At 38.5% G+C, this 144179-nt stretch overlaps 2 protein-coding genes, 1 non-coding gene and 1 pseudogene across 7 annotated transcripts; 1 reads left to right on the top strand and 3 right to left on the bottom strand.

Moving 5' to 3' along the window:
• Positions 1-32678: 32678 nt before the first annotated feature.
• Positions 32679-110880, bottom strand: IPMK (inositol polyphosphate multikinase). The gene is made up of 6 exons (XM_025397944.1): positions 110336-110880; positions 84670-84755; positions 77660-77756; positions 60330-60502; positions 40007-40088; positions 32679-37838 (listed from the first exon to the last, which is right to left on the bottom strand). Exons 1-6 carry the CDS (start codon positions 110523-110525, stop codon positions 37216-37218), a joined length of 1251 nt encoding a protein of 416 aa, XP_025253729.1. The 5' UTR covers positions 110526-110880; the 3' UTR covers positions 32679-37215.
• On the bottom strand, positions 56511-57010 carry LOC112632161 (annotated as a pseudogene).
• Positions 85596-85699, bottom strand: LOC112632300. Its single transcript, XR_003121357.1, has one exon. It is a non-coding gene; the product is annotated as a small nucleolar RNA U13 (small nucleolar RNA).
• Positions 110881-111950: 1070 nt separating the features above from the next.
• CISD1 (CDGSH iron sulfur domain 1) lies at positions 111951-133045 on the top strand. Of its 5 annotated transcripts, none has more exons than XR_003121213.1 (4): positions 111951-112194; positions 120572-120777; positions 131939-132135; positions 132658-133045. XR_003121213.1 is itself a non-coding variant. In XM_025397401.1 (4 exons), exons 2-4 carry the CDS (start codon positions 119634-119636, stop codon positions 132026-132028), a joined length of 336 nt encoding a protein of 111 aa, XP_025253186.1. In that variant the 5' UTR covers positions 112032-112194; positions 119579-119633; the 3' UTR covers positions 132029-132372. The 5 variants fall into 5 exon arrangements, 4 of the variants coding, with proteins under 4 accessions (XP_025253187.1, XP_025253186.1, XP_025253188.1 ...); XM_025397401.1 differs by lacking the exon at positions 132658-133045 and adding an exon at positions 119579-119673 and having other exon boundaries at positions 112032-112194; positions 131939-132372; XM_025397403.1 differs by lacking the exons at positions 111951-112194; positions 132658-133045 and adding exons at positions 116324-116372; positions 119579-119740 and having other exon boundaries at positions 131939-132372.
• Positions 133046-144179: the final 11134 nt, after the last annotated feature.

The following is a 144179-nucleotide window of genomic DNA, read 5'->3' as shown; positions in this document are numbered from 1 at the left end:
CTTGAAGGGTTACAAGCACGCTGTGAACTTCCAGTTGTCTGGGAAAGAAGCATCTACCTTATGAACCTAATATCCTCTACATGCAATTCTCATGGTCTTGACTTGGGTGCATGTAAAAGTACTTTCCTATACAGGCAAGGAAATGGATCTTGCTATGATCTGAATATGTGCGTCTCCCACCTATCAAATTCCTATATTAAAACCTAATTCTCCATGTGAGAATATTTGGGGGCCTTGGGACGGTGATTAGGTCATGAGGGCAGAGCCCTCATGAATGGGATTACTTCCCTTATTTAAAAGGCCCCAGAGGGTCCCCTCACTCCTTTCATCATGATACAGCAAGAAAAATCCATCTGTGAACCAAAAAAGCGGGTCCTCACCAGACACTGAATCTGCCAGCACCTTCATCTTGGAATTTCCGGGCTCCAGACCTGTGGGAAATGTTGTTTATAAGCCGCCCAATTTATGATATTTTGTTATACCAGTCCAAATGGCCTAAGACAATCCTGCATTTCATTCCCATCAAGTTCCTATAGCTACTTCTCAACTGGCTCCTCCAGATCTCCTAACTCAGGCCACCTGGCATCAAGCCAAAACACATCTGCATAGTCCCATGATTTATTCAACCAGTCATCAGGAATTGGTGCACAAGGAGCTCCAAAGCCAATAAAAACTTAGAGCCTCTTGCCTGAAAGCAGGCAAGAACTTTGTGAACGCTGTCCTTTGCACTGCCTGTGACAAACCTTGCCAGTGGCATCAGCAGGTCTAGATTACAAGATGGAGTAAAGGAGGATGCATTGGTTAGAAATATTAAAATAAAGCAATTGCAGGGAACAAAAGAAAAAAGACTTTCCCTCAGTTACCTCTGCTCAGTAGAGCCAGATTCACTAGCACCTGTAGAGGGCTAATCCTCCTAACTCTTCTTCCCTCTCTTGCTAACACACACGTTCACACATGCACACATGCACAACCCTCATTTATAAGACTATACTTGTGGCTGGGTCACTTTACCAGAACAAAACACAAGTATTGGGCATGTTAATTTTTCTGAATGTGTTTTAGTGTGAATTTTATATATAATAATTGTACAAAGAAGTAGCGCTTTTCCAAAATAATTGCTGTGAAAAATACTCCACACTCCAGTTTCCTATCAGCTTTCTTTATGCAACCCCATTACACTACAGATAGAAATCCATAAGTAATTTTGATGCTGCTTTAGAAAATGGGTCCAGGTGTTTTCAGTTTAAAGATAAATGCTCTTTATGGAACCAGGTAGAGTTCTCATAAAGAAGTAAATGCACTTTTCAAAACTCTTCAACCCAAATTTTGTTGATATTGTTACAAAGAGTTTCAGAGTGCACTGGTAGAATAGTAATGAGAAAAAAGATAAAACAAACCACTATACCAGGGAGCAACTCTGATGCTAAAAGAAATAACAGCATCCCAATTATCTACCATCAGAGTTTAACATATATGGAATCAACATGCATCAAGCTTGAATTTGCCAACTTGAAATTGATTATAATTCACACAGTGCTTTTTTTCTTTTTAATTTGCCTATGAGGGAAAAAAAGACTTACAAAAAACAAATAGCATTGATAGCATATATGGGAGAATGCTTCTTAGAAAATAAAAAGTGTTCAAATGCTTTTTAGAATTCTTTTGCAAAAAGTAATATTCAATTAAGCAGCAAATGTTATCGTCTCATTATATAAACAAACATTCCTAGGCTATTCTTTAACAATAAAAATTAAGGAAGGTACTAGTGTGACTTCAAAAGTGTGTCTCCAACTACAGTGGCTATTCTTTAATCCATTCTCTTTCTTTTCTATGAGCCTCCTACTGATCAGCAGCGCTCATCTGTCAGGACAAACAATTCTGGCATAAGAGTAAAGTTAATTGACCAATATGTAGATGGTCCTGAGCTGGTGAGAACTGCACCCTGATTTGGTTAGCATAGAGTCCTAATCAAAACTAAGCATAGTTATAAGTGGCTGTTTGCCCACTTTTAGAGTGTCTATTTATATACAAACAATGCAACTGTAATACACTTAGACTGGTGGTGGTTTCATGAACTTTTCTATTTGCGGTTTCATTAAAGTAAGCATTCTAAGAGGCTTTCGGTGCAAGTGGACACTTGAAAAATTCAATTGAATTCATTTAAAAATTTGTGTTCAAATTTATTCCATTTATGTAGACATTACCACTCATTTAAAACTTAAATTAGTGACACGGGGCTATCATGTTGAGTTCTGAATAATTCCCTCTATGAAATGCTTTTCATTAATGAGATAAATTATAACTGTACTTTCCCTGAAGAGCAATTATGTATTCTCCACCTTGCAGCTTATATTTCAAAATAAGCTATCTTCATGCATTGTATATACACATAAAATATTTATCAAGGATCACTGAAGATTTGGTTCTGTCACTTTTTAAATATGCTTCACATCAAAGGCTTTGATATTCTTAAGTTATCTGGCAAGATGACATCCCAAGCAAGATATGATTTAATCAGATATTTGGAAGTCATTCAATTTCATATAAGAGTGAAGGAAAGAAAACACATTAAATGGCAAAGAAAATGCATTTTCACATATAAAAATATTGATTTGCTCGTAGGAATGATTTACATTACCAGCAGAAATATTTAATTTGAACCCTTAGGGTCTATTTTGCACTATAATTTCAAACACTGAATGTTAAATTCTTCCAAGTTACAAATTTATTCTTCTCTTGCATCAAAAATGTATTCCTCTGCGTGATTTTTTTCAACTTCAGCACAAATAATTTATTGCTAGATGCCTTTATAAGACAGCAGGAAATATGCTTACCTCTTTTATATCTTTTTAATCAGAAATGGACTGGAATCCATAGGGAACATTTAGTCACATTTGGAGGGGAGAAAGTTAAACTAACTTACTGTTTTCTTATGAAAATGTTGTGAAAGGAACCCTTCTAAATAACTTATGCTGTTCGTTAAATCTCTCTACCTAGAGAGAAAGCCAATAATTCAATAATGGTGATAAGAAAAACGTATCTTATGTTTTTTCTGCATGACTCATAAGAAAAAGGATTAAAAAGGAAAATTCTTATCCCATAATCACAAGAAACAGGACAACACTACCCCAGTATTGTCATTTGTGGAAGGACCTCCTTGGAAGGAAATCAGCATCCTCATCCATTGCAAGATGATTTTCAGTTATAGGATTCATATAGTATTTGATCACAGCCACACTAAAAGAATTACGCTATTTAAATTACAGTGTATTTTAATATTTCTATATCTTAAAGATGGATGTTGATGGCTGTCTTTTTAGCCCACCCCCTTCATTTTATAAATGAGGAAATTAAGGCCTAGGGAGGGTAAGTGACTTGTTCAAGGTTACAAATTTCATGCTACAGGAAGTAGTAGAACTCCACGTCACCTGGCTTTCAATCTAAGATTCTTTCTTTTTTTTTTTTTTTTTTTTAATTTATTTATTATTATTATACTTTAAGTTGTAGGGTACATGTGCATAACGTGCAGGTTTGTTACATATGTATACTTGTGCCATGTTGGTCTGCTGCACCCATCAACTCGTCATTTACATCAGGTATAACTCCCAATGCAATCCCTCCCCCCTCCCCCCTCCCCATGATAGGCCCCGGTGTGTGATGTTCCCCTTCCTGAGTCCAAGTGATCTCATTGTTCAGTTCCCACCTATGAGTGAGAACATGCGGTGTTTGGTTTTCTGTTCTTGTGATAGTTTGCTAAGAATGATGGTTTCCAGCTGCATCCATGTCCCTACAAAGGACGCAAACTCATCCTTTTTTATGGCTGCATAGTATTCCATGGTGTATATGTGCCACATTTTCTTAATCCAATCTGTCACTGATGGACATTTGGGTTGATTCCAAGTCTTTGCTATTGTGAATAGTGCTGCAATAAACATACGTGTGCATGTGTCTTTATAGCAGCATAATTTATAATCCTTTGGGTATATCCCCAGTAATGGGATGGCTGGGTCATATGGTACATCTAGTTCTAGATCCTTGAGGAATCGCCATACTGTTTTCCATAATGGTTGAACTAGTTTACAATCCCACCAACAGTGTAAAAGTGTTCCTATTTCTCCACATCCTCTCCAGCACCTGTTGTTTCCTGACTTTTTAATGATCGCCATTCTAACTGGTGTGAGATGGTATCTCATTGTGGTTTTGATTTGCATTTCTCTGATGGCCAGTGATGATGAGCATTTTTTCATGTGTCTGTTGGCTGTATGAATGTCTTCTTTTGAGAAATGTCTAGTCATGCATCTGCTAACTCACCTAACTAGCTTGGGACAAAGGATCTAGCCAACATTTATTGAGGACTTACTATGAGCAGAGACAAGGAACCCTGTGTGCAGTTATCAATCTATTGCTCAGCTCCAAATTCACCCTTCAATACATGCTCTGCTTTAATGAATGAATTTCTGTATGCATTTCTCTTGTGCAATGAGCATGATATTAAGCTTTTACAGAGGAGGACATTGCAGCAATATCGCAAAAGGAAGGGACTCCTCTTATTTTTCCTGTGACTGCATGGTCAGTCAGGGGTGTTATGTGAAGGTGTGTATAGTGTTTGACCCCAGCCATACACTTAGAAGACATGGTCTCTTGACCTTAAAGCACTGGCCTTACCTAGTGCTCACCTTCCCAGAACCCTATCAACACTGACACTGGCCTGTTCTGATGCCATTGCTCCCTCTGCACACCCACATGCCCTGCCTAGCCACTAGCTGCAGCTCACCTGTTCCCCTCCTCTCCTCTGTTCCTAAAGAGTTGCTTCCTCCTTGCCCAGAGACTGCAGACCAGCTCTGGCCCATACAAACCAGCAAAATTCTCTGCCATCCAATAGGCTACAAGTACACCTTCTCCAATAAGGTCTGAACCTCAGTCTCAAGAGGGAGCCCCCAAAAATGCATTTGTCCTTCCTGTGTACGCCTCCTCAGCCCCAGGGTGTCCTGTAAGGTTTTTCTTGTATCTTATAGTTATGCTTTATCATAGTTTAATAATTCTTTATATTATATGTCCCCTATTTAAATCATTGTGTGGCTTCTATCTCCTGATTGGACCCAGGCTGATACACCTTGCCAGAGATGGTGGCAAGGGAGGGTAAGTCATGGCCCAGTCTAAGAATTATGGCACCAAGAACAAAGGTGAGCCAAAAAAAAACTCCCTTTTTAGATATAGTGGAGTAAATCAAGTCACCCAAGGAACATTACTACTGTCCAGCTATACAACAGGGGCTCTGTTGTGTTGAGTAGAGTACACAAGCTTGGGAGAGAAGTAAATTGTTCAGGATCACAGCAAGGATTTGATATTCTATGAGTTAAGAGAAGTGGAAGAAGGATGAAGTATGAGGCAGCTAGAAGGGTAAACAACGGATCATCAAATGCAGACTTTGGTTGTTCTATTGTGCCACATTAATACTCATCTATGTATCCTCAGTAAAATTTTCAAGTCTCATTGATGTGGGAACAATTTGGATGTATCGGGGGGCTGCATTAAGGTGAGTCCAGCCTCAGGGCAGACCCAGAGCAAGAACAGTCTGCCCGCAGGATCGCTGCTACCTTAGGCTTATATAAATCCTATGCAGAGGCCCAGTGGTGTGCTGCAAATGAGTCATGGGTTTGCAGACTTGTCAATCCCTTCAGGCTTTAGATGAAGCCTGAAGCAGCCAAAACCTCAAGTCAGTCGCCTCTGGCTGCAAAGAGCCAGGTTCAGATCTTGAAGGTTTATGAAAGGAGCAAGGGAGAGGAGACAAAAAGTGATCATCAATCTTTCCACCTAAAATGTAGTTTTGAAGCTTAACAAACAGAGGGATTTCTGATGACATAGTTACTGAAAGCAATGAATAGGAGCAGAAAAAAATAGGGTAAATCGAATAGGTGGAGGATAAAAGGCTGTGAGGTGTTTTTAAAGTGATATTTTAAGAAGGGAGGGAGGAAAGAAAGAAAGGACAAAAGTGGAGTGGGACATGAGCATGTTATTCTGGGAAAGCTTCATAAAGAATGTGAGTTCTCCAAATCTGATTGATATTGTGGAGTTAAAAAAAAAAAAAAAAAAGAATCATCACCTGGCACAGTGGCTCATGCCTGTAATCCCAGCACTTTGGGAGGCCGAGGTTGGCAGATCACAAGGCCAGGAGATCGAAACCATCCTGACTCACACAGTGAAACCCCATCTCTACTAAAAATACAAAAAAATTTATCCAGGCATGGTGGTGGGTGCCTGTAGTCCCAGCTACTCAGGAGGCTGAAGCAGTAGAATGGCGTGAACAAGGGAGGCAGAGCTTGCAGTGAGCCAAGATTGTGCCACCACACTCCAGCCTGGGCAAGAAAGCAAGACTCCGTCTCCACAAAAAAAAAAAGGAATCATCAAACCTTCCTATGGGCCTGTGAGGCAAGCAGGGCGATGACCAGACACTTGTGTGATGATCCAGAAGATCTGCAGAGTTTCCACAAACAGACTCAACCACCTCCAACACTGGCAAGGGTTGGTCCCACCTGCAGGACTGTTGGCTTGGTGCACATGCTTCTTGACTCTCCCCATCCTGAAAACTTTCCCTGAAATGATTTCTTCCTGCTTTTCTCTGTGGTCTGCAGGCTGAGCTCTTGTACATTTCCTGGGTCTCAACTTGTAGGACATTGTGATTAACCTGTATTTCCTTACTTTTGACCAGTGTTACCTGTCTTGTGTCCTGGGTTCTGAAGACACTAATGACACTTTTTTGTTTGTTTTTTTGTTTGTTTGGTTTTGAGACGCAGTCTCGCTCTGTCACCCAGGCTGGAGTGCAGTGGTATGATCTCAGCTCATTGCAGCCTCCGCCTCCTGGGTTCAAGTGATTCTCCTGCCTCAGCCTTCTGAGTAGGTCGGATTACAGGCATGTACCACCATGCCCAGCTAATTTTTGTACTTTTAGTAGAGACAGAGTTTCACCATGTTGGCCACACTGGTCTTGAACTCCTGACCTCAGGTGATCCACCCACCTCGGCCTCCCAAAGTGCTGGGATTACAGGTGTGAGCCACCGCACCCAACCACTGATGACACTTTTTAAGCAATAAAAGAAATCTGCTACTTCTTCTCACCTTCAACCACCCATGGCAATTCCAGTTCCATTGGGGATTGAGTACCTTTTCTTGACCCTTGTTCTAGAATCAAGCTGATGTTTGAATCTGGAGGCTTCACAAAAGTCCACAGAAGCTGAGAGATGACTAAGCACAATCTGACTTTCTAGGCACTCGAGCCTCCCTCTTGCTCATCATGAAGCAATCACATGCACTGAGCCCCAGCTGTAGGCCAGGCACAGTGCTCAGCCTGGGGCATAGTCATGACAATACCTGCTCTCCAAGTTGACAATCCATGGAGAGACCAACTATAAACAAAAAAGTGCTGCAAGGAGAAGCAGGGGCTGCTGTGAAAGGAGGAGGTGGCCAAACCTGGTCTGAAGATCAGAAAAGGTTTCTCACAAGAAGTGACATATCGGCAGCTGAGGCTTGAAGGGTGAGCAGGAATTGGTCAGGTGACTGTCTTATCATGCCCAGGTGTCCAGTCCCTGCGTTTCCTGGGCTCCGGAGGACACACCCAATTTGACACCTCATCCTAGCTCTCCTTTCGCAGGAGATACTGCATTTCCCCTGGTCACCTCTCATTCCATCCCCCATAATGAAACTTAGGTCTTTGTCTCACATTGTCTTGGTTCGTTTGTGAATATCACTCATAGTCCAATCATCTGAGATCAACATTCTGACTCTACCTTCTACAGTCTTTATGAATAAGATGTCTTATTTGTTTTCTGAGTCATTTTTCTCACCCTGAAATATGGGATCATTTATACCTTCCTACCTACTTCACAGACATAAGAATAAATCAAATAATTGTGTTATTGCTGCTGGATTATAAAAGGAGATTTTAAAGGAGTAGAATAGTTTAAAAAAAAAATGTGAGTTAAGCCAGCTGTCCCCAAAACACTTATCATCTCCTATGATGCTCTTTATATCATAACTATAGTCATAATAATAATAAAAGTTAATGCTTTTTTTGCTTATTTTGGTGTCGGTGCAGAGCAGACACCTTACAAATACTTTTAAATCATTTAATCTTCCCAACAAGTCTATGAGCTAGATATTAACACTATTACTATTTTTATTATTATCCCATTTTCAGATGGATATGAGGCAGAGAGAGGTTCAGTAATTTGTGCATAATCATGCAGCCAAGAAATGGTGGAACCAAGAGCAGTTGTGGGTGAGCACGTCATGGCTATCCTCCCTTCATTTCCTAACTTTCTGCTTCAACATCCCTCCCCTGATTCTGTCCCTGGTATTGTTTTCTGTGGTCTGCATTAAAAGCAGCTTAGTCTGTTCTTTTCCTTATAGCACCACAACAGAGCTGACTTTTACATGCTGCAATCATTGCAAATTCCAAGGCACTTCTTGAACAGGCAGTCACACAGAGTTACAGAATGTGACCGTTGCCCGCTCTGTCAGTGCTGGAAAAACTGATTACATGGAGGGGTAGAGAAAAAGCAGGCAAAATGAAAGCCTCCTGCCTAAAGTGTTAAATTTTCTTTTTAAAAACAACAGCTTCTATCTACAGACAGCAGCATGTGTATCCATCAGGGCACCTGACTCACTGCCTCTATTCCAGTGGCAATTCCTAACTGGATTAGGTTCAAAAGAGCAGGTACAGAAAATATGATACTATCAGAAAGCCTTGGGCCTCTTTGTTACCCTGGCAGGTTCTAGCTAGATTATCACCATCGGTGTTGCAGATAACAAGATACTCCTTTTCTCTGTTAAAGCTCATGGGTGACTTTCTTTCAAACAGACAGGAAATTGAGAATCCTGGATAGTCTATGCCCAAGGCACTCTTCTGTAGCTCATTTCAAAAAAAGTGTCAATTCTGTTACCATTTGGGGGCATAATCTAGAAATATGCTATACAGAGTAAAGTAATGAGAAAGGAAATAAGATGAAAATGAACGAGACCAAAAAGAAAAGAGAAAACGAGAGACATATATCTACTCAAATAAAGTAGTCATCTTGGGAAGCTCCTCATTTGCTGAGAGGACACAAGCTATGTGCCTGCTAGATGGTCCTGGTGGCCCCACCCACACTGTACCTCCTTCTGGTCCCCCCTACCATTTAGGAGGTCTAGCAATGCACTAGCCCAGCAGGACTGAGCTGGTTCAGCTGAAGGCTACAAAGTCATTACCTCATACTGGCTTTGCTAGGTGAACTCCCTAAACCATTGACCCCTGGGTGCTGGACACTCCCTTGTTCCAGCAAGGCCACTTCTTGCAGCCAGAAATCTCACATGGCCCATGGCCAGTCCAGTGTTTCCTGCTCCCTTCTTATCCATATAAATGAAAAGTGGTACCGGGGCAGGATTCTTCACAAGGAGCACCTTCCTCAGAGCATCCAGCTCCACCTGAGAACCCTGCACACAATGGGCTGACTCTTTCAAGCTATCCCAATAGGCCTCGTTTTAACTATACCCCTCGTGGCACTAGAGGTGTTTGTCCTACCCTCTAGCATGACACTTGAATTACACAACTCAAGAAGAAGTATACCCCCATGCTCCACAGTCATCCACTGATTTTTACTCCAAATAAATCTGCCCTAAGGAGGCAGAGTGGTGAAAAGGAAAAGCCAGTCTTTGGGGGAAGATAGAGCTGAGATGCAGTCCTGGCTCAGTCAACATGAACTATGTACTGTTGGGGTTCAGGAAAACAATACCCCCAAATGAAGCCCTCAGAAGCAGTATCAGAAGCAAAAGTTATTCTCCAACCCTCTTCCCTCCTGTCCCTGGCCCCTCATTCCAGAGAAGTTCCTGTGCCACACCCAGGAGGAAGAAATGCTGCTCAGAGGCTGTATTAGAATCCAGACAGACCTTTCTGGGTTTCACTATTCAGTCTATTAGTGTTAGATCACACCCTTTTTGTCCAGTCATATTTCTACACGGCTGTGCATACTTGCCTGAATGCAAGCATAAAAATGGACCATTTTCCCTGTCTCTTTGGCTTGTCATTCTGAAGGCTCCCATGTCATTTAACACTATGATCAAATGCAGCCAGTGTTTCAGTGTAACTACCTATTCATCCTGCACAGTCCTCAGGTTTTCACGTGAATCCTTTGATGCTGCTAGGCACTCCGGGTGAAACTTCCTGAAAACATTGCTTCTTGTTAAAATTTCATCTTTCCTTTTATAATTGCAAAACCACTAAACAAACATGATGGGCACACTGGAAGAGAGAGAAATAATAACTAAAAGTAAGCTTCTCTCTCAAAATAAGAATGCTGTCTCTGAACACTAAAATAATTGAAAATAATCTAATCAAGCCAAACTATAAATGCAATCAATTTCTGTATCATTTGACAAAGACCAAAATAAGTATATTTAATTGCTTATCAAAATAAATGCAAAACACATTATTCTCTTTATTTTATTTTTTCTTGAGACATCACTCTATTGCCCAGGCTGGGGTGAAGTCATATGGTCATTGCTCACTGCAGCCTCAAATCCTGGGCTCAAGTGATCCTCACCTCAGCCTCCTGTGTATCTAGGACTATAGATGCAAGCCACGGTGCCCAGATAATTTTTAAATTTTTTTGTAGAGACAGGAACATCACTATGCTGCTGAGGTTGGTCTTGAATTTCTGGGCTCAAGCAATCCTCCTGCCTCGGCCTCCTAAAGGGCTGAGATTACAGGAATGAGCCACTGTACCCGGCTTAAAAAGCATTATTCTAAAAAGAACAACAACAGTAAGAGATTTATAACATAATTTCCTCAGAAACTAATAGAACAAGCAGACAATAACAAATGAAGATATCAAATACTTGAATAATTAGTATTGGATATATGAAATTTATTTAAATATTAGGCTGGTATGGGGAAATACCTAATGTAAATGATGAGTTGATGAGTGCAACAAACCAACATGGTACATGTACACCTATGTATCCAACCTGCAAGTTGTGCACATGTACCCTAGAACTTAAAGTATAATTTAAAAAAAAAAAAATATATATATATATATATGTATATATATATATATATATATGGCTGGTGCAAAAGTAATTGCAATTTTTGCCCACTATTAAAGTTTACTATTTAAATACATTTCATATATCCAATTACTTTTAATGGCAAAAACTACAATTACTTTTGCACCATTCTGATACATTAGACATAGTAGATGACATACGTTTTGAATATACATGTAACATATATAAGAATGAACCATTTCAAGCCTTTACAATTATCTCAATAAATTCCAAATGACCAATATGTACTTCAAACTATTATTCAGACTATTGTACAATAAGTTTATAAATTAATACCAAAAATATAGCTATTGAGATGTAACAAATATTTGAGAACTAAATAATATATGACCGAACAATCCATGGGCTAAGAGGGAAAAAAAAAAAAACCTTAAAGAAAATAAAGATCTATTTATAACTGAATGCAGACAAAACCCAGTTTATGTAAAATTTAGTTTGACATAGCTAAGGCAGCACTTGGGAAATTTATTGTTTACATGGACTCACTAGGAATTAAGAAAGGTTAAAAATAAACATCTTTATTATTTCTCTCCTTCTTGCTTCTTTAGATGTGTCTTATTACTCTTTTCAACTCATTGAGTTGAATGCTGCACTTGAATGATCCGTAAATATATGAAAAAAGATGCTCAGCCTAATTAATATTTAGTGATAGGCAAATGAAAACAATGAGATACAAGTCTAGTGTGTTACATGCATCTGCATAGTCCAAGATAGCTCAATATCATATTTGCATTTCAGCTATCAGGAAAAAAAAAAAAGGAAAAGGAGGGGAAAAGCAAACCCCTTCCTTTTAAAAGGGTGTGGCCTGAAAAAGATGCAACATGAACATTCTCATTGACCAGAATTTGGTCATGACTACACCAAGCTTTCTGAGGATCTGGGAAATGTATACTTTATTGTAGGCTTCCATGTACCAAGATGAAAACTGGGGTTTCTATTACTGCAGAAGAAAAAGAGAATAGACATTGAAGAGATAGCCAGCATACTCTCGCACAGGATACACACTGAAGTAAATTTTTTTAACTTTCAGACTTTGGTGGTGAATCCAGCCCCTTTTTAATGTTCTCAGATGGTTCATTTGGGTTTGGAAAGTTGTCTGCTGCTCGAGATTTTGAATTTGAAAAATAGGCCAAAACTAGGTTTGGAAAGAAAAAAAAAGTATGCATGCAATGCAAATCTTTTTTGGGAAACATTTGTTTATTCAGTCCAACATTTAATTACTTGAAGTTTTTTTAGCCTTCACCTTTTATGGAGCCTTTGAAGCAATGCTGTCTGGGGTGTTATTAAGCAGAAGTGCTAGATAGTTCAAGCCCTGAGGACTGATGGCAGCCAATGACTTTCAGTGAAAATCAGACTACCTTTCATTTCTGTTTATGATATGCCATGATTTACTAATAGTTTTATATTATCCATTCTTTTCACATGAAAAGACTATAAACCTTTTTGAATGCACTGACAAGGATTTGTAATACCTCTTTGGTATCAAGAACACCATCTCTGGAAAGCAAATGGGCATTTGACAAGCCAATCAATTGTTTAATGGAATGCAGAGGAGAATATTTTGGGGGAAATAATTGACTCCTCCAAGTAGATTTGAAATGGCATAGTTTCTTTTCACAGAAGGCTTCTAGTTACTTTCCAAGAAACGGAATAGCCTGTATGAAAGCTTAATTTTTTTTTTTTTTTTTTTTTTTTTTTTTTTTTTTTTTTTTTTTTTTTGAGACGGAGTCTCGCTCTGTCGCCCAGGCTGGAGTGCGGTGGCGCGATCTCGGCTCACTGCAAGCTCCACCTCCCGGGTTCACGCCATTCTCCCGCCTCAGCCTCCAAGTAGCTGGGACTACAGGCGCCCGCCACCACGCCCGGCTAGTTTTTTGTATTTTTAGTAGAGACGGGGTTTCACCATGTTAGCCAGGATGGTCTCGATCTCCTGACCTCGTGATCCACCCGCCTCGGCCTCCCAAAGTGCTGGGATTACAGGCTTGAGCCACCGCGCCCGGCCCGAAAGCTTAATTTTTTATTCAGAAATATTTTAGTCTCCAGCCTTCCTGGCAGAATCTTGAAATATTGTTGAACACTGAAAGAGTTAAGAGACCTGTTGACACTTATTACTGGAGTGAATAGAAATGAAATATCATTTTCTATTACACTGCTTGTCTCCTCTTCCCCATGCCACACAAGAAAATGTAGATACACAAGTAAAATCTGTTGAAAATTTACATTTGTTTAGAAAAAATGTATTAAAGAGGAGATTACAGGAATTGACAATATCATCTTTTTACTGGAGGGCTACTGCCTGCCTGCCAACATCAGTGCTCAGTACCAGGTAAGCAACTTACCATATTTTTAGGGATGGATCCAATTATAGCCAGTGGAAATTAGCTACTGTCAGATGGCACATTCACTTTCCTGTGTCCTGCATTTTATAATGTGCTTTTCCTGTCATTTGTCCCTTTGCCTAAATCAGAAGTCTTAGGAGATGTTTAGCAGGAATGTGAGAGTCCTGAAGGTATAAGACATGCAAAAATGATAACAGGAACTATAACCACCAATGGTGTGCAATGATGATAAATTGTGTCCCACAAAAAGTTATGTTCAACCAGGACTCAAGTAAAAGAGAGCAAGACTGAGGAAGAAGCTGAAATACAGGTAGCTGTGCTCAGGAAACAAAAGCTAAAATTTTTAAAACACAGTTTATCTGTGAGCAAATAATTTTCTGCAAGAAAAGAAATGGAATAAAAGGCATAAAGGTGCTTTGGAAAAAGAATTTCAGAATGATTTGGCACTTTAATCTATGTGACTGTATAATTTGATTTAAAAGCAAGCATTAAACAATTAAAAAGCTAAAATACAATTTATTTTCAAGTTCTAACTTCCAGTACCTGTAAACATGATCTTATTTTAAAACAGGCCCTTTGCAAATGTTATCAAATTAAGATGAGCTCATACTGGATGAGGGTGGGCCCTAAATTCAATAACTAGTGTCCTTGTAAGGAAAGGAAAATTTAGAGACACAGAGACACAGACACACATAGAGGGGGAAAGGCCAAATAAAGACAGAGGCAGAGATGGGAGTCAGACAGGTATAAACCAATATATTAGTTCATTCTCATGTTGCTAATAAAGACATTCCCGAGACTGGGTACTTTATAAAGGAAAGAGGTTTAATTAACTCACAGTTCAGCATGGCTGGGAGGCCTTGGGAAACTTACAATGGCGGAAGGGGAAGCAAACATGTCCTTCTTCACATTATGGCAGGAAGGAGACGAATGAGTGCCCAGTGAAGGGGAACTCCCATTATAAAACCATCAAATCTCATGAGAACTAACTCACTATCATGAGAACAGGATGGGGAAACCGCCCCCATGATTCAGTTATCTCCACTTGGTTCCTCCCATGACACATGGGGATTATGGGAACTGCAATTCAAGATGAGATTTGGGCAGGGACACAATCAAACCATATCAACCAAGGAACACCAAGGAATGCTGGGAGTTACCAGAAGCTAGAAAAAGACAAAGGAAGGAGTCCTTGAGTCTCTGAAAGTTCAGGGAGCCTTCAGAGGGTACATGGCCCTGCCAGCATCTTGATTTAGGGCTTCTAGCCTCCAGAACTGTGAGAGAATAAATTTCTATTGTTTTAAGCCGCTCAGTTTGTAGTAATTTGGTTCAGCAGTCCTAGGAAACAAACAGATGGAAATGATATTTCTGGCTCAAAATTTTCTACTATGTCATCAAGAGTTAGTTGCAGACACTCAACCCTCAGGAATATGGAAAAATCTGGCACTGGTTATTTGACTTAAAGGTAGTAAGAACCATGTTAATTCTCAGAAACTAGACTTTAGCAGCCCATAGCATGCTGTGACGAATTATCTAATTAAACAAATTCCTATGGTCACCTGGAATAAATTGACCTTTAAAAGAGACTTAAGGAAACTGAGCTGCTCTCTGACCTTAGACTAGTATGAAAAACTAAAGGAATTCAATATTGTGGAGTAGCAACTTCTAACAAAACCAGACAGTTTAAACAAAGAAAAGCTCAAATGCTTGAATTCGCTGAACTGTGATGAACTCAAGACTTTTTATTATTATTTAGCACTAAAGCTAAGATAATTAGAGACTGAATTTCTTCCAGTCTGAGGTCACAGTTTCATGATTTCTTACATTACAGTTATAGCATTGGTCACAAAGGAGTGGGACAGAATTTAGAAGATTTGGACTACACCAAGACTCCAACTTCCCATAAACCTCCTCAGACAAATGGATCAGCCCTCTCTGCCCTGTCCTGGTGAGGCTATGCCACCTTCTGAAAGACACTGTCTCTCCCTTACCTGAGTAAATCACTTTCCCAGAGGAAGCCACTTCTCAATTCTCATCTTCAGTCTTGCCCCACTCCCCCCACCACTCCTCACAGTCTTTAGGTATTAACCATAGGAAGATCTAGTATATGCTAGCAGACTAAACCCAAGAAGAAAATTCTTTGTAGTATGTTACTTAAATTTCAGGAAGGATACTATACCATGGTGGTTAAAACACAAAAATCCAACAGCCTGAATTCAAATCCCCCCTGTGACACTTACTGTGTGACCTTTGTCAAGGTTTTTTACATATTTTTGCCTTAATTTCCTCATCAGTAAAATTCAAATAATAACAGTTTTATCCCTTAGGGTTTTTGTAATAATTAAAATGAATATATATAATTCTTAGAACAGCTGGCATACACTAAGTACTATGTAAGTCATAGCTACCAGTGCACATTAAACTCTATAATACAATGCACTCAGGCTCCACCCAGCAGTCATCCCTTAGTGTAGTTAGACTCTGGCCTTTTCTGCTATGGAGGCTCCCTGCTGCTGTGTTCCACACCTCTGTCTGCCATTCTCAGCACAGTCAATCTGCACATCTTCTATGATGAGCAGGTGCACACGGCTAAGGAAACAAAGACAATAACAAAGCCAAATGTGCTGACCCCAGATTCAACTTACTTAATCTGCAACATGAAAAAGTAGAATTATATAGTAAGACCAAAACAGTGAGGCCCAGTATACAGCTGCTTCTTTTTATAAAACTACCATTTATTGAGGGCCTTCAGTTACAGAAACTGTGTGCTTCCCACTTTACAAGCTATCGTAGATTGATGTCCACCCAAAAATTTATGTCCCCTCATATTTCACATATTGAACCCTAACCCCCAATGTGATGATATTTGGAGATAGGGTCTTTGGGAGGTAATTAGGGGCCCTCGTGATAATGGAATTTGTGTCCTTATAAAAAGAGACCAGAGAGTTTGCTCTATAAAGCTCTTTTCACCATTCTCCCTTACCCTCATGTGAGGACACAAGGAGTCGATGGTGGTCATGTACAAGACAGGAAAAGAGCCCTCACCAGAATTCAACTATGCTGGCACCCTTACCTTGGACTTCCAGCCCCCAGAACTGTGAGAAAATGAATTTATATTGTTTAAACCACCTAGACTACAACACTTTTTATGGCAGCCCAAGCTAACTAAGACATGGACATTTTCCTTTGTCCTCACAAGAGTGCAGGAGACCCAGTCCCTGCCTTCAGGGAACTCTCAGTTTACTGATTAGGTACTGATACAGGGTGATTAGCCACAGAGATAGGGAAGTACACCAAGGATAGCTTGAGGAAAGGAATATATAAAGTACCTCCTCAACACACACCTACAACTCTCTGCCAAATACAAGGGGGTTGTTTCTTGCTTGATGACAGCAAGCAATGCACTTTGAAAACAATGTCAAACACGTTTCTTCCAACCCCTTGCCTAGCAAGTTCTTAGGAGTTATGCTTCTCTCTCTCTTCCTCCTCCTCTTTCTCCTCCTCCTCCATATTTTCCTCCACTTTTGCCCTTGCCTGTTTCAAAATTCTTGGAAGAGGTTGGAGCAGCAGTCACCGGTATCCTAAGGTTTCACATCTATTATGTCCTACTTAGTGTGGTGGTTTCAGAACCAAGGACAGCACTGTGTCTATCTCTCCCAGACAGTTTTGTAATCTACACCTATGGGAGTGGTGTGATTAGATTTCCCCCAAAGTCACAGTTAAGACAGCTCTTTCATATGCCGTCCTAAGAAAATAATATTAATGTAAAATAATGGTAGCAATGCCTAATGTTTCTTGAGTGTTTAATATATGCTATATGTTTATTATTTCATTTAATCCTCATAACAACCCTATAAAGTAGATATTTTTATTATCCCCATTTGACAGTTGAGAAACAAACTCAGGAGGACATCAAGTGGTTTGCTCAAGGTCACATGGATAGTAAGAATCAGAACCAGAAGTGGAATCCAAATTAGGCATTTACTACTATTATTCTATTTGACATGACTTCTTACATAACTCTATTTGCTGCAATTATTCTTTCTCTGAATAATTTTTCACTAATAAAGCACCGTTTTCCAGGAACACTATCAGACTTATGTGCATTTCACCATATGAACCTTACACAACATGACTTTATCACTCATGGGACATTGAGTTTCCATGAAGCCAGATATCATTAGCAGAGACTCCTGCAAGGAATTACATAGCGAGGCTGAAACAAGACATTCCTAATTAACCATTGCCTTCCACCTTAACCATTGTACTACCAGCCCCAAGAACTGCGAGAAAGTGAATTTATATTGTTTAAGCCACCTAGTCTATAACACCGGGTTATGGCAGCTCAAGCTAACCATAAAACATAGACATTTTCCTTTGTCCTCAGCCTGTGAGTGATGGAGAGTTACTGTCACCAATAGGAAGGAAACGAGAAGGGCAAATAATATTCATGGAATATTGCTGTTTTGCAAGGACCTTGGTAGGCATTTTTGCAATACTTTAAAATTTTATATTCAATTTTTAAATAAAATGTATTACAGTTTTTTGTTCAATTATACATACACACTCCAGCAAAAAAATAAAACCAAAGGAAAACCTCACTCATCTTCCAGTACTCAAAGATAACTACTCTTTCCACTTTGTGTATTTCTCCAGTTATTTCTAACTTTACTTTCTACAGTTATTTTCAGCAAGTAGGGGAGCGAGTAGACCATCCAATGATTAACTATTTATCAGCTAAACATACTGGGACTCCAAGTAAACTTTCATTTGAAGGATATTGTTTGTTTTTAAAACTAAAGTTTTAAAATTTATCTAGTAAATATTTTGGATAAGCTTGTGGATATTTTGAAGTTGACTTTCGGTTAAAAAACAGAAATATTAGTAGCTGATTCGCAATCCCATGGAAGAGAAATGTCTAATCTGAATATTGGATTTCAAAAATTCCAAAATCAACTCGCTATCTACTTATACACCACTAGGTGGTACTAGGAGATTTTTTTCTTTTCTCGTTAAGGCAGATGATTTGCGTGTGTTTTCTGCTCTTAACACTCCTTAAAAGGTAAAATTAAAGGAAATTTGGGCAGTGCTGGAAAAGTTCTAAAATTGGATTGTGGTGATGGTTTATAAATTTAAATCACAAATTTACTAATATGTCTTGAATGACATCTCAGTAAAGCTGTAAAAAAATTTTTTAAAAACTAAAACTTTTTCATATGTGGTTTATCTTCAGAATCCATATGCTTTTTCTGTATATTTAAAAGAAAGCAAGCAATCTGCTTAGTGACAAATTGAAAATTTTTAATTCATTTATATAATCTGGACATGCTTCCACCATTGTACTTTTACTTCTTTAATTTGCATACTTTCAGAATTGCCTTACATCAGAAAGTTGCCCTAATATTGCAGGTACCTAATTAACCAATATAATTAAGTACTTATTTAAAACCCTTTTATATAGTACTCTCAAATAGAAACAAGTTTGATTTTTGGTATTGCCTTTCAATAGCTTCTTTATCATGCAGAGAATCTCTATGAAGTGCAAGAGTCCATAAACCCACATCTTTAATTTTTAATTTGGATGGTATTTTCAGCATTTAATTTGATTAAAGACGGGAATTTTTTCCACAGCGATGTACATGGTACAGCATATTATCACTAATGCAAGTATCCCTTAAGGAAATTACAGAATTGGGAAGTAAGTAAATCTAATGCAGTAGTTAAATCCCTTGGCCTCTTAGATTTGCATTGAACTCCTTATCCTAAGCTCTGTGAGCTTGGGCAGTGTTCAGAAGTTGGAAGCTGCTTAACCTCCTCAGGCCTTTTCCTCATCTGTAAATTTGGAATAAAACTTTCTCATAGAGAGCATATGAGGATTAAATGGGTTTGACATCAGTAACATAGAGGAAGAAAAATGTTACTGAAACTACCATAGTCAACTGTGCTTGCCAAAAGTGGCTATCATAATTCATTTTTGTAAAATTAAACCTCTGTTCCTCTATTCACAGACATTGTTGAGAAACAGGGGAACAAAACTGAGACTGGAAGTCTTGGCCAGTGATGTTAAGCTTAATATCTGAAGTAGGTAGATGGCTTGTTGTTTTTAATAAAGACATTAAAGACTCAGATAGAGTAACTGTTAAAAATTCCAGGAGGGAGAGATGCAGGGACTAAAGGGTAGTTTAAGACACAGATGTTTAATATTCTATTTCAATTTGTTTGTGTTATTGTAATGCAACCAAGTTTATCATTCGCAAGCCTTCCTCTAATCCTGCTACACAAACAAAGTCTCTGTGTGATTAGTATGAGAGGAAATCAAGGAAAAGGAGCTGAGTCTTACCCTAGCTTGTTATGGAGCAGAAAGAGCAGCTGCAGAATTAAACAAGATTAAGGGCTGTTGTCCAGGCTGGAGTGCAGTGACGTGATCATAGCTCACTGTAACCTCCAACTCCTGGGCTTAAGTGATCCTCCCATCTCAGCCTCACAAGTAATTGGGACTATAGGCCTGAGTCATCATGCCTGGCTGGTTTTTAAAATTTTTTTATAGAGACAGGGTTCTGCTTTGTTGCCCAGGCTTGTCTCAAACTCTTGGCCTCAAGTCATCCTCCCACCTCAGCCTCCCAAAGTGCTGGGATTACAGGCATGAACCACTGCACCAGGCCTCAAATGTTTTCTAAGATGTAAGATAGAAGGTTGTAATCAAATGTGTGTGTTTGCTTGTGTGTGTGTAGGTGGGGGTGTTTTAATGTATACAGAGTTGAATCTCATTATTCATGGACTTCGTATTTGCAAATTCACCTACTTGTTAAAATTTATTTGCAGCCCCAACATAAATACCATAAACAACAATAAATATTGACAGCATTTTCTCAGTCATTTGCAGACACGCACAGAGCAGACAAAAAAAAAAAAAAAATTGAGTCACCGGAGGCACACTTTCCTAGCTGCCATGAAACAAGGTAATGTTCTGCCTTCTTGCTTCAGCTCACAAAAACAAGTTTCCTTTTCACAGTCTATTTACTGCCATGATTTTGCATTTTGGTACTTTTATTATTTTTATTTACTTTTTTTTTGGAGATATTGCTGTTTAAAATGGCTCTACCAAGAGTAGTACTGAAGGGTTGCCTAGTGTTCCTAAGTGTAGAAGGCTGTAATATGCGGGAGGAAGAAAATACACATGCAGATAAGCTTCATTCAGGCATGAGTTACTGTGCTATTGGCTGTAATATTGATTCAGTGTGAATCAATCAACACTATATATTAACCAAGCCATCTTTAAACAGCAGCACACATTAAGATACTGCAATACAATTCTGATGCTAACAATCCAGTTAGCATTCAGCCTCCACAGGTTAAAGGACACAGTACCCACAAAGACTGCTCTTACTTCAGATGCCAGTTCAGGAGTGCCCAGGCCACCCATACTTCTGACCAACTGGCTACAAATCTGCGGGTTTCAAGGACTCCCTCGGGTTCAGTAACTCACTAAAATGACTCACAGATCTCAGGAGAGTGCTACACTTATGATTACAGCATATTATAAAGGATACAAACCAGGACAATTAAGCGAAGAGACACAGAGGGCCCCCAAACATACCGCTTCCCCAAACATACTGCTTCCTTGCCTGCTAGAAAGCTTCTATTCAAAAGAAAGAGAGTAGCTGTCGAAAAGCAGGGAGAGCAGAACTACCAGAGAGCACAGCCAACTACAGCCATTTATGCTCCAACAGCCTTGGAACCCTCAAAAGCCCCTGCAGCTAGTGGGGAACAGGATCACAAATATTTGTTCTCTAAATTTTAAAGTCACCAAAAAGACTTTTCTTTCTTTCTTTCTTTCCTTCCTTCCTTCCTTCCTTCCTTCCTTCCTTCCTTTCTTTCTTTTCTTTTCTTTTTCTCTTTCTTTTCTTTTTCTATTTCTTTCTTTTCTTTCTTCTTTTTCTTTCTTTCTCTTTCTTTCTTTCTCTTTCTTTCTTTCTTGCCTTTCTTTCTTTCTCTTTCTTTCTTTCTTTCTTTCTTTCTTTCTTTCTTTCTTTCTTTCTTTCTTTCTTTCTTTCTTTCTTTTTCATATAATGAGCACCTACTCTGTTCCAAACAGTGTTCTAGATGCTACAGAAGCAACCAGAAACAAAAATGACAAAGTTTTTGCTCTCATTGAGCTTCCCTTCTACAGAGGGAGAATATGGTGGGCTGGGGGGGTGGGTGGCACTGGGGCACGGGATGGGAGAGACAGACAATAAATAAATAAGAAAAACATAATATATGTCAGATAATAATAAGTGCTACGAAGAAACATTTGACAGTGTAAAATGCCTGAGTCATGAGGCACTGGCTGTTCTTACCCAGCAAAAAACCTTCTAGGGCAATGATACAGGCAAAGCGAACTGGAAAGCGTTGGGGAGAAGTCTATTTAGATGTGAGAATTGAAAGTTCCAGGTAAAGGCAAGTGCAAATTCCAGGTGTAGGAGGAAGAACTGCGTGAAGGGCAATGCCAGCTTAGCCAGAGGGCTAAGTATGATAGGAATGTAAGGAAATGAGATCAGAGAGGCAGCCACAGTTTCGAGAATATAAGGCTCTGGAAAACTGTATTTTGGATTTTATTCAAGTGAGATGGGATACTATTGGAGGATCTTGAGTGGGAGAGTGAAATGATTTGACTCGGATTTTAACATCCTCATTCTCACTGCTAATGGAGAAAAAGGATAGGGTGACAAAAGGGAAAGCATGCAAGAATCTAAAAGGCCACTGGGCAACCCTGGAAAGAGATGATGGGGACTAACACTGGAGGTGGTGAGAGGGAGTCAGACTCTGGGTGCATTTTTGAAGGTAGAACCAACAAACCTTACTAATAGAATGGATTTGGAAGAAAAAGTCAAAGATGACTCTTTTTTCGTTTTGTTGCAGAGACAACTGGAAAGATGGCGTTGACTCCAAAGATGGAGCTAAGGATCACTAGAAAGGAATCTATATTTTTCTAAGACTTTTTGGTATTCTTACTGCTCTGATGTAGCTAAATTACACTGTGACTATTTCTAATTACTTTGGCTGCTAAATGGCTAATGGCTTAATTCATGTAAAGTACAGTCCTGGGACTGACTACGAACTCTATGAATACTAGCTACTGTTACTACACTTTGGATCACAATTTAACTTCTAGTTACTATACTTTAGATCACAGTTTAACTTCAGTAAAATATCCGGAATAACCAGACCAAAAATTAGAATAGTTCATGAGAAAGTAACCCAATGTTTGCCAACTTGGTGACTTATCCATCTAAGTAAACGAAGGGTGTTCAAGTGTGTGAACACTCAGAAGAAACTAAACTTGAATGCATGGATCTCTGATTTGTTCTTTTGGAATACAAGTTTAAGAGCTGGAGATTAAAATAATTAGTGGTCTGCTAAGAGATGTTGCTGGGGGAAGGACATTTAACCTTTATAAACCAGAAAATGTGTTTTTCTTTCAGTCAGATTGTGGTCTGCTCTGTGCTTTACTGCTTAATTTTCATGAAAACAAACTGAATGTGTTTTAGAACAAGGACAGTTGGCAGAGCATGTGCAGGCCTTACATTGCCTATTGCTTATTTTCATAACTCTATTTAATTATAATTTACATATAACAAAATGCAACCATTCATAAGTTTCTCAAGTCTTGACAAATAGATAACATTTGTATAACCACTGTCACAATCGAGGTAAACAATATTGCCATCAGTGTTTTCCCAGAGCCCCTCATCTCTTCTGGAGATCACCTCTTCTATTTATTGTTAAAGATTATTAACTCCAAGTCACCAATCTCTGTCCAGCCAGGGAAAATGAAGCCTATGAGTTCAGTAGTTTTTCTCCTTTTGGGGAGAAGGAGGAAATTCCACCTCACAGTGACACTCCCTGATATAGTGGGAAAGAGAGGGTGGTATTAGTGACATACTTGCTGAATTTTATCTAATTCAGTCATCCTTTGGTATCTGTGGAGGATTGGTTCCAGATGGATTCCAAAATCTGTGAATACTCAAGTCTGTGATATAAAATATCATTTTATATGGGCAGGTTGCCTACCCATATCCTACTGTATACTTTAAATCATCTCTAGATTATGTATTATACATAATACAATGTAAAAGCTATATAGTTGTTTTACTGTATTTTAAAATTTGTATTATTTCTAATTGTTGTATTGTTATTTTTGTTGGAGTTTTTTTTTTTCCTGAATATTTCCCATCTCTGATTGGTTGGATCTGCAAATGAGGAACCTGCAGATACATAGAGTCAACTGTGTTCTTTTCCTCAAGTGCTGCTAGATAAAAGTATGTCTGTCTGTCAGTCTGTCTGTCTGTCTTTGGGTGGGACTTTTCTAACTTCATACTGATGCAAATGAACAAATTGTGTACCTAAAGTGTAGAGAAATGATAGGTACCAAGGGAGAAAGACAAGTGCCCACCAGCCCTGGGCCCACATCTTAGCTTTAACACCAATTAACTGCATGACATTAGACATGGGCCTCCGTTCCCTCATTTGTAAAATGGACAGTAGTGGCCTCATGTACTGACTGGATCAGTTTGTGTCCTGGAGGGTAAGGCAGGACCTGCCTCTGCTGCAACACTCACCATCACTGCTTCACAGCCTGGCCCAGAGGAAGGAGCTGATCCAGGCTGTGGAGCCCACAGTGTCTCTCTAAGTGTCTTCTAAATCTTTTGGCCTCACCTTAACTTTGGTTCCCTCAGAAAGATTCTTTTTAAAGAACCTGTTTCTTGTGATATTCTTTGTGGCACACTCCTTTGTGGCCCGTTTTCACGGAATGAACATGATGAAGACAGGAAAAGAATCAAGAGTAGAAAAGGCTGAAAATGCCTGAAATAATCAAGTTGCACATTTTTATGTAGAAGAGGCTCATTTCTTCATTAAGAAAGACATTTACAGATATGAAAATACAACCTACATTTTCTATTTTTGTTCATTTACTATTTAAGGTCTTTTAAAAAATAATGCCACTATTTTATGAGAACACATGGGATGATTTATTACACAAGGTCCAAGTATTTTCACTAGAGGAGAGGCCACTGAACTGCAGAAACTCTACTTAAACTTTTCTCACAATCTAATTAATACCCACTCCTAGTTTAGAAAAAATAACTAGCATGTTTTAGTGTGTTCCTAATAATGAAATACACCTAGCTTGTGGCTGGAGCGTGACTCTGTTTGAATTGTGGTGTGGTGTGTTTGGGTTTGTACCCAAGTTCCTGATACTGTGGACAGAGCTGTTAAACCATCAGGGGCCCAAACTCTCTCATCAACCCAATGGGGATTGTAGTGAAAATAAATTGTAGCCTAAAAATGTTTTACACACACACACAAAAGCACTGCAAGATGAAGCTATGTGATTTTAAAATGTAAGAAGTGTAATTTCATTTGTTCATTCAATACATATGTACTAAGAATCTCGAATCATAATTCATGACTCATCCATAATGTAAAAATCTTTGTGACCTTGGGTTAAGTAAATACTTCTTAGAGCCAGTATCGAATGTACCATACATAAAAAAGAAAAAAACATTGATGAATTCACTTCTGCAAATTTAAAAATTTCTGGTTTTCAAAAAGAATGTCTTCTCTGTAATGAGAATGAAAGACAATTCACAGACTGGGAGAAAATACTTGCAAATTATATCTAATAAATAACTTGTATCCGGGTGTATCATGAACTCCCAATGTGCAATAATGATATGGGTGGGAAAGCCTATAAGAAAGGAATGCTTAAAAAGTTAAACAGATACTTCCTCAAAGAAGATGTATAGATGGTAAATAAACACATAAAATGACATCATTAGCCATCAGTGACATGCAAATTAAAACCACAGTGAGATACTACTATAAATCTATTAGAATGCCTCAAATTGGAAAAAAACAAAAAAAAACAAAAAAACAAAAAACTGACCATACCAGTGTTGGTGAGGATGTGGAGCAACCAGAATGGTAAAAATGTGAAATAGTCAAATCACTATGGAAAACAGTTCAGCAATTTTTTAAAATGTTAAACCACTAAATGACCCAGCCAGTCTACTTCTAGGTATTTATCCAAGAAAAACCAAAGCATATGTTCATACAAAGATTTGTACACAAAAGTTCATAGTAGCTTTATTATGGTAATAGTCAAAAACCAGAAATAATCTAAATTTCTATCAACAGGTCAACAGACAAGAAAATTGTGCTCTCTCTCTCTCTCTCTATATATATGAATACTATGTAGCAGTTAAAAAGAAATGAACTATTGATACATGAAACTATGAGAATAAATTTTAAAACAATTATTCTGAAAGCAAGAAGCCACACCAAGTAAATCAATAAATAAAAAGTATAGAAATAACAAAAATTCAAATAACTGTATGTACTTGAAAGCAGATCATTATTTGCCTGGGAATGGAGAAAGGAAGGAGGGATGATGAGGAGGGCCTACAAGCAGGATTACCAATGGGCATAAGGAAATTTTTACAATTGATTGACATGTTCATTTTCCTGATTTCAAGGGTATATGCATATATCAAAATTATCAGATTGTATATTTTATATATGTGCAATTTATTGTATATTATATAATAAAGCTGTTAAAAAAACCAATTGATCATATTTGTTTGTGTCTACTTCTGAACTTTATTTTCTGTTCCATTTATCTATGTATCTATCTCTCAATACCACAGTGTCTTTGTTTTTTGCAGCTTTAGAGTGAACCCTGGAATTTGGTAGTGTGAATTATACAACTTCACTTTTTTTTTTTTGTTAGATGGAGCCTCCTTCTGTCATCCAGGCTGCAGTGCAGTGCAGTGCCGCGATCTCAGCTCACTGCAACCTCTGCCTCCTGAGTTCAAGCAATTTTCCTGCCTCAGCCTCATGAGTAGCTGAGACCACAGGCATGCACCACTATGCCTGGCTAATTTTTGTATTTTTAATAAATATGGGATTTCACCATGTTGGCCAGGATGGTCTCGAACCCCTGACCTCAGGTGATCCATCCTTCTTGGCCTCCCAAAGTGTTGGGATTACAGGCGTGAGCCACTACACCTGGCCATACAACTTCATTCTTTTTCAAAATAGTTTTGGCTGTTTTATTCCCTTTGCCTTTCCATACATATTTTAGAATCTAGATTTTTTAAGGGAAAAATATTCTGCTAGGATTTAAATCAGGATTGTTTTAAATCTATAGATCATTTTTATAATAATTGACATCTTAAAAACTGAGTTTTTAATCCATAACTATGCCATATCTTCAATTTATTTAGGTCTTCCTTGACTTTTTATCAGTGTTCTGTGTATTGCTTTTTAAAAATCATATGTGTGAATAGATTATATTACCTATAAGTTTCAGTTCAGGATAGCAAATATGGTTTTATAAAGTAGTCATTATTGAAACCTATTAAGTCTAATAGGTTTCAGAACCTGACCTAAAGAAGCATTACATAAAAGAGAAGACTGACTTTCAGAATACATCAAGACTCAGGGGTTGGTGAATAGAGAATGACTCAATGAAAGGTGCTGAGAAGATAAAAGGTGGGAGAAAAATATGGAGAATGAAATGTCAATAAGGCCAAATGAAGAAAGAGAACATTTATAATGGAGAATACATTCAACCATCTCCAATGCTATTACGTCATGTAAAATGAGGAGAATTGAACTTCAGATTTAATAATATAGAAGTTGTTCTTGTCAAGAACTGTTTCAATTTATGGGGGTGTTAGGGCTGGGATGGTGAGAAAGCCTGATTGGAGTGAGTTAACAGAGAAAAGAAGGAGAATTGGAAATAAGTTGAGGCATTTTGCTGAAAAGGGAGCAAAGAAATAGGGTGGTAGGTGTAGGAGTAAGGAAAAGTCAATAATAGATGCTTAAAGGGGGGAATAACATAGGTGTGGAAAATCTTACCTGTATACTAATGGGAATGCCACAGTAGAGAGAGAAACATTCCAGTTGCAGAAGAAAGGAGTGAGCATAGCAGTAGTAATGTTTTGCTGTTGTTTTTGAGACGGGTCTCACTCAGTTGCCCAGGCTGAAGTGTAGTGGCACCATCGCAACTCACTGCATCCTCCACCTCATAGGTTCAGGTGATCCTCCCACCTCAGCCTCTGAGTAGCTGGGACTACTGGCGCGTACTACCACAAATGGCTTTTTGTTTGTTTGTTGCTGTTTTAGAGGCAGGATCCCATTGTGCTGCCCAGGCTGGTCTCGGACTTCTGGGCTCAAGAGATCATCCCTCCTTGACCTCCCAAAGTGCTAGGATTACAGGCATGAGCCACCACACTTGGCCCAGTGATGGTTTTTAATATGAGAGAGAGTATTGGATCTAAGGGCAACAGGAGAAGAGTTAAATTCACATAGAAAATGGCAGTGTTCATCCATTATAACAGCAGAAAAGAAATACATATATATACATATGGATCTAGAAGGAGATGGATATGTAGGTTTGAAGATGTGCTAACATTTTGATTACAACCTTTTTCTTAGTGAAAAGGTAAAAACATGGACTAAGGGAGGCTGAGGGAGGAGGCATGGTGAAACAGCCCTCTGGAAGAATGGTGGGGTAATTGGCTTTGAAGGCGTAGTAAGATTGCCTTGACAGTAGTGAAGGCAATCTTCAAACCACTTGGAGTTTGAAGTAATAAATTTCAAGAGACACCAGGAAGATTGTTGTGTTTTTCTCCAACCATTTTCATCTAGCTCTTTTTATTAAAATAATTTCAACTTTTATTTTAGATTCAGGCCATACTTTAGCAGGTTTGTATTATATTATATTATACATATCATATTATATTATATAGATATTATATAGATTATATTAATATATATTATACACAATATATATTACCTGGGTATATTATATTGTGTGATGTTGAGGTTTAGAATATGATTGATTCCATCACTCAGGTACTAAGCACAGTGCCTAATAGTTTTTCATTCCTTGACCCACCCCACCCCCAGTAGTTCCCAGTGTCTGTTGTTGCCATCTTTATGTCCATCAATATCCTTTGTTTAGCTCCCTCTTTTAAGTGAGAACATGCCAACTTTTTTCATCTCTAAGGTACAGGTACTGAGTTGGTAGAAAATAAAGAAAACCAGGGTTTGAGTTTCCCAGGGAAATACAATGAAAGGAATAGGGCTAGAAAATCTGTAACTGTGTATATGGGAGGGACTGTAATGAAGGACTTTTGAATCCGAGTTGTATAAGGCTTAAAGTAAGAACATGAAGATGATGGACAATGCAAAGGTTAGAATCAACGCACTGGATCCTTGTGGGTGAAAATAGTAGAAAGAGGAAGATGAAAGTATAGGAGGAGATAGGGTGGGATATTAATCAGTAATGTCTAGAGTGCCCATGAGAATGAGTGGCTGAAGTTGGGGTAGAAAATAAAATCACTGGAAGTGAGGAGGTCAGGGACTGAGAGGTCAAGGTATCGGAAAAATCACCTATGTGTACGAAAAATCACCTATGTGTACAAAAAATCATCAAAAATAACTTCAGAAACTGTAATGTGGAGTATGAATATGAGCCAGGTACTGTGTTTGACATCATTGGAGGAGCTATGGATAGATAACTGAAATAAGGAGGGAGAGCAGGTACTTCAGAGGCATTTGCCTTGTTTTATTAAAGGAAGGAACAGGAATAACGATGATTCTGAAAGTGGCTACAGAACATCTACCACCCCCTGGCCTGACCTTATTTAAATACGGTGAAAAAATAGCCACTGTTTACCTTAAATATCTCCTTCTGAAAATATAAGGAATTGTGCAATATCTTTTGGAAGGATTATTATAAACAGTTTGAGAACACTGTATACTTGAAGAAATGCACTTCAGTTATTTGCAGATTTGTTATGTGGAAGCTTCTAATATGTTATCTGCTATTTATGGCTTCATCTCAAATGGATGACACCATATTTCAAAAACTCAGATCCTTGAGCACTTTCATGAAAGTAAGGTCTCTACAAAAGCTATATGGAAAAAGTAAAAATTAGCCTGGAAAAGCTACATAGCACATATTTGTGTAGTAACTGAGCACAGGTCTGATTAACCCTTCTACTTAAGATTAGGCAAATTCACTTAAATCTAGAAACTAGAAATTAGGGATAAACACACTGATATATTTGGATAAGGCCAGAGTGCTAGATGTTGCCATTTTTCAAAGAAGATTTACTAATTTTATTATCCCCAAGAAACAGATTCAAAACTAATTATTACATATGCAAATGTACATATTATTACCAATAACAGAGTAAAAACCTAACAGTATCCCCTCTGGGGAAAAAATGAATGGGAAGTGCATGGGAAAGGGAAATTATAAAGTAAATAGGCATTCGTCCTAAGACTTTTCACCCTCTTTGGTACATTAAAAAGAAAAAAAAAAATAGCAGGGAGAAAATGACAATGAATTAATGTGAAATTCTGATTTAGGATGATGAAAATCCAACTAAACTGAAATAAAACAGCATATTCAAGTTCAAACAGTATTTTAAAACTAAGTAGCCCCTGCATCTAAAAGCTGAACTAAAACTACTAGATCTGTGAAAAGAGTTTCAACATTAACTAGTGAACTGGTGTTTACAACACACAATAGAAGGTATGCATTATTTTGCATTATTTCTGTCATAGAAGCGAACAGTTTGCCTACATTAGAAATAAAATCAGTTGACATTGATCACCAAGGAAACTCATGAATAAGACAAGATTGCTTAGGACACCAAACCACTCTCCAAACTATAACATCATAATTTAAAGAGGAAGATGGCAATACTCTAGGACTGCCCAGTGGGCTCTACTTAGAAGAGGTAACAGATGAAAGAAAAAGAAAAGAAACAAGAAAAGGGGTTTTAAAATTCGCATATGCTGCTTGTCCTGCTGCCTCTGTTCTGATTCACAGAATTAAATATCCAAGTTAAATGTCTAACTTGTTCTGACATTGCTGCCCCAGAAAGCCATGGACGACAAGACACACTTTCTTGGTGCCCTGTGTGAGTTAATCTGAGGTTGGAGCATGTAGTTGATTGTACTGTGGTTTCCCGGTATCCACACCCTTCTTCAGCGTCCTCCCACTCTAACTGCATTCAGCAACAGTGGCAAACTTAAACAGAAACTTGAAAACTGTTTGCATGTTTTCAGCTTCCCCTGAACTCCTAACTACAACTAAGAGAAATGCCTGGACTAGCCTGCTGAAATATGAGACACATTGTCCCACCCCTACCCCCAGATGACCTGCCAGCTGATTCTAGAGACATAAGTCTAGCCAAGATCAGTAGAACTGCTCAGCCAACTTGCAGACCCATCCAAATAATAAACGGGGTTAAGACTTACGCTGACACTTTGGGGTGTTATGCAGCAATTAATTGCGGACAGAGTGGTCAGGCTAGTCCACGAGTTGGACTGATTATCCCCTCCACCTCTGACATAACTTGGGTGGGTCAGGGCCAACCACTATGAAGAGTGGAAACTGGGAGTTAAAACGAGTAAGAATTAAAAGTTATGGTATTACAGTTTCTTTACAAATTTATAAATATGAGGATGTCATTTGAACTGCATTCAAGCCTCAAAAGCTATAAACTAGGTCTATTTACCTTAAGTGTATGATCTTTAAAGTGTATGAGGTGAGACTGGTTATTCCTCTGTGAACTGTCTCCACACGATGCTTCCACACTCATCATTGTCCTAGAGCCTATTCCAAGGCACTTTAAAAATTTAACTTTCATTAAATAATAATTTTAAAGACCTTCCTAACTCCTCTTAGAAAGACTTGGTTTTCAACATTTCTTGGCATTTGAGCCTATGGTACCACGTCATTTATGCCCAAAGCACATCTAGAATGTTGTCAGATGACAAGAACAATGTAATTAACAAGCATATGCAGATATTTTCTTAGGTTGGAAAAGTAGTAATTATTCACCCAGAAAGGAAAAAAAAAAAGCCAGTGGCACAAATAATATAAAATAACAAGTCTATCATTACAGGACTCCCAAAACTTGTTGCAGGAGGCATGGTTTAATGTCCTTGACATTAACTTTCCAATGAACTTTTTCTTCCAATTGAGTGGCCAGCGTTATCTTAAGCCATTTCTGGCTGTATTTTCTTCACATTCTAAGCCCATTTCCTTTTCTGTTGTCAGCACTCTCTTGGCCTTCAAACAGCTCTAGTTGGGCCTCTGTTCAAGTGGTAGTGCACACCCTACCTCCAAGGAACTTGTTGCAAATCTTGTTAGTCAAAAGTGCGGTCCATGGACCAGCATCCGAGTCCAGTCCAGTCTACTTAATCAGAATCTGCATTTAAACAAAATCCTCACGTAATTATTTTTACTTACAATTATTTTCACTTTTTATTCTTTCTCTTTAGCTTTTATTTAGTCTTTACACTTAGCTATAACTTGGGGACTGTGGCAGTGGGGTTCCATGGTTTTTTGTTTTGTTTTGTTTTGTTTTTTAGCAGTTAAGCAGCCTATCCTAATCAGGAGGGAAAAAACTACTACATCACATAGTATTGCTCCTCCTCATAGCATTCACAAAGAAGCAGGCATTAAGGTGGAATTCAATACAACCTTCTTTAGCACTACGATATTATAAGTTACACTCTCTTCTTCCTCTTGCATGCTATTAGAATGACTTCTCTATCTTTACAACCCTGTGGATATTGAGAAGTCAATCATAATTCCACTACTTTATCCCACATCAACATGTTTTCTTCTCTTTCAGTCAGTATATGTCTTGATAATAGGTACTGAATCCTTTTTAACTTTTTAAAATCTCCAAAGCAAGATATAGTGCCTGGAAAACCAGTAGGTGTTCAACAGTACCCTCTTTTTAACTAATAATGAAAAGAATAACTTGGTCACTAATTCCTGAAATTTCAAATACATGCAAAAACAAAAACAAAAACAAAAAACTTACCTACTTAAGTTATTGCATTTTCATAGCCATATCAATTTGTTTCTCCTATGGCCCACTTCTCCTTCTAGGTTGATTCTAAAGATTTTAGTTTATGTGATAGAAAAAATAAATATCCATGGAAAACTTTAAATATTTTATCATTTCCAATGTGTACGCTTAAAAAAAAAAATCCCTTCTCCAATTTGTCTCAAATTAGGGAATTTCTATTGATGCACTTTGTCATCTTTGATTCCCCAATGATTCCTGTAGTTTCTGATACATAACATTCAAATATCTGTTGAATGAATGAGTTATTTTTAAACCACCATGTTTGTTAGCATGTTACAATTAATGAAAAAAGTTCCAATGCAAAACATTTTAATAGGTTGTCAAATATACAGTTATTAGAATTATGTAAATATCACTTATAAAAATTGGTATATCACATTAGATGATTCTATAAAATAAAAACACAAATCACACATTGACAATAACCCCTGCAGTCCAAGTATACTCCCACAATAGTACAAATTACAAACACATTAAAAAAAAACCCTAAAGACATTTATACATTTAAACCAAAGTAACTGTGACTAGACTAAATACATTCATTCATCAAGTACAATAAATTTAGCATTGTTGCTCATAGTCACTAATAACACAATTTTAGGTGCAATTTCACATGCTTTCATAAATCTTCCAGTACAGTTCCCATAGTAAAGTGTCTTTGTGCACGCCATTTTCATTTATATGCAGGTGCATCATACATCATACTTAAAACTATTTCACTTCACAAACTGTTAATATATATTTTAAATGGACAGTAGGTAAAAAATTTAAACCTCAATGATGACAAAATCTAAAATTAAAGAAAAGTCTCGAAAGCCTATAGTGACTTGTTTACTTGCATGAATAATATTTTCACTTAGTACAGGCTATTAATATAAGTAATCAGAACTTAAATATTAACTCAAAAAAAGATAGAGGCTCCAAACTTTTCTAAGAAATTAATGCATTTTCAAAGTAATAATATAATCAGTCTGTAAGTCAAAAGTAATTTCATATTCATTGCCAAATTTAAAATAACAGTGATGTTAAGATTGAAAACTGTTGTACTAAATTGTAAAATACAGTAAAGATGATGCAGCTCATTTGCTTGGGAATATGTAATGGAATGCTTCTCAGAGCAATGTAAATGGACAGTCTAAATAAATGTACCTTTGCCAGCAAGGAAAGTGAAAAATTAAGGCTTTTTTATGCTATCTGTAACTACTACCCAAACTTAAATAGAGGTTACAATACTGCAAAATATTACTTCTCACTTCAACTATTGTTAGTTGCTTTATTTCAACCCCATACTTATTATTTAGATGCCTATTTTTCTATATCTCTATTTTAATTAAGTCCCCAATCCCACCCCATCCAAAGAGAATGCTGAAAATGGTTAGGACCTTATCTGTTTGGTTCACAGTTGTAATACTGGGGGCTAAAAATGCTTAACACATGGCATAAATCCAAGAAATATTTTTGAATGAACTAAGAAGCCTGGCCTCCAAAGACAACCCTACTTGTTTTTCCAAAGCAATAACAGATAATTGTTACCTCTTTAGATAATCAGATTGACAATTATTCAAAAGGAATAGATGTTTCCTAGGCTATGAAAACATCAAAAACATGTAATAGAAAGGATAACTGAGGGTACAAACGTATCAAATCAAGACTAAAGGCGCCAGAGCAAAAAGGTAAGCATTGTAAACATTTTTTAAAGCAAAACAAGTTTTAACGTGTAAATGTCAAACTAGTAAGAGAAAATGTACTACAATGATGACAATGCTTTACCATAGTAGACACAATTCCTGTAATTTCACAAACAGAATTCTTTTGTTGTTCTATCGTTTTCTTTCATCCTACATCTTCTACAATATTCCAACCCCTAGAAACAAATGTATTTTCAGTTGTGTGAAACAAAAAATTGCAACTGAAGGGTCTACGGAAATTCCTTGTTCTTAAATGATGTTATAAATTTGATACACAGACTTGATAGACATAAGAACATCATCTTGGAAATCATAAAATACTAAATTATGCTCAATCAAAATACAGACAAAGGTTCTTCAGTTGAACAGTTTAGAGCCCCATAAGAGCAAATTGTAGTGTAAAGAAGAAAAGTAAGTACAATCTTTCCAGACGCACGAAACAAAGAATAATGAATACTGAGTTGAAATACCACAAGCTCCACATTAGAGCCATTTAATATGCACATTTTCATAACTGTTTCTTGAAAAACTATTTAGATAAAATATTTAGCATTTATCATTGATTTTAATTTACTTGAATCTATGCAATGTCCATCCATATTAAAATATCAATTAATGTAAATACTTTATTACAAAACTATTATACAATTTAAATTTTTATTAGAGAAAGGTATTATTCACATCCACAATTTCTTAAAGTCCTTTTTAAATGAGTGTATTCCATAAGAAATACACTAAAATCATTACTTATGTTTCATAGGGGAAAAAAACTATGAGAATCCTATTTACCCAAACTATATCCCTAATATGCTTATTTCTTAAGCCTTTACATGTTCAAATATGCTTGTTGAATAGTGATCATTCATCCCCACAGTGGTAAATTTCAGCATAACATTAAGTGACTGAGAGAGACTAAAACAGTCACATGTAGATTAGATAAACAGATACTTATTCTGTTATACCTAAGCTTTCTTATAAAGCAACACAAAATGAGCATTGGATAACAATAACAAATGTAAACAGAATTAAATGTTAATCCCTTCCCTGAAAAACAACAGATAAGAGGGCTTCTTGCTTTATTAAAATCAAAACGATCTATTTTATCAAAAGGGTAAGACATTGATTTTACAAAATTATATTTTCAAATACAGATAAAAAAAAATCTTGAACAGTTAATTCAGATTTTATTGAGCTAAAATGTGCAAAAATCTGATAATACTTAAGTGTATTAAATTCATTGTACATAGGTTGATATAATCCCATACAAAAAAAGCCTCAGTATCTTGTTAAGATTCAAAATAGTGTTTAATTATCTGAACTTAAGATTTATTGAACCGCTATCCAAATAACAACAAAATCCATACTGTAAAAGAAAAAAGTAAAACTAAAAATTTTCTGATTATCACTTGAAATTCACTCCCATTAAAACATAAAACTATAGCCAATATCCATTTGAAAAGTGAAGAAAAATTGGAAGTCCCTGTGATAATTACACCAATTCTAAATAAAAAATTAAAATCAAATTTTGCTATTACAAAATGCATGTGATTTTAAGTTATTCAGGTTTAATAGATTTACTAAGGATAGAGTTCATAGAGCATTTAGTTGGTACTTCTGTTTGTACTCAGGTATTTGCAAAGTACCCCCAGAGAAGGCTGAGAAGGTAAAATAAACATAAAATTGTGAAATTTTCTCCACACCACAACAAAGGCGCTAAGATTTAAAAATTCAATTTGTAACTCTAGAAGAAAAAGAGGAGAAACAATTTACAACCCCAAAATATTTTCCAGAACTATGACAAAACTGATAACTACCTAGAAATGTTATTAGTGAATCGAAGTGCAAGTAATGACAGCATTAACATCAAATGTATTTGAAGACTCAAAGTTTTAAATGTTTTCAATGACAAACAACTAGTTGATTTTTTTTAAGGTGGTGGGTGTCAAACAAAGACAATACAAATCTAATTTTTCCAGGAACAGTAGCACTGCCCCTGTCCCCATGAAATTAAGTTATAATTTCACCATTCAACATAATATAAAACTGTTTTGATTAAGAGTGAAATAGAAGCATGAATATAGATACGCACCAGACCCTATATTAGGGACTAATTTACACATGGTATTTTGATAACAACCTAATTAGATACTGTCTTTCATTGCTTACTATAATTCTGAGAAACTGCTTTTAACAACATTTACACTACTGCTTAACTAAATGGGGACACAAAAATACATAAATTTTTAAAGAAAAAATTCAAGTTATTTAGAGGAGAAATAAAACTTCAATTATTTACTTTTTTGAAGCTGCATTTAGATACAAAGGTATATGGTTTACGATACTTTTCACAATGTAATAAATTTATATTCCAATTTTCTCATGAATTTTCGATTGTAAAAGAAAATATTTTGTTCCTTGAAAATAACATCTCTCTTCCCCTAACCCAGGTAAGAACAATTAGTGTGCCCTTAATTTCAAGACTTTGTTGTTGTCATCCATGTCAATTGTCTTTTTCATGAAGTATAATATTTTGAGAGAGAGATGTAAAAATTAAAGAGAAAATCTGCTTTTGGAATGCAACGATACTAAATCATTTCACTAAGAAGCACCCTTTGATACGCTGGTCTGAACTTTTAATATAAAACCTAAACAGTACTTATTTCTGAAGTAGAATTTTCTCCAGTTTTAGTAACTTCATACATAGCAATACTAAGGACATCAACCTGTGCTTTTGAGATTTTGATAGGTGTTCTAATAACGTAATATTTTAGATATGGCTCATTGTCAAGGCTGGGTGGACAGAGATTTCATGAACTGGCTACAGAAAGCTAACTAAACTCTTAATGACTGAATAATGGTTTGCATTTTGCTTGAGCCAAAAAAGATGTTTAAGCCATGTACCACCACATTCCCTGCTTAACATTCCTAAGTTTCTTTATTCTTCATAGTTTTCTAATGAACAAATAATTAGTTTTCCTGAGTAAGATTATAAAAAAGTTAACCTTTCTTCCAAAAGTATAAAGACAAATAAAATGTTGACTCACGATACAAATTTTTTACACAGCATTACAGGTGCAGAGATATTGACTGCTCCTCTTCACTATGATTGGCCCACCCTTTAAAAAGACTGTAACAGAGAATTCAATTGTCTAAAATACTTCGAAGTACAGAAATTAAATGCTTTAGCCCATAAACATATCCCTCATCTATTGTGTTGCTAGGGAACACATGAGCAAAATCTATCATTCGCACTTCTACTTCAGCAATCTCTTGGCAACCAGTGGGAAGATGGTAGAAAACTTTTTCCAGTTGGGAAAGTACATTTCCATTTAAATGTTCCTGTGACATGCTTTTCCACCCATTGTCTTGCTCCAGATGTTCAACTTTCAATGAAGTCTGACTGTGATGCTTTTTTGTATACATTTTCCTGTGACGAGCATACATCTTGGACAAGCTTTTGCCCACTGAAGCCTCTATTTTTCCATTAGCTGTGGAACTTAACACATGAAAGTTATTATTGTACTCTAGTACTTCTGTGTCTGACAGTTGTCCTTTGGACAAAAACTTTTCTGCCAAAGTTCTGTCATTCAATTTTGTAGTGGTTGGCTGAGATGAACCTTCATAAACAAATAGTAATGAACTTGCGTAAAAGTTAAGCTGCTTCTGGTTTTCAAACCACTGCAGAATTTTCTCAATCTTCTGAATACTGGCAGCAACAGCATCTTTTCTTAAGCAATACCCATTATGAAAAAATCTGGAGACTCCTATAAAAAAGAAAAATATGAGCATTATAATCAAATTATGAAATAACTATTATCTGGGAAGTAAACTCATCACAGAATTCTCCAATATTTTCCCCATCCTCCCTTATAATTAAGTGAACAGTTAATCCTAGAATTCTAAGAATTCTAGTCAGATATAGAAATCTGACCTCAGCTTAATTTTTGGTGAAGATGATCTTACTAGAAAACATTTAAATTACACTAACATGATATGAAATGTCCTATTTAGACAAAAGAAAATTTATTACACTTGACTGATAGTTTACTTCTCTCACTATATTCTCTTAAGAAATAGGATTCCAGGCTGGGTGTGGTGGCTCATGCGTGTAATCCCAGCACTTTGGGAGGCCGAGATGGGCGGATCACGAGGTCAGGAGATCGAGACCGTCCTGGCTAACATGGTGAAACCCCATCTCTACTAAAAATACAAAAAAAAAAAAAAAAAGAAAATTAGCCAGGCATGGTGGCAGGTGCCTGTAATCCCAGCTACTCGGGAGGCTGAGCAGGAGAATTGTGTGAACGTGGGAGGCGGAGCTTGCAGTGAGCCGAGATCATGCCACTGCACTCCAACCTGGGCGACAGAGCTAGACTCCGTCTAAAAAAAAAAAAAAAAGAAAAAAGAAATAGGATTCCAAGACTCGCTCTATTTGCTATTGTGAGAAATTTTACAGTAAAATTACTTGTTCGGGCTGGGCACAGTGGCTCACGCCTGTAATCCCAGCACTTTTGGAGACAGAGACGGGTAGATCACCTGAGGTCAGGAGTTCAAGACCAGCCTGGCCAACATGGTAAAACCTCGTCTCTACTAAAAATACAAAAATTAGGCTTGGTGACGCATGCCTGTACTCCCAGCTACGTGGGAGGCTGAGGCACGAGAATCACCTGAATCTGGGAGGTAGAGGTTGCAGTGACCCGAGATCGTGCCACTGTGCTCCAGCCTGGGCAATAGAGCAAGATTGTCTTGGGGAAAAAACCAAAAAAACAAAAAAACTTGTTTGTTAGAATCTCATTTAGAGCTAACTAAAACCTAGAGTCAAATTTAATTATTTTTTAATGGTACCATTACCAAATACCAAACCATAACTCTGCTAATTTTCATTTGCTTTCAATAATATTGATTAAGTCAATTGTTCCAAAAAGTTCAGCTCACTTTTGGGAATAGCGCTTTTCCAGGGTAGGTATATTATTGAAAATTGAGACCTTTAAATGTTTTAACCTATCAGATTATTAGGGCTTTTTAAAAACTAGGCCTAGTTTATCATACTTGGGAATTTGTAGGTATATATAATTTGATTTCTGCTTTCAAATAACTTGTTTCTCCAATTTGGGACAGAAACTATTAAAAGATACATTCAGGTATGACTAAATTAGTAGCATGGGAAAATATTTTTTAAATAGCCCATCTGAAAGTTATTTTGCTGTTGATTAAGTACTCCAAGGCAAACACTAATTGTTAAGCTCAAGCTATGGATGTTTGCTTTCTATACACAAAATAAGAATTCTTCTACAAACTTTTTACACTATGCATAAGTTCTTCTCTATCTTAGTAGAGCTAAGAATAAACGTGTAATATAAAGTTATTTCCAGGAAGCTAGGATATTGTTGTTTTTGTAATATCTTGGCCATAAATATTTTAGAAACATATATATGTATGTTAACAGATTTTATTTAAATCAGTTTAATGCCACTTAATTATTCATTATGAAGAGCTCTAGAAACTTACATAGTTCAACTACACATGGAAAAATTCAATAAAAATACATTACATGCTACAACACATATTTTAAAGTCTCTTATGTAACAAGCAGTTTTAATATACTATGATCTATAACGTTTACTTACAAAATAATTTTATAGACAACCTCTAGTTCCAGTATTGAGCTAGATGGTTGGTACACAGCTGTTCATTATTTTTTTAAGTTATATTAATAAGAAATAAATGAAAATGTAACAGGGCCATTCATGGTCCCATGGTCTTGATGTATTATGAACCAGGGCTTGTGATTAATCCAATTCTGTAAATCTAAGTTTCATTATTTTTTTTTAAAAAATGATTATGAATCAAATCACTTTTCCAAATGACAACTAAAACTGAAATAACTTTAGAATTAACTGTTCAATCATAAAAGCATTAGTTTTTTAATCCTTACCATCTTTTATAGTTTCTTTTGTTAAGCTTCTTCCATAATGCTGATTTTGTGTCTCATAGCTATCGGAATGAACATGATAAACCTGTCAAAAAAAACCCAGTGAATATTAAAAAGCTAATACTCCTTGACCATGTGGGGTTTATCCCAGCCACAAGGGTGGCAAAAGATGAAATCTACTCAGGTAATTCATTCTAATAGATTTGAGAAGAAAAAAATATCGCAGTCATATCAATGGATGCTGAAAAGGCACTTTACAAATTTAACATCCAGTACTGATGAAAACTTTTGTAATATAAGGATAGATGAATATTTCCAATATGATAAAACTATCTACCTCAACCTACCAGGAGTTAGTCTCAAGTTTAAAGGACAGAACTGAAAAAGCACTTCTTTTAAAATACAAGAAGCTTTCACAAGAATATTTTATCATGATGTCTTTTATATTATTATCATCTAATATTCTGGAGTTCCTAGTAAATGCAATTAGAGAGAAAGAAATTAGAGGTATAATAATTTGGAAAGGTGGAGATAAATACTCTGAAGATAATATTTGTACACTGGAAAATAAAATTAAAGACAAATACAAATAATAAAATATATGACATGGCATTTGAATACAAATTAGTAAACAGAAAATAAGCTTTCTAAACACAAACAACTCATTAGAAAATGTAATGAAAGAAAAGACCCCATTTATAAAATGTAACCCCCCCAAAACATGAAAATAAGCTAGATAAGTAAAAGATGTATAAGAAGGTATCTTTAAAACATTCCTAAGACACACACCTATGTTCTCAAAAAAGATTCAACATAATAAACTATATCAATTTTCCTTAATCTACAGCTAAAGTGCGATTATAATAAAAATACCAACTCTTTTTTTGGGGGGTGGGGAGGGACACAGTCTCTCTCTGTTGCCCAGGCTGGAGTGCAGTGATGTGATCTCGGCTCACTGCAACCCCCGCCTCCAGAATTCAAGTGATTCTTGTGCCTCAGCCTCCAAGTACCTGGGATTACAGGTGCGTGACAACACGGCCAGCTAATTTTTGTATTTTTAGTAGAGGTGAGGTTTCACCATGTTGGCCAGGCTGGTCTCAAACTCCTGGCCTCAAGCAATCCACCCGCCTCAGCCTCCCAAAGTGCTGGGATTACCGGAGTAAGCCACCATGCCCGGCCTCAAAAATTGTTTTTAACCATAAGCCAACTCTAAAGTTCACATATGTAAAAAAATAAATAAATAAATAAATAAATAAGATTAATAAGGTGGAACTAACCTTGCCATCCTACCAGATATTAAAACATATTTTAGAATGAAACATACGTGAGAACTTATTATATGAGAATGGGATTTTAAATCAGTGGGGAAGGATTATTTATTAAATGGTGTTATTCTGATTAAACAGTGATCAGGAAAAAATAAGTTGTATTCATACTTGATAGCATATGTCAGGATAAATTCCAAATGTATCAAAGATTGAAATGATAAAAGGGTCCCCGAAAACATGTAGGAATCCTTGAGTAACTGATAATAATTAGGGACGGCATTTCCAACTAAAACTCAGAAATGTCACAGTTGGTTTTTTTTGGTAGATAGTATTTGTACATACTTACGGGGTACATGTGATATTTTCTTACAGGCATAGAATGTGTAATGATCAAGTGAGAGTATTTAGGGTATTCACCACTATAAATATTTATCATTTCTATGGGTTCACAGTGTTTTTCCCATGCAGATATCAAAAGAAAAAAAGATTAAAAAAATCATTTGAAATTTATTTGATGAACAAAGGGCAGGTTTACACTTATGGGGGAAAAAACAAGAAACAGAAAGTGTTTAAGGTAGATTTTGTAATAAACATATACAGTATTTGCATGTTTAAAAATATCTCTGGAAGGATATATAGAGAAAAATAACTATAATATGATATCTTGTGTGGAGGCAGACTATGCAACTGTACAGGTATACCTCATTTTATTGTGTTTCACTTCATTGTGCTTTATAAATATACTGCATTATTTACAAATTGAAGGTCTGTGGCAGCTTGAGCAAATCTACTGGCACCACTTCTCCAACAGCATGTGCTCACTTCATGTCTCTGTATTACAATTTGGTAATTTTTGAAATTTTTCAAACTTATTATATCTGTTATGGTGATCTGTGATTAGTGATCTTTGATGTTACTCTTGTGATTATTTTCGGATGTCACGAAGCACGCCCACATAAGATGGCAAATTGGATAAATATGTGTGTCTTGACTGCTCCACTGACCAGCTGTTCCCCCATCTCTCTTCCTCTCCTCAGGCCTCCCTACCCATGAGACACAATAATATTGAAATTAGGCCAATTAATAATTAATAACCCTCCAATGAATAATTAATAACCCTCCAACGGCCTCTAAGTGTTCAATGAAAGGAAATGTCACATTTCTCACTTTAAATCAAAAGCTAAAAAGTGATTAACTTAGTAAGGAAGGCATTTTGAAAGCAAAGACAGGCCTAAAACTAGGCCTCTTGTGCCAAACAGCCAAGCTATGAATGAAAAGAAAAAGCTCTTGAAGGAAATTCAGAGTGCTAACTACAGTAAACACACAAATGATAAGAAAGTGAAACAGCCTGACTGCTAATATGAAGAAAGTTTTAGTGGTCTGGATAGAAGACCAAATCAGCCACAACATTACCTCAGGCCAAAGCCTAATCCAGGATAAGACTCTTTTCAACTGTATTAAGGCTGAGAGTCACCATGAGGAAGCTGCAGAAGAAAAATGCAAAGCTAGCAAATGCTGGTTCATAGATCCTAGCAGAAGTTTATGGAAAGATGTTGTTTTTAACCTAAAATGCAAGGTGAAGCAGAAACTGTTGTTGTAGAAGCTACAGCAACTTATCCAGAAGACAACTGATGAAGGTATCTACCCCAAACAACAGATTCTCAATGTAGATGAAACAGCCCTCTATTGAAAAAAATGCCACCTAGGGTTTTCATAGCTAGAGATAAGAAGTCAGTATCTGGCTTCAAAGCTTCAAAGGACAGGCTAACTCTCTTGTTAGGGGCAAATGCAGCTGGTGACTTTAAGTTGAAGCCAATACTCACTCATTTGTCCTAGAGCCCTTAAGAATTATGCTGAATCTCCCAGCTCTTTCGGAGGCTGAGATGGGAGGATTGCTTGAGACCAGAGGACAACTTGAAGCAAGGAGCTCAAGAACAGCCTGAGCACCATAGTGAGACCCCGTCTCTATAAAAAATTTAAAAATTAGTTGGGTGTGGTGGAACATGCCTGTAGTCCCAGCTACTCGAGAGGCTGAGGTGGGAGGACTGCTTGAGCCCAGGAGTTGGGGGCTACAGTGAGCTATGATTATGCCACTGGACTCCAGCCCAGGCCAAGACCCTGTCTCAAAAAAAAAAAAAAGTGCTGAATCTACTCTGCCTGGGCTCAAAGCCTGGATGACAGCACATCTGTTTATAGTATGGTTTACTGAATATTTTCAGCCCACCATTGAGAACTACTACTCAGAAAAAAAGATTCCTTCCAAAATATTACTGCTCATTGACAGCGCACCTGGTCACCTAACAAGAGCACTGATGATGTACAAGGAGATTAATGTTGTTTGCATGCCTGCTAACAACATTCCTTTTGCAGTTCTATGGATCAAGGAGTAATTTCAACTTTTAAGTTGTATTATTTAAGAAATATATTTTGCAAGGCTACATACAGCTGCCATTGATAGTAATTCCTCTGATGGACTGGGACAATGTAAATTGAAAAGCTTTTGGAAAGAATTCACCATTCTAGATGGCATAAAGAAGATTCGAGATTCCTGGGAGGAGGTCAAAATATCAACATTAACAGGAGTTTGGAAGAAGTTAATTCCAACCCTCATGGATGACTCTGAGGAGTTCAATTCAAGACTTCAGTGGAGGAGGTAACTGCAGATGTGGTAGAAAGAGCAAGTGAACTAGAATTAAGACTGAAGGCTGTAAGAGGTGACTGAATTGCTGCAAACTCATGATAAACCTTGAATGGATGAACAGTGGCTTGCTTGCTTGTTTTATTGATTGGCTGACTGAGATAGGGTCTCGCTCTGTCACCCAGGCTGGAGGGCAGTGACACAATCATGGCTCACTCTTGTACTCAAGCAATCCTTCCCACCTCAGCCTCCTGAGTATCTGGGACTACAGGTGTGCGCCACCAAGTCTGGCTAATTTTTGTATTCTTTTGTAGACGGGGTTTCGCCATGTTGCCCAGGCTGGTCTCAAACTCCTGAGCTCTAGCGATCCACCCACCCTGGCCTCCCAAAGTGTTGGGATTACTGGCAGAAGTCACTGCCCCTGGCCTCAGAGTGGCTTCTTATGGATGAGCAAAGAAAGTGGTTTCTTGAGATGGAATCTACTCCTAGTAAAGATGCATTGTTGAAAGCATTGTTGAAATGACATTGTTGAAATGACAATGTTGAAATGCATTGTTGAAATGACAATGAATGATTTAGAATATTACATAAACTTACTTGATAAAGCAGAGGCAGGATCTGAGAGGAGTGACTCCAATTTTGAAAGTTCTACTGTGGGTAAAATTCTATCAAAGAGCATCACATGCTCCAGAGAAACCTTTCATTTAAAAAAGAGTAAATTTATGTGGCAAACTTCATTGCTGTCTTATTTTAAGAAATTGCTGCAGGCACTCCAACCTTCAGCAGCCACTACCTTGATCAATCAGCAGCCACAGGCAAGAGCCTCTACTAGCAAAAGGAAACAACTCACTGAATGCTCAGATAATCCTTAGTATTCTTTAGCAATAAGTATTTTTTAATTAAAGCATACACGTTGTTTTTTAAAAAACACAATGCAGCCAGACACAGTGCCTCATGCCTTTAATAATAGTGCTCTGGGAGGCCGAGGCAGGAAGATTGCTTGAGCCTAGGAGTTTAAGACCAGCCTGGGCAATATGGCAAGACCCCATCTCTATAAGAAATAAAAAATAAGCCAGGTGTGGTAGCAAAGATATTTGTAATAAAAAGTTAACATTCTCAACCTAAAAACATGTAAATAGGTAGCAAAAAAGTATCCAATTTTTTTTTTTAATGTAAAGAAAACTAAGAAACAGGTGTAGGAGGACAGAATGATAAGCAAAAGCAAGCCCCTGCTTTTCCTGGATTCTACATCACCATATTAGTTGCTCATTTTGCGACTTCTTTGCAGAAACTGACAAGCTGATCTTAAAATTCATGTGGAAACGAAAGGGACCCAGAATAGCCAAAACAAATTTGAAAAAGAAGAACAAAGTTGAGGCCAGGTGCAGTGGCTCACACCTGCAATCTCACCACTTTGGGAGGCCAAGGCAGGAGGATCACTTGAGCCCAGGAGTTCAAGACTAGCCTGGGCAACAAAGTGAGACACAGTCTCCACAAAATAACTTAAAAACTAGTTGGGTGTGATGGTGTACACTTGTAGTCTCAGTTACTTGGGAGGCTTAAGTAGGATGACTGCTTGAGCCCAGTAATTTGAGGCTGCAGTAAGACACGATCATGCTACTGCACTCTAGCCTGGATGACAGAGCAAAGACTCAGTCTCAAAATAAAATTTTAAAAAGAACAAAATTAGAGGACTCATTTTTCAAAACTTACTCCAAAGCGACATTAATCAAAGCAGTGTAGTACTTGGCATAAGGATAGACAATATGAAACAATGGAAAACATTTATGGTCAATTTATTTTCAACAAAGGTATCAAGAATATTCACTGGGGGAGTAACAGTCTTATCAACAAATGGTGCTGGGACAACTGGATATCCATATGCAAAAGAATGAAGTTTGACTCCTTCCTTAAAGCATACAAAAAATTTACTTAAAATGTATCATAAATCTCAATGCAAGAGATAAAATTACAACATTCTTACAAGAAAAATAGGAGTAAATATTGATGAGTTTGGGTTAGGCAATGGTTTCTTAGATTTTACACCAAAAGCCTAGGTAACAACAACAACAACAAAAAAGCAAATTGGACTTCAAAACTAAAAATTTGGAGGCTTCAACAAATACTATAACGTAAAGCCAATCAGATCAGAAAAAATATTTGCAAATCAAAAGTTTGATGGATTTATATACAAGTCAATAATTAAAAACAAAATGTCTGAATAGACATTTTCCCAAAGAAGACATATGTAGTCAATAATATTGCACACGAAAAGATGCTGAACATCATTAATCATTAGAGAAAGGCAAATCAAACCACAAGGAGATGCTACTTGACACCTACTAGGATGGCTTATAGCAGAAAAACAAAAAGGAACAAAGGTTTCAAGAATGTGGAGAAAATGGAACCATCATGAATTGCTGGTGGGAATGTAAAATGAATGGTGAAGACACCATATGTTCTCACTTACAAGTGGAAACTAAGGTATGAGTAAACAAAGGCATACAGAGTAATATAATGGACTTTAGACACTCGGAAGGAGAAGAGTGGGAAGGGTGGCTAGGGATTAAAAAACCTACATATTAGGTACAATGTACGCTACTCAGGTGATGAATACACTAAAATCTTAGCATTTACCACTACATAATTCATCCATGTAACAATAACAACAAAAAACTGTACCCCAAAACCTACTTAAATAATTTTTTGAAAAATTAAATAACTAAAGAAAACGGTGAAGTCACTTTGGAAAAATACTTTGGCAGTTTCTCAAAAAGTTAAACATAAACTTAACCCTAGGACCTACCAATTTCACACATAAGAATCTACCTGAGAGAAATAAAACATATACCTGCACAGAAATGTGTATACAAATGTTCATAACAGTTATTAGTAGCCAAAAAGTAAAAACAACCCAAAGTCCATCAATGAATGAATGGATAAACAAAATGTGGTATATCCATATAATAGAATATTATTGGCAATAAGAAACAAAGTACTGACTTATATGACATGGGTGAACTTCAAAAACATGAAACTAAATGAAAGAAGACAGTCACAAAATACCACACGTTGTACTGTACAATTCGATTTATATGAATTGTCCAGAAGCCGCAAATCCGTAGAGATAGAAAATAGATTAGTGGTTCCCTAGGGACAGGGAGTTTGGAAGGAAATTGGTAGGGACTGCTAATGCATATGAAGTTTTTTGCAGAAGTGATAAAAATATTGTAAGTTGAATGTGGTGACAGTTGCCCAAGTCCATGAATTGACTAAAACCAGTGAACTGTATACTTTAAATAATTAACAGAATGTTATGTAAATGACATCTCACTAAAGCCATCATAAAAAAATAAACCTCTTTAAGGAATAAACAAACTTCTATTTATGTCTAGGGAAACAATATATCCCAGTAGAGCGAAATCATACAATACCTTATTTGCTTATCCTGTTTATGTACCCTAAAGGTAATGCAAACCCAAAGAAGAGTTTACTATTGTTATTATTTTATTTCAATAGCTTTTGGGGAACAGGTGGTTTTTTGTTACATGAATAAGTTCTTCAGTGGTGATTTCTGAGATCTTGGTGCACCTGTCACCCAAGCAGTGTACATTTTACTGAATGTGTAGTCTTATCCCTCACCCGCGTCCTACCCTTCCTCAAGTTCCCAAAGTCCATTAATCTCATTCTTATGCTTTTGCATCCTCAAAGCTTAGCTCCCACTTGTGCAAGCATACAGTATTTGGTTTTCCATTCTTGAGTTCACTTAGAATAATTGTCTCCAACTCCATTGAAGTTGCTGCAAATGCCATTATTTCATTCCTTTTTATGGCTGAGTAATATTCCATCGTGTATATTTCTTTATCCGTTCATTGGTTGACGGGCATTTAGATGGGTTCCATATTTTTGCAACTGCGAATTCTACCACTATAAACATGCGTATGCAAGTGTCTTTTTCATATAACAACTTCTTTTTCTTTGGGTAGATACCCAGTAGTGGGATTGCTAGGTCGAATGAGTTCTACTTTTAGTTTTTTTTTTTTTTTTTTTTTTTTTTGAGACGGAGTCTCGCTCTCGCCCAGGCTGGAGTGCAGTGGCGCAATGTCGGCTCACTGCAAGCTCTGTCTCTTGGGTTCACGCCATTCTCCTGCCTCAGCCTCCTGAGTAGCTGGGACTACAGGTACCCGCCACCATGCTCGGCTAATTTTTTGTATTTTTAGTAGAGACGGGGTTTCACCGTGTTAGCCAGGACAGTCTCGATCTCCTGACCTCGTGATCCGCCCGCCCCGGCCTCCCAAAGTGCTGGGATTACAGGCGTGAGCCACCGCGCCCGGCCTACTTGTAGTTCTTTAAGGGATCTCCATACTGTTTTCCATAGTGGTTGTATTAGTTTACATTCCCACCAGCAGTATAAAAGTGTTCCCTTTTCAACACATCCATGCCAACATCTGTTATTTTTTGATTTTTTAATTATTGCCATTCCTACAGGAGTAAGGTGGTATTCCCTTGCAGTTTTAATTTGCATTTCTCTATTAGTGATGTTGAGCATTTGTTCATATGTGTGTTGGCCATTTGTATATCTTCTTTTCAGAATTGTCTATGCCCTTTGCTCACTTTTTGAAGGGAATATTTGCTTCTCGCTTGCAGATTTCTTTGAATTCCTTGTAGATTCTAGATAGTAGTCCTTTGTCAGATGCACAGTTTGCAAACATTTTCTCCAACTCTGTGGGTTGTCTGTTTACTCTGCTGATTATTTATTTTGCTGTGCAGAAGCTTTTAATTAGGTCCCATTTATTTATTTTTGTTTTTGTTGCATTTGCTTTTGGATTCTTGGTCATAAATTCCTTGCCTAAGCCAATTGTAGAAGAGTATTTCCAATGTTATCATCTAGAATTTTTATAGTTTCAGGTATTAGATTTAAGTCTTTGATCCATCTTGAATAGATTTTTGTATAAAGTGAGAGATAAGGATTCAGTTTCATTCTTCTACATGTGACTTGCCAGTTATGCCAGAACCATTTGTTAGACAGGGTGTCCTTTACCCAATTTATGTTTTTGCATGCTTTGTTGAAGATCAGTTGATTGTAAGTATTTGGCTTTATTTCTGGATTCTCTATTCTGTTCCACTGGTCTATGTGCCTATTTTTAAACCAGTACCATGCTGTTTTGGTAACTATACCCTTGCAGTGTAGTTTGTAGTCGGGTAATGTGATGCCTAGAGATTTGTTCTTAATGTGATGCCTAGAGTATTTCTTTGGCTATATGGACTCTTTTTTGGTTCCATATAAATTTTAGCTTTTTTTTTTTCTTTTTTCTTTTTGTAGTTCTGAGAAGAATGATGATGGTATTTTGATGGGCATTCCATTGAATCTTTTGGCAGTATGTTTGTTTTTGGCAGTATGGTCGTTTTCACAATATTGACTCTACTCATTCATGAGCATGGGATGTGTTTCAATTTCTTTGTGTTATCTACGATTTCTTTCAGCAGTGTGTTGTAGTTTTCCTTGTAGAAATCTTTCACCTCCTTGGTTAAGTATATTCCTAAGTACTTTTATTTTTTATTTTGTGGCTGTTGCAAAAGAGATTTAAGTTCTTGATTTGATTCTCAGCTTGGTAGTTGTTGGTGTATAGCAGTTTGTGTACACAGATTTTGTATCCTGAAACTTTACTGAATTCATTTCTCAGATCTAGGAACTTTCTGGATAAGTCTCTAGGATTTTCTAGGTATTCAATCATGTCACTGGTGAACAGTGACAGTTTGATTTCCTCTTTACTGATCTGGATCCCTTTATTTCTTTCTCTTGTCTCACTGCTCTGGCAAGGACCTCCAGTACTATGTTGAACAGAAGTGGTGAAAGTGGGCATCCTTGTCTTGTCCCAGTACTCAGGGGAAATGCTTTCAACTTTTCCCTATTCAGTATGATGATGGCTGTGGGTCTGTCATAGACAGCTTTTATGATTTTGAAGTATGTCCCTCCGATGCCAATTTTGCTCAGGGTTATCATAAAGGCATGCAAGATTCTGTCAAATGATTTTCTGCATCTATTGAGATGATTATATGGTTTTTATTTTTAATTCTGTTTATGTGATATATCACATTTATAGACTTGTGTATGTTAAACCATCCCTGCATCCCTGGTATGAAATCCACTTGATCATGGTGTATTATGTTTTTGCTATGCTGTTGGATTTGGTTAGCTAGTATTTTGTTGAGGATTTTTGCATCTATGTTCATCAGGGATATTGGTCCGTAGTTTTCTTTCTTTGTTATGTCCTTTCCTGGTTTTGGTATTAGGGAAATATTGGCTTCACAGAATGATTTAGCGAGGACTCCCTCTTTTATCTTATGGAATTTCAGTAAGATTGGTACCAATTCTTCTTTGAATATCTGCTAGAACTCAGCTGTGAATCCATCAGGTCTTGGACTTTTTTTCTTGGTAATTTCTTTATTACTGTTTCAATCTCGCTACTTGTTACTGGTCTGTTCAGAGTTTCTATTTTTTCCTGATTTACTAGGTGAGTTGTATATTTCCAGGAATTTCTTCATCTCCTCTAGATTTTCTAGTTTGTGCACATGAAGGTGTTCATAGTAGCCTTGAATGATCTCTTGTATTTCTGCGGTATCAGTTGTAATGTCACCAGTTTTGCTTCTAATTCAGCTTATTTGGATCTTCTCTCTTCTTGGTTAATCTAGCTAATGGTCTATCGATTTTGTTGATCTTTTCAAAGAACCAGCTTTTTGTTTCATTTATATTTTGCATTATTTTTTGTTGTTTCAATTTCATTTAGTTCTGCTCTGATCTTTGTTATTTCTTTTATTCTGCTGGGTTTGGCTTTGGTTTGTTCTTGTTTCGCTAGTTCCTTGAGATGTGACATTAGATTGTCTATTTGTGCTCTTTCAGACTTTTTGATGTAGGCATTTAATGCTATGAACTTTACTCTTGGCACTGCTTTTGCTGTATCCCAGAGGTTTTGATAAGTTGTGTCGCTATTATCGTTCAGATTAAAGAATTTTTACACTTCCATCTTGATTTCATTGTTTACACAAAAATCATTCACAAAAATAATTCAAGGGCAGATTGTTTAATTTCCATGTATTTGTATGGCTTTGAGGTTTCTTTTGGAGTTAATTTCCAGTTTTATTCCACTGTGGTCTCAGAAGATACTTGTTATGATTTTGATTTTCTTAAATTTATTGAGACTTGTTTTGTGGCCTATCATATGGTCTATCTTGGAGGATGTTTTGAATGTTTATTCTGCAGTTGTTGGGTAGAATGTTCTGTAAATATCTGTTAAAGTCCATTTGTTCTAGGGTATACTTTAAGTCCATTGTTTCTTTGTTGACTTTCTGTCTTGATAACCTGTCGAGTGCTGTCAGTGGAGTACTGAAGTGCCCCACTATTACTGTGTGTTATATCATTTCTTAGGTCTAGCAGTAATTACTTTATGAATTCAGGAGCTCCAGTGTTAGGTGCATACATATTTAGGATTGTGATGATCTTTTTGCAATGAATTTCCTAGGACTTCTTTGAGCTTCCTGTAATTGATGTCTAGATCTTTAGCAAGGCCAGAGAAGTTTTCCTCAATTATTTCCTCAGATAAGTTTTCCAAACTTTTAGATTTCTCTTCTTTAGGAAGACCAATTATTCTTAGGTTTGGCCATTTAACATAAACCCAAATTTCTTGGAGGTTTTGTTCTTTTTTTTTTTTCTTTTGAGATGGAGTTTTGCTTTGTCAGCCAGGCTGGAGTGCAGTGGTGTGATCTTGGCTTACTGCAAGCTCTGCCTCCTGGGTTCATGCCATTCTCCTGCCTCAGCCTCCCACGTAGCTGGGACTACAGGCGCCCGCCACCACATGCGGCTAATTTTTTGTATTTTTAGTAGAGATGGGGTTTCATCGTGTTAGCCAGGATGGTCTCGATCTCCTGACCTCGTGATCCGCCCGCCTTAGCCTCCCAAAGTGCTGGGATTACAGGCATGAGCCACCACACCTGGCTCTGTTTTTTAAATTTAAGTTGCTTTTCACCTTTCTCTGGTATCTCCTTGAGTAGCTTAATAATCAGCCTTCAGAATTACTTATATGGCAATTCAGAGATTTCTTCTAGGTTTGGAACCATTGCTAGGGAGCTACTGTGATCTTTGGGGGTGTTACAGAGCCCTGTTTTCGTCATATTACCAGAATGACTTTTCTAATTCCTTCTCATTTGGGTAGACTGCTTCTTCGAATTGTTCTTGAATACATTTTTTATTGGACTTTTTTTTTAATTTATTTACTTTTTTTCTCTCTCTCTTAAGGATTAGGCTTTAATTTTTATTTTAGTCTAAACTGATTCTTGGTACTTGTAGGGGTAAAGACTCTGTATGATTTCCTTAGTTATAGAGAGTCTTTGTGTGCTGGCTTTCCCCAATGCTGGCTATAGTAGTTATATTATTGGTGGGTGGGTGAGTTCACTGTCTCCTATAGAGTTGGAATGGCAGGGATCTCTTGAAGCTTATCTTGTTCTCTCGTGGTGCATGCTTCATTTATTTAATTTTTTCCTGGTGTTTTATTTCCTAAGTTGATGATTCCAGTTTCAGGCCCATAGAGGAGGTATCCCTGGGTAGGCACCAGGTGTGGCTAAGGCAGGTGAGTAGATGTAATACCCAATGGTGGGCCAAGGTCCCAGCCTTGATGAGGGTAGCTGGGGCGGCTCTCAATTAGATGTGCTGAGGACTTACTAGAGTGAAGAGTGGAAACTACCACAGCTCCCCTGCCAAGTCAGCAGGAAAACTATTTACCTCGCAGCCTCATTCCTATACTAGTGTTTCAGCTATTCAGATTAGACAGGCACCTCTTTTCATCTATAGGAATGTTGGTATTCCAAACAGGGAATGATTGTGACTGCAATCTCGTGCAGGCCTGAATCGGGGGGATGCTCCTCCTGTCAGGTTGCACTCACCCTGGATTATTCCAGGAGGGCTGTCTGTAGGTGCCTCCATGCTGCATTGCTGTGGGGGATGCCCCAGCTATATCTACAGTGGAGTGCCGGGGAGAACAAGGACCTTTTCTCCAAGGTCCTTCATGATCACAGTGGCTGCCTGCCTGTTGCAGTGTATGTGCAGACTTTCCCAGCTATGCCTAGCACTGCAATTGTGTCTCTGCTGTGAGAAACTACCCACCAGTGAAAAGATCTGGAACTCAAGGCCTGCTGTTCAGATTCTTTTGTCCCACAGGGTGATCCTTTGACGTGGTGCTCTCCCCATTCCCCTGGCGATGGGGCTTCCTGAGAGCCAGACGGTAGTGATTGTTATTGTTCTTCTGGGTCTAGCCACTCAGCAGGGCTACCAGGCTCCGGTTTGTGCTGGGGAATGTTTGCCTGCGATGCAATCAGTCTTCAGGTCTCCCAGTCATGGATAACAGCACCTGCTCTTGTGGAGGTGGCAGGGGAGTGATGTCGACTCTGTGAGACTCCCTCAGTGTAGGCAGGTTTAGTGTGCTGGCTTTCTCGAATGCTGGTTATGCTAGCAGCGAAGTTGTCACATGGAAAGACTGAGGACCACTGGCTAGCCAGGGTGTTGGAGGCAGTACCTTTGGCGCTTGTTTTCTCCTTCCTGGGAGCAGAGTTATTCCGTCATGAGTTGCCGTAATGGCCTGAGTTTGTCCGCTTCCAGCCAGGAGGTAGCACTTTCAAGAGAATATTGCAATACTTGCAGTATTGGCAGTAGGATTTGAGCTTGCCCTAAGTTGGCAAGCGGGAAGTATTCTGGTTTCTCACATGATGGGCATTGCCATAAAGCTCCCAAGAGTTTATGTCTTATCAGGGCAGGTAGAGAAAAACCATCAGGTGGGGATAGGGTTAGGCAGATCTGAGCTCAGACTCTCCTTGGGTGGGGCTTGCTGCAGCCACTGTCGGGGATGGGGGGTGGTTCTCTCAGGCCAATGGGGTTATATTCCAGAGGGACATATTGCTGTCTCTGTTGTGCTATCCAGTTTGCCAGAGAAGTGGGGAATAGCCAGTAGCAAAAGGCCTCACCCAGCTTCCATGCAGTTGGCGAGGCCGGTGTTGCTCCCGCAGTGCATGTTAACAGCTCCAAGTTTAGATCCAGGCAGCCTGCATGTGAAACATAGACCTGCCCTGGGCCATAAGCTTCCCCACTGAGAAAACAATCATGGCTTTGAGGCCACACCCCTCCTTGTCTACCAACAATGGTGGTGGCTCCTGTGCTCCTATCTGTAGCAGTTCCTATTTGCCCCTGGATTCTGCTCAAGGAAGTTCGTGCCCACTTTAAATTGCCCAAAAATTCAGCTGCAAGCTTCCTTTCACCCAATGACTACTCCCTAATTCTGCTGGCTGCCTTCCCTGAGATCTCATGTGAGATAAAGTCAGGGAATGACTTCCCTGGGCTTGCGCTGGAGACTGGGAGTACCTACAAGGTTGTTCCTGCTGTTGCTTATACTTTTACATTTTACATGGCTCCCTAAATCCATTCCACCTCTAGGTAAGGTTAAATCCTTCTACTGTGATCTGGATTCTCAGATTCACCCAGGGGGTATGTGTTCAGAGGCAGGTTTTCCCCCTTCAAACTTTGGGAACTCACAGTTTTTCACCTGACTCACAGAGTTTGCAGGGATCCTTTCAAAAGATCTGTGAATTCATTTGGTTTTCCTGGTACTTTCCTGTGGTGGTTTTCAGAACGACAGTTCACTTTGTGAATCTCCACACACTGTTCTGTCCATCCACGTGGAAGATGCACATTAGCTCTGCCTGCCATCCACCATCTTCCTCCCATCTGACAGAAGAGTTTTTGAATAGGGAATATCATGATTAGATATACATTCTACAATGTTTAGAGAAAGGATTATAAAATAACAAAACTGAACTTGAGAGACTAGAGTCTGGAGAGGGATAATAGTGATAATGGAACTTGAGAAGTTCAGGAATCAAGATCAGTAGGATTGATGGATGGCTGACAGGTAACAGTGATTACCCGGTTTCTTTCTTTCTTTCTTTCTTTTTTTTTTTGAGACGGAGTCTCGCTCTGTCGTCCAGGCTGGAGTGCAGTGGCCGGATCTCAGCTCACCGCAAGCTCCGCCTCCCGGGTTTACGCCATTCTCCTGCCTCAGCCTCCCGAGTAGCTAGGACTACAGGCACCCGCCACCTTGCCCGGCTAGATTTTTGTATTTTTTTTTTTAGTAGAGACAGGGTTTCACCCGGTTAGCCAGGATGGTCTCGATCTCCTGACCTCATGATCTGCCCGTCTCGGCCTCCCAAAGTGCTGGGATTACAGGCTTGAGCCACCGCGCCTGGCCTTTTTTTTTTTTTTTTAAAATGAGACAGTCTTGCTCTGTCACCCAGGCTGGAGTGCAGTGGTACAATCTCAGCTCACCACAACCTCCACTTCTGGGTTCAAGCGATTCTCCTGCCTCAGTCTCTCGAGTAGCTGGGACTACAGGCGTGTGCCACCATGTTCAGCTAATTTTAATATTTTTTATTAGAGACAGGGTTTTGGCATGTTGGCCAGGCTGCTCTCGAACTCCTGACCTCAGGTGATCCACCCGCCTCAGCCTTGCAAAGTGCTGGGATTACAGGCATGAGCCACCACGCCCAACTGACTACCTGGTATCTACTGTGTAACACTGGATATATGGTGATGCCATTTACTGAGACAGGGAATAATAGAGATTTGTTTTTAGGGTAAGCACAGTGGCTCATGCTTGCAATCCCAGTACTGCTTGGGATTGCCCAGGATCACTTGAGCCCAGGAGTTCAAGACCAGCCTGGGCAACACAGTAAAACCTCATCTACACTTAAAAAAAAAAAAAAAAAAAAAAAAGTCAGCCAAGTGTAGTGGCACATGCCTGTAGTCCCAGCTACTCGGAAGGAGGCTGAGGCAGGAGGATCCCTTGAACCCAGGGGTTGAGGCTGCAGAGAGCCATGATCTTGCCACTGCACTCCAGCCTGGCTGACATTTCACACACACACACACACACACACACACACACACACAGACAGATACTTGTTTTCATTGCTGTGGTGGTTGGTTTGCAAGAGGGATAATGTGTGTCAGTGTTGTGGGGTTTTTTTCCCCAACTAAATTAGAATCTTTTTATTCTCTTAGTAATCTCTTCCAGAGTCAACTACTTCCATTGTAGGTGATAAAATGTGTAAGGCTCCACTTCAGATGCTGGCACTGCTATGAGCATGGTCTCTCCCTTTTACTGCAACTCAGAATTAAAATTTTTGCTTCTTATTTTTTATATTTCAGTTCCAGAAGTAGTTTCTGCCATAAAAGTTATCTAATGACAGTCTTATTCTTTCTAGTAGTAGCTTACTGCCAGGCTCTAGCTTCTCCAGGAACGTTACAAGATGGATTTAGTTTAAATATGTATTAAAATAAAAGGTATTCTCTCAAATGAGTTTAAATGCACTTTATTTTTAGACAACCTACATGGCACGTTTTTCTTAAAAACAATGCATCCACTCCACGCATCCACAGTCAAAATAAATGAAGAGCTCAAGATGACATCAGTCCCATTTGTCTTAAGTCCTGGTGTTGTATGGATGACAAGCAGTAGCCAGTTACGATGATAGGTGATAGATACAAAGTAATTGCCAAATGTTTTTAACATTTTTCCATTTCTGAACCACCCTTAAAGAAAATCATTTATGCAGTCACACTATCCTCATGATAGTTCAATAGAGCAACCATACCATCTGGATTCATGTTTTCACAAATAAAGAACTAGTAGTTTTTGCAATTAGCAAGGATGTGCAGCCTCTGTCGCAAAAGGTTTTACTCTTTCTGGTCTCTGTTCTTCAAGTTTGCCTTTGATTGTTATCATGTAATCTTTGATGTAGTTCTTGCAGGTGTTTTTAGTGAAGCTGGTTTCTTGCAAGTGATAGTTTGTGACAGCAACAACAACAGTGATAACTGTGGTTTTGGTACCTTCGCCCTCTGGACCTTCAGCAGAGGCATTTCCACCAATGAGGAAGTCATCAATGTTACCCTCTGTCTTACTGACCATCTTGCCCTCCATCACCAGGCACAGCCCATCTGCAATCTCATAAATGTGGAAGAACACCTATCTCATCATAGCTGATGAGATGCTGGTAAACAATCATGATGGCAGCTGAAGGGAGACAGAGGACAGCGGTGCTAGCTTAGCAGGAGCCAGGAGCTCTGGGCCAGGGTGGTGGAGCCAGAGTGCTCCAGGAATGGGGAACCATGGAAAAAGCTATGTCAGTTTTTTACGTATTGAGTTCAAGACGTCTTTAAGCACTTAAAATATTTAAGTAAGGTGTTCAGTAAGTTGTTAGATGTACGTATCAGGAGATATCCTGGCTAACACGGTGAAACCCCGTCTCTACTAAAAAATACAGAAAACTAGCCGGGCGAGGTGGCGGGCGCCTGTAGTCCCAGCTACTCAGGAGGCTGAGGCAGGAGAATGGCGGCGTGAACCCGGGAGGCGGAGCTTGCAGTGAGCTGAGATCCGGCCACTGCACTCCAGCCTGGGCGACAGAGCCAGACTCTGTCTCAAAAAAAAAAAAAAAAAAAAAGAAAAAGCAGAGCCTGCTGATAAACATTCATGAATTATCTGTGTAACTAATACTGAACTAATGAGAATAGAGAGCCCTTCTTAGGAAGAAATAGAAAAGAAAGGTAGACATTAAAATGGAACCAAGAGGAATACCTCAGCATTTAAAGAATAAATAGAGGCCAGGCACGGTGGCCCACGCCTGTAATCCCAGCACTTCGGGAAGCCAAAGTGGGCGGATCACGAGGTCAGGAGATTGAGACCATCCTGGCTAACATGGTGAAACCCCGTCTCTACTAAAAAAAATACAAGAAATTAGCTGGGCGTGGTGGCGGGCCACTATAGTCCCAGCTACTCGGGAGGCTGAGGTAGGAGAATGGCATGAACCCAGGAGGCGGAGCTTGCAGTAAGCGGAGATGCGCCACTGCACTCCAGCCTGGGTGACAGAGTCAGACTCCATCTCAAAAAAAAAAAAAAAAAAAAAGGAGAGAATAAATAGAAATGGGCTGGCAAAGAGGACTACAAAGTGGCCTTAGGCAAAAACCAGGAGAGGGGTGGGTGTCAGATTCAAAGAAGAATGTTTTAAGGAGGACGTGGTTGGCATTGAAAGCTACTTTTCAAAGTAAAGTTAAGGTAATGAAAAATGCCATTTGGAATTAGTGGCATGGTGGTGCTTAATGAAGAGCTAATCTATTAGCACGATGGGGCAGAAGCCAGATTAGAATGAGCTGAATACTGAATGGGAAACAGGGAAATAGAAATGAGTTTGGTTGTAAAGCAAAGACAAGCTAAATCTGCAGTTGGAAAGCAAAGCAGGTTAAAGGTGAGGTTTTGATGTTTTGTTTTTTAAAAAACTTGACAGTGATTTGAAGATATTTAAAGCAAAACGATAAAAGCCAGTAAAGAGAGGCAGAAGTTGAAAATATAAGAAAGATAAGAGAAAATCAATAGTATAAGGTTCTTGAAGACGTAAGAAGGAATGAGATTCAGAGGGTATACAAAGGAGCAGTCCTTAGATAGGAGGACAGAAAATTCTTCAATGTGACAGGAAAGAACAATGAGGGAATAAAAGCAACTGCAGGTATGGCATGTGCATGTGTTAGCAGGAAATTACGGGAAATCCTGTCTGATGATTTTTATTTTTTCTGAAGCAGAAAGCAGTCATCTGCTAAAAGTCAGAAGGAAAGAGGGAGGGTGAGAGATCTGAAAACAGTGGAGGCTTAAATAGTTGCCCAGTCTGATTCCTGTGGGATGTTTATTTCTTGTTTGTTTTAACTTCATTCCATTACCGTTTTTTCTTTTTCTATACACTCATATTTAATTATAGTTTTCTAAAATGAAATAACTGCTTGAACAATTTCTCTGGTTTTATACACAACCCAAATATCAAATTCAATTTTGCTATTACCATCACAATGACAATTTATCCATAATGCTTCCTATTAGCTCTTCTGTTTAAAACTCAAAAAGGAAGATCCATATATCATTTTACAGGAATTTCAGAACTACCCATCATGCTTACATATAGGTAAACAAGTATTTGGTATATCCACAAATTTTACCTTCACACATCTAGAAAATGCAGCATTTGTTCAGAGGACTTTACACCACATTACTTCTTTTTTTCAAAATGGCCTCAACAATTCTCCTTACCCTGTGCACATTGCTATTCATGCTGTGACTTTGCTTTTCCTACCGTCGGAGGTGGAGTCTGTTTCCTCACCCTACAAATCTGGGCTAGATTTTGCCCTACAGAATTTCAGAGAAGTGACAGCAAATAACTTTCTAACCTATAGTTTAAGAACCCTTATAGCTCCTGCTATCACCTTCTTGGAATGTGGTACTTCAAAATAAAAAAGCCCAAGCTAGCCTTCTGATAGATAATACCACAAAGAAAAAGTCCCAGCCAAGAGTACCAACTTCCTGACACAAGAACAATTTCTCTGGTTTTATATACAAACCAAATAAATGAGAGAGAGTCATTTTAGACCATCTATACCCAGTTGAACCATCAGATGACTGCAGAAGGAACCCTAGATGAGATCAGCAAAAGAACTGCACACTTGAGACTAGCTCAAATTGCAAATTCACAGAATTGTGAGAAAATAAAACTGTTTTAACCCAAAAAGTCTGAAACAATGACCTATTTGTGTTTTTTTTGGGGGGGGGGGCCGTTGTTTGTTTTTCTGAGACAGGATCTCACTTTGTCACCCAGGCTGGAGTGCAGTGGCATGATCACAGCTCACTTCAGCCTTGACCTCCTGGGCTCAAGTGATCCTCCCACCTCAGCCTCTCGAGTAGCTCAGACTATAGGCACATGCTACCTCTCAACCAGCCGGTTTTTGCATTTTTGTAGAGATGGGGTTTACCATGTTGCCCAGGCTGGTCTCAAACTCCTGAGCTCAAGTAATCCACCCACCTTGGCCTCCCAAAGTGCTAGGATTATAGGTGTGAGCCACTGTGCCCAGCCACACAATTACCAAAATTTTAATTTATTTTCTATTTTGAAAATGCAGAAAAATGACTGAATATATAAATTTAGCACTTTTCTCATGGGACAATCATAAACAATATCACGTTTACATTTAATATTTGCTTGCACCTAAATTTAAGACTTCTTTAAAACAAAATTACCAGAATTATAGTCTTGAGATTCAGCCACTATCCATTTATTAATTAATCACCCTACTATGTTCCCGAACCAGAGAAACTGATCATTTATCAGTGAACAAACAAACAAAAAATTTAAAAAGCCTTGCCCTTGCTTTTCACATTGGGGAGTTACAGACAACTCAATTCCAGAATACATTATTTTCTGATATATTAGTACTACAATGACATCCATAATTTTCAAGGGAAGAACATGTACAGAGAAATGTGCATATTACACTAATAAGCACTCTTACCCTCATGCCAAGCACCAAGAACCCAATCTCTTCCATTAATGGGTACTTGCTGACCTGTTGCTGAATCTTCTCAGATGAGGCAAAAGGATCATAGCTTTTTTGCCCTATCTTTACATCCATTATACAGGGCTTATTAAATTTATGGGTCACATCTTCCAGTTTTAGGTATAAATCTGTTATTAAAGAAAAATATTAATTAGTAATAGGCAAACATATTACTACTCAAGTACTTGCCAGGGAAAAACAAAATGAGAAAATCTTAAAACAGAGAAAAAAGTTAAAATAAATGTAGAGTCAATAATTATTCTTACTCTACCTAAAAAAACAAAACAAAACGAAAATAAACCTAAACAACAAATTTATAACAAGTATAAACATCACAGAGAAACTCCTGCAGGAGGTGAATTAAATAAATTCAACCATACGCAAAAGACAGCAGATACAAGGTTTCCAACAATATTAAAAAGGCAATGGGATCATTTCAAAAGTTTTTCCAGAATGCATTCCCCTTGTGAATACAATTTAAGCCATATGTTTCAGCAGATCTCTTAGTACTTTAATAATTTTTAAAAATTTATTCGTTTAAAATTAGTAATCGGAATAAATCCTTCCCACAGAGCAATACAACAGAAGTACAGATTAAGAAAGGGTAAACCAATCCAAATGATGATCATTGTCAAATATACATTTTAGTCTTACTAGTTTCAAAGGAAAAACACGTATCTTGCTTTTCATTTTATTGAGATAGGGTCTTGCTTTGTTGCCTGGGCTAGAATGCAGTGGCCAATCTTGGCTCAGTGTAACCTCTGCTTCCCGGGATCAAGCAATTCTTGGGTGCCTCAGGCTGTCAAATAACTGGGATGACAGGCATGTACCACCGCCTGGCTAATTTTTATATTTTTAGTAGAGATGGTGTTTCGCCATGTTGGCCAGCCTGGTCTCCAACTTCTGGCCTCAAGTGATCTGCCTGTCTCGGCCTCCCAAACTGCTGAGGTTACAGGTGTGAGTCACCACGCTCAGCCCCTCTAGCTGCTTTTTTTTTTTTCCCAGAACACAGGCATTTCCCAAAAGTTGCTCTGTATATCTTGCTGGCATCCTACATACATCTTTCCACAAAAAAATTAAATAGAGATTCAAATATAGTATTATAAAAGCCCCAGTTATCATACACGGCTGACCTGCTTATAGTTTTAGTTTGAAAGCAAGGGTCCAGGTCCCCTGAGGGAAACAGTAAGGAAAGAAATTCTTCCCTCCTTTCCTGCGTTAAAGAATCGTCTTGGCTGAGCAAGGTACCTCATGCCTGTAATCCCAGAACTTTAGGAGGCCGAGGCAGGTGGATCACCTGAGGGTGAGAGTTCGAGACCAGCCTGACCAACATGGAGAAACCCCATCTCTTCTAAAAATACAAAATTAGCCAGGCATGGTGGCAGGCGCCTGTAATCCCAGCTACTTGGGAGGCTGAGGCAGGAAAATGGCTTGAACATGGGAGGCAGAGGTTGTGGTGAGCCGAGATCGCGCCATTGCACTCCAGCCTGGGCAACAAGAGCAAAACTCCATTTCAAAAAAAAAAAAAAAAAGAATTGTCTCAAAGTTCTGAATGAGATCATGACTCATTTTTTAGTTAGGAATGCAATAAGAAGTATTTCTCCTCAAAGACAGAAAAGATTAATTTCAACCAACGTGACAAATAAGATTAGAGAAGGTGTGTATTTTTTCTGAAATAAATAAAAGAGTACCGGGGTAAGAGAAGCCTTACTCTCTGATGTCCTTTCATTATCCCCATCCCACCAAGACTAGCATAGTGACTGAATTACAATAAAGAAGTTTGTGCTCAAACAAAAGTGAGAACCCAGTTAAGGCTTGAAAAGTTTTAAGCCCCTCAGATTTAAAAGGCATAAATCTTCTCCTTCAAAGGATAAGACATACTTTGTATGCTTTAGTCAAAGAAGATGAGAGCAGGGTTATAACTCTGTAGAACTAAGTGAAGTTAAGCCCAAATATAACAAAAAAGTTATTGCAGTCCAAGGGAGCAGCACTGACACACCCAAGGAGCCCTCCACACTTGAAAGAAAGGTTCTCCTAGACAGACACCTTCAGGATAAGATAAAACAAAAGATCTTGACAGAGACATGAAACTGCTGTCTGTGAAAACTAATGGGACAAGTGGAAATATCCTGATCAAGGAGTTGGAACACACCCAAGCTTCTGTGTCTAAAAGACAACCACGGATGGTATGAGAGAAGAGAGCAGCATAGAACAGTTACCTTCAGATTTTCTCCTCCCATTTCCAACTACCTTACGCAAAAAGGAAGAAAACAGATCCAGCCCCTCTCTAGGGCTGCATGATAATTTCAGTAAAAAGACTTGAATTTCAAATATCAGAATAAAACTAATTAGATAGTAATACATAGTACAGTAGATCCTTGGCATTCACAAATTTATTATCATTAATTTAGACTCAAGGGACTCCAGAAATCTTACTGGGGTAAAGTTGTATATGGGAGTATAAAGATAGTGAGAGAACATAGTTAACTGTCATAGCATCTATATCTCACTGTAGGGTTAGTATCTTCTACCTGTCAACTTGATAGTGATTAAAAACAAACAACAAACTTTTTATGATAAGATAAAGATAACAGAACCTAGAGTAAAGGCTTTGCAAATCTGAAATAAAATCCCCTCTCTCTTCCTTTTTCTCTTTGAAAGGAGTAAAATACAAATGCAAACTCTCTATATAGTGGAAATACAATAAATGTTTGCTGAATGAATGAGTGAGTGTTTGCTCTTCCCATTCCTATTGTCTAGTGAAACTTTAGATGTGGCCTTCCTCACGCTATAATAAATTGAGGCACCCCTTCAGTAAATAGGGATGAATGCCATGGGTTTTATTTGATATTTAGTTACACTATCCAAACGTGTTTTTCTTTACTTTACTTTCAGGTCCTTATTATGTTTCATATGGTTGGAATTACCAAATAACTGCTAAATTATTTATTAGCCTTCAGAAATAAAACTGTAAGTTAAGCCTATTGAAGACTGGTTTGGTGTTTTCTTTCTGTTCTCTAATCTTACATTTTTTTAAGTGAAAATAAGAACTTGAGATTCTCATTTCTACCTTTCCCTCTGAGTTAAAAAATAAACATCAAAACCTGCTTTAGAGATGCAGAATTCTTACAAAAGAATGCGATACCATGTATTTCACCACTTACTGCAAGTGTTTTTGAAAAAGGTAAATAGAAAAATAGGGTATGATCTGAGCATTGAGATTTTTACTGATTTTTTACAGGCTGTCATTAATAGAAATAAATCTGAATATTAATTCACCCTGAAAAATGCTATTAGCAAATTCTTTCCCTAGAATAGAGCTTAATTCAAGGTAGGTCAATCCTGAGACTCAATTACTTAAATGACCAAAGACATTTTACTACAGGGAGCCTCACTTACAAAGCAATATCAAATTCTGGATTAACAAAGGACACCTTTTCAGCTAGGCCCCTCTGGGTGTAGAGTGGAGCAGTATTTTTCCATTTCTAGGTCACAACCCATCATTGGATTATGAATTCAACTTAATAGGTTGTAACCAAAAGTTTCCTAAATGAAAGAGAAAAGAGAATATATGAGACTATCTCGCATAGAGTAAGACTAAGTATTGTTGTCTGGGTTGGTCTCAGTCTTATAAACATTGAGTTGCAATGTAAAAATGTATTTATTACGTATCATAGACTAAGAAGTTTATTCCCCCCATGCCCTAAAGGCCCAGTGTTTTTTTTTTTTCCTTTTAGACAAAGAAGTTTTAAAAACACTTGACTAGATAGAATGTCACTACATCATTAGTATGTCTGCCCAGCTCAAGAACTATCCTCAGACCTACAGAAGTGGTCCCTTTGCCAACACCATCATACTTTGGGAATCCAGCCCATGGGCCACCGTCACTGACGGAGGCAGGAGCAAATACCTGATACAAGCTTGGCCAGTCTTGCCAATTTGGAACTGGAATGCAGAGAAAACCTGTTGCTAACCTCTGTGGGTGACTGGTACTATAACATGTAAGTCCCTTGGTAGGGAGGGGAGAGGTGTGGATAGCAAGGAAGGCAGAGGAGAGAACAGAAAGGGCTAACAAAATATGCAGAGAGAGATCTCCCTGGGCTTTGGGTTCGGATTCTAGTTCCAGTCCCATCTGAGACTCAGATGCATGGCCCTTGGCTTTCATAAGACCCCTCATATCCTTATAAGAACTTTTCGTTGTTGCTTAATCAAGTTCAAGTTCATTTCTATAACTTGTGCCCAAATAATCTTAACTGAGATAATACAGTTTAAAGCAAATGCTTTAGAAGAAGAAAAAGGAGGCTCAAATTTCAACTCTACAATTTGCTAGCCTGTGACCTCAGGAGCACTTATCAAAACCTCAACTGTATGTAAAATGCAGATAATTATAGACTCTACCACACAGATATTAAGAAGACTAAATGAGATAATATACAGTAAAGCACTTAGCATAGTGTCAGTCCTCACCCCATAAATGCAGGTTACACATTCCCACATACCCTCCAAAATAAATTTTCATGCATTCCATATATAATTACTGTCAAGGCACACAGGTGAAGAACACAGATAAAAACCTGCCTTCATAGAGCTGCTTTTGAAGAGTTGAAATCGCGTTACGCTTAGCATAATTGCTGCTACGTATTTGGTACTCACTGAATATTAATTTTATCAGTATATATAAATATTAAACATGCAAGTCACTGATAAATATTAAAACCTGCTAACCATGTTAGGTCACCAACGAGTCCAGGTCTAACTTCGATATTCAGTATAAATAAAAATATAAGATGATTCCCTGGAGTCTATTCTTATCCTTCCAGATGAGACAAACATAATAAACACAAAATTAAAAGATGTATTCACAACTCAATTATGCACTTGATAATGGATATTCTCCAACCCTCAGGCTAATATCAAGCCTTAGCCTTTAAATATTAAAAATAATACCTATATATAATAAACCTACTTATTGCAAATTGATTTCATCTCAAGTTAAAGTAACTCTCTTTTCCATGTGTCATGACTGCAAAACACACTCAATCTGACCACTAACCTCAAGTATGCCCTTAAAGTTGCTCAACTATCATGATCTGTTTCCCAAATCTCCTCACTTTTCCATTCTCTGAGACTACAATTTCATCCTTCCTTCCCCCATCATCCATAAGCTCAGCTTGCCTATTTTTTTTTTAATTCTAAAGAAAAAGGTACAGCTTAGTCAAGGTTATAGATGGTAAACATTACTATAATAAATATGACAGCTAGGTTTTCTTTGATGCAATAGTAACATAAAAAAGATGACGGCAAATAAGAAATTTGTTCTAAGATTGATCCAAAAAAATCTAATGAACTAAAAATAAGACAAATTTTTGTTGTTGTTGTTTGAGACAGGGTCTCACTCTGTACAGCAGGATAGAGTACAGCAGTACAGTCATGGCTCACCGCAGCCTCGAACTCCTGGGCTAAAGTGATCCTCTCACTGCAGCCTCCTGAGTAGCTGGGACTACAGGTGCATGTCACCACACCCAGCTAATTTTTATTTTTTTCTTTTCTTTTCTTTTCTCTTTATTTTATTTTATTTTTGAAACAGGGTTTCTCTCTGTCTCCCAGGCTGGAGTGCAGTGGTGTGACCTTGGCTCACTGCAACCTCTGCCTCCTGGGTTCAAGCCAATTCTGTTGCCTCAGCCTCCTGAGTAGCTGGGACTATAGGCACCCACCACCATGCCCAGCTAATTTTTGTATTTTTAGTAGAGACAGGGTTTCACCATGTTTGCCAGGCTGGTCTTGAACTCCTGGCCTCAGGTGATCCACCCGCCTCAGCCTCCCAAAGTGCTGGGATTACAGACATTAGCCACCGCACCTGGCCTAATTTTTAAAATTTGTTGTAGATACAGAGTCTTGTTATGTTGCCCAGGCTGGTCTTGAACTCCTGCCTTAAGCAATCCTCCGACCTTGGCCTCCCAAAGTGCTGGGATTACAGGTGAGAGCCACTGCGCCTGGCAAGATAGATGTGTTCTATCTGGAATAGTTTAAGTTCACTCTGTTCAAGGTCAAGAATATAAATTAGACTATATTAATATGATGTTTGGAAAATATCTGGTAAAATAATTATAATATGATTATTTCATATGATTCAGTTTATAAGGCAGAATTCTGAATATTAGAATAGAGATTATTTTTACATATCTATATACACAGACATGTGTATATCATAAAGATAGATAGCACAATTAACTAGATTTACTTTTATAACTCTGAAAACTCTATTTAGGACTCTTATGAAGCGACTCCTGCAGAAGTCTAAGGACTGGCACTTGTAAACCCCAGATCTAAGAGAGAGAGTCTGTAAAGTTTAGTGCTGGTACTTGTATAATAAATAAAAGGATATCTACTCTTCATAAATATGTGGAGTTCATTTCAAGAGGTAACAATGTTTAGAAATAAAGTTACGTTTAAGAGGCTATGGTCAATAACTTATCACTTATTAATTTATAGAAAGTATATAAAGAATTTCTATAGTCCCTTAATTTTTCTGAGGTAAAGATCATGAAAATGCCACGTGTTCAGAAATATAACACTTCCTGCTGTTTTAAGCAGACTACATAAGATCCCTCTGTGGCTTTACCAAGGACATTGTTTTCATGCTCAAAATATTTATATATTTCATGATGCTGATGACAGTATGAGATTATATTTGGTTAAGTGAAGTAACTCAGGAATGGAAAACCAAACATTGTATGTTCTCACTCATAAGTCGGAGCAAAACTATGAGGATGCAAAGGCATAAGAATAATACAATGGACTTTGGGGATTCCGGGGAAAGGGCAGAAGGTGGGTAAGGGATAAAAGACTACACACTGGGTACAGTGTACAGTGCTCCGGCAATGGGTGCGCCAAAATCTCAGAAATCACCACTAAAGAACTTATTCATGTAACCAAACACCACCTGTTCCCCAAAAACCTATTGAAATTTTAAAAAATTTAAAAATAAAGATTACACCAGGTTACTATGAATGAAACTTTTCTATCTTGCTAAACATATATAATTAAATATAATTATCTTAAACATAAGTTAAATATACATATTGTTTTATAAGTGTTAGGTATAAAAAAATTCTTTTGGCTAATTTTCTACTGCTATTCTTGATATCCTAAGAAAGAGAGGCAAAAAGTGCCCTACAGAAAAATCTCAAAAAATCTACAGATAACTAAATAGTAAAGCTGAAATAACCAGTTCCTTTAAAGGGAAGGCAATAGGGAGGGCATTTAGGGAATTGAAGGAATACTTATTTATAGCCCCTTAATCAATATTGTTGATTTCATAAATTATGAAAATACAGGCTTCAAATTGCATTAAGTTTTTCCTCACCCTATCTGGAAAATCTACTAGGTATTAGCTACTAGTTTGATTTCTAAACCTCACAAAAAGGAGGAAAAGCCAGAGGAAGAACCACTGCTCAATTATGAAGCCAACTGGAAAAACAGATGATATGGTTTGGCTCTCTGTCCCCAACCAAATGTCATCTCTAATTGGAATCCCCATGTACTGAGGGAGGAACCTGTTGGGAGGTGATTGGATTATGGGAGCGTTTTCCCCCAAATTGTTCTCGTGATAGTGAAGGAGTTCTCATGAGATCTGATAGTTTTAAAAGTGGCAGTCTCCCCTGCGCTTTCTCTTTCCTGCCGCCATGTAAGATCTGCCTTGTTTTCCCTTCACCTTCCCCCATGATTCTAAGTTTCCTGAGGCGTCCTCAGCCATGCAGAACTATGAGTCAACAAAACCACTTTTCTTTATAAATTATCCAGTCTCAGATAGTATCTTTAAAACAGTATGAAAATGGACTAATACAATAAGACCTTTCTTTTCCACATCAATCTCCAGCTACCCTGAGAACAATACAAGTTGAAAGCAGAAAGAATAGTAAGTAGAGACTTTGGGTCCACAGATTAGGGGTGAAGGAAGAGGGATGCAACAGACATGTATGTCAGCTTGTTTCAGTTCATCTCTCCTGCAACATGACTAGTAGCTAGCTCCAGAAAACTACCAAACAGGCTAGAGATTACATTTTGAAAAGTCTCAATTTTTTCAAACCTACTGAAGGTTATACTTTTCTATCCCTCCAAACAATTACATTCAAAGGTTTTTGATGCTACATGTATTAGCCTCTTATGTGTTTATACACAGGTACAAATGATATTTATTTGTATGAATAGCATGAAATGTTCAAAGATAATTGCCAACAAATGTTATATTTTTAAATTCCAGGGCAGTTCCAAGATGGCCAAATAGGAACAGCTCCAGTCTACAACTCCCAGCATGAGAGATGCACAAGACGGGTGATTTCTGCATTTCCAACTGAGGTACTGGGTTCATCTCACTGGGGCTTGTCCGACAGTGGGTGCAGCCCACTGAGCATGAGCTGAAGCAGGGTGAGGCATTGCCTCACCCAGGAAGCCAAGAGGTCAGGGAATTCCCATCCCTAGCCAAGGGAAGCTGTGACAGATGGCACCTGGAAAACTGGGTCACTCCCACCCTAATACTGTGCTTTTCCAAGGGTCTTAGCAAATGGCACAGCAGGAGATTACATCCCAGGCCTGGCATAGAGGGTCCCACACCCACAGAGCCTCACCCATTGCTAGCACAGTCATCTGAGATGGAACTGCAAGGTGGCAGCAAGGTTGGGGGAGGGGCGCCCACCATTACTGAGGCTTCAGTAGGTAAACAAAGCAGCCAGAAAGCTTGAACTGGGTGGAGCCCACTGCAGCTCAAGGAGGCCTGCCTGCCTCTGTAGACTCCACCTCTGGGGGCAGGGCAAAGCCAAACAAAAGGCAGTAGAAACCTCTACAGATTTAAATGTCCCTCTCTGACAGCTTTGAAGAGACTAGTGGTTGTCCCAAAATGGAGGTTGAGATCTGAGAACGGACAGACTGCCTCCTCAAGTGGGTCCCTGACCCCCGAGTAGCCTAACCGGGAGGCACCCCCCAGGAGGGGCAGACTGACACCTCACACAGCTGGGTACCCCTCTGAGACGAAGCTTCCAGAGGAAAGATCAGGCAACAACATTTGCTGTTCAGCAATATTCGTTGTTCTGCAGCCTCCGCTGCTGATACCCAGGCAAACAGGGTCTGGAATGGGACCTCCAGCAAACTCCAACAGACCTGCAGCTGAGGGTCCTGACTGTTAGAAAGAAAATTAACAAACAGAAAGGACACCCACACTGAAACCCCATTTGTAGGTCACCATCATCAAAGACCAAAAGTAGATAAAACCACAAAGATGGGGAAAAAAAAGAGCAGAAAAGCTGAAAATTCTAAAAATCAGAGCACCTCTCCCCCTCCAAAGGAATGCAGCTGCTCGCCAGCAACAGAACAAAGCTGGACGGAGAATAACTTTGACGAGTTGAGAGTAGGCTTCAGATGATCAAACTTCTCCAAGATAAAGGAGGAAGTTCGAACCCATGGCAAAGAAGATAAAAGCCTTGAAAAAAGATTAGACGAATGGCTAACTAGAATAAACAGTGTAGAGAAGTCCTTAAATGACCTGATGGAGCTGAAAACCATGGCATGAGAACTACATGATGAATGCACAAGCTTCAGTAGCCGAGTCGATCAACTGGAAGAAAGGGTAGCAGTGACTGAAGATCAAATGAATGAAATGAAGCAAGAATAGAAGTTTAGAGAAAAAAGAGTAAACAGAAACGAAAAAATCCTTCAAGAAATATGGGACTATAAGAAAAGACCAAATCTATGTTTGATTGGTGTATCTGAAAGTGACAGGGAGAATGGAACCAAGTTGGAAAACACTCTGTAGGATATTATCCAGGAGAACTTCCCCAATCTAGCAAGGCAGGCCAATTTCAAATTCAGGAAATAGAGAGAATGCCACAAAGATACTCCTCGAGAAGAGCAACTCCAAGACGCATAATTGTCAGAGTCACCAAAGTTGAAATGAAGGAAAAAATGTTAAGGGCAGCCAGAGAGAAAGGTCGGGTTACCCACAAAGTTAAGCCCATCAGACTAACAGCAGATCTCTCAGCAGAAACTCTACAAGTCAGAAAACAGTGGGGGCCAATATTCAACATTCTTAAAGAAAAGAATTTTCAACCCAGAATTTCATGTACAGCCAAACTAAGCTTCATAAGTGAAGGAGAAATAAAACCCCTTACAGACAAGCAAATGTTGAGAGATTTTGTCACCACCAAGCATGCCCCACAAGAGCTCCTGAAGGAAGCATTACACATGGAAAGGAACAACCGGTACAAGCCACTTCTAAAACATGCCAAATTGTAAAGACCATCGATGCCAGGAAGAAACTGCATCAACTAACGAGCAAAATAACCAACTAACATCATAATGACAAGATCAAATTCACACATAATAATATTAAACTTAAATGTAAATGGGCTAAATGCTCCAATTAAAAGACACAGACTGGCAAACTGGATAAAGAGTCAAGACCCATCAGTGTGCTATATTCAGGAGACCCATCTCACGTGCAGAGGCACACATAGGATCAAAATAAAGGGATGGAGGAGGATCTACCAAGCAAATGGAAAGCAAAAAAAAAGTAGAGGTTGCAATCCTAGTCTCTGATAAAACAGACTTTAAACCAACAAAAGATCAAAAGAGAGAAAGGCCATTACACAATAGTAAAGGGATCACTCAATTCAACAAGTAGAGCTAACTATCCTAAATATATATGCACCCAACACAGGAGCACCCAGATTCATAAAGCAAGTCCTGAGAGACCTAAAAAGACTTATACTCCCACACAATAATAATGGGAGACTTTAACACCCCATTGTCAACATTAGACAGATCAACGAGACAGAAGGTTAAGAAGGATATCCCAGGACTTGAACTCAGCCCTGCACCAAGCAGACCTAATAGACATCTACAGAACTCTCCACCTCAAATCAACAGAATATACATTCTTTTCAGCATCACATCGCACTTATTTCAAAATTGACCACATAGTTGAAAGTAAAGCACTCCTCAGGAAATGTAAAAGAACAGAAATTATAACAAACTATCTCTCAGACCACAGTGCAATCAAACTAGAACTCAGGATTAAGAAACTCACTCAAAACTGCGCAACTACATGGAAACAGAACAACTTGCTCCTGAATGACAACTGGGTACATAACGAAATGAAGACAGAAATAAAGACGTTCTTTGAAAACAATGAGAATAAAGACACATGTACCAGAATCTCGGGGACACATTTAAAGCAGTGCGTAGAGGGAAATTTATAGCACTAAATCCCACAAGAGAAAGCAGGAAAGATCTAAAATTGACACCCTAACATCACAATTAAAAGAACTAGAGAAGCAAGAGAAAACACATTCAAAAGCTAGCAGAAGGCCAGAAATAACTAAGATCAGAGCAGAACTGAAGGAGACAGATAGAAAAAGCCCTTAAAAAAATCAATGAATCCAAGAGCTGGTGTTTTGAAAAGATCAACAAAATTGATAGACCACTAGCAAGACTAATAAAGAAGAAAAGAGAGAAGAATCAAATAGATGCAATAAAAAATGATAAAGGGGATATCACCACCGATCCCACAGAAATACAAACTATTATCAGAGAATACTATAAACAACTCTACGCAAATAAACTACAAAATCTAGAAGAAATGGATAAATTCCAGGACACATACACCCTCCCAAGACTAAACCAGGAAGAAGTTGAATCCCTGAATAGACCAATAGCAGGCTCTGAAATTGAGGCAATAATTAATAGCCTACCAACCAAGAAAAGTCCAGGACCAGATGTATTCACAGACAAATTCTACCAGAGGAACGAAGAGGAGCTGGTACCATTCCTTCTGAAACTATTCCAATCAATAGAAAAAGAGGGAATCCTCCCTAACTCATTTTATGAGGCCAGCATCATCCTGACACCAAAGGCCAGCAGAGACACAACAAACAAAGAGCATTTTAGACCAATATCCCTTATGAACATCGATGCAAAAATCCTCAATAAAATACTGGCAAACCGAATCCAGCAGCACATCGAAAAGCTTATCCACCATGATCAAGTCGGCTTCATCCCTGGGATGCAGGGCTGGTTCAACATACACAAATCAATAAATGTAATCCAGCATATAAACAGAACCGAAGACAAAAACCACATGATTATCTCAACAGATGTAGAAAAGGCCTTTGACAAAATTCAAAGCCCTTTCGACGCGACGTATCTCAAAAATACCAAGAGCTATTTATGACAAACCCACAGCCAATATGATACTGAATGGGCAAAAACTGGAAGCATTCCCTTTGAAAACTGGAACAACACAGGGATGCCCTCTCTTACCACTCCTCAACATAGTGTTGGAAGTTCTGGCCAGGGCAATTAGGCAGGAGAAAGAAATAAAGGGTATTCAATTAGGAAAAGAGGAAGTCAGATTGTCCCTGTTTGCAGATGACATGATTGTATATTTAGAAAACCCCATCGTCTCAGCCCAAAAGCTCCTTAAGCTGATAAGCAACTTCAGCAAAGTCTCAGGATACAAAATCAATGTGCAAAAATCACAAGCGTTCTTATACACCAATAACAGACAAACAGAGTGAAATCATGAGTGAACTCCCATTCACCATTGCTTCAAAGAGAATAAAATACCCAGGAATCCAACTCACAAGGGATGTGAAAGGACCTCTTTAAGGGGAATTACAAATCACTGCTCAATGAAATAAAAGAGGACACAAACAAATGGAAGAACGAACATTCCATGCTCATGGCTAGGAAGAATCAATATCATGAAAATGGCCATACTGCCCATGGTAATGTATGCCATCCCCATCAAGCTACCAATGACTTTCTTCACAGAATTGGAAAAAACTGCTTTAAAGTCCATATGGTACCAAAAAACAGCCTGCACTGCCAAGTCAATCCTAAGCCAAAAGAACAAAGCTGGAGGCATCAAGCTACCTGACTTCAAACTATACTACAAGGCTACAGTAACCAAAATAGCATGGTACTGGTACCAAAACAGAAAAGATAGACCAATGGAACAGAACAGAGGCCTCAGAAATAATACCACACATCTACAACCATCTGATCTTTGACAAACCTGACAAAAACAAAAAATGGGGAAAGGATTCCCTATTTAATAAATGGTGCTTGGAAAACTGGCTAGCTATATGTAGAAAGCTGAAACTGGATCTCTTCCTTACATCTTATACAAAAATTAATTCAAGATGGATTAAAGACTTAAATGTTAGACCTAAAACCATAAAAACCCTAGAAGAAAACCTAGACAATACCATTCAGGACATAGGCATGGGCAAGGACTTCATGTCTAAAACACCAAAAGCAATGGCAACAAAAGCCAAAATTGACAAATGGGATCTAATTAAACTAAAGAGCTTCTGCATGGCAAAAGAAACTACCATCAGAGTGAACAGGCAACCTACAGAATGGGAGAAAATTTTTGCAATCTACCCATCTGAGAAAGGGCTAATATCCAGAATCTACAAAGAACTCAAACAAATTTACAAGAAAAAACAAACAACCCCACCAAAAAGTGGGCAAAGGATTTGAACAGACACTTCTCAAAAGAAGACATTTATGCAGCCAACAGACACATGAAAAAATGTTCATCATCATTGGCCATCAGAGAAATGCAAATCAAAACCACGATAAGATACCATCTCACACCAGTTAGAATGCTGATCATTAAAAAGTCAGGAAGCAACAGGTGCTGGAGAGGATATGGAGAAATAGGAACACTTTTACACTGTTGCTGGGACTGTAAACTAGTTCAACCATTGTGGAAGACAGTGTGGCGATTCCTCAAGGATCTAGAACTAGAAATACCATTTGACCCAGCCATCCCATTACTAGGTATATACCCAAAGGATTATAAATCATGCTGCTATAGACACATGCACACATATGTTTATTGTGGCACTATTTACAATAGCAAAGACTTGGAACCAACCCAAATGTCCATCAATGATAGACTGGATTAAGAAAATGTGGCACACATACACCATGGAATACTATGCAGCCATAAAAAAGGATGACTTCATGTCCTTTGTAGCGACATGGATGAAGCTGGAAGCCATCATTCTCAGCAAACTATCGCAAGGACAAAAAACCAAACACCACATGTTCTCAATCATAGGTGGGAATTGAACAATGAGAACACTTGGACACAGGAAGGGGAAACATCACACACCAGGGCCTGTCGTGGGGTCAGGGGAATGGGGAGGGATAGCATTAGGAGATATACCTAATGTAAATGACAAGTTAATGGGTGCAGCACACCAACATGGCAGATGTATACATATGTAACAAACCTGCATGTTGTGCACGTTTACCCTAGAACTTAAGTATAATAAATAAATAAAATAAAATAAAATTCCACTGCTCACGTGCTAAAAGTAGATAATAGCGATGATTGTACAATTCTGTGAATACACAAGAAACCACTGAGTTGTATACTTTAAAAGGATCAGTTTTATGGTATGTAAATTATATCTCAATAAAACTATCATAACAAAATTAAAAGAAAAAACCTCATTGGTCAAAACATTCTTATTGTTCAAATTATTATAGTTTGTTGAACAAGTTGGCTTTCAGCATTTTACTACTTTGGATTATTAAAAATAGTATCAGCTTTATAAAATTCTACCCTGAACACATAAGAAAAGATACCCGGCCGGGCGCGGTGGCTCAAGCCTGTAATCCCAGCACTTTGGGAGGCCGAGGAGGGTGGATCACGAGGTCAGGAGATCGAGACTATCCTGGCTAACATGGTGAAACCCCGTCTCTACTAAAAATACAAAAAACTAGCCGGGCGTGGTGGCGGGCGCCTGTAGTCTCAGCTACTTGGGAGGCTGAGGCGGGAGAATGGCGTGAACCCGGGAGGCGGAGCTTGCAGTGAGCCGAGATCACGCCACTGCACTCCAGCCTGGGAGCACAGTGAGACTCCGTCTCAAAAAAAAAAAAAAAAAAAAAAGAAAAGATACCCCAACAACAAGAACAAAAACCAACAGGAAACAATGTCATTAATTTAAGACTATGTAAAACACAGTAATGCAAACTGTAGTATTCTACTAAAACTCAAGCAAATATGTTTTCATGATCCTGTGAGCTAAACATGTACATACGTTGCCATCTTCTATTTCTTTCATTTGCAATCCAAAGGATAAAAACAGAAAGATGATTCTATGAAGTTGCCAGTAAAATCAAAAGAAAACAATCTGCATGGTCCAACAGTTTTGCCCCACTTCTTCCAGAGCTAACAAAGTAGGAAAGAAGTAGAAAATCCCTTGAAGCAACTGTTGGTACTACTGGACCACCATGTTATCATATATACTTTATTTCTTGTCCTTTTTCCCCTTCAGTTTATGTTTTCTCCTCTCTTCACTCAGCTTCCTCACTTCATCCTCTCATCTTAGTAGCACAATATCTCCAAAAATGGAGATATTTGAAAATAAGTATCTCCATTTATTTTCAAATGAGAGAATTAGAGTTTATAAAATATTTTCACATAAGATAACATGCATCTTTACAACTCAGTGGTATTACTTTCTATTTGTAGAAGGTGGAGCTTAAAAAGATTACTGAGTTAGCCAAGTTCACAAAATTTGTAAATAACCAAGACAGAGGCCAAGTATTTTTACTTCAAAGTTACTGCTCCTTCTATATTAGCATAGCTGAACTTCAAGATTATACAGTACTGAAGACCAAAAAGGTTGATTACTAGCAATCCCTTGATTATTTAAATTATATGCTAGTAATCCTAAACTAAAAATGTTATCTTTAATTAAAATATTTATTCTCTTATCCAAATTCTTTCTGTATACTCTATTCATAGTAATTATGCTATGTTTGCTGTTATTCTACTCTTTCCAAACAATCTTTTAAACTAAGCGTTTAATTATCTAGATTTTTAATCAAACACCATCCTCAGCAACCTTCATTAATTTTTCAGTGTCACTTTACTGAGGAATAATGATTTACTCTAAATTAAACAGCAATCAGTAGCAAAGTTCATTGGAATCTAGATACTGTACCTTCTCCTTTCCTTTATCTCATTTATAGCATTCCTGAAAACTTCCACTTACAGCAAAGGGGGAAAAAAAAGGAAGGCATGAAATGAGTTTGTGAGAGATTATATAGGGAATGATGACCAAAGGGCAATCATAATGACTTGTAAAGTAACTTAAGCAAAATGTTGACCTGAATCATAGACACATAGATATATTTAGGACTAAAAAGACCTGTAAGCCTACAAAAAAGAAGGAAGGAATTAAGGGAGGGAGGAAAAAAGATAGTTAATAGAGGTTCAGCTCACTTTCTTTTTTTTATACAATTAAAGTACAAAGGAATCATAAATACTCAAGGGAGATACGGATTTACTATTAGCTAGCTGAGGATACTCACAGATAACAGGGTTCCCTATTAGTGAATCCTGGCACACAAAGTCAGTAAGTTAAAGGAAGACAAGAATTGACCAAAGGATTAGGCAGGCTCACACTGGAATCCCCTTCTCTTTCTGTCCTCCAAGTGTGGATCAAGAATTATCCACATCAGAAACACCCGTGGCTTTTTATTTAACAGGTATATCACTATACTCCAACATAGACCTGTATAAACAAAATGTCTGGGAGTTGGACTTTTATATTTGCATTTTAACAAGACCATAGGTTATTTTTAAACCCACTGAAGTTTGAAGCCCTTTCCCCTCAATTCATCTTTGTCAATGGTCAGTCAAGCTGCTTGTTTAATTAAATTGTGTCTGCTTTGGCAAATGCCTTCTGGGGGCAAATACTGCTTCAGGTATTAGTTAATCTTAAAAAAGAGAAATTCTGTGTCCTTATTTAGGTCATTTTATTCCCTATGAAACTTACCAGTGTTTTTCAAAAGACTGTAATTTAAAGCCTGAAGGTGAGGGATGAAGGAATAGGATAAGAGACAGGGAGGAAGTCATGCAGAGACAGTATTTTTCTTGATTTTGTAAAAATTACTCAAAATGGGAAAAGAAACTACACAATAAATTAGGACAGAACATCTGCAAATTAAGATAGTATTAAGTATATATGCTTCCATTCAACTATAAGAGATTGGCCATTTACTTGTACATGCCACTTTAAAAATCATTATGAAAACAAAAGTATTAATAAGTTTCATTTAGTGAAAGAAAGATTAGAAAGCAAAACATATATATTCTGTGTTTTTATAATACATACTATGTTAAAGTTTAATTTTATATAAGGCCTTTAAAGAAGGTACACTCATAAATTAAAACTGAAAGATAATTTTTATGAAAAGATTACCGTTTGGTGCAGTGGGAGGTGACCAGATACCATAATATTTTGGCAAATATTTTCGTAGCTCTAGAAGAACACCATCAAAACAGTCAGCAGCATAAACCTGAAACAGATAAATATAACATTGCTAGGTTCTTACAATGCTTTGTAACTGCCCTGCACATTTCTCAAATAAAATATATTATGTTGAATTATAATTCATCTGGTATGGCTTCAATTGCAAGTAAATTTGAAACAAGCAAAAAATATTACTGTGTGTCTCCAATGAGTAACTATGTATTATTTAGAGTACATTCTTGTTGGTTATCTAATTCTAGCCTTTTACTATCCTTGAACTATTTTATAACTTTGTAAGTTATAGATGCTGATAGCAAATGCAAAATAACTCTTGTCCATAGACATGTAAATATATTCTGGCCAGAGGATGTTCTTCTGACTTTCCTCCATGCACGCTGAGAGGAGGAAATGTAGTGGCAATATGAAAATTCACGTCAAACTTCCATTATTCCAGATAAATGTGTGTTTCTTTAACTTCTCTTTTGAACAAGTTTTAACATCTATCTGGTTCCCTCATTAAACAATACGTTAAAGCAAATCTTTAACACATATTTATTTTATATCTATAAGGTGATTTTTGCTTTTATCTTTTTTTAAAAAATCCTTTAACACAGTGTAAGTCTAATTGCTGCTCATTTAATTCCTTGATTTGTAACCATTAATAATTCTAAAAGATACTAGAAAATTCTAACATCCTAGAACTAGATTCTAGTTTTCCTAGAAGAAAAGAGAGAGAGAATATTTTTTGTTTAAAAAATGACATGTAACACATTTTATCTAATGAACTTTCTCTAAATATTCCCTACCTAATTATTTAAAATCAATGAAGTTTACTGGTGTAAAATGCTTACGAAAACTTAGTATTAGAATCTAATTATATATGCCAAACCATATTTATGTCAAGTAGTTGTATGCAACATAATTCTTCAGAATAAATTCAAGTGTGGCAGACTCTTGGCAGACCAAATATCCATGTGGTACACTGTATTTCCCAGACTCCTCTGTTGAATTGTCAGTAGAAGTGATTCATATTAGTCACTTCCAGGCCAAGGTAACTTAGAGCAAGTGTACCTGAACATCCCTCCATTCCTAGCACAATGACCATGGGTGCAGTGCTGAGGATGAGCTAATTACAAGATGGAGGAATGAAGTAGATCTCTGTGTACTATCTAAAGAATTCCATGCTATATTTATAAATGAAAAAGATAAAAGGCATATTAGTTACAAATATATATAGCAGGTCTATGGAATTAAGAAAGATACATATATGGGTATCATCTCTGCAAAGGCACAGGAAAAATGATAAATATTCATTTGAAACTACTGATAGGTTAATTCTGGAACGGAAATGAAAGACAGATAAATTTTCTCTTCTTATTTGGAATATTTTTTTAAAGTAGTGGGGCTGGTGTTTACTGCAACATGCCAGGCAAGATAACGTAAGAACCTTTCTTTTTGTTGTTGTTTTTTGCTTTTTGAGATGGAGTCTCGCTCTGTCGCCCAGGCTGGAGTGCAGTGGCGTGATCTCAGCTTACTGCAAGCTCTGCCTCCTGGGTTTACATCATTCTCCTGCCTCAGCCTCCCAGGTAGCTGGGACTACAGGCATCCGCCACCACGACTGGCTAATTTTTTGTTTTTTAGTAGAGACGAGGTTTCACCATGTTAGCCAGGATGGTCTCGATCTCCTGACCTCCTGATCTGCCTGCCTCAGCCTAAGATAACCTAAAAACCTTTCTATCTTGAAATGTAGTATAAAATATAACAAATATTTTCTAAAATGCATAGCTGAGCTCTCAAGGAAAAAAAAGGGAATTCTTCTTAGTTTTCCCTATGAAACATATGAAACATACCTATGAAACAAAAGTGTTAACACAAGCAGTGATGTTTGGGCTTCACAGAGGTTCACTCAAGACCTGAACCAAAGGATCTCAGAACTCAGGGATGAGGCAGAGCTGAGGACAGAGTTACTATACTGAAACATGGAGACTAAATAAAATTCTAAATCCTGAAATCTTGGCTTCCTTCTGCCTCCCCCAACCACTGAACTCCAAGAATGCTGGCAGCTAACCTTACAGAGAAAAACAGAGAAGTAGCAAATAAACAATATTAGGAATGAAAAGGGAATCTCAACTGATAGAGCATAACTTTTTTTTAATACTAGGAAAAGCTTTGTCAAGAGGGCAATTTGTATTTAAAAAGCAATCTAGGCCAGGCGCAGTGGCTAATGCCTGTAATGCCAGCACTTTGGGAGGCTGAGGTAGGTGGATAACCTGAGGTCAGGAGTTCCAGACCAGCCTGGCTAACATGGCAAAACCCCATCTCTACCAAAAATACAAAAATTAGCCAGGCATGGTGGCATGCGCCTGTAATCCCAGCTACTCAGGAAGCTGAGGCAGGAGAATCACTTGAACCCGGGAGGTGGAGGTTGCAATGAGCAGAGATCATGCCACTGCACTGCAGCCTGGGCAATAGCAAGACCATCTCTCAAAAGAAAAAAAGTAATCTAAATATATTGTACTATCACACTAACAAATAAAATAAAAATCTGAAGAACTTTAAGAAACTGAATCACTGGTTAAAAATATATCCCTTCCCAGGAAAAAATGAAAGAAAGAAAGCACAAAAAAGAGGAAAGAAAGAAAAAGAAAGAGGGGGACATTCCAAGATGGCCGAATAGGAACAGCTCCAGTAGCAGCTCCCAGCGTGATCCATGCTTGCCTCACCAGGGAAGCACAAGGGGTCGGGGGATTTCCCTTTCCTAGCCAAGGGAAGCCGTGACAGACTACCTGGAAAAACGGGACACTGCTGCCCAAATACTGCACTTTCCCCAAGGTCTTAACAACTGGCAAGTAAGGAGATTCTCTCCCGTGCATGGCTCAGTGGGTCCCATGCCAATGGAGCCTTGCTCACTGCTAGCACAGCAGTCTGAGATCAAACTGTGAGGCGGCAGCCTGGCTGGGGGAGGGGAGACCACCATTGCTGAGGCTTGAGTAGGTAAACAAAGAAGCTGGGAAGCTTGAACGGGGTGGAGCCCACCACAGCTCAACAAGGCCTAACCCCTCTAGACTCCAACTCTGTGGGCAGAGCATAGCTGAACAAAAGGCAGCAGACAACTTTTGCAGACTTAAACATCCCTGTCTGACAGCTCTGAAGAGAGCAGTGGTTCTCCCAGCATGGCGTTTGAGCTCTGAGAATAGACAGACTGCCTCCTCAAGTGTGTCCCTGACCCCTGTATACCCTAACTGGGAGACACCTCCCAGTAGGGGCCAACAGACAGCTCATATAGGCGGCTGCTCCTCTGGGACAAAGCTTCCAGAGGAAGGATCAGGCAGCAATATTTGCTGTTGTGCAGCATTTGCTGTTCTGCAGCCTCCACTGGTGATACCCAGGCAAACAGGGTCTTGAGTGGACCTCCAGCAAACTCCAACAGACCTAGAGCTGAGGGACCTGTTAGAAGGAAAACTAACAAACAGAAAGGAATAGCATCAACATCAACAAAAACTTCATCTACACCAAAATCCCATCTGTAGGTCAACAACATCAAAGACAAAAGGTAGATAAAACCACAAAGATAGGGTGAAACCAGAGCAGAAAAACTGAAAATTCAAAAATCAGAGCGTCTCTTCTCCTCCAAAGGATCACATCTCCTTGCCAGTAATGGAACAAAGCTGGACGGAGAATAACTTTGACGAGTTGGCTAAGTAGAATAAACAGTATAGAGACGTCCTTAAATGACCTGATAGAGCTCAAAACCATGGCAAGAGAACTTTGTGATGCATACACAAGCTTCAATAGCCAATTCTATCAAGTGGAAGAAAGGGTATCAGTGATTGAAGATCAAATTAATGAAATAAAGCAAGAAGACAAGGTTAGAGAAAAAAGAGTAAAAAGAAATGAACAAAGCCTCCAAGAAATATGGGACTATGTGAAAAGACCAAATCTACGTTTGACTGGTGTACCTGGAAGCAATGGGGAGAAAGGAACCAAGTTAGAAAACACTCTTCAAGATATCCAGGAGAACTTCCCCAACCTAGCGAAGCAGGCCAACATTCAAATTCAGGAAATACAAGAACCACAAAGATACTTCTCGAGAAGAGCAACTCCAAGACACGTAATAGTCAGATTCACCAAGGTTGAAATGAAGGAAAAAGTGTTAAGGGCAGCCAGAGAGAAAGGTTGTATTACCCACAAAGGGAAGCCCATCAGACTAACAGCGGATCTCTTGGCAGAAACCCTAAAGCCAGAAAAGAGTGGGGGCCAATATTCAACATTCTTAAAGAAAAGAATTTTCAACCCAGAATTTCATATCCGGCCAAACTAAGCTTCGTAAGTGAAGGAGAAATAAAATCCTTTAGACAAGTAAATGCTGAGAGACTTTGTCACCACCAGACCTGCCTTACAAAAGCTCCTGAAGTAAGCACTAAACCTGTAAAGAAACAACCAGTACCACCACTGCAAAAACACGCCAAATTGTACAGACCACTGATGTTATGAAAAAACTGCATCAATTAACGGGCAAAATAACCAGCCAACATCATAATGACAGGATCAAATTCACACTTAAAAATATTAAACTTAAATGTAAATGGGCTAAATGCCACAATTAAAAGACATAGACTGGAAAATTGGACAAAAAAATCAAAACCCATTGGTGTGCTATATTCAGGAGACCCATCTCACGTGGAAAGACGCACATAGGCTCAAAATAAAGGGATGGAGGAAGATCTACCAAGTAAATGGAAAGCAAAAAAAGGCAAAGGTTGCAATCCTAGTCTCTGATAAAACAGACTTTAAACCAACAAAGATCAAAAGAGACAAAGAAGTCCATTATACACAATTCAACAAGTAGAGCTAACTATCCTAAATATATATGCACCCAATATAGAAGCACCCAGATTCATAAAGCAAGTCCTGAGAGACCTAAAAAGACTTACACTCCCACACAATAATAATGGGAGACTTTAACACCCCATTGTCAACATTAGACAGATCAACGAGACAGAAGGTTAAGAAGGATATCCCAGGACTTGAACTCAGCCCTGCACCAAGCAGACCTAATAGACATCTACAGAACTCTCCACCTCAAATCAACAGAATATACATTCTTCTCAGCACCACATCGCACTTATTCTAAAATTGACCACATAATTGGAAGTAAAGCACTCCTCAGGAAATGTAAAAGAACAGAAATCACAACAAACTATCTCTCAGACCACAGTGCAATCAAACTAGAATTCAGGATTAAGAAATTCACTCAAAACCACACAACTACATGGAAAGTGAACAACTTGCTCCTGAATGACAACTGGGTACATAACGAAATGAAGGCAGAAATAAAGATGTTCTTTGAAACCAATGAGAACAAAGACACACATACCAGAATCTCGGGGACACATTTAAAGTAGTGTGTAGAGGGAAATTTATAGCACTAAATGCCCACAAGAGAAAGCAGGAAAGATCTAAAATTGACACCCTAACATCACAATTAAAAGAATTAGAGAAGCAAGAGCAAACACATTTGAAAGCTAGCAGAAGGCAAAAAATAACTAAGATCAGAGCAGAGCTGAAAGAGAGACAGAAAAAACCCTTCAAATAATGAATCCAGCAGCTGGTTTTTTGAAAAGATCAACAAAACTGATAGATCGCCAGCAAGAGTAATAAAGAAGCAAAGAGAGAAGAATCAAATAGACGCAATAAAAAATGATAAAGGGGATATCACCACCGATCCCACAGAAATACAAACTACCATCAGAGAATACTATAAACAACTCTACGCAAATAAACTACAAAATCTAGAAGAAGTAGATACATTCCTGGACATATACACCCTGCCAAGACTAAACCAGGAAGAAGTTGAACCTCAGAATAGACCAATAACACAGAACTTTGGGAGGCAGAGGCAGGGGGACTGCCTGAGCCCAGGAGTTCAAGACCAGCCTGGACAACATGGTAAAACCCCATCTCTACAAAAAAAAAAAACTATTTTAAAATTAGCCAGGCTTGCTGGCCTGTGCCTGTAGTTCCAGCTACTGTGGGGAGGTTGGGTGGGGTGGGGTGGGGAGATGCTGAGATGAGAGGATCACTTGAGCTTAAGTGTTTTAGACCAGCCTGGACAACAAAGTGAGACCCCATCTCTACAAAAAAATACAAAAATTAGCCGGGCTTTGTGGCACATGCCTGCAGTTCCGATTAGTTAGGAGGCACAGGCTGAGCTGGGAGAATAGCTTGAGGCTGGGAGGCAGAGGTTGCAATGAATCAAGATCATGCCACTGTACTTCAGCCTGGGCAACAAGCCAGACTTTATCTCAAAAAAGAAAAAAACCAAAACAGAAAAGAGGCTATGTATCGTCCCTTTCCCACTCCACCCTTCTCCACCCAAGAGGCTGACTTGAATCAACTGCATCAGTGAGGTCCCTTGCCCTCTTGCCCTTAGAAGACACAAACAAGAGACTGGAGGGTATGAGAAGAGTTGAGGTCAGTGACTTACTTTTCTAGCTCCCTCCTTAACAGGTCATGTCTTCTCATAAAGTTACCTTCCCTAGGTTCCGGGAATCACTCTCTCCACTTCAGGCCCAGGGATGGTATAACATTATAACATCTCTTGCAGGTTGCCATAAGCTCTAACCCTACCTTTGTAAATAGTCCCTTTATGAAACCAACAGAGTATATCATTTGTATCTTGACAAAACGTTGCCTCACGCAGAGGGCATTATAATTTCCTTAACCTGAGAAGAAGTATCTACCATAAACACAAAAGAAGAATCTAAGAATTGAAATAGAATAGAAAATACTAGACTGCATCACATACAGTAAAGATAAGCACTGCTTTCCATGAAGCTTTTGTTTCTGTTACATACATACAGTGACTATGCTGTCAAATATGTGTCTAACTGTGAGTCACCACCAGAAAACTCTGAAAAACACTTTGAAGACAACAAAACAAATCTTACCTCACTTACCATATTATAGAATTCCAGCTCTCTTGGGCCCCTTGGAGGTGGTTGTAACTGTTTCAAAACTGTGCCATCTGGATGTTGTAGTATACCTACAGAACAAAAATCAGAAATTTTTTAACGCTTTAATAACAGTAAACCTTGCTTCATTAAATATATTTGTTCCTGAAGTGACAGGTAAACTACTTCCATTAAACTTAAGGGTTTACTTTTACTTATTTCAGAAATTTTAACATTCAACCAACATGTTTCAGTACTTATTATATGCAAAGCACCAGAACACAAATACCAAATATCTTCATTTTAGTGTCTCCAACCACTACCTCTTTTGGCACCCTCAGGTTTTATAATACATAGAACATAAGTGTAAATTTGTATAGAAATTCCTCAGTAATAGGTTTTCTATAAGATGTTAATTTATAATTATAAGAAGCAAGTTAAAAGCAATAGCACAAATTGACCCCACTTTTAAAACCAGAAAAGAACATTTGTGTTAACAGTGGCAATATATGAATTTCCTACTTGGTAATTTTTTACAAGTCTGTCTTATCTAACAGCAACTAAAACATTTGCTGATTCAAATGCACTGTATACAATTATATAGATAGTACCAGGGCATCTAACCAATGGGTAAAATGAGGGCTGAAATCAGGCAACAAGCCGAGAGCAGGAAGGGGCAACTTTTTATAATCTGTCCAAAGAGGGAGACTTTTTATAAAGTCGCCATATATATACACCAACACTGGTCCTACCCCTATACCATGAAGACACATTCCAAATTTATATGTTAAAATCTTAAACTTTGATGTATTGGGATTTTATAAAATCATACTAGTCAGAATATCGCTCAAATAACATATTTAGAATTTTGATAAAATATGCCACTTGAGTTTCCTTTTCTTTTTGGCAAGTGTTAGGAATTTTTTTCTTTCTGTCAGGTAGGTAATGTGCTAACACCGCAACAAGATTGGAGTGAGGCATATCTCACGCATGAGCATGAAAACTCAATCATTGTGCTTATGAACGACAAAAGGATCTAGAATTTTTAATAATGGCAAAAATGCAGAATTCAGCCAACAGAAGCAGAAAGTCTCAAGAGATACAGAAATCAAGTTTTGTTTTTTTTTTTAATCTTAAGACTTAGAATAGGCCAGGCTTGCTGGCTCACACCTGTAATTCCAGCACTTTGATAATCTGTGGCTGGAAGAGTTTGAGGTGAGTCTGGGCAACATAGTATACCCTGTTTCTACAAAACATTTAAAAAAGAAAATTAGCTGGGCATGGTGGCATGTGTCTATAGTCCCACCTACTCAGGAGAACGAGGTGGGAAGATGCCTTGAGCCCAGGAGTTTGAGGCTGCAATTAGCTATGATCAGGCCACTGCACTTCAACCTGGGTGACAGAGCGAGAGCCCCTCTCTAAAAAAAATTGTTTAAAATTTTTTAAAAGGCCTAGATATAGAACAGAAGGAAGGTAAATATTAATCTTTCAGTATAAGACTGGTTGGTAAACAGTCAAAAGACTTCAAAGAGTAGTCCACTATAACTAAAAATTTCTGAAGAATTCTGTTCCTGAAGGTTTGGATGGAGCACAAGAAAGGCCTTTATTCCCATGGTTATAACATTTTCTGTGGAGCTTAAAATGAGTAAAGAAGCTTTGATGAATAGTATTCCAGAGGAAAATAAAAATTGAGCTTTCATAAATAAGCAGAGAACCATGACAGCTTCCCGGCCTTGGGGCAAACACCGCAGTCTAGATATAGGTGATCTTCCCATTAGACAAATACATTTTATCAGGCAAGCAGTAATCAGACAAGCCGTAGACAACTGTGTGGGATAGCAGGATGGATTAGAGATTGTAATAATCCCAACACAAAAAGAAATTGCTTGATCCAGTATGTCTCCCATATTACTCACCCTGCAACATAACCCCTCACGTTTGAGAAGATAGAAGGTGGTAATCTTGGCATTCTCTGGGTGAGTGAATTCCAGGATCCAAATAAACCAACAGTCAACCAACAGTTTCTCAGCCTGCAACCAAATACCCACCCCTAGCTCAAAAACTGTCAAGATAAAAAATGAGGCACCTTGGAATGGGCTGAGCCAATAACAGATACACTGAATCTAAGACTGCAGCCTAACACTAGCTCAACTAAACTCAGTCCCTTACCCTAAACACAGGAAAGGGCATGTACTCCATGGGGGATCAAAACAAAACAAAAAATAGTACACATCACTTCCCACTGTTCTTTAAACAAAATGCCCTAGATTCAAGAAAAAATTATGACACATACTCAAAATATCAGCAAAACATGAAGCACAATCAAGAGAAACATTAATAGGAGATGACATAGAGATGATCAAGTCATTTTAATTAGCAAGCAAGCATTTTAAAACAAAAAGTATAAATATGCCAAAGAAACTATAGAAAAAGATTAACGTAAATGCTAAAGAGATTAGGTACTTCAGGAGATAAACTATGAAAAAACTCTAAAACTGAAAAGGCACAGTATCTGAAATAAAAAATTTAATTAATGGGATTTAATCAACAGATAAGCAATCACAGAAGAGCAAAGAACATTCAGAAAGACCAATACAAAATATCTAAATTAAAGCAAATACAGAAACGTATCTAAAAAGAAAAAAAAAAAAGTATACAGCATTAGAAACCTGTAAGGTAATACCAAGAGTTTTTAACAAACGTGTATTTGGGGTACTACAAAAAGAAAAGAGAATGGGCCAGAGAAAAAAATCTGTGCTTTCAAGTTTCCATCTAGGATACAGAAAGCTGGAAGCAGCATTGCTCCCACTTATAATCTACAAAATCATAACTTTTCATGAAGCCATCAAAGTGTTGAGATAATAACCAACAAACTTGAAATCTAAAGGAAGACATACACCATGAAAAAAAAAAAAAAAAGACAAATGAGAGCGCTGGCTCACCCATGGAGGGGAATGGGATGGTGGGGTTACCTTACAAGGGGGTTAGAAAAATACAGCTAAAATTTTAAACAAATAGCTAATGGCAAAGTGTAGATTCGAGTGAGGGTATAAAACTCCAAGAAGTTGCAAACACTTGCGACATTTTCTTCCAGGCTGTCAAGAAAAAGACTGGAGAGACGCAGAAAGCCAGAAAAAGTGATCATCAGAGGTACAGGCATGGAGGAAGTGAGGCACCACTACTAAAAAAGACCCTTTTCCCCTCTGGATCCAAAAGTCTTAAGTTGTTGAGGTAAGAGCAGCAAATCATGTTGCCCCAAGAAACAGGTGACAAGCCATTGTGGATGGTAGAAGAATAAAGAAAAATACTCTCCAACCCTGGGAGGGTGAAGGAAGACAGGATATCATGTGCAGTCCTAGCTTTAGAGGTCTCCTACTGCTGGGGCTGGGAAGGAAACTCATGCAAAGGACCTGATGAAGACACAAGGCAGTCTGACTCCTACAGGAAAGAGGGGCAGGATCCCTGAACAAGTCCCATTCCCCAAAACTTAGGATCACAGAGCATACCTAACATTGAAGCTGGGCCAAGACAATAGAGGATACCTCTTCAGTCTAGCACCAGGGTAGCTATCACCAAGTAAAAAATAACAGTAATCTACATTTGAGGGAGGGGCATGAACATAGAGAAAACCGCCTCTGAGGCCTAGGTGCACAAAGAAGACCTAAAGCAGAGGGTTAAACAGGAATACTGAGAAAAATCCTCTGGCAAATCAGGCCCACCCTGAACAAAAGGTGACACTAGCAGAATTTCAAATCTGTGGTGCACTGATAGTATTTTAGTCAGCCGGGGTTTGCATAACAAAATGCCATAGACTGAGCAGCTTAAACCATAGAAATTTATTTTTCCGTATTTCTGAAGGCTAGAAGTCCCAGACCAAGGTGCTGGGAGATTTGGTTCCTAGTATGGACTCTCTTAGCCTGTAGAAGGTCACCTTCTTACTGTGTTCTCATATGGCAGACAAAGAGAGAGCTAACTCTCTAGTACCTTTTCTTATAATGACACATTCTGTTGGGTCAAGACTTCACCCTTATGACCTCATTTAACCTTACTTACCTCCATAAAGGTGCAATCTCCAAATACGCTTACATTTCCAGGGGAGGGGGGCTTCAACATATGAATTTTGAAGGACACAAACACTCAGTCCGTAACAGAAACCAATTATAACAACAATATTTAAATTTATCTCAACTCCTCGTTAGATTGGTTCAAATCACCAACATTATCAGTCAAGCAGAAGAGGTATATTCATTTCAGTAACAAATACCGTTGGCTTCAGTTTGCTACAGTCCTACCCATGATGCCCACCAGAATTTAATAAAAATTACAACAGATAAAAAAGCAAGGAAAATAATACTGTCAAGAGATACAGTAAAATACAGACCAGTATCAGAAATGACAGTGATGCTAACATTATCAGACAGGGGAACTTAATCATAATTAATTTGTTAAAGCTGTAAGAGAAAAAGTACACAACATGTATGAAAAGACAAGTGCTTCCATCAGACAGAAACTTTAAGAGTTTAATGGAAATAGTAGAAATAAAATACATGGTAACAGACATGAAGAAAGCTTTCTACAGGTTCATCTCTAGACTCAAAACAACCAAGGAGAATCAGTAAATTTGATGTCAGGTCAATAGAAATTATACAAATTGAAACACAAAGGGAAAAAAAACAAAAAGGAAGGAGAAATCAGAAGAAAGCATCCCAGATCTTTAGAATAATATCAAACAATCTATGATAATGATAACTATCTGATATGGTTTAGTTCTGTGTGCCCACCTAAATCCCATGTTGAATTGTAATCCCCTGTGTTGGGGGAGGGACTTGGTGGGAGGTGACTGGATCATGGGGGCAGATATCCCCCTTGCTGTTCTCATGATGGTGAGTTCTCATAAGATCTGGGAGTCTGAAAGTGTGCAGCACTTCCCCCTTCTCTCTCTCTCCCTCCTACTCAGCCATGTAAAGAAGGTGTGGGCTTCCCCTTTGCCTTCCACCATGACTGAAAGTTTCCTGAGGCCTTCCCAGCCATACCACCTGTACAGTCTGTGGGACTGAGTTAATTAAACCTCTTTTCTTCATAAATTACATCTCAGGTAGTTCTTCATAGCAGTGTGAAAATGAACTAATACACTATCCTAGGAAAAATATCTGAGAAAGGCACACCCGTGTTGATTATAATATTATTCACAATAGCTGAGAAGTGGAAGCAACTTCTATGTCCATTGACAGATGAATGGGTAAAAAAAAAAAAAAAAAAAAAAAAAGTTGTATAGGCATACAATAGAACGTCATTATTTTGTATATATACATGCATATGCATTGTATGTATGAATATGCATTGTATATGCATACAATAGAATGTCACTGCCTTTACAAAAAGGAAAATTCTGTCTTATGCTAATGCATGGATGCAACTTAAAGACATTATGCTAAGTGAAATTAACAAAAAGATAAATACTACATGATTACACTTATATGAGATATTTAAAGCAGTTAAAATCTTGGAAAACAGAAAATAGAATGCTAGCTGCCAGGGGCCAGGAAAAGGGAGAAAAAAGGAGTTGTTGTTCAGTGGACATGAGTTTTAAAAGATGAAAAAGTAGGCCAGGCAACGGTGGCTCATGCCTATAATCCCAGCACTTTGGGAAACCGAGGCAGCCAGATCACTTGAGGTCAGCAGTTCAAAACCAGCCTGGCCATCATGGTGGAACCCTGTCTCTACTAAAAACACAAAAATTAGCTAAAGGTGGTGGCACATGCCTGTAAACCCAACTACTTGGGAGGCTGAGGCAGAAGATCACTTGAACCCAGGAGGCAGAGGTTGCAGTGAGCTGAGATCATGCCACTGCACTCCAGCCTGGGTGACAGAGCAAGATTCTGTCTCAAAAAATAAATAAATAAATAAATAAATAAAAAAGAAGATGAAAAAGTCCCAGAGATCTGTTGTACATCAATGTGCACGTAATTAAGAATACTGTACATTTAAAAATGGCTAAGGTGGCAAACTGCATGTGCTTTTTAACTAAAGTAAAAATGTTGTATATTCAGCAGGATTACAAATATTCAAAATAAATGCACGCTAAAATTTCTATCTGCAGAAGGCACTTTCTAAATAGTTGTATTTTGATACATAACTGTACATATTTGTGTGCACATATATATATTTTGATAATGTGCTTACAATGTGTAATGATCAAATAAGGGCAATCAGCGTATCCATCACCTCAAACACATAATTCATTTGTGTTGGGAACATTTCAAATATTCTCTTCTAGCTATTTTGAAATATACATTTTTATGAACTATAATCACCCTATCATGCTATTAAACACTAGAACTTACTCCTTCTAAGTGTATTTTTGCACCCGTTAAACAATCTCTCTTCATTCCTCCCAACAACCTTTCCCAGCTTCTGGCAACCATCATTCTACTCTCTACCACCATGAGATCAACGTTTTTAGCTCCCACATCTGAAGAAGATCATGTGTTATTTGTCTTTCCATGCCTGGTTTATTTCACTTCATATAATGAGCTCCAATTCCATCCACGTTGCTGCAAATGACAGGATTTCATTCTTTTCTATGGCTGAATAATATTCCATTATGAACCATACTTTCTTTATCTATTCATCTGTTGTGGACACTTAGGTTGATTCCATATCTTGGCTATTGTGAATACAGCTACAGTAAACACGGGAGTACAGATATCTCTTCAACATATTGATTTCTTTTGGATATATATTCACAATTAGGAATGCCGGATCATATGGCTGATTTATTTTTAGTTTTCTGAGAAATTTCTGTACTATTTCCCAAAGTGGCTAATTTACATACCTAACAACTGTGTAGTAGTGTTCTCTTTCTCCACATCCTTGCCAGCATCTGCTGCTCTTTTACTTTAAAAAAAAAAAAAAAAGAATGTATATGCTGTTGTTGTTTTTGAGATAGGGTCTCACTCTGTAACACAGGCTGGAGTGCAGTGGCACAATCATAGCTCACTGCAGCCTCCAACCTCTGGGCTCAAGCAGTCTTCCCACCCCAGCCTCCCAGGGCTGGGACTATAGGAATAAGCCACTATGCTCAGTTTGACGTTTTAATAACAACCATTTTAACTAGCATGAGATAATATCTTATTGGTTTTCAGATTTGCATTTCTCTTACGATTAGTGATGTTGAGCACTTTTTCATACCCCAATTGGTCATTTGTATGTCCACTTTTGAGAGATGTCTATTCAGAATCTTTGCCCAGTTTTTATTGGATTATTTTTGCTGTTGAGTTGGTTATTTATATATTCTGCTTATTAATCTGTTCTCACATGGATAGTTTGCAAATATTTTCTCCCATTCTATAGGCTGTCACTCTGTTGATTGTTTCATTTGCAGTGCATAAGCTTTTTGGTTTGATGTAACCCCATTTGTATGTTTGCTTTTGTTGCCTGTCCTTCTGAGGTCTTGCCCAGAAAATCTTTGCCCAGACCATTGTCCTAAAGCATTTCTTCAGTATTTTATTCTGGTAGTTTCATGTTTTACATCCAATCCAATCAAATACATATTCAGTTTTTATATATGGAAAGGGATAGAGATCCAGTTTCATTTTTCTGCTTATGGATATCCAGTTTTCCCACCCCATTTATTGAAGACACCATTCCTTCCCCAATGTATGTGCTTGGCATCTTTGCCAAAAATCAATTGGCTGGAAATGTGTGAATTTATTTACAGGTTCGCTATTATGCTCCATTAGACTATGTGTCTGTTTTTGTGTCAGTGCCGTGGTGTTTTGGATATTAGACCTATGTGGTAAATTTTGAAGCCAGGTAGTATGATGCCTCCAGCTTTATTGTTTTTGCTCAGGATTTCTTTGGGTATTTGAGGTCTTTTGTGGTTCCATACAAATCTAGGACATTTTTCTATTTCTCTGACTAATGTCTTTGGTGATTTGATAGGGATTACATTGACTCTGTAGACTGCTTTGGGTAGTATGAACATTTTAATGATATTAATTCTTCCAATCCGTGAACATATCTTTTCACATTGTGTGTCTTCTTGAATTCTTTCAGCAGTGTTTTCTAGTTTTCATTGTAAAGTTATTTCACTTTTTGGTTTAATTTTTTCCGAGGGTTTCTGTTGTTGTTGTTAAGTTGTTGTTAACTATTGTAAATGAGATTGCTTTTTTAATTTGTTTTTCATATTGTTCACTGCTGATGTGTAGAAATGAAGATTTTTGTATGTTGACTTTGTATCTTGCAGCTTTGCTGAATTCTTTCATCAGCTCTAACAGTATTTCGGTGGAGTCTTCAGATTTTTCTAAATATAAGATCATGTTGTCTGCAAACAAGGATAATTTGACTTCCTCCTTTCTTATTTCCTTCTCTTGACTAACTGCTCTGACCAGGACTTCCACTCGTATGTCAAACAGGAGTGGTGAAAATGAGCATCCTTGTCTTCTTCTAAGATCTCAGAAGGGCTTCAGTTTTTCCCAATTCAGTATTATATTAGCTGTGAGTTTTCACAAATGGCCTTTATTTGTTCTGAAGTATGTTCCTTCTATACACAGTTTGGTGAGAGTTTTTATCAGGAAGCGATGTTGAATTTTATCACATCTTTTTCAGCATCTATTGAAATAATTATATAGTTTCTGCTTTTTATTCTGTGAATGTGATGTACCATATTTCTTAATTTGCCATGGTATGTCAAACCATCCTCAGAAACTTTTCGTCTATTTCACTTCTACTAATTTTGGTTTTGGTTTGTTCTTGCTCTTCTAACTCCTTGAGATGCATCATTAGGTTATTTGAAGTCTTTCTACATTTTGACATCAGTGTTTATTGCTATAAACTTACCTCAAAGAACTGCTTTTCTTGCATCCCATGTGTTGGTATGCTATTTCCATTTTCATTTGTCTGAAGGAATTTTATAATTTAATTTCTTAATTGACTCCATTCATTGTTCAGGAGCATGTTGTTTAATTTCCATAAATTTGTACCATTTCTATTTTTTCCTTCTATTATTGGTTTCTAGGTTTATTCTGTGTGGTCAGAAAGGATAGTTGATATTATTATTTGTTTGTTTGTTTGTTTTGAGATGGAGTCTCGCTCTGTTGCCCAGGCTGGAGTGCAGTGGCACGATCTCGGCTCACTGCAAGCTCTGCCTCCCAGGTTCACGCCATTCTCCTGCCTCAGCCTCCCAAGTAGCTGGGACTATAGGGGCCTGCCACCACCCCGGCCTAATTTTTTGTAGTTTTAGTAGAGATGGGGTTTCACCGTGTTAGCCAGGATGGTCTCAATCTCCTGACCTCATGATCCGCCCATCTCGGCCTCCCAAAGTGCTGGGATTACAGGCGTGAGCCACCATGCCTGGCCCCCGGGTGATATCATTTTTAAAAATTTGTTAAGACCTGCTTTGGAACCTAACATATGATTTGTCCTGGAGAATGCCGCATGCATTGTTGAAAAAAATGTATATTCTGCAACTGTTTACTGCGATATTCTGTAAATGTCTGTTGGGTCCATTTGGCTTACAGTCCAATTTAACTCGGAAGACTGTTGATTTTTCTATCTGGATCACATGTTCATTGCCGGAAGTGGGGTGTTGAAGTCTCCCACTATTATTCTATTACAGTCAGTTTTTCCCTTTAGGTCCATTAATATGTTTTATATACTTGGGTGCTCCAGTGTTGCATACAAACACATTTACAATGATTATATCCTCTTGCCATACTACTGACTCCTTCACCATTATGTAACAAATGGCCTCCTTTGTCCTCTGTAACACCGTTGACAAAGTTTATTTTATCTGATACAACCACAGCTACTCCAGCTTTTTTGGTTTGCATTTGCATAGAATATCTTTCCATCCCTTTACTTTCAATCTGTGCATGTCTTTAAAGGTAAAGTGAGTTTCTTGCAGACAGCACATAGTTGGGTCTTGTTTCATTATGCATTCAGCAACTCTATGTCTTTTAATTGGGGAATTTAATACACTTACACTCAAGGTATGATAGGTAAGGGTTTACTACTGTCATTTTGTTAGTTGTTTTGTAGGTCTTTTCTTCTTTTCCACTTACTGTCATAGTTAAGGATTTTTTTCTAGTAGTATGTTTTGATTCTATGCCATTTATTTTTAGTGTCTCTCTTACAGGTTTTTGGTTTGTGGTTACCACGAGGCTTATAAAAAATATTTTGTAGTTATAACAGGTTATTTTAAACTGATAATAACTCAATGTGGACTGACAAGCATCAAAAACAAACTCTATATTTTAACACCATATCACCCCCTGTACTTTGACTTTCATGCTTCAATTTATACCTGTTTATATTGCCTCTTAACCAATTGTTGGAGTTTTTTAAGAGTTTTGTCTTTTAGTCTTCATATTTAAGATATAAGTGGTTTTACTTACCATAACTACAGTATTAGAATATTCTGAATTTGATTGTTTCACTTTTTTTTTTTTTAAGGTTTACTTTTAGGCTCAGGGGTCCATGTGCATGTTTGTTCTGTAGGTAAATTGTATGTCACAAAAGTCTGCTGTACAGATTATTTCATCACACAGATAATAAGCATAATACCAAATAATTGTTCTACTTTTATCCAAGAGTTTTCTTTTCTTTTTTTTTTTGAGATGCAGTCACCTTCTGTCACCCAGGCTGCAGTGTAATGGTGTGATCTCAGCTCACTGCAACCTTCACCTTCTGGGTTCAAGTGATTCTCCTGCCTTGGCTTTCTGAATAGCTGGGATTACAGGCACCCATCACTCGCCCAGGTAATTTTTGTATTTGTAGTAGAGATGGGGTTTCACCATGTTGGACAGGCTGGTCACAAAGTCCTCACCTCAGGTGATCCACCCACCTCGGCCTCCCAAAGTGCTAGGATTACAGGCATGAGCCACTGTGCCCAGCCTCATCCATGAGTTTTTTTAACTTCAGACATTTTCTTGTTACATCTTAGCATCCATTTCCTTCAGACTGAAGAACTCCCTCTAGCAGTCTAATATGGTTTGGCTGTGTACCCACCCAAATCTTACCTTGAATTGTAGTAATCCTCACATGTCAAGGGCAAAGTCAGATGGAGATAATTAAATAACGGGGGTGGTTTCCCCCATACTGTTCTTTTGGTAGTAAATAAGCCTCTGATAGTTTTATAAATGGGAGTTCCCCTGCACAAGCCGTCTTGCCTGCCACTATGTAAGATGTGACTTTGCTCCTCATTCACCTTCTGCCATGATTGTGAGGCCTCCCAAGCCATGTGGAACTGTGAGTCAATTAAATCTCCTTCCTTTATAAATTATCCAGTGTCAGTTATGTCTTTATTAGCAGCGTGAAAACAGACTAATACACAGTTCTTGCAAAACAGGTCTGGCATTGATGAACTCCCTCAACATTTGTTTGTCTGGAAATGTCTTTATCCTTCCTTTGTGTTTGAAAAATAGCTTTACTGGGCCGGGCACAGTAGCTCAAGACTATAATCCTAGCACTTTGGGAGGACAAGGCAGGCAGACTGCCTGAGCTCAGGAGTTTCAGGAGTTTGAGAACAGCCTGGACAACACAGTGAAACCCTGTCTCTACTAAAATACAAAAAATTAGCTGGGCATGGTGGCATGTGCCTGTAGTCCCAGCTACTCAGGAGGCTGAGGCAGGAGAATGCTTGAACTCAGGAGGTGAAGGCTGCAGTGAGCCATCATGCACTGCACTCCAGCCTGAGTGACAGAGTAAGACTCCATCTCCAAAATAAAAAAGAAAAAGAAAAATAGCTTTACTGGGTACAATATTCTTGGTGGACAATTTCCCTCCCTCTTTCCCTCCCTCCCTTCCTTCGAATATAGCATTCCAGTCTGTCCTGGCCTTCAAGGTTTCTGCTGAGGAATCCATTGAAAGCCATATTGGGGCTCCACTGACTGAGATATGTTTCCTTTTTCTTAATGTTTTTAGTATTTTTTGTCTTTGATTTTTGCTAATTTGATTATAATGTGCCTTGGGGAATTCCCTCTCTAGGTTGAATTTGAATGGTAATCTCTCAGCTTCCTTTACCTAGATGTTGTCATCTTTCCTCAGAGTTTGGAAATTTTCAGTCATTATTTCCTTAAATATGCCTTCTAGGCCTTTTTCACTCTCATCTCCTTTAAAAATTCCAATTATCAGAGGTTGCTTCCCTTATTGATGTCTCATAATTCTTGTAGGCCCTCTTCATTCTTTATTCTTTTCTTTTTGCTCTTCTGTTTAGGTAAATTCATTGCTTCTACCCTCAAGCTCAATAATTCTTTCCTTTGTTTGATCAAGTCTGCTGTCAGAACTTTCTAATGAGTTTTTCCATTCAGTTATGGTACTCTTCATTTATAGAATCTCTCTGTTTTTTAAAAAAACACTTCTATTTTTGTCAAACTTCTCATTTCATTTCTGGAGTGTTTTCCAAATTCCATTCAGATTTCTATCCATATTTTCTTGTGATTCCCTGAACTTCTTCAAAAAATAATTCTAAATTCTCTTTCAAAAATCTTGTAGATCTTCAATTCTTCTAGTTCATTTCTGGAGTTGAGTTGGTTTCTTTTAGTAGTATCATACTTTGTTGGATTTTCACAATCCTTGCATCTTTATGTTGATGCCTGCACATTGGAAGAGACAGTTAACTCTTCTAGTTTTTGCAGGTGTTATTTATTGCTGTTACTCAGACCTTTACTTTTTAGTATCAGACCTTAAACATGGCCTGTTGTTTCTTCCTGTTTAGTGGATGACTTAGAGTAAGTACCAGAACTAAAACACTGCATTAGAACTAATTCATTGCCCTGTCATTGTTTCCTGTTCTGGGGAAGACTTATAATGAACACTGAAGCATAAATGCTGTTGCAGGATGAAATCGCTGCCCTGCCATTGTTTCCCACTCTAGAGAAGACTTACAGTGAGCACCAAAGCTTAAACACTGCCACAGAACTACATTGCTGCCCTACCACTGTTTCTTAAACTGGAGAAAACTTAAGTGGGCACTGGAACTTAATCATGACTGTTAGTTGTTTCTATCCAGGGAAGGTTCCATGCAAGCACCTGGGCTTTGTGGAAAGCCTGGGATTCAGGCTATCCCACAGACTATGTCCCTACAGCTCTATGACATCAACCAGTCTCTTCAACACGGTTTCCCAGCTGATTGGAGTACTGAGTAGCCACAAAGATCCACACCTGTCACTGTAATCATTGGCCCACTTTTGTTCCCAATACACTCCAGCTGGTTCAGTCCTTCTGGCATTTCCAATGGTACCTACGAGATGGAGCTGGAGTGGGCTTTCCATGAAGATTCCCAGACCAGTGAGAAGATCAAACATCCACCTCCAATTCTCTCCCCTCACCTCAGAAACCATGGGTCTGAGTGGTGTTATGCCAGCTCGGGGGAGGGGTTGGTGTTATGCCAGCTTGGGGGAGGGGTTGGCACAATCTGAAATGATGATTTCTCTTATCAGCCAAGGTTTCTCTCAGGTCTGTGGATACAGGGGATTTCTCTGATTCTCCCGAGTTCTGGTGTATTCAGGCTGGTGCTCTTGTCTTTGAATGGTTTCTAATTGTATTTTTATGAAAGCAGTGATGCTAGGGGATCTTCTATTCTGCCGTCTTGATGATATCACCATCTAGGTAATTTATATTTCTTTGTTTTTTCTTTTTTGTAAATTTCTCCTGGAAATTTCTATGATAAACATATATTGGTCAGGTGTGGTGGCTCACACCTATAATCCCAACACTTTGGAAAGCTGAGACAGTGATGTGGGAAGTCAGAGACCCCGACCAGAGGGACCGACTGAAGCCACAGCAGAAGAACATAAATTGTGACAATTTCATGGACATTTATTAGTTCCCCAAATTAATACCTTTACAATTTCTTACGCCCGTCTTTACTGCAGTCTCTGAACATAAATTGTGAAGAATTCATGGACATTTATCACTTCCCCAATCAATACTCTTATAATTTCCTATGTCTGTCTTTACTTTAATCTCTTAATCCCATCATCTTCATAAGCTGGGGATGTATGTCGCCTCAGGACCCTGATGATTGCATTATCTGCACAAATTGTTTGTAAAGCATGTGTGTTTGAACAATATGAAATCTGGGCACCTTGAAAAGAACAGGATAACAGCGATTTTCAGGGAATTAGGGAGCTAACCATAAGGTCTGACTGCCTGCAGGGCCGGACGGAACAGAGTCATATTTCTCTTCTTACAGAAGTTAATAGGAGAAATATCGCTGAATTCTTTTCTCAGCAAGGAATAACTCTGGGAAAGGAATGCATTCCCAAGTGGAGGTCTCTAAAATGGCCGCTCTGGGAGTGTCTGTCTTATGTGGTTGAAGATAACGGATGACATAATGCCCTTGTCTCCTGCAGTGCCCTCAGGCTTGCTAGGATTAGGACATTCCAGCCTGGCAAATTCTAGTCAGACCGGTTGTCTGCTCTCGAACCCTGTTTCCTGTTAAGATGTTTATCAAGACAATGCGTACCCAGTAGGACATGGAACCTCATTAGTAATTCTAATTTCGCCCTGGCCTTGTGATCTCGCTCTGCCCTTCTGCCCTTGTAATCTTTTATTGCCCCTTGAGGCATGTGATCTTTGTGATTTACTCCCTGTTCGTAACCCCCTCCCCTTTTGAACTCCCTAATAAAAACTTGCTGGTTTTGTGGTTTGGGGACATCACAGAACCTGCCGACATGTGATGTCACCCCCAGAGGCCCAGCTGTAAAATTTCTCTCTTTGTACTCTTTCTCTTTATTTCTCAGACCAGCCAACACTTAGGGAAAATAGAAAAGAACCTACGTTGAAATACTAGGGGTTGGTTCCCCTGATAAGACAGGAGGAAAACTTGAGCTGATGAGCTCAAGACCAGACTCGGCAACATAGTGAGATCCCATCTCTACGAAAAATAAATGAAAATTAGCCAGGCATGTTGGCACATGCCTGTAGTCCCAGCTACTTGAGGGGCTGAGATGGGAGGATCACTTGAGCCCAGGAGGTTGAGGCTGCTAGTGAGCTATGATCACACCACCACACTCTGGTCTGAGTGTAAAAGACCCTGCTTCTAAAATCAAACGGAATAAAACAAATGAAAACAACATATTTGCTTTTATTATTAGAAAAGAAAACCTGTGATATAAGAAAGTATATACATCATATACATACTAAGAGAATAATAGATTCTGTTTAATCTCAGTTAAACACAGGGTATTTTAACAGCCAGGCCCTGTAATCCTAGCACTTTGGGACTCCAAGGCGGGTTGATCGCCTGAGGTCAGGAGTTCGAGACCAGCCTGGCCGACATGGTGAAACCCTGTCTCTACTAAAAACACAAAGATTAGCCAGGCGTGGTGGCACGCGCCTGTAATCCCAGCAACTTGGGAGGCTGAGACATGAGAATCTCTTGAACTTGGGAGGCAGAGGTTGCAGTGAGCTGAGATTACACCACTGTACTCCAGCCTGGGCAATGGAGCAAGACTCTGTCTCAAAAACAATAATAAATAAATAAAATAAAATAATAAAATAAAGAACATTTTTAAAATGTGAAAAAGGTACTGAGAAAATATTTGACAAGGCAATGCCTGAAATGTTCTAAAAGTATTAAGAAACATAAAAACATGCAGCCAAGATGCTCAGAGAATCCGAAACAGACTGAAAAATATCAAACCCCTAGACACTTTTTAAAGACACAGATGAGTTAAAAGTGAAAGAATGGAAAAGATATATCATGCAATTATTGCTCATAAGAACGTTTGATATAGTAATATTATATATCAGACCACATAGTATTAGAGACAGCAGACTACAAGAAACAAAACATTATATATAAAGAGAGACATTTCACAACAATAAAAAGGTCAGTTCATTAAGATGATACAAAAATTCTAAATATGTGTGTACTAAATTATTTGGTGGTTCAAAATACATGAGAAAAAACTGACAGAACTGAAAGGGCAGACAAATCCACAAAGGACAAATCCATAATTACTTTCTCAACAACTGATAAAACAAATAGAATAGGCTGGGTGCGGTGGCTCACACCTGTAATCCCAGGACTTTGGGAGGCCAAGGTAGGTGGATCACGAGGTCAGGAGTTCAAGACCAGCCTGGCCAACATGGTGAAACCGCCATCTACTAAAAATATGAAAATTAGCTGGGCATGGTGGCACGTGCCTGTAATCCCAGCTACTTGGGAGGCTGAGGCAGGAGAATCGCTTGAACCCAGGAGGTGGAGGCTGCTGTGAGCCAAGACCACGCCACTGCACTCCAGCCTGGAGACAGAGCGAGACTCCATCTCCAAAAAAAAAAAAACAAATAGAATATTAGTAATGATATATAAAACTTGAACAGTAACAAACAAGTTGACCAAATTGACACCTGTGGAGTGAATGCTATATCCAACTGACTATACATTCTTCTAATATATAAATGGAGCATTCACCAAGATTGACTAAGTGCTGGACCATAAAACAAGTCTAAAATCTAACAAGATTGGAATCACAGAGAATATTCATATAGGAAATATTCTCTGACCACAATGGAAGTAACAATAAGATATTTGGGAAAATACCAAATACTCGGAAAGTAAACAACACCCTTCTAATTATTCATGTATCAAAATTCACAAGGGAAATTAGAAAGTATTTTTAATATAAATTATAATAAAAACTCAACCTATCAAAATTTGTGAAATGCAGATAATGTATTGCTTAGTACTTAAAGGGAAATGTGCAGTTTTAAATGCTTGTATTAGAAGAAAAAGGAAGTCTCCAATTTAAGATGCCAGAAAAAAGAATGTATTAATTCCAAATAAATAGAAAGATAGGAATGAAAAATCAAAGAACTAAGAAATGGACAATGAAGAAAAATCAATGCAATTTTAAAAAATGGTTCTTTTAGATCGTTCCAGGAACATAAGTTGGTTTATATTTCAAAATGAATAAATATACTGATGTTTTGAGGAGACAGAGTTCTCACTGAGGAAGAAGGGAGATGTAAATACAGAATAGAGGGAGACAAAAAAGAACTTCATGGTGTTGAATTTAAATTATAGGTAGAGGGATTAACTCAAATGTTTAATAATATGAAATTATACATTTCTTAGTCCAGTCTGTGAATGGAAAAATAGCAATCACACCCAAGAAACCATGAGCACACCTAGTGGCCAGACCATAGTTTCTAAATACCATTTACCCCTAAAGGAACAAGCGTTTCTTGAAGAAAAATGGCTCATTTCAGGGCCGAGACAGGGAAGACACAAAAGGAATGTGGAATATCTTTTTATGCCAGAAAGTTAAAAAATGTTTTAAAAGAAAAAACAGGAAATATCAAAAAGACATAGGAGCCAACTTGAAGTTCCCACTGCTCAAATCTGAGACAACCATAACATCAAGCAGCAACAATAATGGATAATATCTATCCACTGAAGTTTGAAAAAAATCCACCTTAACAAAAAATGAGTGAATCAGGAAGAAAATCTATTCCTTAATATAGAATGCCAACTAACAAATGTAACAGAAATGAGGACTGGGCACAATGGCTAAGGCCTATAATGCCAACACTTCGAGAGTCTGAGGCGGGTGGATTGCATGAGCTGAGGACTTCAAGACCAGCCTGGCCAATGTGGTAAAACCACATCTCTACAAGGAAAAAAAAAAAAAAATTAGCCAGATATGGTGGTACACGCATACAGTCCCAGCTACTCAGGAGGCTTAGGTGGGAGCATCACTTGAGCCTGGAAGGCAGAGGTTGCAGTGAGCCATGATTGTACCATTGCACTCCAGCGTGGATAACAGAGCAAGAACCTGTCTCAAAAAACAAAAACAAAAACAAATGTAACAGGAATGCTAGTTAGAATATTACTATTTTGCAATTATCATAGTACTATGTGAGTCTGTCAAATATTATCAATCAAGGTACAGTTTCATGAGGAGCAGCATATATGACAGTTTCAAAATATTCCTCTCAAATTACTTAACAGCAAAAATGATAACTTTCCTGTGGAAAAACCTGGCAGAAATCACTTAACCAGGTGATCAGTTACATCACCAACAATGCAACTGACATCCTATGTCTTACGATATGCTTTGAGGACATGACATAGTCATATAATATTCTCACCAAAAATTCATAATCTGAATACAATCATGACAAAACATTCAGACAAAGTGAATTTAAAGGACATTCTAAAATGTTATACACCCTATACTCTTCAAAAATTCCATGGTTATGAAAGATACAGAAAGAAGTGCTCCCAATAACAGGAAACAAAAGAATCCTAACAACGAAATGTAATGTGTGATCCTGGATGAGGGAAAGTGCTGTAAGTGATATTACTGGAATAATGGCAAAAGCCAAATGCTAAATACTCTGAATTTTGTAATTTTACTATGGTTAGGTAAGAAAATTGTCTTATTTTTAGGCAATATACACAATTATTTAGAGGAAAGAGGTTATGATATCTAAAATTTATTCTTAAATGTTTATGCACAATCATCATATACAGAGAGTAATAAAGCACATGTGGCAAAATTAATATTAACAATTGATAAATCCAGATGAATGGCATACATTAGTTCACTGTACTATTCTGGCATATTTTTAATAAATTTAAATTTTTTTCAAAAAAAAACCTTAAGGCAGTACAATTTACAGTAAAAGCAAATACTTAAGGAAAAAGCCTAGTAAACAATATGTAAGTCCTGTAAACTGAAAACTAGGACTCACTGAGAGAAATTAAAGGACTATATAGAGAGATATACCATGTTCAAGTATTGGTTTTTTTTTTTTTTTTTTTTTTGAGACGGAGTCTCGCTCTGTCGCCCAGGCTGGAGTGCGGTGGCCGGATCTCAGCTCACTGCAAGCTCCACCTCCCGGGTTCACGCCATTCTCCTGCCTCAGCCTCCCGAGTAGCTGGGATTACAGGCGCCCGCCACCTCGCCCAGCTAGTTTTTTTGTATTTTGTAGTAGAGACGGGGTTTCACCGTGTTAGCCAGGATGGTCTCGATCTCCTGACCTTGTGATCCGCCCGTCTCGGCCTCCCAAAGTGCTGGGATTACAGGCTTGAGCCACCGTGCCCGGCATGTTCAAGTATTGGAAGACTCAATACTGTAAAGAAATCGATTCTCACCAAAGCAATCTACAGATTCAAGGCAATGCCAAATAAAATCTCATCGGGTTTCTGGGGAAAAGTAATGAGTTGATTTAAAATCTGTATGTAAATGCAAAGGACCAGAAAAAGCCAAGACAATCTTGAAATAGTTAAGCGGGATGCATGAATACTTATTACAAAACAACTTGAATCAAGATCGTGAAGTAGGATAAACAAGCCAATGAAAATAAAAGGCCAAAAGCAAATTCAGGAAATTGATTGAATATGCACAGCTGAGCTGTAAAAAAAAATGAGGCGGAACTCTAAGAACTGATATATATCAATTTCTAGGATATAGTCTTAACTCTTAAAAACCAGGTGAAAAACAGTATATAAAGCATACTAGCTTTTGTATCAGAAAGAAAGGGAGATAAAACTTACATATCTGTAAAAAGAACTCACAAAGGATAAATCAGAAAACAACTTGATTACCTACAAGAGATGCTGAGGAATGGATGGGTGGAGTGATAACGAAGTGACATTTTTAATTATACTTTTCTGTAAAGTTTTGTTTTTTGGAAGCATGTTAATGTTATGAGCTTTCAAGTATATAATTAAACAAACAAAATTTGAGGAGGCAGGGATATGAATTTAAACAGAAACAAATTAACCCAATTGTATTTCAAATGAATACTACTACTGCAAAAAGGGAGAAAAAGAAATAACAACCAAAAACAAAAAACCTAATCCAACTAACTTTTGTTTTTTTGTTTGTTCTTTTAGACAGTCTCGCTCTGTCACCCAGGCTGGAGTGCAGTGGCACAGTCTCCGTTCACTGCAACCTCCGCTCCCAGGTTCAAGAGATTCTCCTGCTTCAGCCTCCTGAGTAGCTGGGACTATAGGTGCCACCAACACATCCAGCTAATTTTTGCATTTTTTTGTAGAGACAGGGTTTCGCTATGTTGGCCAGGCTGGTCTCGATCTCCTGGCCTCAAGTGATCCACCTGCCTTGGCCTCCCAAAGTGCTGGAATTAGCCACCGTGCCCAGCCCCAGGTAATTTTTGAACACAGTTTATACCCTCAGTATAAGAAAATCTCATCCTGAATTCACGGTTCATGTCCTTTGTAGCGACATGGATGAAGCTGGAAACTATCATTCTAAGCAAACTACCACAAGGACAGAAAACCAAACACCGCCTGTTCTCACTCATAGGTGGGAATTGAACAATGAGAACACTTGGACACAGGGCGGTGAACATCACACACCGGGGCCTGTCATGGGATGGGGAAAGGGGGAGGGATAGCATTAGGAGAAATACCTAATGTAAATGACGAGTTAAGAGGTGCAGCAAACCAACACTGCACATATATACATATGTAACAAACCTGAACCTTGTGCACATGTACCCCAGAACTTAAAGTATAAAAGAAAACAAAACAAAACAAAACTCATCCTGAATTCTTTATTCTAGGCTTGTTTTCTGAAGTAGTATGGGTGTAGAAATTCTGAAAATTATACGATTAAGCAAAAGAATAAACATATTAATATCACTGGGAGCCAGGGTTCTTACTAGAGAAGAAGGGAAATACAAATTTAGAATCAAGGGAAAGGAAGAACTCGGGTTTAAATGAAACACGAAATTACAATTTCTAAAATATTTATACATACTTTAAAAATCATGTCCATTGAAAAGTCCTGGAAGAAATGATACTCCAACAGCTATTACAACACAGATCTTGGTTTCTAAATACCATTTTCCACCCAAAAAGAAACCAGGGCTCCTTGGAGAAATGGTTGACTCTAGGGCTGGGGAAGATAGTTATGAGAGAATTCTAAAAAACCTGTTATGACAGAAAGGAAGTGCTCTCAATGGTCAAATTTGGGACAATTTGAGCAACAAAATAAATAAGTTCCTTTTTTAAAAACATTGAGATGTGATTAAAGTCAAATAAATAAGTTTCATAATGGGTAATGATACATGTTATCAAACAGGAATCCACGATGCAAACTGATTATAAATAAGGACATAAATACTTAGGGGTAAAGGGAGAGCTATTTCTCAGAATGCTAGCTGTTGAAGCAGACGGAGTGAAAGAATGGGGAAAAAAAATCACAATTTTGTAACTATCAGAATAAATACAGCTTCAGGCAAGAATCAACAGATGCCAAATCTAGGGGTGAAGTTGATGAGAACACGGATAGCTGCATAACTGTAAAGTGTCTCCTCACATACAGCTTATTAATTGTAGAATAGAAAACATTAACTATATACTGAAGTCAGGCATGGTGACTCATTCCTGTAATCCTAGCACTTTGGGAGGCTGAAGCAGAAGGATCACTTGAAGCCAGTAGTTCAAGACCAGCCTGGGCAACAAAGCCAGATCTCATCTCTACAAAAAATGTAAAAATTAGCCTGGCCCAGCGGTGGCTCACACCTGTAATCCCAGCACTTTGAGAGGCGGAGGTGGGTAGATCACCTGAGGCCAGGAGCTCGAGACCAGCCTGGCCAACAGGGCAAAACCCCGTCTCTACTAAAAACGCAAAAACTAGCCAGGTGTGGTGGCACACTCCTGTAATCCCAGCTACTTAGGAGGCTGAGGCACGAGAATCACTTGAACCTGGGAGGCAGAGGTTGCAGTGAGTCAAGACTGTACCACTGTTCTCCAGCCTGGGCAACAGAGTGAGACTCCATTTAAAAAAGAAAAAAATTAGTCTAGCCTAGTGGTGCGCACCTATACTCCCGGCTACTCAGGAGGCTGAGGCAGGATTGCTTGAGCCCTAAAGTTTGAGGCTGCAGTGAACTATATCATGCCACCGCACTTCAGCCTAGGTGACAGAGCAAGAGCCTGTCTCAAAAAACAAACAAAATTAGATACTGAAGAAGCCAGATTACACTTGAATCAGACAACCAGAATTAATCCACTACTAAAGGGCAGCTATTGTTAGCCTCCACTTATACAACATTCCAGCTGGAAATGTATCACCTGAATCCCATCATAAGGAACTATCAGAAACTCAAATTAAAGAACATTTCATAAAATAACTGGCCTGTTCTCTTCAAAATGACAATGTCATAAAAGACAGGGAAAGGCTGGGGATCCGTTACAAATGAAAGGACACTAAAAGACATAACAACTAATTGCAATAAATGATTCTGGACCGGATCCTGTACTGAGAAAAACAAACGTGATAAAAGACATTACAGTATTGGAACAGTTGACAAAGCGAGAATATGGACTATAGATTAAAGTATTATATCCCTGTTAAATTTCCCATAGTTGATCAATGTGCTGTGGCTACAGAAGGAAATATCCTCATTCTTAAGGAAGATACACTGAAGTATTAACATGTAAGGTGACATAATGTATGCAACCTACTTGCAAATAGTTAAGAAAACATTATTTGCATTGAGAGATAATAAAACAAATTTGGCAAAATGTTAATTTCTATTGTTCTTGCAACTTTTCTGGAGGGTTGAAATAATTTTAGGTCAATGTTTCAGAGGATATCTAATCAAAAGAGACTACTAAGCCAAGATAATTGTAGGTCTTTCTCCCCCACAACAATTACCAGTTTAAATCCTTGTTTTCCCTATAGACTGCCCCATTTCTACATCCTATATCGGATCAAGAAATAAATATCAGATTTCCATCATTTGTTTAAAACTTTAAGGACTTTTTAAAGAAATTGATATTAAAAGAATGTTATGCAGAAAAATATTTATGCTAACTTTGGTGAGTTTTGGGAAATTATATGGATTTTTTTTTTGTGAAAACTTCCTATAGAGATAGGTACACAATGTGCAAGGTATGCTATAATATACAAGAATGTTTAATAAGTACATTACTTATCACAGCAAACAAATGGTGAAAAGTTTAAAAATCTACAATTAGAGAAATAAATAAATTGTGATACATCCACATTGTAGAACACAATTTTTAGAAAGAATAAAGTATGTCATAAGTACAAAAATATAGGTATAATACATGATATAATACAGAATGAGTGAGAAAAGTTGCTGATAGATTTATTTGTATGAAAAAACAGAACTGTGCTAATGTGTTTATGTATGTGCCCAGAAACAAAGGCCTGAAAGGATAGACAGGAAGTAGTTACCAGTGATTGCCCCTGGGAGAATGAGTAGGGGGAAGGGCACTACTCAAACTGAATTTTTTTCCTAAAAGATCGTGTACTATACAATTTTTACAATTTAAAAAACAAAATACTTTGTATTCTTAGAACTGAGATTTAAATGTACTTTGATGAAATATGATTTTAGTGAAGAACATAAAATATAACTGATATCTGAACTACCAATATATGCTTGTTACTTAGCATATATAACAAGATCTATTTTTCTGCTCAAGCACCTTTGTTCTATCAAGTTCCATGAGTTTAATTTTTAAACTAGCAAAGCCAACAACTCCTTTTTGGAAATAGGTAAAATAGTCCTAAATTGAACATTTCTGGTTACTTAATGATAGTAACACAAATTTAAAAACAAAACAAATACCAACATAATGTCCTTAACAAAGCTTATCCTGAGAATTACTTCAATTGACAGACCAAAGCATGATCTAAATGATATTCTTTAAACTGTACATGACTTACGACAGTGGAGAAACATAATAAAACTGTTGAACTTTGAATCAGTGACCATCTTATCCATTTTACAAATAGGGAAGATAATCATCATTCAAGTATCCTTTTACTTAACAATACATGCAGGATTGTATAACTATCTGAGAATTAAATTCAACAATTTATTAGGTTGATAGCACAGTATGTTCAATCCATTCTACTATGGTGACACACAGACTGTCCCTACTCAAAAGACCCTTATGAAACTGCAAAAAAATTTATTTTACATGGAATGAAATAATAAAACTAAGGAGTACTAACTCCAGAATCTAAACTTTTCCTTTAATTAGGCAATTTGGGTGACAAATTAACTTTTCAGCCACTATTTGCAATAACTCTCCGAATGGGATCACTATTACATACTGTGAAAAGCAGTGGTTACGCTCTTAAGTGACAATCATCATTTAGATAGTTTTTATGTTGAGATTTCTAAAATCTATTCTCCTTTGCATATAAGTCAATCTCTAGGGATCTTTAGGGAAACATTTACTTTTTCAGGCATCTAGAATATTATTAGGAATATTAAAATCACAATTTATTAATATAAATCAATAGGCATTCCTCTATTAACTGAAACCCCATGAGTACTCTCAAATTCTCATTACAAGACACCGACACACAGGAGGAAATGTCTATACTGAGCACCTTGAGGAGGTTGTTTCTTTACCTCCGTGTACTAAAAGAACCGTCAATTTTCACTATTCAATATTTCCCGACTGTTACTGAGTCCCAGTCCGTGTACAAGGCTATGAGAATACAGATTCCCTCTCTAACCTCTATGAATTCACAGTTTAGTGGGGAGAAAGGCACACAATTAAACAAAGTAGGTAAAAATAAAAGTAGTGGAAAACGTCGCTTTGAGAAACAGCATATATTCAAACTAATACTTACCCATTTTCTAAAAGCCTTGAGTTGTTTCAGCAAACACAATACATGGTGAAAAAAAACATTACTCCAAGGAAGAACTCTTGGTTTCACAATTCTTAACATATTGTAACGTGACTTTAGGCACGTCATTCTTAACCAGGGTTGGTCTTAGTCACCTCGTCTAAAAATGCCAGTATTAGCAACCTAAACCCGAATCATTTCACCAGCATAAACTAAATTGTATCTAGCGGTTCCTCCGGGTCAAAGATCCACAATACTCACATACTCATCCATCAGATTACCCAAGTAATCATGGCCCAGGAAACCACTACGAGTAAGCTAGATGAATTAGAGTTCCTAAACTGAGATAAGCTTTAAACTTGTGAACTCAGAAAATGTATTACAGTAGCCATGGTACAGCCTTATAAAATGAACAAGAATAGTTGAACATTTTGTGTATCATTCTAGTACCATACCCGTGTGAATTTCCTACCAGGAATCCGAGTTTCTGCACTACTGGAACCACGCCTCCCAGAGAAATCAAGGAGACACCAGAAAAACCTCCTCAAGGGACAGGGAAAAATCACAGACAAGCTTTCTTCCCTTCTCACCTCCCCCCACAAAAAAGCCCAGTGTTTTTCTTCCCCTCCAGCTATGCAGCTGCACCCAGCAGAGAAGTACTAGATTAGCATCATCTGCATTTCATTCCTTTTCTTTTGCAATAGCTACTCGCCTATAATAAACAGACCTTGTGCTCAAGGGAGAATTTACTTCCCCGTCCAGTAAAAATGAAGTTCCTTATTTTCACTAACAACGCCGTCTCCAATCAACACCCAACCTCCCCGGGGGGTGGGTGAGACCAGGCACGCCTCTCTCTGCCACCAGTGCTGCAAGCCTGACGACCCACACCCTAGGAACTGTCCCACTTTCCGACCCCTTGTGCTCGAGCGGCGAGGCTTCGGGGGACAGCGGAAGAGGCCGGGGATTTGGCGTGCACACCAGGGGGGCCCGGGAGCGCCAGGCTGCCTCGGCTGGCAGGGGGCTCGCGGAGGCGGAAGGGGAGCGGCGAACCCCGTGCCACCCCCACTTACCCACTTTGTCCTTCCCGTACATGTGCCCGGCCACCTGATGCGAGAGGGGTACACAGCCGTTGAGGAAGCGGAGTCTGCCGCCCGCCGGCTGCGGGGTGCCCTCAGGGGTGGCCTCGATCGCCGGTGGGGTCCGCATTTCTGGGGGACCCGGCGCCTCGACCCGGAGGGGGGATGGTGGCTCTGTTGCCATAACGAAGAGCAGAAGCGGTAGCGGCAGCGAGAGCAGGGGAAAAAATAGGGCAAGGGAGTGGGCGCCGGAGAACCCGGGGGTCGCTCAGGCTCGGGCGCGAGGAGGCCCGGGGGTTCCCGCGGCTGGTGCCCGCTGAGGCCCCGGGAGGGGGCCCATGACGCCGCGGGGACGCGGGCGCTCCTCTGCCCAACTCGGCGGAGCGCGGCTCCCGGCTCCTGCTCCTCTGCCGCCTCAGCCGCCGGCTCCGGCGCTGCCCAGTAGACAGAACCGAGCCCAAGAGCAGCAGCAGCGGCGCCCCGCGCTCCCTGGGGCCCTGACGGCGACGGCGGCCCCACCTCCTGCGCCCCCGCCCCCTCCCACCGTCCTCCAGTCCGCTCAGCTACCGCGCGCGCGTCAGCGCCGCCTGCACCGCCGCTACTGAGCATGCCCAGAGGCCGTCCGACAGGACACCCCCCTGCCATCAGCGGGGAGGGCGCGCGGCGCTGCCGGGACCTGGCGACGGCGAGCAGGGATGGGGCGAGCGCACTCGTGTTCCTTCTCACCCCCACCTCGCGGGCATTTCGAAGTCTCGCGTGCTGCTGTGGCTTCATTCATTCAACACGCTTCTCAGCGGGTCAGCTCAGAGAAGCCAGGGACTTCCAAGTGTGCGGAGCAGTCCGGCATTAGAATTGGAAGGCACTAGCATTGCCAAGGGTGGCTCTAAAGGCCACCCCTAACTGCACTCAACTCCCTCCAACTCCCACCCCGCACAGAAACAACAGAAGTTAAAGCAGGCAGCTTATTAGAAGATGCCCCTTCAAAATACCCTTCTAGTTAATCTCAGCACCCCCTCCCCGGATTGCTGTGTCTAAACCGCTCTTACCAAAAAATAAAACATATAAAAATAAAATAAAATTGGAAACGACACTAATTTCAGACTGTAAAAGAGAAAAATCCTAATTTTTTTAAGTGAACACGTTTTTTAAAGAAAGGAGCAAGTTTTTTCTCTCTCCCACTCGACCTTTAAGACAGTGCAGGTTCCAAGGTCCTGAGTAGATAATTATATCAAAAGCCGGAGAAAGGGATGGACACCGGTAGCTAGGCGAGGTTCTGGAATGGGACTCAGTCATTGATTCCTGTATGTCCGCCACTGGCGTGTTATATAAAAGCTGGACCTGGCCTTGAAGGTAAATCGTCACAAGCCTCGAGCAAGAAAAACTGGGGTCAAATCTTAGGTATCTGAATAAAGTAACTGTCCTATTAACACCTGTCTCTGTCCCCAGACGCCCACACACCTGGAAGAGACGTAAAATCTGGCCTGGATTCCCTAATCCCAGGGCCCTGCCCCTCCGCTTCAGGGCCCCGCCCCTCGGCGTTGCGCAAACTCCGTTGCTACCTAAGTCTTTTCCTCCTCCCAGCTCCCATGGCTGTCAAAATCCGGAGTCCAGACTTCCTTAAGGCCCAGGGCACAGCTCCACGCATGCTCAGCACCTACCAGGGTCGAGCTCACACACGTGCTCACGACCCGCCGCGGCGCCTGCGCGGTAGCAGCGCGGAGTCGGTGCCCTTAGTACGGCACTGGCACCTTTAGTCTCGCCGGCCGCGCGAACCCGTTTGTGCTCGGTATCCTAGTGCACACGCCTTGCAAGCGACGTCGCCATGAGTCTGACTTCCAGTTCCAGCGTACGAGGTGAAGTGGGGCCTGGGAGCGGGTGAGGCTGGTGAGGCTCACCGGTTGCTGCGCCCGCAGCTCAGCTGGGTTGTTTTACCGCTGCCCTACACGCCCGCCGGTCCTATAACCTTGAGATGCAGAAGGGCAAGTGCTCGGCCCGGCTGCGGGCTCCGGCCGGGATAGGGAAAGGGGGCGAGGTCAGGGATGGATTGATGGTTTGGGGCCATGCGAGACCAGAGTCCACGTTTCCCCCAACTAGCCAAACCCTAACACCAAATGACCGCGCCGCTAGCATTTCTTGTTCTCTTCTAAGACGCTTTCATATCCTTAAGTCACAGAGCCTGGAAAGAAAGGAAAGGTGGGAGAAAACAACAGCAAACCTGTTTACCCTTCTCCTGTTTCAGTCAGCGTCGGGCCACAACGTCGATTTCCTGCAATCCTGAAGCATTGCATGACTAATCACATCTTAGTTTTGCAGATTTTTTTTTTCCAGGGATGAAACCCAATCCGAGGTCTTCAGTTTTCCCGGTTTTTTGTTATGCCCCTGGCATCTGGCACTCAGTGGCAGTAGTCCAGGATAAAGAATTGAAACCCGCCTTCGTTGAACCTTCAGCTTTCTGAGTCTTCGTTCCCCAATGCTAGTACTTAGCGTTTGGAAACAGTATTTCACAGAAAGTCCCTTATAATAAAATTAGGAGACTTTATAAGCAGTCATTTAGTGTGGAGTTTCACTTTATAACCATTCTTGGTGATGTTATAGTTGTTAATATAATACTGTGTACCAGACACACGGTATGTGTGATCTTTGTCCCTCTATAAAACACCACTTCGCAAGGTTTTGAGTAAAGGCAAAGAGATTGTCCAGAGGTTAATTAAAAATACGTTCAGTAAATATTGAGCATCTGTAGTGCCAGGTAATGTAAAGTCCCTACTAACTTGAGCCCTACTTTTTTAATAGGTAGTTTCCAAAAATCGGAGAGTTCCACTTCTGTTGACAAAATTTACCTGGCTAAGTAAGGGTGATATTCCATGACATTTCGAAGTTACTAATGATATAGAGATTATTATTTGCAAAAATTATATTAAAGGATACTTATCTTGAGACTTTTAATAGAGGCAGCTTGGTGCATTTAAAATAGGGTGTGATTTTTGTTTTTGTTTTTTGGAAAACTGTGTTCTCTTGGGAGTAAGACTTGTGAAATGAGATGTTCGTGTGACTTGTGCCGCTGATACTTTTAATTTTACAGGAAGACTGCACATGTTTGAGGTGGACCAAAAGATTCCACAATGTGTGTTTAAAATGTGGGATCTTTTTATGTACATGAACACTAAACGTTATTTAGGTTGCATATTATTGAAATGTGAAACAGGTGAACCCCTAGGACTTACCACTATCTGCAGGCTAGTCTGCAAGATTTCTTTTTTAAACAAGTTTTTTTGTTTTGTTTTGTTTTTCAAGTCTAACCATAGAGGAATTCAAAGGCAACTTTCCCAGTCATTTTCCATTGCCTAAGGAATAGGAAATCACTGAAGTAGGTTATTGGCTTCAACTGGAAGTATTCAGCTTTGTTATGAGGAGTGACTATGATCTATTTTTTGAGACAGAGTCTCACTCAGTGGCCCAAGCTGGAGTACAGTGTTGTGATCATAGCTCACGGCAATTTTGAACTCCTGGGCTCAAGTCATCCTTTCTCCTTGGTCCCCTAGCTTCCCAAAGTGCTGGGATTACGTATGTGAGACACCACACCCTGCCATGACTACTTTTTTATTTCACCAAAAAGCATACAGGTTGTCATGAGGACTGTAGGGAGAGGCCCAAAGCCTGTGTAAATCTCTTCTATCAACACTTCCCTCCTCAATATAGTAGTAAGTAGGCAGGGTAGGGACAGAGAATGTCAAAGCGATTTAACTTTTAATGTTTAGATCACACAAGTTTGGTTCTACTCTCAAACTTTAAACCAAATTTATTCCTACGGATTGAAAATCAATTTAGATCTTTTAATTGAGGGGAAGATACCATGTCTCTTCTCAATTAAATGAATTTGTAATTACAAAGGGCTTAGAATGATATATGACAATGGTAAGCACTATATAAATATATGTTAAATATAACGTGTGTACATATATGCATAACTCTTGTTCATCTTCAGAAGAAAAATAAAAGGTAGTTTATAAATAAAATTTTACGGGGACAAGGCCAGGACTAGAATTGCACAGAGGCAATGAGAATGAATGATTGGAACCGAAATACTCTTAAGATCCTGATCACTGAGATAGCTCTTCATACCAGTATGGTCGATAAGACCATTAGTTTATTATATTTTCTAGTACTAAGTGGCCTTCACTGCCTACTTGTCCAGTCTCTTATGATTCTTCCTCATATCCAAATAGATGACCTTTCTGAACATCATCCTGCTCCTTGATAACTCTAGCACTCATTGATTGCTTTCACCCTTAACCCTTTCCCTTCTGTTTGCAAGGAAGATGTTAACTCTTAGGCTGTTCTCTCTCCATGTCCTCCAGATGCTGTTTTATTTTGCTTAAATCTTTGCCTCAGTGATACCTGTTGCTCGTAAATATTTAGCGCCTCATGAAGATTTTCTTCTCTTCAGCCTAAAGTCACTCATAATTCACCCTCATCTTTAAAAAAAAAAAAAAGCCAACTAAACCAGATAATTTTAAAAGGCCTTCCTTAACCTGCCTTCCCCTGAAATCACTTTTTTTTAATTTACCCTCAAGTTGCAACATAGGGATTTGTCTCTTCAACTTGTATTTCGTTATCTATCCCAAACCCTGATCATTGCAATGCTTGTAACCAAAATTACATTTCATAAATTCTTATCTCTTTTATATTCTTGTGTATTTTATTGAAACTAATTTTCTAATTCATTTAACCTCAACATAGGAAAATATTGTTTTGGTTCACTAAATTCACCAAGTCATTTAAAGTCACTATTTAAGGGTTTGTTTTTGTCTGAAAAGGAATGTATGGATCATACTGAAAATAAAGGGGATAGCTCCTGTAAGTTATAAACAATAAATGAAAAATAAGAGGGCTGGGCGCGGTGGCTCACGCCTGTAATCCCAGCACTTTGGGAGGCCGAGGCAGGCAGATCATGAGGTCAGAAGTTCGAGATCAGTCTGGACAACATGATGAAACCCCATCTCTACAAAAAATACAAAAAATTAGCCAAGCATGGTGGCACATACCTGTAGTCCCAGCTACTTGGGTGGCTGAGGCACGAGAATTACTTGAACCCGGGAGGCAGAGGTTGCAGTGAGCTGAGATCACGCCACTGCACTCTAGCCTGGGCAAGGGTGCGAGACTCTGTCTTAAAAAAAAAAAAAAAAGAAAAATAAGGCCGGGCGCGGTGGCTCAAGCCTGTAATCCCAGCACTTTGGGAGGCCGAGACGGGCGGATCACGAGGTCAGGAGATCGAGACCATCCTGGCTAACACGGTGAAACCCCATCTCTACGAAAAATACAAAAAACTAGCCGGGCGAGGTGGCGGGCGCCTGTAGTCCCAGCTACTCGGGAGGCTGAGGCAGGAGAATGGTGTAAACCCGGGAGTCGGAGCTTGCAGTGAGCTGAGATCCGGCCACTGCACTCCAGCCTGGGTGACAGAGCGAGACTCCGTCTCAAAAAAAAAAAAAAAAAGAAAAAAAGAAAAATAAGGGGGGAGTTTGGCCAAATTGATGGTTGTTAGAGCTAGTTGAGGGTAAATGGGGTTCATTATAGTATTCCCTTTGTGTGTCTGAAATGGTCCATAATAAAGTTTTTTTAAACATAGCTTCTTATATATGCTTGAAGTTTTTTGTTTGTTTGTTTGTTTGTTTTTAATATATGTATCAGAGAGTAAATTCCACACCCTGATACAGCAGGTTAAGAAGAAGGTAAAGATAAGTCATTTAGTGTAAGAGCGATGCAGTGTAAGGACAGAAAAATTGCACATAGGAATTGCAAATTTAATGTAGTCATACATTATTTCTTTTGACTCAACCAACATTATTGAATACCACTTATATGCCAGGCCTTGTGAAAAAAAAAAATTACCAGCCTATGGGAGATCTAAGGGAAGGAAAGGTTTAAACACAGCTCCCCTCCCCCTCTCCTGACAGAAGAGGAGAAACATTATGATTCTATGGCAGTTGATGGTTGGCTGGAGAGGGCAGTTTAGAGCAGAAAAGGGGCTAAGGTAAAAGAAGCTGAGAGAGATTCCTAAGTTAAAGCAAAATAATGCTCACGGTAAAAAAAAAAAAAAAAAGCCAAAGATTGGGTTGTAAACAAGGCTGTTGAGTTTGGGAACAAGTCCATGTTTTCTCTCTCTCTGAATAATTTTAAAGAGAAAACCAAGTATTATACAATAGTACGCCAATGGAAGAATAAGCAAATGGGAGGATTATTTAGAAATTATTAGAAGTGTTACCTTTCTCAACATTTGTGATCTTTAATGGTATTTAATGGTATTTGTGTAGATACAAAGCACGGTTACACAAGGTCTGGTAGGGTGGGGTTTGACCTAATTACAGGAATTAACTGTTCCTTGAGAAATGTCTATAGAAAAGAAAAGCGAAGGCCAGGCATGGTGGCTCATGCCTGTAATCTCAGCACTGTGGGAGTCCGAGGCAGGCGGATCACCTGAGGTCAGGAGTTCAAGACCAGCCCGGCCAACATGGTGAAACCCCGTCTCTACTAAAAATTCAAAAATTAGCCAGGCATGGTGGTGAGCGCCTGTAATCCCAGCTATTCGGGAGGCTGAGGGAGGAGAATTGCTTGAACCCGGGAGGTGGAGGTTGCAGTGAGCTGAGATTGTGCCATTGCACTCCAGCCTGGGCAACAGAGCAAGACTCCATCTCAAAAAAAAAAAAAAAAAAAAAAAAGGGTAATCCAGAAGAGGCAGAAATAATGCTCAGGGGCTGAGTGCCATGGCTCACACCTCTAATCCCAGCACTTTGGGAGGCCGAAGTTGGTGGATCACTTGCAGCCAGGAGTTCAAGACCAGCCTGGCCAACATGGTAAAACCCCGTTTCTACTAAAAAAAAAAAAAAAAAAAAAAATACAAAAAATTAGCCAGGTGTGGTGGTGCATACCTGTTATTCCAGCTACTCAGGAGGCTGAGGCAGGAGAATCGCTTGAACCTGGGAGTTGGAGGTTGCAATGGAGCCGGGATCCCGCCACTATACCCTAGCTTGGGCAGTAGAAACTCTGTCTCCAAAAAAAGAGAAAAACAAAGAATGCTCCAAATTTTTTCTAGATCCCAAGTCTGAACAAGTATCTGAAAGGTGCCAACAGAAATATCCGTCTGTCTGTGTATAATTTCCTTTTCCTTTAGAGTTGTCAGTGGCATCCACAGCTTTTTGCCAGAAAAGACTGATTCAGGCTGCAGTCATGAAATGATAAAATAGCAACTTTTTTTTTTTTTTTAAACTTCTGAGAACTATTGCATTTGTCCCTAATGAGATTAGAGAATTAGAATTTGGGAAGGGAAAAAATAAAAGAAATGGGAATTGTTTTCTCAAAACCTCAGAGCAAATACAAAGCTATTTTGCTCGAACACATGGTACTGTGACATTTGCACAGGGTCACAAGTGACCCTTGCTGGGGAGTAGGGGGTAGAGCACAAAGTGTGTGTTTTGATTCCCCATGTGTGTTTTGATGCCCCCATGGGGCAGCTAGTCTTGGGGATCTGGAGTCAGTTTCCATTTCTTTCAATGATGCCTTTGGTGTTACCCCTTTTCCATGTCAGTTATTCTGTCATCTCTCCCACCATCACAAAATCCAAGGGAGATAAAGCTTAAAAAGAAAAGTCACCTGTGGATGCAGTTGGTAAATTATATGAGAAAAAAGAATGCAAGAAGAATGTTTTAATGACTAGGAGAGATTGTTTTCACCTATCATGATGGGTTTCAAGTAGAAATTCCTATAGTATTCTCTTTTTAGATCATGAAACAAATTAATACTAGCCAATTGTAGTTCTTTGGATCTCAGGACTTTTTGCAATATGTGGGTGCCATCCCAACAAATATGTTATGAAGTACTTTATAATTCACCTAAAAAGTAAAGTATACGGCCGGGCGCGGTGGCTCAAGCCTGTAATCCCAGCACTTTGGGAGGCCGAGACGGGCGGATCGCGAGGTCAAGAGATCGAGACCATCCTGGCTAACATGGTGAAACCCCGTCTCTACTAAAAAATACAAAAAAAACTAGCCGGGCGAGGTGGCGGGCGCCTGTAGTCCCAGCTACTCGGGAGGCTGAGGCAGGAGAATGGCGTGAACCCGGGAGGCGGAGCTTGCAGTGAGCTGAGATCCGGCCACTGCACTCCAGCCCAGGCGACAGAGCGAGACTCCGTCTCAAAAAAAAAAAAAAAAAAAAAAAAAGTAAAGTATAACTAAAATCAACAGCATTAAGGAAGTTATTTTATTCTTTTAGGATATTGCCCCCCTTTAAGTTTGTACTAAAGACGATGTTCAGCAAATGTTATGGTGCAATACTATGCAAAGCAGCATTTTAGCCCATTTTGTGATAGGTACATTAGCTATTCAGAGTGGCTTTCCATTAGCTAAGAAGTGGATTGCTACAGCTTCTGGCAGAGGGAATGTTTTCTCAAGAAAGTTCCATGGTAAATAACATTAGAAAGGAAGATCATGAATCTAGCTAGAAGTCATAGCAAAGTTGCAGACCTGCTTGCAATAACCACAGGGTAATACCATGAAGTGGCACTAAAATTTGAGATAAATCTACACATAATGTGTACCTACTTAAAAAACGTCTTCTGATGAAGCCAAAGGTTTGAAGCTGTCAGATGATATATTAACTTGTCTTCTCAGTCATGCAGGACCTGGGAAAGACGAAATGTTAATGTTTATTAGGGAATTATAGCAAGAAAGAATGGAAATGTTATGGGAAGGAAAACAGTATAAATTAATTTGTTAAGAAAAGTACTACCGTGGTTGAAAATAAAATCCAAGGAACACGTTAATTAGAAAGCGAGGATAAACCAGAAAAGGCGGAAATTATGCTCTCTTACGAGATGAGCAAGATGCAGGAATAATTTAGATAAAGTCTAAATTATTAAATAAACTAGAAAAGAAGACCAACATACAAGAGACTGAGAATGATCCTTTCTATTACAGTTTTAGAAGACTGAGCTCCAGTTTTATGTAAGGTACTATTAGGTATGGTGAAATCAGAAATTTGACTCAATAGTGCAAGTAAACTATACAACTAATTATTCATTATGTGTTTTTATTTGGCCTTGGAATGTGTTTTTTTGTACTTATCTCTCTAGGGTTTTATTTGATAGTCTGGGAACTTATTTCAAACACTGAAGATCTGACTCAGGAAGTGCTGGGAAGGAGTCCAGTGTGTTTATCCTGACCCCTGTTCAACTTCTTCCTGCAGCCCACTCCATGCTGGGAATAGACAACTCTCCTCTGAGGCTGAGGCTAACCAGATTATGCAGAACTTTCTTCTCTCCATCATTGCCTGGAGCTGGGGTAGTTGTTAAGCCCTTGAGTTTCTAAAGACTTGAAAAGCTGCTTGAAAAGAATAACTAGATGGCTTGTTAGTCAAACAGTTTTTATTATTAGAAAGCAGAATAATGCCATTAAATTCAAAATGAATTTTATAGGAAAGTAAATTTAGAATTTATTAAATGAGAATATAACTATACTTATATTAATCATGTTTTCTACAAAAAATGAAGTTAGTACATTCTGATTTTTATTTTAATGAGAAAACACTTTGAAAATTTTTAAAAAAGGCCTTTTGAATGCAGAATGACTTTGAAACCTGGAATCCTGCCACATATATTCCTTTGAGTGTTTAACATTAAGGGTGGTTTTATTTTGTTTGTTTCTTTGGGTATCATTTCTCTTATAGCTTTCTGCAATAGTTGCAACTGAGTTTTGGTAAATTAAATCATTTAAAAATCACTAAGGGATCTGACTATTTAAACTCAAATGAGTCATTTTGTTAACATAACAAAATGTTATTTGTAATCTGAATTTTTATGTTTCAGGGCTTTTTCCTTTTTTTAAGCAATAGGTACCTGCAAGTTCACATGTTATTTAAAATCTACTTATAAACACTTTTTAAATGATTATTGAGCTTTGGGTTTTTTTAACTCCAGCTCTAAAATAATAATTTTAAGTTTCTTCTTCTTAATGTAGCTGTCATCACTCAGCAGAAAATACACAATTGCTTCAGTAAGGGCCAGGGAAAGTCATAACAAAGGACTATTATACCAGTGTTTTCTGGTCATTTTGTTAACATTAAAAGCCTTGGACTATTAGGATGCTTAATACTCAAAAACTGGATTTTCTGAACATTCATGTGATATTATTAGTGTATATTTTGGTTTTGATAATTATTTTTTTTCCTTCCCTGCTCTAGTTGAATGGATCGCAGCAGTTACCATTGCTGCTGGGACAGCTGCAATTGGTTATCTAGCTTACAAAAGATTTTATGTTAAAGATCATCGAAATAAAGCTATGATAAACCTTCACATCCAGAAAGACAACCCCAAGATAGTACATGCTTTTGACATGGAGGATTTGGGAGATAAAGCTGTGTACTGCCGTTGTTGGAGGTCCAAAAAGGTGAGGAAAGCCATTCCTTCATACAGTACCATTTTTAATGTTATATTTCCTTTTAAATTATTCTGTCAGACTTGTATCACCAGATATTGTTATGATATCCCTTTTTTGTTGTTGTTGAGACAGAGTCTATTCTGTCATCCAGGTGGGAGTGCAGTGGTGGGATCTCGGCTCACTGCAACCTCCACCTCTGGGTTCAAGCGATTCTTGTGCCTCAACCACTGAGTAACTGGGATTACAGGCATAAGCCACCACGCCTGACCTGTTATAATATCCCCTTTCTTTTTCTTTCCTCCCTTTCTTTCTTTCTTTCTTTCTTTCTTTCTTTCTTTCTTTCTTTCTTTCTTTCCTTCCTTCCTTCCTTCCTTCCTTCCTTCCTTCCTTCCTTCCTTCCTTCTTTCATTCTTTTTCTTTTTTTTGGAATCCTATTCTTCTTTGTGTTCCATACGCTCTTAAAGGAATATATTTTCTAAAATATCTAACCAGTATGCAGTAGAATTACATTGTACCTTCATCGAGTTCAGGCAGATTTAACCATATTCTTGGCCAAAGAAAAGAGAAAAATCCCTTTAATTTGCTCTTAGGATTTCTTAGCTTCCACTGTCCCAGGAAGTGAAGTGTACAGGCTAATCACAAAGAGAAGCAAAAGAAGTAAAATATTTTTTTGAGCTTTCAAACACCAGATACTAAGACAAGTGTTAGAAATTTGAAAAGAAACTTCTTTAAAATTACCTGTAAAAACTTACCTAGTAAATGTCCTATACCTTCTTTCAGCTGCAACTCCTCCAGTTAAATATCTAACAATATAGGATCCTAAAATCTTATTTTCTTATATGAGAATTGTGTTTTATCAAGCCCCTTTTGGAAGTGTCATCTGTGAAACCTGCAGGTTTTAGACATGATGGCAGCTAGTAGTAGGCCGGGCGCGGTGGCTCAAGCCTGTAATCCCAGCACTTTGGGAGGCCGAGACAGGTGGATCACGAGGTCAGGAGATCGAGACCATCCTGGCTAACATGGTGAAACCCCGTCTCTACTAAAAAATACAAAAAACTAGCCGGGCGACGTGGCGGGCGCCTGTAGTCCCAGCTACTCGGGAGGCTGAGGCAGGAGAATGGCGTAAACCCGGGAGGCGGAGCTTGCAGTGAGCCGAGATCCAGCCACTGCACTCCAGCCTGGGCCACAGAGCGAGACTATACTGTCTCAAGCATCTCAAAGGGATTTGTACACCGAATGGCTTTGGGATTTCTGGTGTGTTGTGAGAAACATGGTATAAACACTGTACTACCACTCTTAGCATTCAAATAAAATGAATTTCAGCAGGGCGTGGTGTCTCACACCTGTAATCCCAGCACTTTGGGTGGCTGAGGCAGATCACTTGAGCCCATTAGTTCAAGAGCAGCCTGGGTAACATAGTGAGACCATCTCTTGAAAAAAAAAATAGCCAGGCAGGGTGGCATGCCTCTGTAGTCCCAGCTATTCAAGAAACTGAAGCAGGAAGATCACTTGAGCCCAGGAGATTGAGGCTACAGTTAGCTGTGATTGCACCACACTGCGTTCCAGCAACAGAGTGAGACCCTGTCTCAAAAAATAAAATACAATGGATTTTACAAAAAAAAAAAAAAAAAATGACGTTAAAGGGCCCTCAAAAAAATCAATAAAAACGATGTATCTGTTTCTGAAAGCACATTATGTTTGGGATCTCTTCCCATAGTAGAGGGTCATTTTCACAAATAACTTGTCACAAATATGGAAGAAGCCACATACTAGGTACAGGCTAAGCTGTACCTTCTTATTTGGATTTCTCTAATCCAAATAATCCAAAAATTTGAAATCTGAAAGGCTCAAAAATTTGAAATATTTTGAACACTGACATGATACCACAAGTGGAAAATTCCACACCTGACCTCATGTGATGGTTCACCAGTTGAAGTCAAAACACAGGCACACAGGACACAGTTAATTCAGTGACCCAAAGGGAAAAAAAGGCCCCCCCAGCTGCTAATGTCGGTATTCTGGTGGTGCTACTATGCTGCTTAATTTCCCGGAGCACTGTTTTTTTTTAACTGAATTAATGGTATGGTATGTTTTTTACTGTTAAGTACTCACATGTGAATACATGCAAGAAAATGTTTGCTTATCAGTAGCATATAAATTCGTAGTCGGGAATGATGGTGATGCAAGATAACCACAGATTGTCCACATGTGTGACTGAGATGGTGACACTTTTGCTTTCTGATGGTTCATTGTATACAAACTTTGTTTCATTCACAAAACTGTGTAAAATAGTGTATGAAATTACTTTCAAGCAGCTGGGCGTGGTGGCTCGCACCTGTAATCCCAGCACTTTGGGAGGCCGAGACGGGTGGATCACGAGGGTCAGGAGATCAGCTCCTGGCTAACACGGTGAAACCCCATCTCCACTAAAAATACAAAAGGTTAGCTGGGTGTGGTGGCGGACACCTGTAGTCCCAGCTACTTGGGAAGCAGAGGCGGGAGAAAGGCGTGAACCTGGGAGGCGGAGCTTGCCGTGAGCCGAGATCTAGCCACCGTACTCTAGCCTGGGCGACAGAGCAAGACTCCGTCTCAAAAAAAAAAAAAAAATTACTTTCAGGCTACGTGTATAAGGTATATATAAAACATAAGTAAATTTTATGTTTAGGCTTGGATCCCATCCCCAAAGATAACCTCATTAGGGATATGCAAACATTTCAAAAGTTGAAAAAATCTGAAATCCAAAACTCTTCTGGTCCTAAACATTTTCTTTTCATTTTCTTATGACCAAGTATTTCAGATAAGGGTTACTGAACGCACACTAGAAAGCATATTTCACTCCTTTCTCCCAATAGGTTTGCTGTTGTACAATCCAATGATAAAGTACTTAGGTTATGCCATTTTGTTCAAAAACTCCTTGATGAGTATATTGAATATAAACCAAAAATTAATAGGCCCATTACAACAAATTATGAAGAGCACTATTCATTTGGAATTTGGAATTGTTGATAAGTACTAGTGGGGTTACTGGAAAATAGTAAAGTAATACATCTAGAAATTGTGGAATTTCTAAGTTGGAGTTTTATAGTTCTTTAGTCAGTGATCTTCAGTAGTTCATTTACTATCTACTATATGTGCATGCATGAGAAACATTAAAGAGTAAAACAGATGTCACAGATGTATATAGTACATGTAGTGTAAGTGGTCTAAATAAATGGAAGCTAAGAGGAAGAAATTACACTGTAAGGCTGGATGCAGTGGCTCACACCTGTAATCCTAATACTTTGAGATGCCAAGGCAGGAGGATCACTTGAGGCCCGGAGTTCAGGACCAGCCTGGGCAACATGGTGAGACCCAGTCTCTGTTTTTTGTTTGTTTGTTTGTTTGTTTGTGTCTTAATTAAAAATAGACCACATCTTCTGGGAAAGCATAGTCATATACTTGGGAGTCAAATTGCTCTGAGAAAAATTGGTAGCATTTGAATAAACTGCATATATTGGAGACTCAAAATCTGCAAGAAAGGACTTGTGAACAAAGGTGAAATGGATGAAGAATCTAGTCTGGTTCTTGTACTGCCCTCCCCCCCCCAGGAATAAATCTAAATTGAGGAGAGTCTTGAGGACAGTGTGAGGAGTTTGTGACTCCAGACATGGGGAGCTTCTTGACAGGGGTTTCAGACATAGAGTTATGATACTTTTAGCAGGGTGCTAGCTATGGAAATGGAGACAAATGAGCAGACATGAAACATTTCGGGGAAAGGATCAGCCAAATGCACTGACTTCTGTGTGAAAGACTAGGGGAGAAAAACTAAAGCTCATTGAAGGATCTAAGCATGTAGGATTAGAAGAGGGTTATGCCATTAACAGAAATAAGAGATTCGAGGTGAAAGGCTAGTTTTCCAGGACAGCTGTAAGTTCTGCTTCAGAGAGCGAATTTGAGGTGGTAGTTGAATGGAAATACACAGCAGACAGCGTGAAATGTGAGACGTCAGGGTTGGAGATATAGATCAGCAAAACTGATGAGTCAAGTGTAGGAATGCAACTGATCTTTGATATGGATAAAAATCAAGGGCTAAATATGAAATCTTGGGGAATTTTCTGCATTTTGGAAAGGGCACAAGAGCCATTTAAGGAGATGGAATGGGCCAGAGAGGTTAGAATAAAACTAAAAATACCATAGCTTCAAAGTAGAAGAGGGAAAAGTTTCAAAGATTTAGTACTGAACATTGGCCTATGCAAAGACAGCTACGTGAATAGACAAGACTATTAGATTAAGCAATTGCCCTTTTGGTGTCATTTCAACGGAGTAATTAGAATAGAAGCTATATCCAAGTGAGTTAAAGTGTGAATTAACTAACAAAGAAATGACAGAAGTCTATGTCAGATTTCAGTAGATGCAACAGTGAATGGAAAGAAAAGTAAGATAATTGCTGAAGTGAACACTACAGCTTGGCTTTGAGATCAAGTAAAGTGTGTTTGCTTTGATTCGGTTTTCCCAGAGGGCAAAGAATCCAATGAAGTAAATGTGGGCTTTCATGAACTAAGATCTCAAATATTTTGGGAAGAATCACCAGTGGACACAAACTAGTGGTGTAAATGTTTATTAGACTTTATAATTCAGAACATTCCAGGATTATTCTTTCATTTTACAATTTAGAGTTTCCAGATGGTTAGGCCAGAGACTGCCATTTCCCGTAGGTGAAGTTCAGGAGAGGGAATGAGACCAGTCATTTTATTTCCAGTTTTCTCCTGCCTTTTTTTTTTCCCTCTGGCTTATCTTTTATGCCATTTAGTGATCCTCTTTGTGTCTTGAATTTGTCAGTTCTGAATTTTCATTGCATCTTGGGCACTTATTCCTGCATTAATCAATTAACAGTTTGCTTTGAATATTATCCAAGTTAACAAATGTTAATATTCTTCAGACACTTTTGGAAACTCCCCACATTCCTGTGGTTCTAAGGTTATCACACAGGTGCCAAGTCACACACTTGCTTGCCAGTTCACAAAGACTAATTAATACCTTTGATTAAGTGGCTACCTTTAGTTTATAGTCAGTAATTTTTCCCTCATACAAACCAGTTGTATTTATAACAAAATTTAAACATCATTTTACCAATGGAAAAAATGTTATATGCGATACAAACTTCAATTCTAATTCATTCTTAAGGTGCAGTCACTAGTAACCTGTTATGTGTCTGTAACATTTTGAGCAGGTGTCTCAACACCAATGAATCAGATTTCTTAGTAATGTGCAGAAATTACTTTTTTTAAAAACATATCCTTCCCTCTTGTCCAGTGCTTCTCTTGCCAGCATTGGTATGTCATCTGATGTTTCAGAAATTGGCTTGGCTTTTTTTTTTCTTTTTCTTGAGACAGAGTCTCGCTCTGTCACCCAGGCTGGAGTACAGTGGCGTGATCTCAGCTCACTGCAGCCTCCACCTTTTGGGTTCAAGCAATCCTCGTGCTTCAGCCTCCTGAGTAACTGTGATTACAGGCATGCACAACTGTGACCGGCTAATTTTTGTATTTTTAGTAGAGGAGGTTTCACCATGTTGGCCAGGCTGGTCTTGAACTCCTGACCTCAAGTGATCTACCCACCTTGGCCTCCCAGAGTGCTGGGATTACAGGTGTCAGCCACTGTGTCCAGACCAGAAATTGGTTTATTTTATAGTACAGTCTTCCCTCGGTGACCGTGGATTGGTTCCAGGACCTCCCATGGATACCAAAATATGAGAATGCTCAAGCCCCTGATTTAAAATGACAGTATTTGCCTATAAGCTATGCACATAATCCTGTATACTTTAAATTATTATATCATCTCTTGATTACACATAATATCTAATACAGTGTGAAGGCTATGTAAATAGTTGTTATACTGTATTGTTTATAAAATAATGACAAGGGGCCGGGCGCGGTGGCTCAAGCCTGTAATCCCAGCACTCTGGGAGGCCGAGACGGGCGGATCACGAGGTCAGGAGATCGAGACCATCCTGGCTAACGCGGTGAAACCCCATCTCTACTAAAAAATACAAAAAACTAGCCGGGTGAGGTGGCGGGCGCCTGTAGTCCCAACTACTCGGGAGGCTGAGGCAGGAGAATGGCGTAAACCCGGGAGGCGGAGCTTGCAGTGAGCTGAGATCCGGCCACTGCACTCCAGCCTGGGCCGCAGAGCGAGACTCCGTCTCAAAAAAAATAAAAATAAAAAAATAATGACAAGGAAAAAAGTGTACATACTCAGTACCCATACAATTATTTTAGCGAGTATTTTCTATCCACAGTTGGTTGAATCCGTGGATGTGGAACCCACAGATACAGATGGGGCCGACTGTATTTCACAAAAGGGCTGTCCATATTTGAAGTGAGAATGAAATGAGCCAGTATAGAGGAAATGATTAAAGTGACTACAGGGAAAAATAGTATTTGAGACAGTGGTATCTTGACAAAGGCTGGAAGGAAATGAGAGTAAGAGCACAGATGTGAAACGCAGCCTTAAAAAGGAAGAGAGAGTCTTGCTTTTGAAACAAAAAGATGAAAGGACTCTGATGTAAGAGGGAAGGTTATGGGATGTAGTATTGCTAGATTCCTCTCCCTGCAACTTCAGGTTGGTTACATCATTTGCTGAGTTGTATTATGGCCACCTAGGAGGCAGTTCAAACAAGGACAGCAAAAGAATACAGACTAAGAAGAAAGAGAGGAAAGACTTCCCAGTTAACATCAGGAGCTCAACTGAAATTGAAATGAATTGCAACTGGACAATTTAGACTCATTTTCTTTCATTTACAGTGGAAGATTTGAGTTTGATACTTTTGTCATTGGTAGTAGGCTTGATCCTGGGTTGTTTTTTGTTGTTGTTGTTGTTGGGGAGGGGGCGGGTGTTGGGGGAAAAAGAGAAATCCTCCATCCTGTTAATGGCTTAGAAGTGGGTTTTACTGAGTCTTTCTTCATAAAAACGATATTCTGAATGTTGGTGACATTCCTTGGCCAATCCACATAAAGACAGTCTTACAAAAACCTTAATTTCTCTTTGTTTTTAGCTCTTCATTAATAGCTCTTAATTTCATATTATAGTTACTGTCTTAGGTTTACTGAAGTAGGTACATAAGAATGGTATAAAATGTCATAATCTCTAGGGTAGTCTCAAAAAATCTCATTACTTCAGTTTTCTTTCTCAACCAAAACAAGCATATTTTTCTGGACAGTTTATGGTGATGAGCCAAAATGGTGCCAGGCAACTTCCCTGGGACAGAAAATCAAAACTAATATAAAGTACAAAGTTCAGAGAAGGAAGATAGTCTTTAAAAGAAAATTGTTTCAGGTGGAAGAGATAAGTCAAAGAGGAGCATTTTTTCTACCTTGAATTACCCTCAAAACAGAGACATAACTTGAGATGTGGGACTATGAAAAAGAAATCTTGTGTTTTTATGAAGATCCAAATAGCATTGCTAGCTTTCCAGGTGGAGAGCAAGGATCTCCAGTGTTTTTTCTACTAAACCTTTATTCCAGCTTCTTCTAACCTTTTCTTCCCCACTTTTAAAGATATTTGGGATTTGTAGTGTTCAAATTAGGTTAAAAACATAAAAGGATGTTTTCTGGACATAAAGGAAATTTGATTTATAGTCTTTTTCCAGGATTTGTTAATAAAAAAACACTGACATCTTAGAACAAATTAAGTGTCAATACTACATGAACTGAATTTAATATTCTTTGTGTGTTTTTTTTCATAATTTAAAACAATTTAACAAATTTCAAAATTTTTAATGAAAAAGGGTTAATAAAATTCTCATTTTTGTATAGTATTTAATGTAAAAATTACTGTACTTCCTACATTGTATTTGAAAGTATATAATGCCAGGCACAGTGGCTTAGGCCTGTAATTCCAACACTTTGGGAATGTAACGGGCAATGTAGTGAAACATTGTCTCCACAAAAAAAATGTAGAAATCAATTGAGTGGGATGGCATGCACCTATAGTCCTAGCTACTCAGGAGGCTGAGATGGAAGGCTCACTTGAGCCTGGGAGATTGAGGCTTCAGTGAGCTGCGATTGCACCACTGTGCAATCTAATTTAATCTCTTAAAAAAAAAAAAAGTGTATATCCGCCACACATTATCTTTTTCCTGCTTAGGTCAGAAATAAAGCAAGACACATAACACAGTAACTGGGGTTACGTGGTATAAAAAGTACCATTAAAAAATATGTCTCTGAACAAAATTATACGCCTAGTTTACATTTTAAAGGCATAAAAGCTTTGTGCACTTTAATCACATGAAAGTTTATTAACTAATAACCGGGATAAACTTGCTTTTTAAAGAAATGTTTATTTGTTTATGTGTTTGCTTTTAAGAATATGAAGAAACAGGCTAATTTCAGTTTTTAGGCAGAATTGGGTGGTTAGAAAAAGTGTATTCTCACTTTCGACATATGACTTTCTTAATATTTTGTAAGATTTTCTTTGTATATTTTTCTATAGATTTCTCTCCTACTCTGTGTATGAAAGAAAACAATTTGAGAAAATGTTAGTTTCTAATATTTTCAACATAAGATTAAAAAAGAAAAGTTAAACATGCCATTTCAGTAAGTTATTTAGAAATATTTCATTTTTCAGAAATGTAGCCTGTGTGGATTTACAGTGAAGTGTTTTGTGTGTGCTATTTATAAAAATAGAATCTTTACAGTGTAAACTTTTATACTCACTGTAAAATCATCTGTGTTTGTTTATTAAACATATGTCACTTTGAAATGCTGTACTTTGCTGTGGGATACATTTTAGTTTAATTTTTATAGCCTCTTTCCTCATCCATGCCAAGAAAAAACTGAAAGCTTAACTATATATTTTTGCATCAAAGGCTTGTTTCTAATATGAATATACTGTGTACCACATCTTATTGACCTCAAAAAAAGAAATAATGTAAACTTTACATATATTACATTTACACTGCCCTCTATGACAGGATAGAGTTTATATCTGGAAATATAAGATATACCAATGACTTGAGTTTTTCTGTGATTTTTAACTAATTTAGTGCCTCTTGCAATTATTTACAGATAGATTAAAATTTGATTACTTTAACATCAAGTAGACTTTTGGATATCAAAGTTTAAGATTAAATACCATCATTGTCAAGTTTCACTGATCTATTATATTCCCTGCACTGCACATAATGAGGTACTTGTTACTCATAAGGCTAAGACTCCTCTTACTTTACTCTTCTGAATAGTCTTCTTCAAAGCAACAGTGTACCTTAAACTAAACAGTGAAACTCTAGATTCTAGATTGCAGATACATTCAAAACGCCAAGATTAATGCAAAGTTGCTAGCTCTCGTCATTTGACATGAAATAGAAATAAAAGATACAAATATAGAGAAGCAAAAAAATTACTGATAATTATACCTTCTAAGTGTAAAATCCTGAGGAGTTAAGTAAAATATTATTAAATTCTTATTTTTTCATTTTATAATAGAGAAGGATATACTTGTTAAAAATGATTTTATAGGCCGGGCGCGGTGGCTCAAGCCTGTAATCCCAGCACTTTGGGAGGCCGAGACGGGCGGATCACGAGGTCAGGAGATCGAGACCATCCTGGCAAACACGGTGAAACCCCGTCTCTACTAAAAAATACAAAAAAACTAGCCGGGCGAGGTGGCGGGCGCCTGTAGTCCTAGCTACTCCGGAGGCTGAGGCAGGAGAATGGCGGGAACCCGGGAGGCGGAGCTTGCAGTGAGCTGAGATCCGGCCACAGCACTCCAGCCTGGGTGACAGAACAACACTCCGTCTCAAAAAAAAAAAAAAAAAAAAAAAGATTTTATATAGCAAGAGTTCAGATATGAAAATAACTAATTATAATAGTGTTTAAAAATATGACAGAAATAATCTTACCAGAATATACATGAGATCTAAGAATGAAAACTACAAAAGAAATTAAGACTTGGCAAAAAATATTCTCAAGCTTATCTGGAGGAATAAAGTGATAAAGTTAATAAAGTTAACAAAGACAAATAATGAAGGAAAACTAGCCCTACAAAACACTGAAATGTTTAAAATACAAATATCCCAGTGTAGTAGGCTGATCAACATAACATAGAAGCTATAAATAGGTGCTTTCACATGTATAATTTATTTTGATAACATTATGAATAAAGGTATTAGTGTGGGAAGCAACAGCCTCCAGTAATACTGAAGCAACAGGATCTTAGAACAGCATTTGCAAAGTGTGTTCTACAGAAAACTATGATAATAGAAATCAAAATTTAAAGTGTCCATAGTCCAGTCACCTTGAGAAACTCTGGGATAAAATTGTGTTTTTTATAGCAAAATTAAAATAATGTGTGCTGTGATTCAAATGGGCTATATGAAATGTGAAATCATGAAAATGAACGGAAATTTATATTTGTCACATCTCTAGAAGAAAGCTGTCTCCATGAATGATGTTAAAAAGGGAGATATTGGCATGTTTGTATGAAAGTGGAGAAATTGAGAATATGAAAAAATAAGCAAAATGAAAAGATTTGGGAAAGATTGCTGCAAAAATAAAGGGATAATATGCAAATTGATTTTTATTTTTTATTTTTATATGTTTTGAGACCAAGACTGGAATGCAGTGGTGCAGTCTCAGCTCACCAAAACTTCCACCTCCCAGGTTCAAGCTTCAGCCTCCCGAGAAGCTGGGATTACAGGCACTTGCCACCATGCCTGGCTGATTTGTGTATTTTTAGTAGAGACAGAGTTTCACCATGTTGGCCAGGCTGGTCTTGAACTCCTGACCTCAAACGATCCACCCATCTCAGCCTCCCGAAGTGTTGAGATTACAGGCATGAGCCATTGCGCCTGACCACAAATTGATTTTAAATAAATGAACTTAAACTCTTAGAAGTAAATAGGCAATAGACATATTCACTAGAAAGGAATGTAACTAATATATAAACATAAAAAAGGCCTTCAACACTCATCAAAATCACAGTGAAATTCAGTAAATGATGGGTGTATTATGCTCAAGTCAATTTCTTCCTCTTACTAAGTAGTATAGTTTACATATGCTGTTTAAGAAAGCCTATATAAGACAGCCAAGAAAATCTTTTATGTGATGTTATGTGAATTAAGCATCACCTTCCACTCTGCCAAGCATAATACTGATTTTGAGATTAGATGTTTCACATTCATTCTTTCTCTTCCTAGTTCCCATTCTGTGATGGGGCTCACACAAAACATAACGAAGAGACTGGAGACAATGTGGGCCCTCTGATCATCAAGAAAAAAGAAACTTAAATGGACACTTTTGATGCTGCAAATCAGCTTGTCGTGAAGTTACCTGATTGTTTAATTAGAATGACTACCACCTCTGTCTAATTCACCTTCGCTGGGTTCTAAATGTGGTATATTGCAAACTGCAGCTTTCACATTCATGGCATTTGTCTTGATGAAACATCGTGGTGCACATTTGTTTAAACAAAAAAAAAAAAAAAAAAAAAAGGAAAAACCAACCTCGTGGCCTGTGGGTTATTTTGGTCTTGTAAGGATCCGTTTCTTTAAAATATTGACATATAGAGTTGTATCTTACATAGAATATAGTTGTATCTTGAAGTCAACATATTAAATTATTCTCAAAATTATGTATTTGCAGATTGTACTTGTAAGTTTCAAAGAAAAATTACCATCTTTTCATATTAACCTAGAAACTAAATATGATGTGATTCAGCTATATAAATTTCTTAATACAATCTAGGAAAGACCTGTTGTGACCTTGATATTCTTGACATTGGAAATGACACTGAGAAAGTATGGCTTCTGTTTTTCACAGTTTTCGACCAAAATGATTGATGAATGTTATTCTGCTTAATTTCACAAGTAAGGTCAATAATAAAGGGGTGGTAACTTCTCCGTATTCATCTTCATAGATATTTAATGAAGATGGCTCCATTAAAGGAGCCATTAAAGTGAAAATTTAGTTAAAAGTGATATTAGATTTAAATTAGTCATGAAGAATGTCTTAAAATCTAATGTTCCAGAATTCTGGCCCAAGGAATGGTAAGCACTTGAACTGAGGACTTTGAAGGAATTGGAGCACATAATGTCAAGCCTTTTAATCACTAAGCCACATATCCTGACAGAAATAGTAGTCACAAGATTAGATCAAAGGCGTGGGAAGATTTTTTTTTTTCCCACTCTAGCTAATGAAGCACTGGCTTTTAAATTGTGTGATCTTTTTCTTAAAAGCAAAAGTTTGAAGACGAGTGTTTGTTTATGTAATATTCTTCAAAGACTCAGAGCAGAAACATTGCATTCATTGTTTTTTTTTTGTTTTGTTTTTTGTTTTTTTTTTTTTTTTTTGAGACGGAGTCTCACTGTGTCTCCCAGGCTGGAGTGCAGTGGCGCGATCTCGGCTCACTGCAAGCTCCGCCTCCCGGGTTCACGCCATTCTCCCGCCTCAGCCTCCCAAGTAGCTGGGACTACAGGCGCCCGCTACCGCGCCCGGCTAGTTTTTTGTATTTTTAGTAGAGACGGGGTTTCACCATGTTAGCCAGGATAGTCTCGATCTCCTGACCTTGTGATCCACCCGCCTCGGCCTCCCAAAGTGCTGGGATTACAGGCTTGAGCCACCGCGCCCGGCCGCATTCATTGTTGATTCAGAAAAAAGAAAATATAAAAACAAAATAATTAGCAATAGAAGAGTTAAGACAAATAATTCATAATATTTTTAAAGAGAGATTAGATTTTTGAATTTCATAGGTTAGAAGGAAAATCATGGCAAAATATATAGAAAATTGGGCAAACATAATTGAAATTGATTAAGCTGGTAAACATCTTCATTATTTATTTTAGTATACATGAATTCTCAGTAGTAGTCGATCACAGGTTTGTACTTGATAAAATCCATTTACCTTGACAGGAATCAAACCTGACATCAACATTCCTCTGTAATATATCATCATGGCTATTTTTAAATACATAGTTTTGTGTATTACTGTAGATAAATGTTGGTAACGGAATTGTACAGTGGTTTTAAGAAGCCTGTGTAACTAACTTGGATATGTCTTTAAGTCACATATTCATCATAAAATCTAAAATCCTACAAACTGATTCTATTAGATTCTTAGGGTAAATTTTTTCTTTGCCCACCTCCTTTTTAAAATAAGTATATATGTCAGCAAAACAGAGCAATCATGCTTTTAAAGATGAATTGTTTTGTAGAAAACTAAATGCATCAGCTCCCAATGTTTCTGATAAAGGGACATCCTTCTAACATAACAGACTGTTCTTTATCTTGAATTTGAAATTATATTGTTAGTCATGCGTTTTTGTAACGTCAGGGGGAACCTGGTACCAGTTCTCAAAACTGTAGGATTATATGAGTGTGTGTATATGTATGGCAGAATTATAAATGACCACCTTACTGTGAAATATAGATCTTGAGCATTTTGAAAGGCCAAAATAATTAGGTAAATGTATTTTCAAGGTCATGTTAAAATTTTTACATGCTCTTGAACTAGCATTCATTTATGATTAAAACCTTTTCAGGTTATTTAACCTAAACACCAAGGTGAGTGTGGTTAGGTTAATATGAGATTTTTTTTACACAGAAATCATGGTGTGCAATTACTGTTCTAGCTAAGCACCTTAATGCTTCTAAGTGCTTTTTATTTCGTTGAGGCAAGACAAGTGGGGCTTTCATCCTTTTTCTCTGTGTCATTTATATTCTGATTACTTCCGAAGAGTTTTTACTAGGTTGAGAAGTTTCCAATGTGAAAAATCTTGTTCATCTGTTCATGCAACAGACATTTATTAGGCATCTGTAGACCATATAATTGAGACAGAGAAACATTTTGGAGAATTAGAAGCTCACACTATTTATGGCATAGGTTATATAATTATGGTAATTTATGATTTATTCTCTTGACAAAAACAGCTACAACCATGTATACCTACTATTTCGACTACAAAGTAGGTGAGATTTTTTGATTTTACATTAGGTAGGTAGGTTTTTGATTTGATTTTGCTTTAAGATAGGCGTTGACTATGACTCCTGATTAGCAACATACGGTATTTTGTGCTTGGGTATCTGTGAGGGTGTGTAATTCTAGCTGTCAAAAGCTGTGCTTTTTCTCCTTGATTTTAATACTAGCTGACCTCAGGCAAAGCCACTCACCTCTCAGCCTTTTAAATTGTGAAGTGAATGGACTAAATGGCATTTTAGGCAATTGTTCCCAGATTCTAGGCCAAGACTAAATTTTCAGCTCTCCTCAAAGGAAAAATGTAAATAATGCTGATAGAAAGCTCAAATTTGATTTTTTATTATGATTATTTCAGCTCTTATGGTATTGAAGTGTCTTTTATGAAATGTTGATGGTAGTAGCTTGGCAAAATAATAAGGTGGCAGCACAATATTGGTCCCTATTTTTTTTTTTTCACTGCTCCATGGAATTTAAGAGTCTGGAAACCACTAAGCTAACATCCTATCTAAAGGTCTGAGACTTATTAAGGTATTAAAATAACAGTTTTCTTTTGAAATTTAGTTTGTGTTATATGGAATTTTTCATTAGCACAATGTGTTGACGCTTCACGGAAAGTTACTATTAAAAAAAAAAAGTCTTTACTTTCGTTCGGTTTACCATCATGGATCCAAACCAAGGGTAAAGGCAATACATCCTAATGTCTTCCCAACCCATAACTTTAAATGATTAAATAAAACACACAACAGGGAGATCGATTGTTAACATGTGTTAACTGAAATTGCCAGGAATCACCCTAAAGGGGAAAAATTGTCTAATCAGTAAAGAAATATAAAATTATAAATTAGAAGTGTTGCTATGGTGTTAGCTCTTACATCCCTGAACAACAAAAAAGACAGTTCAACACCAAGCATGGAACAGAAAAATGCTGAGCTTAGAATGTTGTCAGCTAGATATTGTGTAAAGTAGATGTTCTCTTTAATACCTGTATCTCTGTGGATAATGTATTTCTAGTTCTTCCAACCTGTCCCTTACAGATAACCAGAAGTTAATTCATGTTAATAGTTTATTCTTTAATTGTGACACCATTTTCATTTGTAAATATGCAGCATTGTGTAGATTCCCAGCTTTTTCATTTAAAATAATTTTGAGCGTTGTCCACCTGCCTGAATGCTCATTACTGGGAGGTAAATAATTTTTCTGCTGGTGATACTGTTTGCCAACAATTTCATAAGCAGTGGTTTGGCCGGGCGTGGTGGCTCAAGCCTGTAATCCCAGCACTTTGGGAGGCCGAGACGGGCGGATCATGAGGTCAGGAGATCGAGACCATCCTGGTTAATATGGTGAAACCCCGTCTCTACTAAAAAGTACAAAAAAAAAACTAGCCGGGCAAGGTGGCGGGCGCCTGTAGTCCCAGCTACTTGGGAGGCTGAGGCAGGAGAATGGTGTGAACCCGGGAGGCAGAGCTTGTAGTGAGCTGAGATCTGGCCACTGCACTCCAGCCTGGGCGATAGAACAAAAAAACGCCTCAACAAAAAAAAAAAAAAAAAAAAAAAAAAAAAAAAAAAGCAGTGGTTTATCTAACTCATTATACAAGATAGACATGAGATACAGACAAGAGAGTTTATGTCTCTTATGGCTTTATCATCGGTTAAACTTAGCAATGTCTGTTAAATTTATTTCAGAATCTCCCAACTATGAAAAGTAGAGTTCCACTTACGTTATCCATATCTGCACAGTAATCTTTTTTTTTTTTAATCCTGAACTTTCTTAACAGGTTTCTTCTCTTTTTTCTGAACAATAATGCTGTGTGTTTTCCTTGAATACTATGATTTTAAACTTTTAAAATGTCTCAGCCTTCATTTTTCCAATGCAGTCTACCCTGTAGCCTTCACGTGTACCTTCTATATCTCTTTACTTTCACATCCCTCCCGGCAAAGAACATTTTGATCATTACTTAAAGCAACATCACCCCTTTCTCTTTTAAAACTGTTTCTCTTAGAATCCACAGGGAAGCTGCATCGAGCACAGAAGCTAATACGATTGGCTTTCCATTGCTAGTTACTGCTTTCAGCCTGACCCTGGATGCCACCTAGTGTTGAGTCTCTGATAATGAAATATGAAGCCATGTAATATGAATTACATTTCATAATTTAACAATGCCATCGAGTATATGCATTTGGTATATGTCCCTGATCTTGCAGTACCTTTGTACTCCAAAAAGTTTGGTCACTTGCAGCAGTTTACGTTTCTGTGACTCCCTTATGCTTTTGGCATCTGGTTTGGAAAGTAACTATAATGTTCGAGCACTCACCTTTTTTAATCCCTGAGAAATAAAATAATTTTTAAAATTTTGATTATTACAGTAGTCTCAGTACCCAGAACAGTTACAAATACATAGCAGATGTTCATAATAAATAGATTTGAATGCAAGATTTTTAAAGGATACAAAGGTAGCTGCCAAAAAGTCAATATTTTGTCTTGTTCTGTCCCCAAACCTGATAACCTTTTTTTTTTTTTTTTTTTTTTTTTTTGTTTCTCTACATCCTGTATTCTAAATTTTTGAACATGCCTGTTAGGAAAAGGTACTGAATAGCTATCTTATTCTGACATGATTGGCTATAAAGTAGTCTACCTAATCAACACTTCTGTGGCTAAACTTGTGGTATAAAAACCAACCAACCAACAAAACAACTATCCAAGTCAGCTTGTTTTAAACCAGTGTGTACATGGTGTATCATAACTGGGGAGAGGTATGATACTTGGTTATTTCAAATCTGTGGCCAGTGCTGTGGGAGAAAGCGGCTATGAAGAAGACTGAAGTTTCTGGTGTTTGTCAGCTTGAAAGTCCTGCTGATTGTCCTTGGGGCAATGTGGGAGCAACAATGATGGAATTCTAAGTCAGACTTCAATTCAGATCCCTGATCTGCCCCTCATTATTTGAGAGCTTGAAGAAATTATTCTCTCTAATGATTAATTTTATGTTGCAATTTGACTGGGCTACAAGGTGCCCAGATATTTGTTCAGACATTCTTCTGGGGTGTTTCTGTGAGTGGTTTTGGATGAGATTAACATTTAAATCAGTAGACTAAGTAAAGCAGATTACAGTCCCTAACGTGGGTGGGCCTCATTCAATCCTTTAAAGGCTTCAATAAAGCAAAAATGCTGTTCCTTCTCCAGGAAGAGAGAATTCTTCCTGCTTGACGGCTTTGAACTGAAATAAGCAATCTTCCTGGATCTCAAGCCTGCCTACTTTCAGGCTAAAACTAAAGCAGCTGCTCTCTTGTGTCTCCAGCTTGCTGACTCACCCTGCAGATCTTGTCAGCCTCCGTAATCATGTGAACCAATTCCTAATAATCTCTCTCTTCATCCTATTTACCTTTTTATCATGAAAAAAGGAGATTGTCCTTACCCTCCAAACATTAGAGATAATGAATTTAAATATCTATCATGGTATCTCACGCATAATATAGACAAGCTTAGCCTCCTTACCCTAAAATCATGTCACTTGCTAAAAGTAGTACAATGATTCAGAGTTGTTTCTTACATAATTTTAATATGGAGAAATGATTGAACATTGGCAAACTTGTTAACATCCTAAAACAATTTTGGAAAAAAAATATTTTTAGAATTTTTATGCATGAGAGAAAAAAAGGGCCATTTTATAGTAATTTCTACAAATAGTTATTGTTGGCCTAAAGAAAGAAACTGAGTCAAAATTAATATAGGCAAAAAGTTTATTTGAGGACTGCAACCCAGGAGACACAGATTCAAGTTGCCCTGAATATATATCCCGATTAGCAGCAGTTACAAGTGGGTTTTTAAAGGAAAAAAAAGTGTCTGTGGTGGGGGCGGGGGTGGGGGCACTTCTTACATTGGTTCATTAACCATAATAAGCTATTGATGGGCTACACATCGTTCTTCCTATCACAAATTCCAGTAATGTGAAGATAACAGGCGAGGGTTACATTGTGCAACTTGTGATAACATTTTAGGTAACTTATTAGCTAGTCTGGAAATTACAGGAAAGGAAAGGAAAAGTAAAATGCCCTTAAACAATTGCCCCGAGGCATGAGTGGGTGGGTCTATTAGTCCATTTCCATATTGCTATAAAGAACTGCACAAGACTGGGTAATTTATAAAGCAAAGAGGCTCAATTGACTCACAGTTCAGCACAGCTGGGAAGGCCTCAGGAAACAAACTCATGGCAAAAGGTGAAGGGGAAGCAAGGCACCTTCTTCACAGGGCAGCAGGAAGGAGAAGTGCCAAGCAAAGGGGGAAGAGCCCCTTATAAAACCATCAGCTCTCCTGAGAACTCACTATCACGAGAACAGCATGGGGGAAGTGACCCCCATGATTCAATTACCTCCACCTGGTTTCTCCCTTGACTTATGGGGATTATGGGGTTTACAATTCAAGATGCGATTTGGGTGGGGACACAAAGCCTGACCATAACAGTGGGTAAGGGTGTGATTGAAGTCTCTTATTCCTGTCTCTCACCTGATTAATTCTGCATACCTCATATAGCTCAGACTGCTCTGAGCTACTTTCCTTTCACATTATCGAGCACCTACTGTTTGCCAGACTATAAGTACAAGACGGAAACAATTTCTGCCCTTGTGGAGTTCATCAATACACATACACACATCTCTCCTAGTAGGAGAAAAGGCTAGTGTTAGAGACAAATATAAAGGTCATTCTTAATTAATATGATTAGAGCTATGAGGTGGGAGAGTGAAGTACAAAAGCTATATGAGTACAAGAGGCATAAATCTAGAACCACCCAGGTCAGGGTAATAAGAACTAAAGAATTAGTTATGTTTTTGAAGGGAAATGGAGGCAGCAAGTTTCAAAGCTTGGAGACCAGTTCAAAGCAATACACTTTGCCCTCTCCAAGATGGATGTGATTGGTTCCACCACTTGTTAGGTCTGCAGTGTGCCTTCCTGTAGAATAATATCATTAATAGCATTTTTTCCCCTGACTTTTAATATGCAAGATGAAATCTAGTTGTCACTCCTGACTCAATATCAGGATTAAACAGAAGAGGCAGCTCACATTGCCTTGGCCAAGACTTAAAAGGTCTTGTATTCAAATGTAAACCAAAAATAAAACTCGAAGCCTCCCAGCCAATTAAATGGACCCCCTCTCAGCCAAAGGGATGCTAAACAAACATGAAAAACTAGATCAGGTCATGTTGGGAAGTGGGAGGTCAGATATGCCTCATTATATCTCTTTCTTTTGGGGTTCAGACACAACAAACCAGCATTAACATTAAAATAGAGATCTTAAGACTGACAGACTCTTAGTAGCAACAAGACATGAAATTCTGGCCAGGTGCAGTGGCTCATGCCTGTAATCCCAGCACTTTGGGAGGCCGAAGCAGGTGGATCACTTGAGATCAGGAGTTCGAGACCTGCCTGGCCAACATGGTGAAACCCTGTCTCTACTAAAGATAGAAAAACTAGCCAGGTGTGATGGTAATTCCAGCTACTCAGGAGCCAAGGAGGCGGAGGTTGCACTCCAGCCTGGGCAACAGAGCAAGACTCGGTCTTAAAAAAAAAAAAAAAAAGATGAAACCTGACACTAGTATAGCATTACATGACAAATAGCAGGCCCTGAAGGAAATGAAAGTATTTTGTCCCAAAATATATTTCTTTGACATATTTTAAAATGGCCCTGCAAAGCTGCCTCTTGTGGGGGAAATGTACATTCCATAGAGAATCCCCTTCCCTTCCCTTCCCAGATCTTTTTCTGATCCTGAGGAGATTAGCTGAGAGTCTCTAATATCCTTTAAATATCTGAAGAGGAAATATTTGCCATCTATTGCCTCTAAGAGCAGCCACCTTTGAGGCTTTATCTGCATAATAACCTTGATCTTCACAACTGCTTATCTTTACCCAGACACTCTGTTCTGTTTATTCCCAGCTTGTAAATAATAACTTAGATTTTTCAACAAATTGCCAATCAGAAAATCTTTGAATCCACCTATGACCTGATGTTCTGGATGGAACCAATGTATACTTCACACAAAAACCAAGCTGTAACCCAACTACCTTGGACACATGTTCTCAGGACCTCCTGAGGATATGTTATGGGTCACAATCCTTAACCTTGGCAAAATAAATCTCTAAATTGACTGAAACCTGTCTTAGATAATTTTTGGTTTACACAAACATGATCACCTCACCAGAGAGGCTAAAATGTTAAATCACTGGTGGTTACGTACTCTCATTTCCTATTGAAGAAATACCTGACCTGGATACAAATGTTTCATGATCTCAGTACAAATAGTGATGTTTTAAATTAAGCTATACCAGCCACACGTGGTGGCTCACACCTGTAGTCCTTGCATTTTGGGAGACTGAGGCGGGTGCACCACTTGGGGTTAAAAACTCAAGACCAGCCTGGCCAACATGGTGAAACCCTGTCTCTACTAAAAATACAAAAAATTAGCCAGTTGTGGTGGTGGGCACCTGTAATCCCAGCTACTCGTGAGACTGAGGCAGGAGAATCACTTGAACCCAGGGGGCGGAGGTTGCAGTGAGCCAAGATCACACTACTGTACTCCAGCCTGGGCAACAGAACGAGACTCCATCTCAAAAATATTAAAAATAACAATAAATAAATTAAGCTATACCACCATGTGATTTTTGAAGAAGAAGGCTAAGTGGGTGTGTATATCAAAGCCATTCTTTTCATTATTCACTGCTCATTACTGAACACATTGGGGGAATCCCTAACAAAGAGATAGGGACTTTAGATCAGGTCATTTAGCCTCTTTGAGAACCTATAAAACATGGACAAGAAGGCTTGTCTCACAGAGCTGTCATGAAGGTGAAATGCACAGGAAGCACTTTACACTGTGCACAACACCTGGTAAGTGTGTTCCATTATTCATTACTGTCCATTTTGGTTCAGCTGTTTAACAGCATATCAGAATGAGTAGGAATCATGACTACTGCATAGTCATGAATGTTTCCATTCAAAGAAGCCATTTTCTTTATTAGAAACTATAGCTTAGTGGTAACTATAGTCAACCAACTACAGTTGGTTTGGGGACTAAGGTTGCTTTCTTTGTTATACCCTTTGATTAATACTGTTAGAAGACCCAGAAGAAGAAACTGGAGAAGGACAGAAGCAATAAACACACCACACAAAGGTGAGGAGGTTGGAAATCTGAACTGAGAGAAGTAGCTCAAACATTTCTACTTTTTTTCTAGGTCCTATTTTGTCCTTTAGCCTCCTCTATTAAAATCTGCTCCATAGGAGGAAAGCCTAGCGAGAGATCCAAGTTTTAGGGATCTCTATGCACTTGTTACCACGTCCTCCAGGGGGAGGCCTGACAACACTTTTCTGTGGCAAGGTAATAGGTGGGAGTGGGTCAAACTCTTTTTTGTAGAAGTTTCTCATTAACACTTCATCAAGATTAGAAAATCAGTGGTACTGTTGACGAATGCAAGTGTGCCACTTGATTTCAAAGACGCAAGTTGATTTCAACCAGCTAAGTTTTTATTGGTGTGCTAAGAAAGAGTCGAATATAAACCCTAAGGGCAGAATCAAAAAGCAGACTGTAAGCTGATCAAAGCAAGGGGATCTTAGACTGTTCTTTTATCAGTGGGACAGAAAAATGCACACTGGCAGAGAGCTCTAAGAAATTCCACATGTAATATCAAATAAAATTTCTAATCTCACATCACCTTCAAATACATCTTAAATTATCAGAAATGTTTAATACATTTCCGGGGTGAAGCACATTTCTCTACCCTTACTCTTCTAATTTAATGGGTTTTTTTTTTTTTTCTTTTTTCCTGCTGGGTAAGAAGGATTCATAATTCCTCACTCAGATAAAATGAAGAATCAACTCAGGATGGGGGAGGGGGGAGGGATAGCATTAGGAGATACACCTAATGTAAATGATGAGTTAATGGGTGCAGCATACCAACATGGCACATGTATACATATTTAACAAACCTGCACGTTGTGCACATGTACCCTAGAACTTAAAGTATAAAAAAAAATTAACTACAAAAAAAAAAATGAAGATTCAACTCTCTATCTGTATATCTCTCTCTGTGTATTTATGTATTTGTAGTGTTTATGTCTTACAAATACCAACCGCAAGCTAAAAAGTCACTTTACAGATACAAATCAAGGTATAAAGTATGCAATTAGAAAACAAGTAAACATGCCTTTGGGATTATTATTTATTTATTTATTTTTGAGACCAAGTCTTGCTTGGTCACCCAGGCTGGAGTGCAGTAGTGCCATTTCAGCTCACTGCAACCTCTGCCTCCCAGGTTCAAGCAATTCTCGTGCCTCAGCCTGCCGCGTAGCTAGGATTACAGGCGCGCACCACCATGCCTGGCTAATTTTTGTATTTTTAGTAGAGACAGGGTTTCACCATGTTGGCCAGGCTGGTCTCAAACTCCTGACCTCAAGTGATCCACCGCCTCGGCCTCTCAAAGTGCTGGGATTACAGGCATGAGCCACGGCACCCAGCCTGATTATAATTTATATTGGAAGATATTGTATAAGCAGAAAGTTCAGAGAGACCCAGAAAAGAGGTGGGAGCTCTTTAGGTTTTAATGGTTGGAAAACACTGCATGGAAAAAGTCCAACATGAACTGGGTCTTTATAATAGTATACACAAGGAAGAGACCTGTAAGGAAACACCTGTCGTACTTGTCTGTTCAATGGCACTAACACAAATAAGCAAATAGGCTCACTCTCAATGTTTGAACACAGCCCAAAGCAATAGAAGCAGAGCTCAGTGTGACATGGAATTCCATGACAACCTTCTTCCTAAGCAAATGCCATTAAATTTTCAACCCCACTTAATCACTTGCACCACCATTTTAAACTAGATTTTATAAGAACCTGCCTGCTAATGAATACTATTATTTCTGCATAGGGTTTGATAGTGATTGCAAAATGCTTCTCATATATCATCTCAGTTGATCTTCACAGCAAATCTGTAAGGTTGGTAAGGTTTCTTGGTCCTCATTTTATAGATGGCCTGAAAAGTTAGGTGCCTTGCAAAGGTCACGCCATTAACAAGGAAGGTATACAATGTTGACGCGAAGTCCTATATGTTTTCTGCAGCAACAGATCACCTCTTGTATCATGCCCAAATGTGAATTTAACTCATTTTAATTCATTTTTTCTCTTCTGTCCCTTCCTCTATCTCCATGCTTCTGTTTGAAGGTCTTCCCTTAATTTTTTTTCCTGAAGCCTACAAATTTTTCCCACTTATTTATCTCTTTATTATTTATGTAGCTCTGATCCCTCAGGCTACATACCTTTTGCAAGGATATGGGTAATGTCTACTTTCCTTTGATTATTTTGTTCTCCTCCTGTTGGTTCTATTCTGACTCTAGAGACAACAGGCTGTTTGGCAGAGATTTTATATGTGAGTTGGTCCCTTTTCTTCTTATCCGAGGCATTTAAGCATGAGTTGGCCCAAACTGAC

The sequence above is a fragment of the Theropithecus gelada genome, chromosome 9, assembly GCF_003255815.1.
Source record: "Theropithecus gelada isolate Dixy chromosome 9, Tgel_1.0, whole genome shotgun sequence".
Taxonomy (NCBI): Eukaryota; Metazoa; Chordata; class Mammalia; order Primates; family Cercopithecidae; genus Theropithecus; species Theropithecus gelada.
Note: the sequence above shows the minus strand (reverse complement) of the source record. Positions and strands in the feature narration are given on the sequence as shown.

What these genes read in the sequence shown, in the direction of transcription:
- IPMK (XM_025397944.1), bottom strand. Translation starts at nt 110,525, where the DNA reads ATGGCAACAGAGCCACCATCCCCCCTCCGGGTCGAGGCGCCGGGTCCC. An exon ending in AGCTGGAATTCTATAATATG is followed by an intron (nt 77,757 to 84,669) that starts GTAAGTGAGGTA and finishes TATCTGTTTCAG; the next exon opens with GTTTATGCTGCTGACTGTTT. An exon ending in AAAAGAAACTATAAAAGATG is followed by an intron (nt 37,839 to 40,006) that starts GTAAGGATTAAA and finishes TCTTTTTTATAG; the next exon opens with GAGTCTCCAGATTTTTTCAT.
- CISD1 (XM_025397400.1), top strand. Translation starts at nt 116,329, where the DNA reads ATGGTTGGCTGGAGAGGGCAGTTTAGAGCAGAAAAGGGGCTAAG. An exon ending in AGAGCAGAAAAGGGGCTAAG is followed by an intron (nt 116,373 to 119,578) that starts GTAAAAGAAGCT and finishes TTCTTCCTGCAG; the next exon opens with CCCACTCCATGCTGGGAATA. An exon ending in GTTGTTGGAGGTCCAAAAAG is followed by an intron (nt 120,778 to 131,938) that starts GTGAGGAAAGCC and finishes TTCTCTTCCTAG; the next exon opens with TTCCCATTCTGTGATGGGGC.